Raw genomic sequence first — 129,734 nt, forward strand, 5'->3', positions numbered from 1 at the left:
AGCTGGTGGGCCCTCAAGGGCACGTACCCACATCCGGAGGTCGCCTGGTGCTCCCAGGCGGGCCAGGTGCCAGGGCCTCAGGCTGCCCTGGGTGCTGCTGAGGGCTCCTGCCGGAGCCTTGTGGGCAGCGGTTGGGTCCCGGTGCCGTGAGGGGCCCCGACCGCCATCCGCCCCCCACACACGTGTCCCGAAGTGCAGGACATGCTGCCTCTTGTCCTGCCCCCTCACCATGAAGCCCCATGCTGCCCTCCGGCCTCTCGCAGGTGGTCTGGGGGCTCTGGGCACTGTCCCTCCAGGGGCCTGGGGCCCAGCCTGCAGGGCAGCTGACTGGCTGGCCCAGCAGCTGGGGCAACATCAAGGTCCGGGGGCGGAGGCCCCTCAGGCCTGGCTCAGCTGATGGGCAGGCGGTCTGCTTAATGAAGCCAGCCTGAGCCTTTGCCGACACCCACGGGGAGGGTATAAGCCCAGACTGGGCCCAAGGAGCATGTCCTGTGGCTTTGGGGAGCTGGCCCCAGTCCCTGCTGGCCAGACATGAGGGGCAACTTGCTTGCAGCCCTGCTGGGGCTGCTCGTGGTGCTGGTGGCTGGCAAGGAGGACTTGGGCCTCCAGAACTTCAACTTGACCCAGGTGGCTGCGTCAGGGCACCCGCCACGGTGAACGGCCGAGCCGGCTGGAGGGAGCCTGGAGGCCCCTGGGAACACACTCCCTCTAGGGCCCCTGCCAGCTCCAGGCATGCGGGGCCCGGGAATCCCCCAGACCACTGTCCTGGGCTGGGGGAGGCCCTGATACCAGCGGCAGGCCCCCCTCCAAGGCAGTCCCCCTCCAGCTTGCTGTCCCCCCAGTTTTCAGGTATGTGGTACGAGATTGCCTTGGCCTCCAACCTGGAGCACCAGAGCTCGTCCCCACAGCGGAAGGTGGGGGCCGTGATAGTGGAACAGGACGGGCCCCACCTCAGCCTGACCTCCGTGTCTGACCAGTGAGTGGTGCTGGCCTTCCCGGTGTCACGCGGCCCCCCTGGCTGGATGAGGGTGGGGTGGGGGGAGGAGGGTGCCGGGGCCCCCAGGGCAGGGCGGAGGCGCAGGGCTTCCGTCCTCTGAGCGGCTTCCTGAGGTGGCCGGTGCCTGGACGTGGAGCTGGGCAGGGGCCCGCTGGTCGGGGGCTACCTGGTGGTCTCAGAGCTGCCCCTTGTCCAGAGCAAGGCGCGGTGGTGGTGGACGAGGGTGGGCTGAAAGCGTCTGCCCTCTCCAGCATGAACCTATGCATGAAGGAGAAGAACCAGGCCGTGAAGGGGGACGCCCCCGGGAAGTTCAAGATCCCTTTACAGTCTGGTGAGGAATGTGGCCCGCAGTCGCCCCTTCCTCACTCCCTGCCCCGACACCCCGCTCAGCCTGGAGTCCCCAGCCCCGCCCTCTGCGCGGCCGGGAGCCGGTGGGGACCCTTCATCCCACCGCACGCGGCCCTTGCTCAGCCACCCTGGCCCTGAGGGTCTTCCCGTGGGGACGTGGTCGCCCAGAGCCCTCGGCCTGAGCTCAGTGCTCAGCCTGCACAGAAGCTGCCCAGCCCCCGGCCTGGGCCGCCCGCGCCTCCTCTCTGCAACCTCTGATGAGCCTGATCAGGTGGCCTCTGTCCTGGCCAGTGGGGCTCTCTGCCCACCCTCTTCAGGAAGCTCCCCGGGGAGTCCAGAAGGCCTGCTGTACCCCACGTGTGTGCAGCACATGTGTGTGTACTTTCCGAGGGGGGGATATGGCCCATGGGAGGCGCCCCCCCAACAGCCTGGGAGTCCTCTGTTTGGTTTATCCCAAGGAGGCAAAGAGGTCATCGTGGTGGCCACGGACTACAAGACCTACGCCATCATGAACATCATCCTGAACAGAGGCGGGAAGCCCAGCAGCGTGCTGAAGCTCTACAGTGAGCCCACGGCCTCCCGCTCTAGCCCGGGCCAGCCCAGCCCCTCGGGGAGGGGGCAGGAGAAGCCTAGGGGGCAGACGGGTGGGGGCCTGGGGCGGGCGGGGCGAGCAGGGACTGGCTGGGCAGGGAGGGCGTCCCTGGGAGCCCTGGCCAGCCGCGCCCCCTTCCTCGAAGGCCGGACCTTGGAGCACAATGAGGAGGCCACAGAGAAGTTCGTGGAGAAGGCCGTGGAGCAGGGGCTGTCGGTCTCGAATGTGCAGCTGCTCACCAAGCACTGTGAGTGTCGGGCTGGGGGCCGGGGCCTCCTTCCTGGGACTGTGTCCCCACTTCCCCACCGTCTCGTCTCCACAGTGACCTGTGTGAACCTGCTGCCCTAAGTGGTGAGCCCCCTCCCCACCCCGAGGCTGGGGCTGGGTCCCCAGGCCTCCCCATCACAGCTGGAAGAGGAGTCTGGGGTCCCAGGGATCGAGGGGCTGACTCCGGGACGGGTGGAGCCGGGGCTTCCTGAGAGTCAGGGCCGACCCGGGCGTGGACGCCGTGAGCATCTCCTGTCCTGGGCCAGCCCCTCCTGTGGCTGCAAAGCCTGGGCTGACAGGGGGCCGGGTGCCTGTCCCCTGCGCAGCCCCGCACGCTGCCCCCGCCCATGGGAGATGCGCCAGGCTCCTGAAGGAGGCGAGTCTCCGCCCTGGCTGAGTCCCAGCCTGACAGGAGTCCGCGCTCACTCTAGCTCCTGGGGCCTCCAGGATGCTGACGCCAGGAGGGGGCCCTGGAGGTGGGGGCAGGCTGGCCTCGTCCGAGTTTCCACCCAGCAGGGTCCTGCCTCGGGGTCACAGGCCCTGTGGACCCCGTCTCGGGCTCCCGGGTCCCCCACTGTGCTAGCCCTTCAGCTGCACGGTCCCCTCTGTCTCAACAGCTCCAAGAGATGGTACTGTGACCCCACTTTACAGGTAGAGAAACTGAGGCTCAGGCCACTCAGCTAGGACACCCACTCCTGGCTGGGGCCCTCGCATGAGGGCGGCATCCTGAGGCCCTGCCCTTCCGTGTCACAGGATCTGACCTAGGGGAGCCCGTACCCCGCACTGGGGTGCTTGCAGGCCCGCCCACCCGGCTTCCCTGGGCCACCAGCCCTGGGGGGCCACCTGCAGCTGCTCCGCCCGAATAAACTCTTCAGCTGAACCGTGGTCCCGTCTTTCCAGGGAGCCAGGGGTGGCGGGCGGGCTGGTGGGCGTGTCTGGTCCCGTCTTTCCAGGGAGCCAGGGGTGGCGGGCGGGCTGGTGGGCGTGTCCGGTCCCGTCTTTCCAGGGAGCCAGGGGTGGCGGGCGGGCTGGTGGGCGTGTCCGGTCCCGTCTTTCCAGGGAGCCAGGGGTGGCGGGCGGGCTGGTGGGCGTGTCCGGTCCCGTCTTTCCAGGGAGCCAGGGGTGGCGGGCGGGCTGGTGGGCGTGTCCGGTCCCGTCTTTCCAGGGAGCCAGGGGTGGCGGGCGGGCTGGTGGGGTGTCCGGTCCCGTCTTTCCAGGGAGCCAGGGGTGGCGGGCGGGCTGGTGGGCGTGTCCGGTCCCGTCTTTCCAGGGAGCCAGGGGTGGCGGGCGGGCTGGTGGGTGTGTCCGGTCCCGTCTTTCCAGGGAGCCAGGGGTGGCGGGCGGGCTGGTGGGCGTGTCCGGTCCCGTCTTTCCAGGGAGCCAGGGGTGGCGGGCGAGCTGGTGGGCGTGTCCGGTCCCGTCTTTCCAGGGAGCCAGGGGTGGCGGGCGGGCTGGTGGGGTGTCTGTCCCGTGACTGCCTCCACATTGCAGCAGACCTGACTCTCAGGAGGTCTGGGTTCACCATGACCATGGGGGACACCCGCCCCTGGGTGGGCTCCTCCCGCTGTGGCCGACACGGCTGCGGGCAGGCCAGCTCCCGCTGTTCCCCATCCCTTCTGCCGGCCTGTGCTGCTCAGTGCCTGCGGGCCGGGCTGCCCCGGGCCCTTCTGGTCTCTCCTTTGGTCCCCGAGAGCCCACGGCAGCCCCTGGCCGGCCCGAGCTGAGCTCCTCCCAAGTGGAAGGTGACCACGGCTGCCGCCTATCTTCACCTGGCTCCCTGCTGCCCTGAGCTCAAATCCGTGGGCGTTGGGTCCAAGGCCCTCAGGCCACAGTTGCCCCAACCCCGGCCCCCTGCTGGCTCCATCCCCTATCAGTCCAGTCCTCTTCAGCACCTGGGGGCACCCCCACCATGACCACACCCTCCTTCTATCGGCTGGGGCAAGGCAGAGAATGTGGGTGGGCGTCCGCCCCGTGCCCATGTGCAGAGCAGGGTCACGGGGCTTCTGAGCACAGCTGAGGTGCTGGTAGGGCCCATCCATCCAGAGAAGAGAGACCCTGCTGACCCCAGCGGGCCACCAGAAAGCCTCCAGGAGTAAGGACCACCCTCGAGGGGAGGGCCTGCCTGAGACGACGGGTCCAGAAAGACGCGCAGGGGGACATTTGGAGGCTGCACTCTGACACATGCGAGGTGCCTGGGGAGCACCTGGCCTTTCCCCCAGATCTGTCTGGCCAGAGCTCAGGGAAGCAGGGCCGTCTGCCTCAGCTGCACCTCCCGATAGAAGGTTCTAGGACGTCTGCTTGGGCTGCTGTAACACAGAACCCGCTGAATGTGGTACAGAAGCAACAGGGGTTTCTTCTCTGGAGGCTGGAAGTCTGAGGTCAGGGTGCTAAGAGCCTGGTGTCTGGCGAGGGCCCCCATGATGGCTTGTGGACGGCAGCTTTCCCATCGCACCCTCTTCTCTGCACACGTGGGGACAGGTTTCTGGTGTCCTTGCCTCTTCTAAGGGGCCCAGCCCTACTGGGTTGGGGCTCCACCCTTACAACCCCACTTCACTTTCACCCCCTGGAAGGCCCCGAAGGCATTGGCTAAATACATCATGTCCAGCATGAGGGCTTCAGCACGGGAAGCGGGGGCAGGGACAATTCAGAGGCCCGTGATGGAGACCAGGGCCCCCACCGCGTGTCTGCAGCGCTATTCAGGGCAAAAGTTACCTCACGGACAGAGAAACGGGAAAATGCAATCTATGGTCGAAAACAAGGAGTTAATAAAAACCGGGGCTTCCCTGGTGGCTCAGACAGTAAGGAGTCTGCTGCAATACAACAGACCCAGGTTCAGTCCCTGCGTCGGGAAGATCTCCCGGAGAAGAGAATGACAACCCACTCCAGTATTCTTGCCTGGAGAATTCCATGGGTAGAGGAGCCTGGCCGGCTATAGTCCATGGGGTCGCAAAGAGTCGGACATAACTGAGTGGCTAACACAGGTACAATTAAAAGTGATGCTGAGAAGAGCCAGGGTTGGGTTTGGAGAGGAAGGTCTGAAGCCGGCTTCACACCCTGAGCTTTCCCTCTGTTCCCGCGTGGGTGCCCTTTCCACCACCTGTCAGTCTGGTCCTTTCTCATAGCCTCTCTTTATCAATCGATTGCGCTGCTTATCAACCTGTCCATTTCTCAGCTTACCTGTAAATTATCACCTATTATATCTATCACAGACATTTCTTTCTGGGTGTGTGCATGCTCAGTTGCTTAGTCGTGTCTGACTCTTTGTGACCCCGTGGACTGTAGCCCGTCAGGCTCCTCTGTCCATGGGGATGCTCTAGGCAAGAATACTGGAGCGGATCGCCATGCCCTCCTCCAGGGGATCTTCCCAACCCAGGGATCGAACCCTTGTCTCCTGCATTGACAGGCAGATTCTTTACTGCTGAGCCAGCGAGGAAGCCCATCTTTCTTTCTAATAGGGTAAATTCAGGCAAACTGAATTCTGTAAACACATCTGGTTGAAGACTTTGAAGTTATTTTCTTAGAAGCCAGCAAAGCACTTTCTGTTGATGAAACATTTTTTTATCCTTTTGTCCCAAAGGTTATTCTTCCCGCCCTTTGTCATTTCTTACTTCATGCATTTATAGTCTCTCCATTTTTTCTTATTTATGTTAGTTAATTTATTATTTTTAAAAAGTAATACTAATGATTCTGTTAATAATCCTGTAAATTAATGGAAAAATTCTGTTCATCTTCTCAAGGATGAGGACTTTTTTTTTAGTTTTCAGGCTCCCAGGCCTGGGGTCCTCGCCACCCCGAGGACCGATCCAGGGGTCGGGCACACTGTGAGGACCCGAGGGTGGGCTGGGTGGCCCTCCGCCCGCACGGCGGTGGCGGCGGCCCGAGCTTGCCTTTGTCGGGGTTGTGCACCTGTTCCTTCCTTCTGTGACCAAAACCTGCGTGTGGAGCATGCCCAGTCCTGCTGGCCACTCCCCTGGGGGAGGACTTTGATCCATTCATTACATCCGCTGTTCTCTGGTCCCTATTTGTTATTTCCTTCTCTGTGAAGTCCTGTGGTTTATATTGTTGTCCTTTTTTAATTTTTATTTTTAATTGTATTTTTTCGCTCAGTCTTGTCCGACTCTTTGCGACCCCATGGACTATACAGTCCATGGTGTTCTCCAGGCCGGAATACTGGAGTGGGTGGCCTTTCCCTGCTCCAGGGGATCTTCCCCACCCAGGGATCGAACCCAGGTCTCCCACATTGCAGGTGGATTCTTCACCCGCTGAGCCAGCAGGGAAGCCCCTCTTGTCCTTTTTAGAAACACTTCTTTCTCTGTGTGTCTGGCTGCCGGCCCCCTGCGTGGGGCTCTCCCTCGCGGCGTGTGGCTGCCTGGCTCTGCAGCGCGGTAGCTGTGGCCGTGGGCTTGGTTGCTCCACTGTCCGTGCGCTCAGCTGCTTCAGTCGTGTCCAGCTCTTCAAGACCCCGTGGACTGCATCCCACCAGGCTCCTCTGTCCATGGGATTCTCCAGGCAAGGATACTGGAGTGGGTTTCCCTGCCCTCCTCCAGGGGATCTTCCTCACCCAGGGATCAAACCCATGTCTCTGGCATCTCCTGCATTGGCAGGCAGGTTCTTTCCCCCTAAGCCACCTGGGAAGCTGCTCCACTGAAGGTGGGATCTTAGTTCTCCGACCAGGGATGGAAGCCACATCCCCCGCATTGGAAGGTGGATTCTCAACCCCTGGAGCATGGGGAATCCCCAGTCCAGCTGTGAGAATTGGGAATCTAATACATTACTTTCAATCTTTTATTTTTAAGGGTGTGTTTAAGGCTTTGACATCTCTTCTGACCCTGTTTCATGTGATATTTTAATAATATTTATTATAAATAAATTCTGTGATTTCACTTTGCATTTTTGTTTCATCCAAGAGTATTTTCTAAAATAGAAAAAAATTTAAAGTCCTTGTTTTATTGTCATTTGGTCAGATAAGTTTGCAATATTTCTACTTTGTGGAGCTCACCGATGCTGTCCTTGTGGCTAGACAGTCAGTTCTGTGCATGTTTTCCTCTCTGTTATCAAGACGTACAATTCTATGCGCATGTGGTGAATTTGCTTCCGTTGTCGCCGACTCTTTGTGACCCTGTAGACCGTAACCCACCAGGCTCATCTGTCCATGGGATTCTCCAGGCAAGAAGACTGAGTGGGTTGCCATGCCCTCCTTCAGGAGATCTTCCCCACTCAGGGATTGAACCCACGTCTCTTACATCTCCTGTGTTGGCAGCTGGGTTCTTTGCCACTACCGCCACCTGCGAAGCCTGTAAAATTAATATATAAACCCTCATGACCTGCCTTAGACTTTTTAGGACTTCTTTATCCACATCAGGGGCTTCCCTGGTGGCTCAGATGCTACGGAATCTGCCTGAAATTGATGATTGATGATTTTGAACTGCAGTGCTTTGACCCAGGTTCAATGGGGTTGCAAAGAGTCAGACGCGACTGAGTGACTCACACTTTCACTTTAACGCTCACCCACAGTGAGCCCTTAGGCCCACCTCTACTGAGAGGGCGTGCGCATCTCTCCTGCCACAAGTGCATTTCTGTTTGTCTTGACTTGTACTTTGCCTTTGGAAGTTCGATGCCAGCTTGTTCTCACCCTTAAAAGTAATTTGATCATTTGCCTGGAGACCCTAAAGAATTTTCCTTCATCGGTAAAGTCTGAGAGTCAATTTCTTTCCTGACAACAATTAGCTCTTACTGAATTCTTTCCTGTTTTTTGTTCATTTCTGCTCTTAGTTAATTAAAAAAACATATTTCAAGATGTTCTTCTAATGTCCTTCAGTGCTTTGGCATATTTAGTTCAGTCTGGAGTTTCTCGTAATAGTTATTGCTTTCCACATACCCTCCTCTCCCCACGGTGGGATTTCCATTAGAAGAAATGGTTTCATCTTTTCTTGATTTCTTCTTCTAAGAGCAAAGTATATACTCCTTCTGCTACTGCTAAGTCACTTCAGTCGTGTCCAACTCTGTGTGACCCCATAGACAGCAGCCCACCAGGTTTCCCTGTCCCTGGGATTCTCCAGGCAAGAACACTGGAGTGGGTTGCCATTTCCTTCTCCAATGCATGAAAGTGAAAAGTCAAAGTGAAGTCGCTCAGTCGTGTCCAACCCTCAGCGACCCCATGGACTGCGGCCTTCCAGGCTCCTCCGTCCATGGGATTTTCCAGGCAAGAGTACTGGAGTGGGATGCCATTGCCTTCTCCGATATACTCCTTAAGTCTATTCATTTCCGGTGGGATTGGCAGTTTCGATGACTTTCAAGATTCCTAATTCATATGCATCCATATGCAGAGGACTCTCGCTCAGTTCAGTTCAGTTAGTTCAGTTGCTCAGTCGTGTCCGACTCTTTGTGACCCCATGAATCGCAGCACGCCAGGCCTCCCTGTCCATCATCAACTCCCAAAGCTTGCTCAAGCTCATGTCCATCGAGTCGGTGATGCCACCCAACCTCATCCTCTGTTGTCGCCTTCCCCCTCCTGCTTTCAATCTTTCCCAGAATCAGGGTCTTTTCCAGTAAGTCAGTTCTTTACATCAGGTGGCTGAAGTATAGGAGCTTCAACTTCAGCATCAGTCCTTCCAATGAATATTCAGGACTGATTTCCTCTAGGATTGACTGGCTTGATCTCCTTGCAGTCCAAGGGACTCTCAAGAGTCTTTTCCAACACCACAGTTCAAAATCATCAATTCTTTGGTGCTCAGCTTTCTTCATGGTCCAACTCTCACATCCATACATGACTACTGGAGAAACCACAGCTTTGACTAGACGGACCTTTGTTGGCAAAGCAATGTCTCTGCTTTTTAATATGCTGTCTAGGTTGGTCATAGTTTCTCTTCCAAGGAGCAAGTCTCTTTTAATTTCATGGCTGCAGTCATCATCTGCAGTGATTTTGGAGCCCCCCCAAAATGAAGTCTCTCACTGTTACCACTGTTTCCCCATCTGTTTGCCACGAGGTGATGGGACCGGATGCCATGACCTTCATTTTTTGAATGTTTAGTTTTAAGCCAGCTTTTTCACTTTCCTCTTTTACTTTGATCAAGAGGCTCTTTAGTTCCTCTTCGCTTTCTGCCATAAAGGTAGTGTCATCTGCATATCTGCAGTTATTGATATTTCTCTTGGCAATCGTGATTCCAGCTTTTGCTTCACTGAGCCCAGCATTTCACATGACGTACTCTGCATATAAGTTAAATAAGCAGGGTGACAATATACAGCCTTGATGTACTCCTTTCCCAATTTGGAACCAGTCTGTTGCTCCATATCAGACTCGGAACTGTTGCTTCTTGACCTGCATACAGATTTCTCAGGGAGCAGGTAAGGCGGTCTGGTATTCCCATCTCTTGAAGAATTTTCCAGTTTGTTGTGATCCACACAGTCAAAGGCTTTGGTGTAGTCAAGAAAGCAGAAGTAGATGCTTTTCTGGAATTCTCTTGCTTTTTCTGTGATCCAATGGATGTTGGCAAGTTGATCTCTGGTTCCTCTGACTTTTCTAAATTCAGCTTGAACATCTGAAAGTTCTCATTTCACATACTATTGAAGGCTAGCTTGTAGAATTTTTAGCATTACTTTGCTAGTGTGCAAGATGAGTGCAATTGTGCAGTAATTTGAGCATTCTTTGGCATTGCCTTTCTTTGGGATTGGAATGAAAACTGACCTTTTCCAGTCCTGTGGCCACTGCTGAGTTTTCCAAATTTGCTGGCATATTGAGTGCAGCACTTTCACAGCATCATCTTGCAGGATTTGAAATAGCTCAACTGGAATTCCATCACCTCCACTAGCTTTGTTCATAGTGATGCTTCCTAAGGCCCACTTGAGTTTACGTTCCAGGATGTCTGGCTCTAGGTGAGTGATTACACCATCGTGGTTATCTGGGTCATTAAGATCTTTTTTCTATAATTCTGTGTATTCCTGCCACCTCTTCTTAATATCTTCTGCTTCTGTTAGATCCATACTGTTTCTGTCCTTTATTGAGCCCATCTTTGCATGAAATGTTCCTTTGGTATCTCTACTTTTCTTGAAGAGATCTCTAGTCTTTCCCATTCTGTTGTTTTCCCCTATTTCTTTGCGTTGATCACTGAGGAAGGCTTCTTATCTCTCCTTGCTATTTTTAGGAACTCTGCATTCGGATGCTTATATCTTTCCTTTTCTCCTTTGCCTTTAGCTTCTCTTCTTTTCCCAGCTATTTGGAAGGCCTCCTCAGACGACCATTTTGTCTTTTTTCATTTGTTTTTCTTGGGGATGGTCTTGACACTGCCTCGTGCACAATGTCATGAACTTTTATCCATAGTTCTTCAGACACTCTGTCTATCAGATTTAATCCCTTGAATCTATTTGTCATTTCCACTGTACAACCATAAGGGATTTGACTTAGGTCATACCTGAATGGTATTGTAGTTTTCTCTAGTTTCTTCAATTTAAGTCTGAATCTTGCAATTAGGAGTTCATGATCTGAGCTACAGTCAGCTCCCACTCTTGTTTTTGCTGACTGTACAGAACATCTCCTTAATGGACTCTCCTTAATGGGTGGCATCTGGGTACTGGTGTGTGTGTGAAGTTTGGCTCTCTTTTGTCCTGAAGATCCTACATTTACAGGTGTTTATTTTACTCCACTACCCAGTGTGGAAAGGCACCCAGCCCCTTTCTAATGCTCCTCCTTCCCAAAAGTGATGCCTTTCTGAAGTCGCCGCTGAGCCCCGAGCTGCCCTGTGGTCCTGTCTTGGTGGCTGGTCTGCGACCGTTGTTGGAGTTCTGGACCTATTTCAGCTCAGTCTTAGGGCACTCGTCCATCTCCTCTCCTTTTCACAGTCCTTCTTAGTTCTCCAGGAAGTCTTAAGACAGAGGCTCGAGAGAGATCTTTGGTGGACTTTGGGGTTTTTCACTTACAAGAAATGTGAGGTTTCTATTTTTCATGATTTGTGCGGTTGCATTTTTTTTTTTTTTTTGCAGGACTGTACAGAGATTTAGTTTTAATGATGGTCACTATCTTGTGCTACACAGATGTTCTTTAACTGCCTTTTTTATAGTTTCATCTTTAGAGTTTACAATGTTTTGCGAAAATGTAACACAGTTTCAAATATGGTTTTCACGCCGTTAAGCAGTGTTCAGTTCAGTCACTCAGTCGTGTCTGACTCTTTGTGACCCCATGAACCACAGCACGCCAGGCCTCCCTGTCCATCACCAACTCCCAGAGTCCATCCAAACCCATGTCCATTGAGTCGGTGATGCCATCCAACCATCTCATCCTCTGTCATCCCCTTCTCCTCCTGCCTTCAATCTTTCCCAGCATCAGGGTCTTTTCAAATGAGTCAGCTCTTCCCATCAGGTGGCCAAAATATTAGAGTTTCAGCTTCAACATCAGTCCTTCCAATGAACACCCAGGACTGATCTCCTTTAGGATGGACTGGTTGGATCTCCTTGCAGTCCAAGGGACTCTCAAGAGTCTTCTCCAACACCACAGTTCAAAAGCATCAATTCTTCGGCTCTCAGCTTTCCTTATAGTCCAACTCTCACATCCATACATGACCACTGGAAAAACCGTAGCCTTGACTAGACGGACCTTTGTTGACAAAGTAATGTCTCTGCTTTTTGATATGCTGTCTAGGTTGGTCATAACTTTTCTTCCAAGGAGTAAGCGTCTTTTAATTTCATGGCTGTAGTCACCATCTGCAGTGATTTTAGAGCCCAGAAGAATAAAGTCAGCCACCGTTTCCACTGTTTCTCCATCTATTTGCCATGAAGTGACAGGACCGGATGCCATGATCTTCGTTTTCTGAATGTTGAGCTTTAAGCCAACTTTTTCACTCTCCTCTTTCAGTTTCATCAAGAGGCTCTTTAGTTCTTCTTCACTTTCTGCCATAAGGGTGGTGTCATCTGCATATCTGAGGTTATTGATATTTCTCCTGGCAATCTTGATTCCAGCTTGTGCTTCTTCCAGCCCAGCATTTCTCATGATGTACTCTACATATAAGTTAAATAAGCAGGGTGACAATATACAGCCTTGACATACTCCTTTTTCTATTTGGAACCAGTCTGTTGTTCCATATCCAGTTCCAGCTGTTGCTTCCTGACCTGCATATAGCTTTTTCAAGAGGCAAGTCAGGTGGTCTGGTATGCCCATCTCTTTCAGAATTTTCCACAGTTTATTGTGATCCACACAGTCAAAGGCTTTGGCATAGTCAATAAAGCAGAAATAGATGTTTTTCTGGAACTCTCTTGCTTTTTCCATGATCCAGCAGATGTTGGCAATTTGATCTCTGGTTCCTCTGCCTTTTCTAAAACCAGCTTGAACATCTGGAAGTTCACGGTTCACGTATTGCTGAAGCCTGGCTTGGAGAATTTTGAGCATTACTTTACTAGCGTGTGAGATGAGTGCAACTGTGCGGTAGTTTGAGCATTCTTTGGCATTGCCTTTCTTTGGGATTGGAATGAAAACTGACCTTTTCCAGTCCTGTGGCCACTGCTGAGTTTTCCAAATTTGCTGGCATATTGAGTGCAGCACTTTCACAGCATCATCTTGCAGGATTTGAAATAGCTCAACTGGAATTCCATCACCTCCACTAGCTTTGTTTGTAGTGATGCTTCCAAAGGCCCACTTGACTTCACATTCCAGGATGTCTGGCTCTAGGTGAGTGATCACACCATCGTGATTATCTGGGTCATGGAGATCTTTTTTGTACAGTTCTGTGTATTCTTGCCACCTCTTAATATCTTCTGCTTCTGTTAGGTCCATACCGTTTCTGTCCTTTATTGAGCCCATCTTTGCATGAAATATTCCCTTGGTATCTCTAATATTCTTGAAGAGATCTCTAGTCTTTCCCATTCTATTGTTTTCCTCCATATCTTTTCATTGATTGCTGAGAAAGGCTTTCTTATTTCTCCTTGCTGTTCTTTGGAACTCTGCATTCAAATGGGTATATCTTTCTTTTTATCCTTTGCTTTTTGCTTCCCTTCTTTTTCCAGCTATTTGTAAGGCCTCCTCAGACAGCCATTTTGCCTTTTTGCATTTCTTTTCCATGGGGATGGTCTTGATCCCTGTCTCCTCCATGTCACAAACCTCCATCCATAGTTCATCAGGCACTCTGTCTGTCAGATCTAGTCCCTTAAATCTATTTCTCACTTCCACCATATAGTCATAAGGGATTTGATTTAGGTCATACCTGAATGGTGTAGTATTTTCTCCAGTTTCTTCAATTTCAGTCTGAATTTGGCAATAAGGAGTTCATGATCTGAGCCACAGTCAGCTTGCGGTCTTGTTTTTGCTGACTGTATAGAGCTTCTCCATCTTTGGCTGCGAAGAATATAATCAATCTGATTTCGGTGTTGCCCATCTGATGGTCAGATGTAAGCAGAGTAATCCTAGCTGTTTCCACAGCCTATGCTGCAGTTTGAGTGTCTGAGTACCTGCCCCCACAACTAAAGTCCTCTGCGGACGATAACCCACAAGGTCCTGTTGTGCAGCACAGGGAGCTCTGCTCCGTATCACGTGGCCACCTGGATGGGGCGGGGTCTGGGGGAGCACGGTACATGTATGTGTAGGGCTGAGTCCCCCTGCTCACCTGAAACCGTCTCAACATTGTTAACTGGCTATACCCCAATAGAAAATAAAAAGTTTAAATTGAAAAAAAGAGTGTGTGTATATATATATATATTATATATATGTATAATATATATATGAAGTGCTAATTCTTTGGCCACCTGATGTGAAGAACTGACTCATTAGAAAAGAACCTGATGCTGGGAAAGATTGAAGGCGGGAGGAGAAGGGGACGGCAGAGGATGAAATGGCTGGATGGCATCACGGACTCAATGGACATGAGTTTGAGTAAGCTCTGGGAATTGGTGATGGACAGGGAGGCCTGGTGTTCTGCAGTCCATGGGGTCGCAAAGAGTCGGACACGCCTGAGCAACTGAACTGAACTGATACACACAGATAAATATATAAAACAGAATCACTTTTTGTAGAGCAGTAATTAACATAACACTGTAAATCAACTACATTTCAATAAAATCATTAAAATAAAAAAGTAAAAAGCCATAAAGTGAAAGTAACTTAGTCCTGTCCGACTCTTTGAGACCCAATGGACTATACAGTCCATGGAATCCTCCAGGCCAGATTATTGGAGTGGGTTCTACTCCCTTCTCCAGGGGATCTTCCTGATTCAGGGATCCAACCCGGGTCTCCTGCATTGCAGGCAGATTCTCTACCGTCACCAGGGTAGTCATTGGACCTATACATCTGAAAGTCACTCAGTCATGACCCAGAGTTGGTATAGTCCATGGGATTCTCCAGGCCAGAATACTGGAGTGGATAGTTGTTCCCTTTTCTAGGGGATCTTCCTGACCCAGGGATCGAACCCAGGTCTCCCGCATTGCAGCTGACACCCTAAGCCCTGATGTGATGGGACTGAGGGGTGGGGCCTTTAGGAGGTGATTAGGTCATGAGGGTGGAGCCTCATGATGGGAATGGTGGTTTGGTGGTTTAGATGCTAAGTCATGTCTGACTCTGTGACCCCATGGACCTTAGCCCGCCAGGCTCCTCTCCCCATGGGATTTTCCAGACAAGAATACTGGAGTGGGTTGCTATTTCCTTCTCCAGGGGATCTTTCCAACACAGGGATTGAACCTGGGTCTCCTGCATTGCAGGCAGTCTCTTTACTGACTAAGCCACCAGGGAAGCCCAATGGGTCTGCTTCTAGCATCTGCTTTTTTCTGCTGTCTCGCTCACTTAGTCTTCATCTCTCAGGTGTTTTTTCAGGAAATCCTGCTTGAAAAAATAATGAACAAGGTTAATGTGAAGGTTGGGATGATGTTTTTGTCTTTCACCGTCATTTTCTCCCATCAGGCATCTGGGAGGCTGGTGGTCAGGTGGGGACCCTGACCACCAACAGTTCTAACTGTTGCTTCCTGACCTGCATACAGGTTTCTCAAGAGGTAGGTCAGGTGGTCTGCTATGCCCATCTCTTTCAGAATTTTCCACAGTTTATTGTGATCCACACAGTCAAAGGCTTTGGCATAGTCAATAAAGCAGAAATAGATGTTTTTCTGGAATTCTCTTGTCAAGAGTGTATCTCTATTACCCTTTAATAAAACTTTGCTACACGAAAAGCTCCAAGTAGTCAAGCCTTGTCTCTGGCCCTGGATCGAAATCCTGTCCTCTGGAGGTCACCAGTCCCGGCGTAGCACACGGCTCACCACCACAACCTTTCACTGGCACCACCAACCCAGTGCCAAAGCCTACCAGTGCAGCCTCCAAATGCAGCCCACAGCACCCCTGCCTGTTTCATCACTGAAACACCCTCTAAACCTTAGCAGACGCTCTCCTGGAAGGCTGGCTCCCAACCAAGCAGGAAGGCCATGTGTCCACGGCACTGACATCCTTGCCCAGGCCCTCCCAGTGCAATCAGAAGAACTGAAGCTCCCGCCAGGCTTCAAGGCACAGAAGGTTGTGGCCGGAGACCCTAACTTACAGCCCAACCCTTGCCTGACCCTCAGATTCAGCCACTTGGGCCTCCTGAAGCTTACCAAATAGGCCAGGGCTCAGGCCCACGTGGTTGAGGGTCCTCTGCTTGACCCTCTCCATCCCCGCCCCTATTTTGTCTTCCTGACCTCCCCCCAGGTCTGTTTACCTGTCTGCTCTATCAGGGGTAAGGGCTCTGACTCCTCCGTGGGACCCCCAGCTCCGAGCACAGGACTAACACCAGGCATGCGGTCACAGTATTTGGGGAGTTAACTCACTAAACCATTTTTAGATACGCCACCTCATATTCCGTGGTCGTCTTCAGTATAGGTAATCCCTTAAGCAAAGCCCACCCCAACAAATTACTAACAGTAATCAGGTCTCTAAGAGCTTGGAGATAATGCAGGCGATCCAGGCCAGGCTCCCGGCGAGGAGCGCGCTCCGCTGCCTGCGTCCTCCGCGGAGCCCGGCGCCCGAAGCGCGCGCAGGCCCGCCCCCTCTGCGCTGGCCCCGCCCCCTGCCCCGGCCGGAGCAGGCCCCGCCCCTCTCCAGCCGGCCCTCCCTCTTTCCGGCCCCGCCCCTCCGCTCCGGCCTGCACAGACCCCGCCCAGCGCCCCGCCCCTTCCCATCCGGCCCCGCCCTCCGCCGGCCGGGTGTGGATCAGCCCGCCGGCTCCCCGCCGCCGCGCCAGCCATGGTGAACTTGGGCCTGTCCCGGGTGGACGACGCCGTGGCCAGCAAGCACCCGGTGAGAAGGCCGGCCTGGACGCGGGCCCCGACCTCAGAAGCTGACCTGAGCGGGGCTGGGGCCTTGGTGGGAGTACCCTCATCAGGGAAGCGAAGAGGGACAGAGGTGTGGGACCCTCTTGCGGTGGCAGTGGAGGCCTCCTGCCTGGGTAGGCAGAGGGGCGGGCGGGGTGTGGCTGGGCCCCCAGGGCCTCACGATGAGTGGTCCCCTCTCCCGGGGCCGGAGTGCGCCCTAGGGAGGGACAGGAGGGGCAAGGAACTGAGCCTTCAACCCCTTCCCCCTCCCAGGGACTAGGCGAGTACGCCGCTTGCCAGTCGAACGCTTTCGTGAAGGGCGTTTCCACCTTTGTCACAGGTAGGCTGGGTGCCGGGTGTGAGGAGGTCGCACCCTGACTCCCCAGCAAGTGGCGCCAGCTCACCAGCCCGCAGTGCTGGGAGCCTGGAAGGTGCTGCGGGCATGCGGGCTCTGCCGCGGTGGTCCCCTGGCCGGCCCCGAGGACAAGCTGGCTGATGGGGACCGTGGCTCTTGGCAGGCACCGGTGTAACCTTCGGCCTGCAGATGCTGGTTCAAAGGAAGCTTCCATACCCCTTTCAGTGGAAGGTGCTGCTGGCTGTGGGTGGGTACTCCAGCCTGGGACCCCTGAAGAGCACCTCAGTTGCCGCTGGCTCTTCAGCAGAAGTGGGTTCCCACTGGGGGTGGGTGGCTGTGGTTCTGGGCATGCCCATCCCCCTGACCCCTGACCCCTGCTCCCCAGTCACAGGCTCAGTGGCCAGCTACTGGGTGACCCGAGTGGAGTCGCAGAAATGCAGCAACCTCTGGCTCTTCCTGGAGACAGGGCAGCTCCCCAAAGACATGGGCACAGGTGAGAGCCCCCAGGGCAGCAGGACGCAGAACCGAGGCTGCAGTGCCCAGAGTTGGAGGCAGCAAGCCCGGGCCCAAGGTGTAGGCTGCACAGGCCTGTCCCCTCGACATGCACACGAGGGGCAGGGCGGGAAGGAGAGGGCCCGCATGCAGGAGGAAGATGCAGGAGGGGGTGGGTGGCCCAGGGGGAGTGAGTGCAGAGGGAGGAAGGCAGACACCCCAAGAAGAGCGGCTGGATGGAAAGGCCCTGCATCAGACACCAGGCTGGCTGATCTCAGGTCTGGCCTCCACTGCCTGCACCCTTCCTGTTCCAAGCCTCAGTTTTTGCCTCCAGAAAATGGGCATAGGGACTGGGAACAGCTTTGGGGTGTGGTTCTAGCTGTCTTCTCTGCTTCCTACAGATCGGCACAGCTAGGAGAGCTCCAGCCAGGGCACAGAAGACCTGGGGCCAGACAATTCTAGAACACAGCCCTCGGCACCTCTGCACCCCAGGTTGGCCCTCCCCACACCCGTGGCCCCAGCACACAGGCATGACCAGGTCTGTTGAACCTGTGCAGACTGCTCCTGCCCAGCCTGGCTGCCCGGGAGCTCAAGCCAGGAGACTCCGTTTCTGGGATGGCTATCCTGCAGGTGGACACAGCGCTGGAGAGGACCAGCATGCCTCATGCACCTTTGGGGACAGCCCTGGAGCAGGGAGGGGGCTTCTGCACTCTGCTGCTGACACTCCCTTTCTGACCCCTGCATCCCCCACCCACCCCAGTCACAGATGACAGTTCCCCTGGGGGCTGCGGAACTAATAAACACCTTGTCCTGTTTCCCACCTAAGTTCTAAAGCAGTCAGGGAACATGTCGGAGCAGTAAGAAGATGAGAGAAACGTCTCCTTGGAACCACACCGCTGAGGGGAGGAGGCACCAGGGCAGTTCTGAATCTGAACCCCAGAATTAGACATCTGGCGGGCCCCACGTGCTCTCCACGCGGGCTGGGGGAGGCACAGAGCAGATGTGTGCAGCCGAACAGCACCTGCTCTCAAGAGAGGAGGGCCAGAAGTGACCACGCCACCCACCTACCATTCCAACCCACCTATCAGATTAAGTCACTTCTCTCTGGGAGAGGAGGAAGTGAGGAGTGCAGGGGACCAGAGCCAGCTGACTGGAGCTCTGTCCACATGGAGGAAGGCTCCTGAGGGGGCAGGACTCTCCAGCTCAGCCATGGCCCACAGAGGGAGAGGGAGCGGAAGACATGACCCGAAACCTGGGCAGAGCCGTCATCCTTTCCATCAGGCTCCTCCGGAACACTGAAGGTGCACCTCCCAGGGCCTCGCTGCTCCAGGCCCAGCCCCGCCCTGCTGGCCTGGCCCTCACTCTAAAGAACACCCATTGCACACTTATGTGCACCAAGGAATCTGTGTGTAGGAAGGCAAGATGGTAACTGTGGCATAAGTCAGCTAGAGTGTGCGTTTTCTTCCATGTAGAAGTCCAAGTGGTGGCCTGGGGCCAACAGGGAGTCAGGAACCCAGGCTCCTTTTACTGTGCTCTATGCTGTAAGGGCCCCCATTCCAAATCTTCCTCATGGTGCCAGGCAGCTGTACCAGCTCCAGCCATCATGTCTTCACCCCTGTGAAAAGAAAGGAGAAAGGGAGGGAGGAGAGTGATTCACTCACCACTCCTGCATTCACTCCATTGGCTAGAATTAAGTCAGGAGGGACGCCTGGTGCAAAGGCACCTGGGAGGGTGGCCTTGCTCCAGGCAGCCACGTGTCCCCATGATCTCTGTCTGAAGAGAGGAGAGCCAGTATCAGGGGACAGGCTCTGCATCACACCTGGGAGAAAAGGGGCAGCAAAGGAGTAGACCGTGCCCATGGCAGGTCCTTCCTGAGGGTAAGACCTGGGCTCTGAGGGAGGGCAGAGGATGAACTTGGAGTTTCAGATGGGACTGAAAACCGAGAGTGAGCAGAAAGGAAAGGGTCTGTGTGAGCGGTCACAGAAGAAGATGCACGGTGTAAGAGCACATGGGTGAAGGCCATCGCCGCGGCTGAACTGTCTCCCCCAAGCTCACAGTGTGCGGCCCTAACCCCCAGGACCTCAGGATGTGACTGCATCTAGAAACAGGGCCCCTGGAGGGGTTGTTGTTGTTCAGTCGCTCAGTCATGTCCGACTCTGCGACACCATGGACTGTAGCACACCAAGCCTCCCTGTCCTTCACCGTCTCCCAGTTTGCTCAAACTCATGTTCAATGAGTTGGTGATGCCATCCACCCATCTCATCCTCTGTCACCCCCTTTTCCTCTTGCCCTCAACCTTTCCCAGCATCAGGGTCTTTTCTAATGAGTCGGCTCTTTGCATCAGGTTGCCCAGGTATTGGAGCTTCAGCTTCAGCATCGGTCCTTCCAGTGAATATTCAGGGTTGATTTCCTTTAGGATTGACTGGTTTGATCTCCTTGCAGTCCAAGGGACTCTCAAGAGTTTTCTCCAGCACCACCGTTTGAAAGCTTTCTTTGGTGCTCAGCCTTCTTTAAAGGGGTAACTAAATTAATTAAATGGGGGTGGGCCCTCATCCGGTCAGACTGGTGTGCTTATCAGAGCACATTAGGACCCAGAGAGTCCAGGGTAAGGACCCCATGAGGACACAGCAGGAAGGCGGCATCTGCCAGCCTGGGGGAGAGGCCTCAGCAGAAGCCAGCCTGTGATCTCAGACTGCCAGCCTCCAGGTTGCACGACAATAAATTCCTGTTTTAGCTGCCGGGTCTGTGGTGCTCTGTCTCCGCAGCCCTGGCAAACTCATGCAGGTTGGGAAAAGTACCCCAGCTGGTGCACACCCCCTGGAACCCCAGGCTTGAGCCACGTGGCTGTAAGGGAGGCTTGGACTGGGGTGCAGAGGGAGGGCACTGGCCCCTCCTGTAGTCAGTTGAAGTTGTTGAAACTCACTCAGTTGTGTCCAACTCTTTGTGACCCCAGGGACTGTAGCCCACCGGGCTCCTCTGTCCATGGGGATTCTCCAGGCAAGAATACTGGAGTGGGTTGCCATGCCCTCCTCCAGGGGATCATCCCCACCCAGGGATCGAACCGAGGTCTCCCACGTTACAGGCGGATTCTTTACTGTCTGAGCCACCCGGGAGGCCAAATTTATTTCTGGAGTAAGTGAGAGCTAAAGCCAGATCCAGGACTTCGCCAGGGAAGTGGAGGTCGAGCAGGGAAGGTTACTGAGAGATGTGGGGTAGTGAGGACTGAGGTTGGGGTCTCACAAGCCGGGTCCCCAGGGTGTGGTTTGAACTTGGGGTGGGGTGAGGGAATGGAGACCCTGTAGGCAGTGAGAGGTTGGCGGTTTTTCGAGGCTCCATGGAGGACCGTGGGGGTGTGGGGAGGACGGGGAGGGTGCAGTGTGAAGCCACCACAGGTCACCCTGTGGAAGACAGCGCCGCTGGCCAGGGCAGCTCCTGAGCAGAGAGCAGCAGGGAGACTGGAAGACAGCGCCGCTGGCCAGGGCAGCTCCTGAGCAGAGAGCAGCAGGGAGACTGGAAGACAGCGCCGCTGGCCAGGGCAGCTCCTGAGCAGAGAGCAGCAGGGAGACTGGAAGACAGCGCCGCTGGCCAGGGCAGCTCCTGAGCAGAGAGCAGCAGGGAGACTGGAAGACAGCGCCGCTGGCCAGGGCAGCTCCTGAGCAGAGAGCAGCAGGGAGACTCGTCTGGGGGAAAACTCTGAGGCTGGCTGGGGGCAGAGGTGGGGTCACCAGGGAGGGCTGGGAATTCCTGGGTTCCCTGGGCATTGAGAACCTCGGTCCCTGTCACAATGGGCCAGGATTCCAGGGACCATCTAAACAGGTTCTGCGGAGCAGGCTCAGCACAGAGAGGGCAGGAGGTGAAGAGGGGTCCTGGAGGAACCCCAGGGCCGCCATGAAGATCCGCAATGAGGCAGAGATGGAGGAGCAGATCCAGGAGCTGAAGACCATCACTCGGCTCCAGGGTACGCCTGCCACCAGGTGTCTCGGGGCTCCAGGTGCAGGACTGTTGGTCCTAACACAGAGACAGCCCAGGGCAAACTGGCCAGGGGCCAGGCCACTGCTCACACACAAGCAGAGCTGGAAGGATGGATGGGAAGGGTCTGCCATGGGGAGGGGCTGGAGAAGCTGGGGGCTTCAAAGAGATTTGTGAGTATAGTGGGCCCAAAGCCAGAGGGGACAGGAGCGTCTGGGAGTGATGACAGGCCTGCCCATCCTGGCTTCCACCTGCCCCACCCACCTCACCACCCAGCAACACTGTCCCCTGAACGCTGAGCACCGCTGGACAGCAAAGTGGGCCCCCATGCAGGCTGGGAGGAAGCTGCATGGGCTTAGAGACAGCAAACTCATGACCCCACTCCGGGCCTCCCCGGCCCGGAGCCTCGGCCACCAGGAATCCAGGCCCAGCCCTCGGCCCACATCCCACTGCCCTGCCCCTCCCCCGCCCACAGAGCAATGTCGGGCGCTGCAGATCCAGTCCGTGAAGGAGAAGACCGTCAAGAACAAGGCCACGCTGGCTCTCCTGCGCAGCAACATCCGCCGCAGGTCCCAGGAGTGGGCTTTGGCCAAGAAGGTGGACTCGGGGCCCTTCCTGCTGCCTGATGGCTGGGGACGTGGGGGGAGGGGGGCGCTGTAATAGCCTCTACCCCCAACACAAGTGGACAGCCGGCCCCTGCTTTCCCCACGCTGACCCCACCACCCACCTTAGGGGGTGGGGCTGGGACCCAACTCGGGGCCCTTTCTGGGGCTACCCCCTACGGCAGCCACTGAGGAGACACGGGAACCCCCCTCTCTGGACCCCATCACATCCGAGAGGGGATGACCTGATGGGGCCTGCAGCGCTCTGCCCCTTGCGGCTCCAGGAGCTGGGGTCTTGCTACTCAGAAGGGGCCTGGGGAGAGGGCCTGGAGGGGCCTGCGGCCGGGTGAACGCAGAGGGGATGGGCCCCCAGCTCAGCCGCCGCCACTCCGCAGTACGATCAGTGGACCATCTCCAGGGCCTGTGGGAAGGACGTGCCCATGAGGCTGGCCAACAGCCGCTGCACCATGGAGGTAGGTGGCGGGACGGCCCCTCCGCCCCGCCCAGCCGGTGCACCCCCAACTACACTAGGAGGTGGAGCCGGTGGGGAGCGGAGCGAGAGCCCAGCCCCAGGGTCCCTGTGGAGCTCCCACGTGCTCCGTGACCCCCCGCGCACCCACTCGCGGGCCGTGCCCTCCCCGACGCAGGTGGCGCGAGAGAAGCTGCGCAAGTATGTTTTCGACCGCGTGAACGTGCACAATGTGCTGATCCACTTGGTGCGGCGGCGCGGGCGGAAGCTGGAGAGTATGCAGCTGGAGCTGGCCGGCCTGAAGAGCCAGCCGGACGCCACCAAGGAAGAACTGCGCCTGCAGCAGGTGCGGCCGAGGGGCGGGGCTGAGCAGGGGGCGGGGCCCTGGAGAGGCGGGGCTCATGTGCCGGCCGGCGCGGGGCTGCGTGGGGCGGGGCTAAGTGAGACCCCGCCCCTAGGAAGAGAGGCCAGCCCCGCCCCCGTGAGTCTCTGGGCTCCCAGGTGGCCTGTCCCCAAGGCACTCTCAATGTGCCCTCCACTCCCCAACCCCAGGTCATCCGACAGCTGGAGAACAACATAGAAAAGACGACGATCAAGATCACCACAAGCCAAAATATCCACTTCCTGTACATGGACCTGCTGGACCACCTGAAAAAGGTGAGCCCCCTCACCTCGCATCCCAACACCTGCTGCCGCATCCTGGTTCCAGGGAGCCTAACCGGGCTTGAAGGGCGGGACTCTCAGGCCCCAGGCCGTGTGCAGGACTGGGATCTCCGTGGGGGCGGGGTCCTCCAGGGCAGGGCACCCCCACACACAGCCTTACACCTCTCCTAGAGCCTGAGTGACCCCTAGAAAGTGAGCCCTGCTTTGGGCATCAGCTGAGCAGTGGCACCTTGTAGGTGGGAAAGAATTTGTTATTTTCTGCTCTGAAAAGGCATGTCGTGTACTATGTCAGAATTTTTACTTTGCCCCACTGTTTTCCACTGCCCAGCTTCTGGGGGCAAGAGACGAATCCAGCACCCTCAGGAAGTCCCCTCACACCACCCAGGGCTAGCTGCCTCTGCACAGTCCAGTAGCCTGGGCTTGCTGCCCACTTCTTCCAAGCCAGCCCCCAGGCTCCCTGCCGAGGAGACGGGGAAGCCCCAGGGGCCTTGAGCCCTCCTAAGAGGCAAGCCCCCTTCACTGGAGGCCCCCCAGGGCCCCATAGAGCAGAGCCCAGGCACCTGCCACTGGCCAGACGGCCAGAAGATGGGAGGATAGGGCCCCTCTCTCATCTGGATGCATTCTATCCTCCCAGCTGTCCCTTCTTGCTTTTTTAGAACATATGCATTAAAACAGTGCCTCCCGTGGCCACCTGCATTTTTTCTTGGTTGCATGGCACAGCATTTGCATTCTTAGTTACTGGACTAGGGATCAAACTGGTGCCTCCTCCAGTGGAAGCCTGGAGTCTCAACCACTGGACCGCCAGGGTAGTCCCCACGCCTATTAAAATAAAAAAACAACTTTCTGGGAGTCCAGTGGTTAAGACTCTGTGCTCCCAATGCAGGGGCACCTGTTCGATCCCTGGCCAGGGAACTAACATCCCACATGCCACGTGGCACACCCCTCCCCCCAAAAAAAAGTAGACATTAAAGACACTATATATTCTTTAAAAATAAATTTTTAAAAACAGTAGAGAGTCTACATAGTAGTTATCAACAACAAAATACTAACAGCTAAGGTGTCTTGGACGTTTGTGAACCTGACCCTGTGTTAAAGAATACATCATTCTACCGTCTCAATCCCATCCTGAGAGCAACCCCTTGAAAGAGCCATTATTACCTGTTACACACGGGGAAACTCAGGTTAAGTGGCTTTCCTATGGTCCCACGCTAGCTGGTCAGGTTAGCCTTGGCCCTGAGTCCTGCGTCTGACCCCACACCATCTACTTCACTTCAGAGAGCAGTCAGCCTCCCAGGGCTCCAGGGGCACCTCTCAGGTAGTCGGACTCCCCATGACAACTTCTTACAAAGTGTCTCTGGGTTCTAGCCCTGAGCAGGGAGAAGTCCCCCAGCAGGAGGCCGTTTTCCCTCTCAAAACCTTCCTTTAACCTGCTTTGGGCCTGGCTGGGGCCAAAGGCCAGGCCCTACTTGTCCTCTGGGCTCACACAGTCTGGGGTGAGGAGTGGAGAGCAGGCATGGTCCACTCTGGGGGACAGAAGAGAATCAGGAAGGGGCCAGGGGAGCTGACCTGGGATGGGCCCACAGCTCCTGGGCCATGAGGTGCTCTGCCCCCCTGCCCTTGCCCTTGTGCTGCAGAAGCTGGCAGGATACCCCACAGAGCTGGACAAGCTGCAGAATCTCGTGACCAACTACTGCTTGGAGCTGTCGGACATGACAGTCATGTCCCAGGATGCCATGATGATTACAGATGAGGTCAAGGTGAGCTCCCAGGCTGGGGCCCTGCAGGGCTGTCTTGCAAACCTGTCTGGCCCAGGGCCCACCTGGACACCCCTGCCCACACCTTGCCATCACTGGAGGAGTCCAGTGGCTGCCCTGCCAGCCAGCTCTCCTCATCCCCCATGAGTCTGGGCAGACAGGGTCCCACCAGACACAGAATCCAGGAAGTAGACAGAGGAGACAGAGATTTGGCCTGGCCAGGGCAGGTGGCACCCCTTCACCCCGTCTGTGCTGAGGCCCCTGAAAAGCCTGTGTACCCCTCTTCATGAAGCAGGGCCACCCTGGGGTGCGGACCTGATCAGGGGGGCAGTGCACAAGCGGGTTTTGGGGGTGGAGATTGGGCAACACAGTCTTGGGGTATAACAGGGCCAAAAGGAGCCATGGGGGCTGAAGCCCCTGGGGAACCTGTAGCCCTGAGAGGAGATGGAGGGACAAAGGATCAGATTCATGTTCCCAAACGGGTACGCTCTGACTGCAGAGATCAGAGGACCAGGATCGAGACGCTAGTCACATGGGCCAGGCTCCACCCTGATGAGGGGTAGGGTGTTAGATGTGCAGGCCAAGGGAGAACGCAGGGTCCGGGACGTGTGAGCAGGCGGGGACGGAAGGACAGTAGATTTAGCCACCAAAGCCGGACGTGCTGGGAGAGAGGTGGTTTGGGGAAAGATGATGAGCTTTTGTTTAGACACATGGAATCCACTTTAGTGAGTTCTAAGGGGAGCTGGCAAGGTCTACAAGATGGCAGAGCAGAAGGATGTGAGCCAAAGGTCCATCTGGTCAAAGCTATGGTTTTTCCAGTCGTCATGTATGGATGTGAGAGTCGGACTATAAAGAAAGCTGAGTGGTGAAGAATTGATGCTTATGAACTGTGGTGTTGGAGAAGACTCTTGAGAGTCCCCTGGACTGCGAGAAAATCACACCAATCAATCCTAAAGGAAATCAATCCTGAATATTCATTGGAAGGACTGATGCTGAGGCTGAAGCTCTGATACTTTGGCCACCTGATGCAAAGAACCGACTCACTGGAAAAGACCCTGATGCTAGGAAAGACTGAAGGCAGGAGAAGGGGGTGACAGATGAGATGGTTGGATGGCATCACCAACTCAGTGGACATGAGTTTGAGCAAGCTCCGGGAGTTGATGATGAACAGGAAGGCCTGGCCTGCTGCAGTCCATGGAGTCACAGAGAGTCAGACATGACTGAGGACTGAACTGACCTGAAGGGGAGCTGGCAGGGGTGGCAGAGAGAAGTGTAATACAAGGGAGGGCTCAGAGGCCAGGAGAGGGGACACAGGTGCAGCATCCCAGATCAGGAAGACACTGGCTTAGCACCCCACACGGCCTTAGTGGGACAGACCCCTGCCCCTTCCCCGTGTCCCCAGATGAACATGAGGCAAGGGGAGGCCACCTTCATCGAGGAGCGCCGGGCACGAGAGAACCGGCTGAACCAGCAGAAGAAGCTGATCGACAAGATCCACACCAAGGAGACCAGCGAGAAGTACCGCCGGGTGAGCTGGCCCGTTTGGGCACTGCCCTCCGGGACGCCCAGCGCTCCTCAGCCCCGCAGAGGACGCCCCTCACCACACCTCCTCCTCCCTCTCTCCAGGGCCGGCGGGACTTGGACTTCTCCTCCAACCTGATGGGTCCAGAAACTCTGAAAGGTAAGCGCTCAGCTCCCACCGCCCCAGCCAAGGTCCAGAGAGGTCAGTCACCATGAGGCTGGGTGTCACCTGCAGTGGCCAGGGTGAGGGAGACCGATGAACCCCGACCCCTCCCTGGCGGGCCCTGCACAGGCACACACCAGTTGCCACGGCACTGGCTTCCGGCGCTGCTCTGGCTCTGGGCTCTCGGCCGGGTGTGGCTCACCCCGCACCCACACCCGCCTCTCAGCTGTGAAATGCACTCGGCAATGCCCCCCTGGAACCCAAGCCCCTCTGAGAAGCTCCGCTAAGCCCCGCTACGCCAGCCGCTTCTGGTCCTGCTCTGGATGCAGCCGCTCGAGGGCTGGCTGAGGAGGGAGCCAGTTAAGATACAGGCGACTCTGAAGGCTACCCAGCTCTTGGGTGGCCTCCCCTGAGGACGTTGGGGGGGCATCTGATGGCCCGCACAGAGCTCCCACGCCCTCCCTGCATGCTGGCCATCCTTCCCCTCTGCTGCGCCCAGTGAGGAAGAGAGAGGCCTCCAAGGCTGACGTTGAATACCAAACGAATGTGACTGCTCTGGTGGAGAAGGTCAAGACTGCCGTGCAGTGCTCCCACCTCTGGGTACTACTCACTGACTCCTGGGTGTGGGCAGAGGGGCAAGGGGAAGGGCCCATCCCCAGCCCAAGGCCCAGCTGAGCCTGGCCAGGCTCTGCAGACATCTTCACGTGAATGGACACACAGGGCAGCGGCCCGCAGATCAGAGTGGAGGGCCCCTGGGATGCAGCCAGCAAGCCTGAGCTGTGGTCCAGGGTCACACAGAGCCCACAGGAACTTGAGGATTAAACCCCGAGGGGGTGGCCTCCACCTCCGACTCCTTCCCCTTCCCAAAGCAACAGCAGCTGCCTCTCCACCTAACCCCCCTTTTACTTTAATCCACTCTGGGATTATTATTAGTAAACCTTGAGCTCCTGTCCATGGTCCTGACATAAGCTTGTCTACCCTTGGACAAGCGACTCAGAGCCACTAGGTCTCTTGGCGGTGGTCTCTCCAGCTCTTCATTGGGGTCGTCTGCCCGCTCTGCCTGTCGTGAGGGGTGGCATGCAAGAACACACACCGAGGGCCTCGCAGGCCTTCAACACATCGCGTGGTCGACATTACTGACCACCGGGAGCCAGAAGAACCAGCTGCCCCCTGGCTCACAGCTGCTGCTTGCCCCACTGGCCCTGCCAGGACATTGCCGGACGGTTCCTGGCTCAGAAGGGCACGGAGGAGGACCTGGAGCTGCAGATGGAGGACTGTGAGGAGAGGCAGGCACAGCTGGAGGCCTTGATGAAGAAGCTGGAGATAGAGGAGGCCACGCTCAAGTTCCGCCAGACGCCCAGCTCCGTCAGGTACGTGGGGGGTCCCGCCTCTCTCTGCACTGACAGCCTGATGGCTGGCGCCAGGCTTGGAGCTGAGCGGGCCCGCTGCCTCAGGGCGTGGCAAGGGCGCTCCCCGCGCCCATGTCTTAGCTCTTGAGCCGGAATTAGCACAGCACTCGCTCAGGACCCCGCCGCTGTGCCCTCGGTCCGCCACCTCCCACCCTCATCCCCAACAGCTTTAAGTCTGTTGAGAAGAAAATGAACGATATGCTGAAGGAGGAGGAAGAGCGGCTGCAGCTGGCTCACAGCAAGATGACCAAGAGTCAGAAGCTGCTGCTGACCATCCAGACCGGCATCGACAACCTCTACATCCGCCTGATTGGCATTCCCCTACCCATAGGCCAGGTACCAGCGGAGCTGGGAGGAGCCCCCAGGACAGAGGGTCCCTGGGAGGGGCCAGGGCGAGACAACTGGTTCCTCCCCGTTACAGAAGGAAGCAGCGCCCTCGACCACCCTGGACATGTACAGCAAGCTGGCGTACTGCGAGGGCAGGCTGCTGTACCTGGCTGACCGAGTGCAGACGCTGGCTGAAACGGAGGAGGTAGCCCTGGGCCAGGGGTGCCTGCACGCCCCACCTGCCCCAAGGCTCACCGGCCCCGTGCCCTGCAGGTCAGCACCAAGGTGAGGGATGTGTTGGAGTCCTCCACACTGAGGGAGAAGCAGAACACCAGGATCAGCTTTGAGGAGACGGAGGAGGACGTCATAGGTACAGGAGGCCCAGCAGCTGGAGGGGAGGCGGGGGCAGGCGGCTGGCCTGAGCCGTGCAGAGGCAGGGGCTAGGGGTGGCGCTTGCTGCATCTGACCAGAGTGGCCAGGAGGGACAGTGGGGGCTAAAGCAATGGGGAGACCGCATCAGCTGTACCCACGGGACTTTAATTGATGGAGGCGATGGGAAGGCACCAGCGCCAGTAGGCAGGCAGGGGGTGCCTAGGCCAGGGCCCCTATGGGGGTCTGTGTGGGAAGGGCAGGGCACACAGCTTAAGACCCTCCCATTCTAATAATTCTGGTGCGTGTGGGGCCTCGGGGCTGTCCCCCTCTTGTCTGGCACCTGTCCCTGAAGGATTCAGGCTTGGTGTATAGGGTAGATATTAGCGGTCGAGCGTGGGCTCTGGAAGGACTCGGTGAACTCTCGGCTGTCTCTCTCCCCGGGTGTGCGAGACCCCAGACGCCAGACAGTAAGAAATACACGTCGTTGATACAACGGGCCCTGCCGTGAAAGGGCGCCAGAGGACAGCCCAGGATCTAGGGACGCAGGTGGGGCAGAGGGGCTGCGGGCGCAGCTGCCCTCCCCCTCCTTCCTTGCAGAGACCTTCCAGTTCGCCGACGTGGACCACAGTTACGTGCCCTCGCGGGCCGAGATCAAGAGGCAAGGTCAGCGGCTGATCGAGGAGAAACTCAAGGTGGCCAAGAAGAAGAAGAAGTGACCGGAGGAGGAGGAGGAGGAGGAGGAGGAGGCCGCCCTGCCCCACACCCCGCCCCCACGCTTGCATTGCTTACCCAAATAAACATTTTCCCAGGACTTCGGGGCGCCGAGGGGACGCGGATGCGAGGCATCACGTGGGGAAGTCTGCAGGGAAGTGGGGGTGCTCGGTGTGGATCTGGGTCCTGGGGCTCAGGGGCGAGGGTGAGCAGGGGGGTACCAGGCGGGGGCGCGGACGGGGATCCGGACTGAGCTGAAATCCGGGGGACAAACTCGTAAGGCGGGACTGCAGAGTCCGAGGCCCTTTGCCTGCACCGCGCCGCTCTCCCGTGACCCTCGCGGTGCTCGGTACCCTCGCGCCCCGAGCCCCGCGCCCCGCGCCCGCAGCATTCTGCGCATCCGCACCTCGCGAGCCGTACTCCGGTGACCCTCGCGGCGCCCCGTAGCCGCGCACCTCGCGCGCCGCACTCCCGTGGCTCTCGCGGCGCCCCGTAGCCGCGCACCTCGCGCGCCGCACTCCCGTGGCCCTCGCGGCGCCCCGTAGCCGCGCACCTCGCGCGCCGCACTCCCGTGGCCCTCGCGGCGCCCCGTAGCCGCGCACCTCGCGCGCCGCACTCCCGTGGCCCTCGCGGCGCCCCGTAGCTGCGCGCCCCGCTGAGCCGGCGCCAAGATGGCGGCGCTGACGAGCACAGAGCGGCCGCGCCGGGGGCCGTGGGGGCCGGAGCGGAGCCTCCGCAGCTGAGCCCCCGAGCTGCCCTGCAGGCCGGTGTCCGCCCGCCGGAACTCGGGACATGGTGCGACTACCGCCGCGCCGCCGCCGCCGCTGAGCTCGCGGGCCGTACCGGGCTCGGACGTGGGAGCAGGAAGATGTTCTCCGCTCTCAAGAAGCTGGTGGGGTCGGAGCAGGCGCCGGGCCGCGACAGGAACATCCCGGCCGGGCTGCAGTCCATGAACCAGGCGCTGCAGAGGCGCTTCGCCAAGGGGGTGCAGTACAACAGTGAGTGCGGCCCGGCGCGGGGGCGCCTGCGGGGCATGTGGGGAGGGTGGGGGCCCGGCCGCGCCGCCCAAGACTCGCTGAATCCGGGTAGCGTCCGACCCGGGAAGCGCGCGGGGACTCGTCGCACCCCGAGGGCCTTGCTCTCTGCGTTCCGGCCAGCTGAGCCCTTGTCTGTGCCTGCGCGGATGGCGGGGGCCCCGGGGCGCTCGCTCCCTTGGCGTCGGGAGGTAATGCGGGCCGGCGAGGAGGGCCCAGAGCACCCCAGGACCGGGGGCGGGCGCCTCGGCCTGTGGCTCTCCCGTCTGGCCTGTGGGTCATTCCCCAGGAATGCTGGCCCGGGGGGTACAGGCGTGCGTCGCGCGTGCACGGTGCGGTTCGTCCAGGCGGCTCCGGGTGCGTCTGCGGCACCCTGACTGGCCCAGGTGACCCCGTCCGAGAGGGGTTCTTACGTAACGGGGGCGAGTCTGTGGTCTGGGACCCGGTCTTAAAGGGGTGGCGGGCTCTCCACCCGCGAGCCGTGTGGCCACCCGCAGGAGGACGGGGCGGGGGATTCCGCTGGCCTGCTAGTTTGACCTACGGGGTTTTTCTCTATAGACTTGGTATTCAGTTTGAAGAGAGAATGTCAGCTGCGCAGCTCGTTCTTGCTCCCCCTTTTTAAAAGGAAGCATCTGTAAGAGGTATATTTAGAAGAACTTGAGAAGGAACAGACTCTTGTTACTGCAGAGCCTTCTCTTCTTCTATGGGAAGGAGCTATTTACCCGATGCCCTGAAAGCCTAGATCGTTTCCAGTCCTCAGCTATAAATTATGTAAAATTGTTTAGCTCCTAGACGCTGACTGCCCTCTTGACCTCTTTAAAGTTTTTCCATCTTTCTGGCTTTTCGGTAGCGGTATTTGAAGTTGTTTGTTTGTTTTAATGTGTTCTCTGCTTCTAAATCTTTCCCCCCTAAGTATTTCTGTATATTGCTACAAAATATCGGACATTTCCCCATTTCCGACTTTCAGGGCAGCCTGCCAGTCTCTGTGATGAGCCCTGTATTTCAGTTAACAATGTGCCATATTAAGAAACTTATTGGAAAGACTTTGAATTTAAAAGAGGAATCGGTTTGCACGTATTCTACCCAATTTTGTGTGTGATTCTCTCACATTGCCAGAAGAGAATAGTAAATCAAAATACTCATTTTCAGGGACTTCTTCCCTGGTGGTTCAGTGGATTAACCATCCACCTTCCAGTACAGGGGACACAGGTTCGATCCCCGACATGCTCAGGAGCAACTAAGCCCATGGGCCACAACCAGTGAGCCTACACACCCCAACTAGAGAGAGGCCTGTGCCGCATAAACAGCCTGCGGGCCACAGTCAGGACCTGACACAGCCAAAAGTAAATAAATATTAAAAAGAAACAGAAACTCATTTTCACACGTCTTATAATTCACATTTGGTTCCCGTTATTTAATTTTATTCAGTTCAGTTCAGTCGCTCAGTCGTGTCCGACTCTGCAACCCCATGGACTGCAGCATGCCAGGCCTCCCTGTCCATCACCAACTCCTGGAGTTTACTCAGACTCATGTCCATTGAGTCAGTGATGCCATCCAACCATCTCATCCTCTGTCGTCCCCTTCTCCTCCTGCCCTCAATCTTTCCCAGCATCAGGGTCTTTTCAAATAAGTCATCTCTTCACATCAGGTGGCCAAAGTATTGGAGTTTCAGCTTCAACATCAGTCCTTCCAATGAATATTCAGGACTGATCTCCTTTAGGATGGACTGGTTGGATCTCCTTGCAGTCCAGTGGACTCACAAGAGTCTTCTCCAACACCACAGTTCAAAAGCATCAATTCTTCGGCGCTCAGCTTTCCTTGTAGTCCAACTCTCACATCCATACATGACCACTGGAAAAACCATAGCCTTGACCAGACGGACCTTTATTGACACAGTAATGTCTCTCTTTAATTTTATTAGTTATGGTATTATTTGTTAAAACTTAATCTTCCTCCTTTGGAAACTGGCCTGGAAAGTGTTCACCTTCTGAAAAGCCCTCCCTGGTGGACACCCCCCTGTTTGGGGTTGGGGGGTGGGTCAGAAGCAGAAAAGACACTGGAATCTTCCAGAGAAGAGCCCCCACTTCAGGGATTGGGGGTGCATGGCAGCAGATTCTGATGTGGAACACAATGAGTGAAATGTGGAGCGGTTGAGAGAAGCCGAGCCCTGTGCCTGTGTGACGTTTCAGGCTGACGCTGTCCCCGTCGTGGGCTAATATGCACTTTCCAAACTTTTTTACTTCCTTTATTAGTCAGCAGAAAAGAACACTTCTAGTACTTATTTTCCAAAACATCTTACTTAAGGAAGCACACCAGCCGTATAATAACTATGGACTCAGGATTTTTATGGGTAAGGAGCTCTTATAGAACTTTGTTCTCCTGCAGCAGATAAGTCGTTTTCTTGTAAATTGCTGTGATGGTGAGAAGTGACTCACATGCAGAGTCCCAGCATACACATCACATTTAACATCAAAGCCCAGGTGAGCCACGGGACCACACCTGTGGTTCAGAAGCCATTCGCGTGTAAGGCGGCAGGACGCTCCCTGAGCTGTCTGCTCTTTGTGCTCCTGGTGGGCCCGGGTGGTCAGCTGTGTTTGGTGGAGTGAGGATGCACTGGTCTTGTGGATTCCGTGCCCTTGCTCCGGGCTGCATTCAGAGTCCTGGCCAGTCAGATTTCAGTGCTAGAACACAAGAAAGCTTTGAAAGGTTGGTCACTGGGTAGAGGTTTTCCTTTCAGAAGTGAACAGCTGCGTTTGGTAGACTGTGTGGCTGCCCCATCAGGGCTGATGTGCGGATCCCCGAGCATTGCTGCCTGTGACGTGCACCACGTTTTTCTTCATAGGTTTTCCTTCCCTGGCATGCATCTGCTTAGCAAATATTTACTGAGCATTCATCAGTGAAAACCCAGACCACAGTCTCTGCGTTACGGGGCTTACATTTAGGGGGGAGTGGAAGGCAGGCAGCGGGCACAAGACACCGCGAGGAAGCAGCCACGCAGCCTGACTGGCGGCTGAGGGCCTGCGCAGGCTGAGGGCTGAGGCTGGGACTGCTGAGCCGAAGGTTAGCGCCGGCCTCACGGAGAAAGGCCGAGGGCGTGTCAGAGTGCCGTGAGGTCAGGAGAGAAGCGTGAGGCCAAGCCGGAGAGAGGGAGACACGGCCTTAGGCCCTCATGGCCCTCCCGCCATGCCCCATCCCAGGGACTCCATGAAGAGAGACCCTGGAGGCTGTGTTGGGAGGAGCTGCCAGGAGGGGGCCAGCTGTCCAGCGACCCCTGCTGGTGGCACCACCAAAGGGCATCGTGGGCTTTCAGTCCTGCCTCCTGCAGAGGGAATGCGTCATTCCCATCCAGGATAGACCAGCAGCTTTCTTTTGTATTTAAAAAAAAGGTTCCCTGTTTCGCTTGCAGTGTGTGGCAGTCTGGGTGAATTACTATAGGATCAGGGAGTAAAAGAGATTCTGGAGCCCTTAGCCAATCCCGTGTCTGTGGTGTTCTTTCCTTAGAATAAAAGGCACAGGATAGAAAGGCAGCTGTTCTGTTCAGTAAAACGGCCACATGCTTCTCAGGTCAGGGCTTCTTGTCACTTCTTGAGTGAATCTTAATTAAAGGTTTTCCAGTGAATCACTTAGTTTATTTGAGTGATATCTAAGTTTCTAAGATTGATTTGACTTTTTTACTTAGAAGTAGAGATCGGTTACTTTTTTTAACCAGATGAAACCAGGTCTTTCTGTTTATTTCTGGTATTATACACTTTCTTCTAATTGGCTTTTTGAAGAATAGATTTCAGATTTTAAAAGGATTTCAGTTGGAGAGAAAATTAAGACTTCATTCTCAAAACAGAATAGAAAAAAAATATGTTAAAGTTGTTCAGTTCAGTTGCTCAGTTGTGTCTGACTCTTTGTGACCCCATGGACTGCAGCACACCAGGCCTCTCTGTCCATCACCAACTCCCGGAGTTTACCCAAACTCGTGTCCATTGAGTCAGTGATGCCATCCTACCATCTCATCCTCCGTCGTCCCCTTCTCCTCCTGCCTTCAATCTTTCCCAGCATCAGGGTCTCTTCCAATGAGTCCGTTCTTCGCATCAGGTGGCCAAAGTATTGGAGCTTCAGCATCAGTCCTTCCAATGAATATTCAGGACTGATCTCCTTTAGAATGGACTGGTTGCATCTCCTTGCAGTCCAAGGGACTCTCAGCGGTCTTCTGCAACACCACAGTTCAAAAGCATCAATTCTTCAGCGCTCAGCTTTCTTTATGGTCCAACTCTCACATCCATACACGACCACTGGAAAAACCATAGCTTTGACTAGTGGACCTTTGTCGGCAAAGTAATGTCTTTGCTTTTTAATACTTTTCTTCCAAGGAGCAAGCATCTTTTAATTTCATGGCTGCAGTCGCCATCTGCAGTGATTCTGGACTCCAAAAAAATAAACTCTGTCACTGTTTCCACTGTTTGCCACGAAGTGATGGGACTGTAAACATATCAAAGAAGGAAACGGTTGTAAGATTATATCAAGAGTCAGAACAGAAAGGTTGTGTATGAAAAAGAACCAAAGAGACCCTCCAGAAACGAAAAAGCACGGTCACTAAAACAGGAAGCCGGCGGACCGGTGACGCAGCGTAGTACTCCAACTGAAGAGGGAGTGTGCGCTGACGGGGAGACGCAGGCTCAGGATGCATATGGAGCGTGCACCGACGGGGAGACGCAGGCTCATGATGGAGCCGGGCATGCACACGTGGATGGAGTCTCAGAAGCAAAGAGCAGGATGGAGAGGCGGCCTCTGGAGAAACGCAGGCCAGGCTCTCCTGCGGCTCACAGAGCACACGGAACGCCGAGAAGCCTGAGGCTGCGGCTTCCACACCCCAGAGCTGGACGCATCGTGGGACTCGCAGGACAGCAAAGCTGAAGGGGAAGGGAGCAAACGGAGCGCCTTCAGGGGGATGAGAGCCCGACCCCACGCTGGCAGTGACCGCGCTGAGGGGCAGCTGAGAGCCTGACCCCACGCTGGCAGTGACCGCGCTGAGGGGCAGCTGAGAGCCTGACCCCACGCTGGCAACGAAGGCGCTGAGGGGGAGCCCCGTCGGCCTAGAAATGCAGCCGATCAGCCCTGCGGTCTGCGGGGGCCAGGCTCCTACCAAGATGGATCCTGGGCTGTGCACTCCAGGCGGATGGATGGCGAGCTCGGGAGATGCAGGACGTCTGCAGGGCACAGAGATGGGGAACAGGCCTCGCGGCTGCTGTGGAAAACACAGGAGGAGAGGCCAGAATGCTCGCAGCTGGCACACAGCCCCGAGCCGACCAGTGGCGAGTGGCGTCTGAGTGGGGGCCGAGGATGCTGGATTCAGACTTACTGTGGCAAAGGTGTGTGTCAGAAGCTTAAGAGCAGAAATAACTTGCAAATCTTCCAGGTAAATACCAGGCAAAACAGGAATTTACAAAACCTTGCCCATCGTGAAAAGGCAGAAAAATGGGGAGGGAACCTCTTGCAGGGACTGGAGACTGTCAGCTGCCAGGGAAGGCGACCATGCAGACGCAGCAGCAAAAGAAGACTGATTTGATTTCCTTCCGGTGTGTGATGCGTAAGAATGACATCCAGCTCACGGTGGCACAGAAAGGCCGGAAGCGGGGATGTGGGCCGAGCCCTGGGTAGACGTCGGCCACAGGGAGGCTGAGCCTTGGGCGCTGAGACTGGGTGCAGGGCACACAACCGGCCCGGCGGGCGGAGGACCCGGTGGAGCAGCAGGCGCCTGCACCCAGCCCCCCAGACCCAGGCGCGTCCCCAACCGCGGTGGTCCCCACAGGCAGCTGGGAGTGTGCACCATAAGGACCACGTCTGTGGCCGCAGTGAACAGAGCTGGTTAGGAACAGCGACAAGCACAGCTCCGAGGGGAAACTTAGAAACCTCTCTAAGTAATTTACAGGTTGAAGAAGTATTTGTGATTCCCCACATGCTTGGGGTGGTCATCGACCTGAGAATACAGCTTGAAAACCCAGGAAAAAGAGCAGGATAAACTCCAAGGAAGTAAAAGGAAGTAAGTGACGAGGGGAAAAACAGAAGCAGGTGCTTTTTAAGAAGAATCAACAGAGGCGTCCAGCCAACCAAACAGGCTGTGTGCCCATGACTGGCCAAGTTGATGAACCCCTGGCAAGATTAATTAAAAAGACAAAACCAGCATCATGAAGGATAAAGAGTACACAGCTGCAGCCACTCAGTCAACGTGTTACGGTGCCTTCGCGTCCCTCTGTTGGAAACTGAGAAGACAGCCCCCTAGAGAATGACTGGGCAAGAAACATGGCGTCTGTGCTCCCAGGCCCAGCCCTGCCGGGCGCTCGGTACTAGCCGGGGAGACGCTGCCCCAGCCCGGCCTGTGGCCTCCAGAACACCTCCCTGCAGGCTGCCCAGCTTCCCTCCGCAGAGGCCCAGCTGCCCACCCAAGGCCATCAGCTCCACCCCGACCCGCTGGTTCTGCCGAGTTCCCCAGCTCTCTGGAACACTCTTAGTCTGAGCCCCTGCCTTCTCTGCAGGCGGCAGGAAGCCCACTCTTCTGCAACACCTTGGGACCTTGCCCCCTCCCCACCTTGTCCCCAGCCCACCCTGTCCTCCTGGGCATGTGCGTGAGCACGCCTCTCCTAGGTAGTGGCTGGGCAGCAAGGTGGAATCCAGGCTTCCTGCCATCACTCCACGCGTGTCCTGCACCCAAGACGCCCGGGCTGCGGGAAGGCAGGCTAAGGGCAGCCGTGGGACACGCAGGGCTGCGGAGGTGAGCGCACAGCCCTGCCTGCTCCGGAGGCTGCCTTCCTGAGTGCAGACTCCCAGGTGTCGGTCAGCTGCCCTGGGGACCTGGGGGTGAGCAGGGCTGCCCGCTCTCCAGCCTGTGCCCGCTGCCTCTTCCCCCAGGCTCCCTGCTCGCCGGCATACAGACATGCGTGTGCAGAAGGTGTGCGTGGATGCTTGCGGAGGAGCAAGTTTACCTTACTCTGATTGTTTGCCTGACCTGTGCTCTCTCCCAGTGAAGATCGTGATCCGTGGGGACAGGAACACGGGCAAGACGGCGCTGTGGCACCGGCTGCAGGGCAAGAAGTTCGTGGAGGAGTACATCCCCACGCAGGAGATCCAGGTCACCAGCATCCACTGGAGCTACAAAAGTGAGGGGCTCTCCTGTGACCCTTAGCCTGGGGTTGGGCGGGCGCAGCCTGCGGGGAGGGAGGGCTCTCCCGTCACCCCCAGCCTGGAGTCAGCCCTGGGACACCACACACGCTGCTTTGGGGTCGTCCTGAAGTCCCCGCTCCTGTAGGAGATTCGTCCACTTGGGGATTAGTGCCAGGGGCTGGACCCTGGCTGTCGGAGCAGACCGCCGGGCCGGGCCGGGCCGGTTGCAGCCGCGGCTTGCACTGGCCTCAGCAGGCAGGCTCCTCGGTCCTCGGAGCCCAGCTCTCTGCGGCCCTTGGGAAGCCCCACCCCCGCAGGGTCCCAGGAGAAGTTTGCTGGCAGAATCACCTGGTGGGCAGAGCACCCCTGGCGGCCACCCGGGCATGACCAGGATGGCAGGCCGCCCTCCCCTTGCGGGGGTCGGTGACCACTGGGACCCTGCGGGGAGGCGGGGGAGCCAGTCTGCGTGCTCGGGAACCACGACAGTAAAAGGTCTTCGAGCCTCTTAAATGTCCCCTGTCGTCGGAAAACCAGGCCCCGTGGCCGGCAGCAGGATGCCCGGGCCTCAGCGGGCCTCCTGACCCTCCGGCGCCCGCCAGGCACTGTCTGGGCAGCCACACAGGCTCGGCGTCGCCCTGCCCCGGCCGCACTGGGCCCCACCCCTAGGGTGCCCCTTCTCAGTTCAGGGTGAAGCTCTGTCCCTCCTCTGGGTGGCACGTACGTCTCTCCCCTTTCCCCACAGGATCCTTGGGAGGTGGGTAGCCCCCCAACCGCCTGGGGACGTGCCCCGGACCTCACCCCAGGCTGGCGACCCCCAGACAGTGCTGCCAAAGAGCAGCTGTGGAGTCACTGGAACCAGGCCTTCCTGCAGCAGCCGGGGGCGCAGGGCACTAGCTGGGCACGAGCCTGCCCCAGGGGTGCCTTTAGGACCTGGGGTCCTGTCACCTGAGCGCGCGTCCAGGTTGCTCCCCGCCTCCCAGGAAGGAGCGTCCCGGAGGCTGTGCCTGCTGCCTGTGCAGGAGCCCTGGGGGCGGCGCCCGGGGGAGTGTGGCGTCCGCACAGCCTGGAGGCCCATCTTTGGAGCCGCAGGCTGACCCTGGGCGCTGATCCTGCTGTTCTCCCGTTTCAGCCACTGATGACGTCGTGAAAGTTGAAGTCTGGGACGTAGTCGACAAAGGTGAGTCACTCCCGTCGCGTTTTCTCTTCCGGGCTCTCTCCACCCTGCAGCTGTGTGAGCTGCTCCTCCGCTGCCCCCTCGATTCGGCTCCTGGCAGGCTCACTGTTGGCTCCAGGAGCAGGCGGGCTGGCTGGTGGCTGGGCTCCGTGCCAGCTGTGATGTCGGCTTTGGGTCTGCGGTGGGGGGCGAGCGCCCGGCACTGCCCCGTGGGCATGAGGCCCCTGCCAGGGGCAGGGCGCAGGGAGAGGCCGCCCTGCTCGCGCTGCCCTCGGGCACAGCGCCTCCACCCGTGACTGTGTCCATCTGTCCTTAAGGAAAATGCAAGAAGCGAGGTGACGGCCTGAAGATGGAGAATGACCCCCAGGAGGTGAGCTGGTCCGTCCCGCATGGCCCCGACTTCACGGGGCGGTCATGAGCAGGCGTCTGCGCTTCAGCCCCTCTGCCCACCTGGCCCGGCCCTCCCGAGGACTGCATCTGCTGGCGCTGGAGGGACGCAGGGGCCACTCCTGAGCAGCCTGGGGTGGCGGACTGACCCGAGCTGCTGCTCACGTCCGTGACCCCTGCCGCACCCCACCTGGGGCTGCAGTGGCCCGGGAGGTGTTCAGGTGGAGCCCACATCTCACTCCTGGCACAGAGGCCGGGCCCGTAAAGGCACAGGCACGCCTGCGGGTGTAGCCGGGCACACATGGGCCGCCTGTGGCTCCACGAGGACCCCCGCGACTGGCAGCGCTCCTGACCTGTGACGGGCTCTGCCAGCTTCGAGGGCCTCTGTTCACGGCTTCCTGACAGCCGGCCGGAAGGTTCCGTGAGCGCCAGCCCAGGTCCCCGGCCTTCATGGACACGTTGCACTGCCCCGGCACAAGCGTCCCTGCTGTGGGTTCTGGAAGGTTCTCTGGCCACGTCCTCGGGTCTGGGACGCACTTCAGCTCACTAGTCCCCGCGGCAGCACCTGTGAGCCCCGCGCAGGGCCCTGCCGGCAGGCAGTGCGGGCCCCCTGGTCTGAGGGCAGGCTGTGTGGCCGCGCCAGTTAGCCTCGTGCTGACTTTTTTTCTCCCCAAAACAAAAACACCTGATGTCTTTTCAGTTTAAAAGACATATTCGGCCTTCACCAGGAGGTGGGTACTCACGTTGTGGGTCATGGCCCGTTTCTGAGGTTTGGTTCCCCGTCTGCAGGCGGAGTCCGAGATGGCCCTGGACGCGGAGTTCCTGGACGTGTACAAGAACTGCAACGGGGTGGTCATGATGTTTGACATCACCAAGCAGTGGTAAGGACTGGCCTGCGAGGGCATTGCGACTCCCGAGACTACGCCCAGCGCTGCTCCAGGGCCAGGCTTGGGCTGGGAGCGCCCCGGCCATTCAGCCTCATGGAGCCGCCGGCCTGGGGGCCTCAGCACTCGAATCTGGAAGTGGGCCGGGTGGGGTGCTCACGTCTGCGCCGGACGGCAGGCCAGGGTGGGGAGGCACACGCCCCTCCAGCTGTGAGGCCTTGCTAGCGTCGAGTGGTCGGTTGTGTTGGGGTCCCCAGATTCCACGTTCCTGGGCTCGCTGGGTGGGGGGGGCACACCGCTGTGGCTCATCACAGCCGAGGCTCAGGAGCAAGATGAGCAAAGATGGACGTGCAGAGGTGTGGGGACACCCTCCGCCAGCCCCGAGGGTCGTGTCCACGTGGGCTCTCGAGGGTGGGGCCTCGTCCCTCGGCTCTGAGCTCTGACAGCACCACTCGTGGCAGGAGGCCAGGCCCTCCTGACGCCCGGGACCCCGGCCCTGGGAGGCCAGGCCCTCCTGACGCCCGGGACCCCGGCCCTGGGGGGGAGGCCAGGCCCTCCTGACGCCCGGGACCCCGGCCCTGGGGGGAGGCCAGGCCCTCCTGACGCCCGGGACCCCGGCCCTGGGGGGAGGCCAGCACCAGGCCCTCCTGACGCCCGGGACCCCGGCTCTGGGGGGAGGCCAGCACCAGGCCCTCCTGACGCCCGGGACCCCGGCCCTGGGGGGAGGCCAGGCCCTCCTGACGCCCGGGACCCCGGCTCTGGGGGGAGGCTGCTGGCCGACAGGAGCGTCCTCCCTGCGTGACTCAGGCCGGCCTTGCCAGAGGCCTTTCCAGGCTGGTGGCCTCGAGTCTGCACGCTGCCTGGAGAGGACATGCACGGGAGCTGCAGGAGCTGCACAGCTGGGGGTGCTTGGAGCAGCCCGGCCGTCCCCACAGCCGCTGCGAGACCTGCCGGGACGTGGCCCCTCCCAGTGTGGGCGCTCCTTTACCACAGGGCCCCCGTGTCACGGCTGGACAGTCTCCCGGGCTTCACCCGCTTACCCCAGGGTGCCCGTCAGTGACTTGGGTGCCTGGGGTCTAACACAGCTCCAGCCTCACCTAGCATTCTGGGGACCCGCCGTCCCACCTGCAGGGACAGATGGCTCAGTGTCCACAGAGGACAGGGTGCCAGTCCATGTGTGAGTGGCCCCCAGTGGCGGCAGGGTGCTCAGCAGGAGGGGCCGCTGCGTGCCCAGAGCTCGAGGCCAGACCCCCTGCAGGAGTAGCAGGTTTGCCTCCGGGCACAGCCGGGCTGGGGGGCCTGCCCTGGGGCCGGGGGTGCCATCCCTTCCTGGGAGCAGCGCGAGCGCTGGCACAGCCCTTTGGGCCTCGGGTGCCCTGTCACCGCTGCTGAAGCTCCTGGCCACGGCTGGATGAGCTGTGACCAGAGGCCAGGAGGGCCCCGCAGGGAGCCACACAGATGGATGTCCCCGCACCTCAGGCTGCTGGCTGGGGAGGGGGCGAGAGGGAGGCTGAGCCCACCCAGGAGACCCGGTGCAGGTGGGGAGGTTCGCTGCCCCAGAGCCCCAGGGAGCATGGCTCTGCTTCGCTCCTACAGCACCGGGTGCTGTCCCCATCACCAGAAGAGGGCGCTGGGACACGCCAGCGTTTGCAGTCGGGGAGCTCAGTATGCACAGAGCGTGCACGCCAGTGGCCAGAGGTGGGCGGGCTCCAGGTCAGAGCGCCCTGAATCTGGGCACGGGGGCGCACTTCCTTGCTCACCACTCAGGAGACAGGAGCGTGGGCCCCGTGCCAGGACAGCCAGGGCCCCCTGCCCCCACTGAAAGCAGCCCGGGCACACGGTGCCCACAGGGGGTGCAGATGGGTCTGGGGACACGCGGGTACAGGGTGACCCCTCGGGGTGGCTTGCAGGGTACATGGCGTGCACCCTGGGGGTCCCCTGACGCCGCGCCCACACCCTCGGGTGGAGGCTCAGGCAGGCCTCTCCCCCCATGTGCCCCCGAGGACCTTCAACTACATCCTGCGGGAGCTGCCCAAAGTGCCGACGCACGTGCCCGTGTGCGTGCTGGGGAACTACCGCGACATGGGCGAGCACCGTGTCATCCTGCCCGACGACGTGCGCGATGTCCTCGACCACCTGGACAGGTGGGTCCACGGCTGCCCCCAGACACACCTGACCCCCCACCGGGACGCTCCTGTCCCCTGGATCGGCCTGCTGCACTGCCCCTGCCCAAGCCCTGGCCACCCCCCCAGCTGCAGGCCCCGGGCCCTCCTGGAGACTGACTCGGGCAGGGTCACGGCCGAGCACCCCCCGTGTGCGGCGGGAATGTCGGCCCGTCCCTGGGCCAGCATGGGTGGGTGCACAGTGAGGCCCTGCAGGGGCAGACGGCCCCAGCGGCCTGGTCTGGGCGTCCACCGGAGGACGCCCTGCCGAGCAGAGCCACCTGAACCTCAACGTCTCCTCCTGGGACGGTGGGCCCGTTACCCACTGGCCAACCCAGCGCCCCGGGGCACTGCTCCCAGGACAGCCTGGCCCGGGTGCATCCTCGGCCCAGTGCACCCCGCTGCCCCGGCCGCCTCAGGCTCTCCGACTCTGCTCTCCTGTGAACAGGCCCCCGGGATCCTCTTACTTCCGCTACGCTGAGTCCTCCATGAAGAACAGCTTCGGCCTCAAGTACCTGCACAGGTTCTTCAACATCCCCTTCCTGCAGCTTCAGGTGAGCGCCGCCGGCAGGGGCGGGGCTCGGAGCCACCGGCGGGGTGCCCCAGGCTGGTTGGGGAGCTGGCCCCTCCCCAGCTTGTCTGCGCGGGTCCTTCTCGGTGCTGTGGCCTGAGGCAGTGACCAGCCCACATGGGCGCCCCGCTGCCCCCGCCATGGGCCTGGGCACTCTGCCGACAGCTGCAGGGGCTGAGAAGCCCCCGCCCTCCCCCACCTGGCCGGCCACCCTCTCTGGAGTCTCGCTCTCCCTTTTGTCAGGGGATGCTCTTAGATTTACAGAAAAGGCTGAGGCTTTTGCACCCTGGCTCAGCTTGCCCCTGCCCCGCCACAACGGTAGCCCCACACGTCAGTCACGGCTCTGCTGGCTGCAGTGGCCCTTCAGATGTGTCTGGCTCAGTGTCTGACCTTAGACAAGCAATCGGCTTTCAAGGCGAGACCCTAGAGGTGACAGCCTTGCTCATCACGGAGCACAGACACACAGCACCCCATGGTCCATCCCTGGGGTGCTGGCCTGTGGCTCCTGCCGCCGCAGAGGCCTCTCGCTTCCTCTGAAAGGGTGCAGAGCTCACCAGTGAGAGCGGCTGTCTTTCCTCCTCTCTCGCCTTCTGAAGAGACGAGGCCCTTGAAGGCCAGGATGCGGGCACTCATCCTTCACCTGCCCTTTCCCTGGGCACCCTGGGGGTTGATCTGCGTCACCCTTAGGGGTGCCTTGAGCTTCCTGTCAGAGCACAGCATGCAAACAGTCGCAGGAAAACACCCCCAGCGTGGACTGAAGGGCAGCAGTGGGCAGAGCGGAAGGCGGAAGCCATCCTGCCATGGAGCACCGGGCCATCAGGAAGCGAGTGTCTCAGCAAGTGCTGGAGCTTCCCGAACCTCGCACCTGTGTGAACAGGGCGCTGTCTCGGGTGCTTTGCGCACGTTGTGATCTCTGCCCCTCGAGCCTCACGGAGCCACCAAGGCATCTCACTGGCCCCTGGGTGCGGCCCTGCGGGCTCCCGGCTCCGCGGTGGCCTTGTGCATTGGGGGCCGCCAGGCCGATGGGCGATTGATCACCCCAGGACAGCCCCGGCTCAGCCTCCTGCTTCCTGTCTGCAGAGGGAGACGCTGTTGCGGCAGCTGGAGACAAACCAGCTGGACATAGACGCCACGCTGGAGGAGCTGTCCGTGCAGCAGGAGACCGAGGACCAGAATTATGACATGTGCGTGTGGCCGGGCTGCGTTCGCGCTCAGACCCCCGGGCGGGCTCTGCAGGAAGGCGGGTGCGTGCTGGGCCAGGCCGCGCCCCAGCCCTGCTCTGCGCTTGGCGGGCGGCATGTGAGTGCCTCCCACCACGTAGACGTGTCTGCACGAGGAGCTGCTGCTCAGAGAAACCGAGTCACGTCAGGTCTGAGTCGGTACAGGCCCTGGGCCTTGCTGCAGTCAGGTCTCAGCCCTTCCTGGGAATCAGATGAGACAACGGCCCTTCCCCAGTCTCCCTGGGATGGGAGGTCAGGCACATGGGCTCTGCCGCCCCGCCCACTGAGCACTTCCGCTGGGCCTGCTTCGCTGGGTGTGATGGGCACACGGAGTGGCCGCCTGTCTCGGGCAGGGGCGGGGGTGCTCAGGCCTGGTGCAGCTGTGGGCATCGGCTGCCTTGTCCCCCCGCCTCTGTCCAGACCAGCCCAGCTGCTGGCCACCTGGTGTGCAGCCCAAGGCGCCACTGACCAGCCCTGTGTCCACCGCAGGCCCCTGCACGCCCGGCGGCCCTGTTTGCCAGCCGAGGCCCCGTCCCTGTTTTGATGTCGGTGTTCCTGGGTGACACCCGTGGAGGCAGCTCCTTGCCCCTGGGAGGGCGCAGGGCAGGAGCCCAAGCCTCCAGGCCCCCGATGCAGAGGGAGGGTGGTGTCCGAGTGCGTCCAGCGGGATGGCTGACCCATGGGGAGCAGGCCTGGTGGGCATTCCTCTGACGCGCAACAGGGTGGGTCGTGGGCACCCAGAGCATGGGGCAGCCCCGTCTGCTTGAGGGTCAGGTTAGCTCCTGGGCTGGGCATGTTTCTTTGGGGAAGGCCTGGCCCCAAATTCCCACTAAACTGTGTCCTGTGCTCTGCTGGGTGTTCTTCGGGCGGGGCAGCCGCTGTTCCACCTGCGCCTCGGGCGGGACCCTCCCGTCTCCTTGCCACCCCAGGGCCTCAGGGAGGGACTTTGGGGCCTCCTCGGAGGCAGATCCAGCTACTAGTTCTGACACTGAGAGGGGGGCGGCAGGGGTCATCCGGGTGGCGGTGTTTTCACCCACCCTGTCAGGCTGGCCTTGCTGCACACGCCTGCCCCCACACCCCACACCCCCCACCCCCGCCAAGGCTGACCAGCTCCCGCCAGGTCTCCAACTGAACGTGGGCACCAGGTTCCCTGGGGAGGTGGCAGCTGGAGCCCCCCCCCATGGTGCCCACCCTCCACCAGCCCCCAGGACAGTCCCTGGAGAAGGCGGCACCCTGGGGGCTCAGCAGTGGTGTGACTGCGACCTGCCCTGAGCCGCTGGGGGACTGCCAAGGTCGGGGGCGGACCCCACCCCAGCCCCTGCCAAGGCCACCAAAGTCGGAGGCAGACCCCACCCCAGCCCCTGCCAAGACCCTGTACTGTGCCTGCCCCACCCCGTCTCCACACACCAGCCTAGAGGCAAGGACGCCGGCTCTCCATTGCACACCTGTTTGAAAGCTCGTCCCTCCAGAGGAGGGCCCTGCTCAGGCTTCCATGCCGCCGGTGTCCTCAGCCAGGGGGAGGTGGTGCCCAGGACCCTGGGGCAGGGGCCCTGTCGCCATCAGCACAGCAGCTCCAGGGACCTCATGCAGGGAGGGCTGTGTCGGGGCGGGCGGCGCGCTCACGCACATGGGGAGGGCTGTGTCGGGGCGGGCGGCGCGCTCACGCACATGGGGAGGGCTGTGTCGGGGTGGGCAGCGCACTCACGCGGGCGGGCAGCGTTCAAGTGGTCCGTTCCCGCAGCTTCCTGGAGATGATGGAGGCACGCAGCCGTGGCCACGCATCCCCGCTGACCACCAGCGGGCAGAGCCCGTCCTCCGGCTCCCAGTCCCCCGTGGTGCCTCCCAGCACAGTGTCTACGGGGAGCTCCAGCCCCAGCACGCCCCAGCCGGTTCTGCAGCCACCCCTACAGGCCCCCCCGGCGCCCCCTGCCCCTGCTGAAGCCGCGCCCCCGCCAGCCGCACCTCCCCGACGCAGCATCATCGCTCGGCTGTTCGGGGCCGCGCCGGCAACAGAGGCGGCCCCCCCGCCCCCAGGTAGGCCCCACCTCCAGGGACGACCCCAACCCCAGGGAGGACCGGAGGCAGGCCCAGGCTTCCCGAGGGGGAGCAGCCCTGTCTGTCTCCCCGGCCCCAGGAGGGACAAGGTCCCCCATCCTCCTGGGCAGGTGGCCCCGCAGCCCAGCCGTACCATCCTGTTCATGGGCCAGCCAGGGGCGGGGGGAGTTGGTGAGCGCAAGCTGGCACCCACTGTCCCCAGAGCCGACCCCAGCTGCAGAGGCCTCCCTGAAAGTCCAGAACGTGGAGGACTTCGTTCCTGAAGACAGCCTGGACCGCAGTTTCCTGGAGGACACGGTCCCTGCCAAGGACGAAAAGAGACTGGGAGCCAGGGGCCCTCAGGACAGCGACAGGTGAGGGCAGGGCCCAGAGGCAAGAGGCAGCTGGGGCCATCCTCAGCCTGGCCCTCTGCCCATCAGGTATGGACTCCGGGAACACATGCCCGTCCACATCTGGGCGCTGGGACAGAGCAGAGGTGCGCGGAGGAGGAAGGGAGAGCAGCTTCAGGCCACATCCTGACTCCTCGGTGTCACGACTCAGCAGGCGTCCCCCTTGCCTGACCCTGGGCTGCTGCCGCTTGAGAGCACAGGCCAGGCCTGCTGGACGGAGCCTGGGGCAAAAGAGCCGCTGTGCACTTCTTCCCGGGGGCAGGGCGGGTGTGAAGGGGAGGCGCGAGCTTGTGGCCGCCTGAGGCCCCTCCACGCACTCTTCCCAGCACCCCGTCCCTTTCAGACCCGCCCCCACTCCTGCTTTTCTCACACATGTGGCGGCCCCCCCCCCACAGGGCTGCCCCCAGGCTGCCCTGGCAGCTGGTGCCCCTTAGCCGTGTCCACGTAGGGCAGAGCAGCTGCACAGGCCCAGGCCTGGAGGCTAGAGTGGGTGCTCTGGGCCCTCCTCGTGACTTCTGACTGCCCTGCCCTCCCTGCAGCGACAGGGAGACCCAGGCAGGGAACCCGATGGTGGCAGGTTTCCAGGACGACGTGGACCTTGAAGATAAGCCTCCCAGCAGGCCCTTGCCACCCACAGGCCCCGTCCCCAGCGAGGACATCACTCTGTCCAGCGAGGAGGAGGCAGAGGAGGGGGCAGGGCACCCCAAGCCTGCAGTCCTGGCCCCCCAGAAGTGCCCTGAGCCAGAGACCAGACGGTGTGTTGGGACGGAAGGGAAGAGGTGCCGGGGCCCTGGGGGGAGGGAAGGCGGGAGGCGGCCTCAGGTCCCTGACGCTCTTCTGTGTCCCCAGGTCCTCCACAAAGGCCTTGGGGCCGCCCCGGGACGCGGCTCCCAGGGCGGCAGAGCCCCGCCGGCCGGGCAGCACCAAGCCCCACCCCGAGGGCCCCTCTGGCGGGCTGGAGGAGGGCACGGACAAGCCAGTGTCGTCAGAGAGCGACGCCGAGGGGCCCATCGCCGCCCAGATGCTGTCCTTTGTCATGGATGACCCGGACTTTGAGAGCGACTCAGATGCTCAGCGGAGAGCGGTGAGGACCAGCCTTGCGCCCGTGCTGCTTGCGAGCCCAGGGCAGCTGGGTGGGCGGGGGACGTGCCGCCCGAGACGTGGGGGCTCCCAGGGCACGGTCAGGCCCGTGGGGACTGCAGGGCTGCCCCACGGGGCACCATGTACAACAGGCACAGCTGACCCTGCTCTAGGGACGGCTGGGGGGCTGCCGCGTCACAGCTGACATACGCGGGCCGTCGTTACTGGGGGGGCCCCTGGACTGGGGCGGTAACGGAAGCCCCTGGGGGTCACGTGACAGCCAGGGGGATGCGGGGGTCTGCGGCTGACCTGCCTGCTCCCTGTCCAGGGCGAGTTCCCTGTGCGAGAGGACCTCTCTGACCTGACCGATGAGGACGCTGGCCCCGTGCAGCCCCCTGAACCCCCCAAACCCCTGGCCCCCTCCTTCAGACTGAAGGACGACTCCGACCTCTTCGGGCTGGGGCTGGAAGAGCCGGGCCGCGAGGACAGCAGTGAGCAAGGTAGCCGTGTTGGGCCCGCCCCCTCCTGCCAGGCGCCAGCTGACCTCGGCCTCGCCCTGAACCCAGGGCTCCGGAGCAGGGGCACAGGGGCGGCAGGCAGGCCCCCACGGGGCCAGAAGCCCCGTCCCCAGCCCTGCTCTGCGTGGCCCCGCTGTTCATTGACCACCTCCCAGCTCCCCAGGCACCTGAGTGCAGCCACACGGGAGGCCTCTGCAGGCACAGGCGGCGGGCAGGAGCGCTTCTGGGCCGCGGTCCCGCCCTGCCTTTCTGGCCTTCTGCAGAGAGAGGGCCTGGTCTCTGGGCCCGTGGGGACCCACACACAGTCTCTGGCTGCCGGCTCCTGGCGTCGTCCCAGTCTCTGGGCCGCTGGAGCCTAGAAGCCGACCTGGGGCCTCCCTGGGCCTTCCTCATCCCCAGAGCAGAGAGGAAAGGACATCTGTTTGCAGGAGTGGCCCGGGCCCTGCCCAAACCCAGGGCAGAGGCTGCAGGGCTAGGTGCTGGCTCTGGGCTGTGCTCACGCTGGGGACCCAGGGACCCCGGCTCAGACCAGACCTGCCCACCCCCGGCTTAACCCAGGCTGCTGTTCCGTGCCAGGCCCAGGGTGGGCCTGGCCTCGGGCCGGGGAACTGACGCTGCCTCTCCTCTGCAGATAAGGAGGGCAGGCCCCCCGCGAAGGAGAAGAAAAAGAAGAAGAAAAAGGGCAGAGAGGTATCTGAGCCCCCGGGCGCCCTGGGGCGGCCCCGCTCACCCAGCCGCCCTGACACTGCGGTGTGCCCCTGTAGGAGGAAGACAAGGCAGCGAAGAAGAGGAGCAAGCATAAGAAGAACCGGGAGCGGGCGGACGACAAGGGCAGGGACGAGCGGCGGCGGCGGCCTCGGGGCCCGCAGAGGACGGCCCTGGACGAGCTGGAGGCTTTTCTGGGCGGCGGGGCGCCTGGCGGCCCCCTCCGCGGTGGCGGCGACTACGAAGCGCTCTAGGCCCCGCCCTGCGGACCGCGGGCGCCCGCGCGCCGGGGGCTGGGGCGGCGGGCAGCCGGCCCCCCGCGCTTCTCAGGGATGGGACAGGCCGAGGAGGCCCGTGAGGCTGTTTACAGGGGGGGTGCGTCCCCGCCGGCCCCTGCTCGCCCCCGGCCCGCTGCACGCGCTCACCTGGCCTGCTGCATGCGGGCCGTCCCCGCTTCCTGCTGCAGCTCAGCCGGCGCCGCAGGCCTCCGTCCCCGGACCCAGGGTCCGCTGCGCGCTGAGGCCAGGCAGTGCTGGCGCCCCTGCGGGGGTGGCTCTTGCCAGGCACGGCCTCCAGCTTTGCACCTGAGCTCGGGCATGCGCGGGCCGAGCAGGAGGCCCTCAGCACTCGTGTCCATCACTGTCCTCCGCACTGCTCGGACCATAAAGCTCTCCTGTTTTACTGTGCGTCCGTGTGTGCTCCTGCTGCCAGGGGCCCGGCCCAGGTGGGCAGGAAGTGGGTGGGCAGGAAGGTCCCGAGCTCCCTGCCTACAGGCCATGGGGCCCTTCTCCCCGCGAGGTGACTGCGCTCGGGGGAGGAAGCCTCAGGCAGGCCCGGCCCCACTCGCGCCGTGCCGCGTGCAGGTGGGCTAGCGCAGCCGCCCTCCGCGGACCTGGTCCCACCCCCGAGGGCCGCCGCGCACCCCTGCTCCCACCTGGCGCTGACCTCAGCCCTGCAGGCCCCTCCAGCTGTCATTAGGGCCCCGCCCCACCGACAGGTGCCGGAGAACTGTCCCCTCCAAAGGCGTACAGACTGCCTTCTAAGGACGAAGAGGGGCCGGTGGGCAGCCGCCCTCTCCCCAACTCAGGGAGACCCACACCAGGACGCAGATGGGCAGTCATGACTGGGCGGGGGCTGGGCACCACACTAACCCATAAGGGCACCTGTAACCCAGTTCGTGAGGCTGGCTATCATTGTAGTGCCCACTACCATGAGGACCAGACTGACCTGGACTGGCCCAGGGGCCCCTCAGCTGACAGGCCAGAACGTGGCTGACCCTGCCCCTGGGAGCTGCAGGCACCAGCGCCCTGCCCATCCGCCAGCCTGGACTGTTTCCTGGCTCAGCCTCATGTGAGGGGCTGGAGGGGGGATGTTACCATGCAGTTCTGGGGTGTGCACACCTGACCAGGGCAGTGGGGCCTCCGCCTGCCTGGACACGGGGGGCAGAGGAGCCTGTCCTCCCGGGGAGGCTGCACAGCGGGAGGACAGGAAGCAGCAGGGCCCTGGGGGTGCCCACGTGCCCGGGGAAGGCTTGGCGAAGACAGGCCTGCAGCACAGAGGCCAACAGGGCATGGGGCTGCCCATCTGCTCCTGCCTTGGCTGGCCGCAGGCGTTTATTCCTGGAGCTGTCCGCAGCGCGGCCAGGACTTGGGCAGCCTCCAAGGCCGGCCAGGCTGCCGGCTGCCCTCCAGCAGATGTCCGGGAGGTGGGGGCGGGCAGGCTAGGCCAGGCGCTCCTCGGCCCGAGGTCTTCTCGCTGGACCCCAGGCATGTACCTTGAGGGCTCAAGGAGCCCCTCACCGCGCACCCAGCTCGGCCCCAAGCAGGAGCGAGCGCGCCACGCAGGTCCTCGGCCCACCGTGCGGTCCCTTTAAGTGCAGTCCCGCCGGCCGCCATCGGGGGCAGCACCGAGCGGCCCGGCAGCCTCACGCCGCTGCCTCGAAGCTTCTGCCGGTGCCGGGGCCGCGGCGGCGCGGGGGACGGCGGAGCGCGCGCGGGCCTGCGCAGACCGCCGGGCGCGGTGCGGGAGCACCGCCCAGGTAAGGGGTCCAGGCCGCTGCCCCGCGGATCTTCTGTGAGTGCGGCGACCAAGAGGACGGGGACGCTGCGCCTTGGAGGACGGCGGTCCCCACCCCCGGGGGCTCGGGGCTGGGCCGGGCTGCGCGCCGGGGAGGGCCACCCGCCGGGCTCTTTAGGCCTGGGACCCCGGCGGGGGCGGACCGTCCCATCGCCAAGGGAAGGTGTGTCGCCCAGTCTGGCTCCTCGGGGGCCGCGGCAGCGCCAAGGCCGGGCTGTCACCTCCCTGGGGCGGAGCCTCATACCCTGTCATCCAGCCCCCGGTCCTGGCCTGGCTTCAGGGTGGGAGGGGGATGGGCCTGGAAACCAGGGACAGGTGGGTGGGGGTGCTGAGATGGGGACAAGCACTGGGCCTGGGTGGCTCTGACCCAGGGGGGCAGCTCTGCTGGCAGGAAAGCCCTGGCACACCGGGGACACAGAGGGTCAGCCAAACCAGAGGCCCTGCCAGGTGAGCGCCCAGCTCGCTTTTCCGAGCTCACCTTGGAGCATGCTCCCCCAGCCCGTGAGGAGGTGGAGACCCCATACCGCTGTCTGAGCCACCCCCCTCCACCCCTAGCCTCTCCAGGCTTTGGGCACCCAGAGAAGCCGCTGGCCCAAGTCTGAACGTGGGCCTAGTACAGAGGGGTGGACCCCAGCTCAGCCTGCATGCGGGGGCATGGAACCTCAGGTTTCCATGGAGCTCTCCCGTGATGCTGAGGGGAGGGCCTGCCTGAGAATTGCGGGTGGCAGGGGCTTGATCCACCCACCGCCCTGCCTCCCCTGCTGGCGGCCTCCTGGCCTGCTGCGCCGCTCAGGGACCTGGGGGCAGCCTTGAGCTCCTTGAGCTCACACACCCCCACGTGGTCCGACAGCCAGGGCCTGGTTTCCGCTGCCATGCGCTTGCTGCAAAGATTAGGGGGTCACTCTCCCAGCCTTGTCATGACAGCCCCAAAGAGCTTGGTGAGTTTCAACCACCCCAAAAAGGGGGAGAGTCAGAGGCGGTTCCTGCAAGGCAAGGGGAGCTTTGGGGCCCAGGTATGAGCTCCGGAAGCATGGCTGTGGCCAGTGCCACCCGGAGACTGAGGGCAGGGCAGCAAGCCCATGAGCCTCTGTGCCACGCCTGGGCCTGACGGGGCCACTTCAGGGCCTGCAGGGGCCTCTGCGCTGGGCCTTGACACAGCGCTGGGGGACGGCTGCCTGTCCAGCTGCGCCAGTTGGGGGGGGTGGGGGGGTGCAGGAGGCTGGTTAAGGTTGCTTAAGGCTGGGGCCAGGGGCTTCAGACTGCAGCATGGGGGGATTGGTCTGCACTAGGCGTTAGGAGGGGGCTTCATCACCTGCTTTATAGGAGCCAGCACCTTAAAGCAGTCTGTGAAGGCCCCAGTGAGCACACAGTTGTCCCACCTGTGGGCACCGGTGGGGTGGTCCTGGGGTCACGCTCATTCTTCCTACCCCACTGCTGGCCTGTCCCTGAAAGGGGGTCTACCCCAGCCTGCCAGTGGTCACTAGTGAGCACAGGAGCTCGGGGGCCGCTGCGATGACATCCCCTTTCTGGTCACCCACCTCCTCCCAGCAGAAAGTGGCCCAGAAAGGATGGTGTGGAGGAGGGGGCAGGACCCGAGTGGCTGGACAGCTGGGCGCCCCCTGCAGGTGCCTGGGACGCCGGCATGGAACATGGGCCTGTGGCCGCAGGCCTTGGCTGCCTCCCGGGCTGTGCCCCAGGTAAGCCGGGCCAGCGCTGGGGGTTAGCGGGGCCTGGGCTGCAGAGGGGCCGCCCTGACCCGCGTCTCCCCTCAGGGCGAAAGCCCCGAAAGGCCGAGTGAGCTGACGCCTGGAGACTTCTTTTAAGATGACCCGCACCGACCCGCCGGATCTGCTGGTGTCGACCGTGTACCAGGACATCAAGGTGGCGGCCCCGGGGCCCGTGTCGAGGCCCCCGCCATGTGAGCGCCCCATGGCTCGGCCTGCAGCGCCCGCGCCTTTCAACAAGCGCCACTGTCGAAGCTTCGATTTCCTGGAGGGGCTGGACGGGGTGGCCATGGAGGCCCGCCCGGAGGCGCCGCCTCCGGAGCCCGCTGCGCCGCGCGCCCGATCTCGCGACGGCGAGACCCGGCGCCGCGCCCGTTCCAAGAGCGCCCCCCGCGCGCCCCCGAGCCTGGCGCCCGCGCCCGCCTCACCCCCCGTGCTGCCGCGCCGAGGCCGAGAAGCGCAGCGAACGGCGCGGGCCGACGCGTCGCCCCGCCGGGAGCCCGCGTACCCCGCGCTGCGCGCGCTCGCCAACGAGCTGCACCCCATCAAGCTGCAGCCGCAGCGGGGCGGCCCTGGCCGCATCGCGCCCCTCTGCGCTGCAGCCAACCGCTGCGCTCCAGCCGAGCCAGCCGAGCCACCCGCGGGGACCGCCCCCCACGTCCGCTGCCGCCTGGACATCAAGCCAGACGAAGCGGTGCTGCAGCACGCCGCCCGGGGCTCACGGCCCTGCGGGCCCCCCGAGACCGCGCCCTGGCCCCGCGCCGCCCCGCAGCTCCACGGCCTTACGGTGCCCGGGCCTCGCCACGTGGCCCTCTCGCGCACCCCCACCCCCAGTGACTCCTACTGCGCCGACCCCCGGGCGCTGTACTGCGACGGGCCGCTGCCCGGGCCCCGGGACTACGCGGAGCGCCGGAGTGTGCCCTTCACCACTCCGCCGGGGCCCACCCAGTTCTTCTACACGGAGGAACCCGAGGGCCACCCTGGGGGCTTCATGGCCAGCCCTGGCCCGCCCTTCGACGGCTACTATCCCAGGCCCTTTCTGCCCGAAGAGCCCCCGGGGCCCAGTCCAAGACGCGGGAGCGGCTACTACGCGGGGGAAGTTCGAACTTTCCCGGTCCAGGAACCACCCTCCCGCTCCTACTACGGGGAGGCCCCCCGCGCCTACGGCCCGCCCTGCGGCCCGCGTTATGCCCCCGAGGAGCCTCGAGCCCGCCCCGCCGCCCGCGCGTTTTACACTGAGGATTTCGGGCGGTACCGCAATCGAGAAGCCCTGACGCGGACTTATCCACACCCGCGAGGCAGCCCGGCCTGGGGCGACTGGGGCCCGCGGCCTTACCGCACCCTGCAGGTGGCGCCCCCGCCGGACCCCGGCCCGCTGCTCGCCTCCTGGCACGGCGGCACGGGCACCAGTCCACCCCGGCTAGCGACCGACAGCCGCCACTACTCGCGCTCCTGGGACAACATCCTGGCACCAGGGCCGCGCCGCGAAGACCCCTTGGGCCGTGGCCGTAGCTACGAGAACCTGCTGGGCCACGAGGCGCGGGAGCCGCGGGGCACGTCCCCCGAAGGCCGGCGCCCGCCCGTCGTCGTGAACCTGTCCACCTCGCCCCGACGCTACGCGGCGCTGTCCTTGTCCGAGACGTCCCTGTCCGAGAAGGGCCGTGTTGGGGAGGGCCCCGGCCGAAACTGGTACGTCACCCCGGAGATCACCATCACCGACAACGATCTGCGCGCCGCCGAGCGCCCGGCCGCCAGGAGCTGGGAGATGCCGGGAAGCCGCCCCCGCCAGTATCAGCCCGCCGCCCCCGACGGCCCCGCCTCTGGCCGCCAGCGCAGCCTCGAGCAGCTGGACGAGCTCATCACTGACCTGGTCATCGACTCGCGATCCCCAGCCGGCCAGGCGCTCGAGCCCACGTCCGACGGCCTGGGCCGCCAGTTGCGGCGCCTGCTCGACTCGCGGCCCTCGGGGCCCGGGGGCCCGGCGCTGGCGCCGCGCTCGCCACCTGCGTCCGCCGGTAGCGCCGAAGAGCCCGCGGGCCAGGGGCAGGCGGCCGACGCCTCCCCTGAGCCCAGCGCCGACGAGGACGACCTGATGACGTGCTCCAACGCGCGCTGCGGGCGCACCGAGACCATGTTCAACGCCTGCCTCTACTTCAAGTCCTGCCACAGCTGCTACACCTACTACTGCTCGCGCCTGTGCCGCCGCGAGGACTGGGACGCGCACAAGGCACGCTGCGTGTACGGCCGCGTGGGCAGCGTGTGCCGCCACGTGCTGCAGTTCTGCCGCGACAGCGGCCCGGTGCACCGCGCCTTCTCGCGCATCGCGCGCGTCGGCTTCTTGTCCCGCGGCCGTGGGGTGCTCTTCCTGGGCTTCCCGAGCCCCGGCTCCGCAGACAACTTCCTGCGCTTCGGCCTCGAGGGGCTGCTGCTGTCGCCCACCTACCTGTCGCTGCGCGAGCTGGCCACGCATGCGGCCCCTCTGGGCAGCTATGCTCGGGAGCTGGCGGCCGCTGGGCGCCTCTACGAACCAGCCGAGTGCTTCCTGCTCAGCGTGTCGGTGGCTGTGGGCCCCGGGGCCACCCCGCCCGGCGCCCCTGCCAGGCCAGTGCCCGCGCCTCGCAGCCCGGGACCCACGGTGCGCAAGTTCGCCAAAGTGGCGCTGGCGGCCGGCAGCCCAGCACGGCCGCCCCCCGCGCGGGGTCGCGAACCCGACATGGAGACTTTGATCCTGACGCCGCCGCCCGGCACTGCGGGCCTAGACCAGGACGGCGAGGCGGGCCGGCGAGCACGCGAAGTGGCCTTCATTCACATCCAGCGAGAGCTGCGGCTGCGCGGCGTCTTCCTGCGCCACGAGTTCCCGCGCGTCTACGAGCAGCTCTGCGAGTTTGTCGAAGCCAACCGGCGCTTCACGCCCACCACCATCTACCCCACGGACCGGCGCACCGGCCGCCCCTTCATGTGCATGATCATGGCTGCGTCCGAGCCGCGCGCGCTCGACTGGGTGGCCAGTGCGAACCTCTTGGATGACATCATGTGAGCCGCGGGGGAGCGTCCGGCCCCGCCCAGTCCACCCAGGGCCCACCCTGAACCCCGTCAGGTCCACCAAGCCCCGCCCAGTCCACCCAGGGCCCACCCTGAACCCCATCAGGTCCACCCAAGCCCCACCTGGTCCACCAGGCCCCGCCCACATCGCCGCGAGCTCCGCCCCGTCGCGGTCTCAAGAAGCGCCGCCTTTCCCCCCCTTCCGGCGACAACTGTCCCAGTCCCGCCGGGCTCCCTCTCCCCCAGTTCGTCCTCGGGGCTCCCTAGAGGCAGGTCCTCGACCGCTTGGTGCTCCCCGCTGGGAGGCGGGGTGGGTCTGAGGACCAGCCCGCCCTGCCTTTGCGCGGAGAAGTCACTACTGCAGACCCGACCGCGCGTATCCGACTCGTCCGCCCCCTGCCCATCTGCAGGGCCTCCCTGGAGCGTCTCCAACCGCGGCTCGCCGTGGTCCAGGAGCCCGAGTTGACCAAAGCCTAGTCCTGTCCCTTTAAACACACCCCCCCCCCCCACCCGCTTCCTGTGGTCTGGGATGCACCCTGCTCAGAGGCTTTTCCTCTCTGGAGGACAGACACGCTGATTGGTCTCGGTGTGTCCGCACCCCGAGCACTTCCTGGCCAGGTGGGCTGGCAGGGCCGGCGGGGACCTGCGTGGGGCCCTCGCAGACTAGGTCAGACCTCGGTACACTGACGGTGCTGCCCGCCCTGCCGCGGGGGTTGGGGCAAGCAGCAGTAAAGGGGTACTGGGGGTGGGGGGCCCTCAACCAAGGCACAAGACACCCAACCAGAGGGGAGGAGGTCCTGGGCCGGGGAAGCAGAGGGGAGGGGCGCTGGCCAGAGCTCAGACCCGGCAGGGCGTGCGTTGGGCTGCCTGCTCTCACCCGGTCGATGGCCCCAGGCGTGCGCCAGAGCGGCCCTAACCTCACAGGCGGGAGCAGGTGCAGAGGCTGGGTGAGCGCGAGCGGCCCAGGAGGCCCTCCAGCTGGGACCCTATCAGTAGCCCTAGTGAGGACCGAGGAGGAGGTTCGTCCCCAGTCTGGAGCAGGGGCGGGAGCGAGCTACTTCCACAGGGCGGCGGTCCGTCAGAGGTGTGGGGGGCGCAGTTGCGCAAACGCCCGCGCTCTAACTCGCTCTGGCCCCGCCTTGTGGTGCTGGCTGGACGCTTGAGGCTGGAGTGCACGCTCCAGTGTCCGTTATCCCCGCTCTCGTCGGGGGGTGCCCGCTGGCCCTGGCCCGAGAGGGCGAGGCCCGGCGCCCGGAAGGGCCTTCCTGAAGCCTCAGGCCCCCGTCAGGGCCAGGTGGTGGGAGGCATCGATTCAATTAAATTGTGGGCCCCACCCCCCACCTCCGATCACTGCCCGCACCCCCGCCCGCGCACCCGCGCCCATCTCCTCTCGTTCCTTCACCTGCCTGCGCGCCTGCCTCGGCTCCGCGCATTCGCACTGGCCACGCGCCCCGCTTAGCCCCTCCCGCCTTCGCGGCCTCACAAACTGGCCGCCGCGTCCCCTGCCCAGGGGCCTCCGCCTTCGGCCCCACGCGCCGCCCAGGAATGACCCTGGACTGGGGTTACTTCCAGAGGGGGAGCGCTTTTGAACCAAGGAAAATATAACTCGAATGTAGCCACTGCTGCCTCGTTTTTTGTTCAGAGTGGGTGCGACGTTGAAGATTTTCGGAGCCGAGGGGGGCGGACCTTCGGAAACAGGGGTGGGAAACCACTAAACAACGTGGAGTGGGAGGGTGGAGAGAGGGGCTCCGACTCGGTGGGGACGCGGGCCGGGAGACCGTGGGACTCGGTGGGGACGCGGGCCGGGAGACCGTGGGACTCGGTGGGGACCGGAGGGCGGGAGACCCCGGGACTCGGTGGGGACCGGGGGCCGAGAGACCGCGAGACTAGGTGGGGACGCGGGGCGGGAGGCCGCGGGACTCGGTGGGGACGCGGGGCGGGAGGCCGCGGGACTCGGTGGGGACGGGGCCAGGAGACCGTGGGACTCGGTGGGGACGGGGGGCGGGACACCGTGGGACTCGGTGGGGACGAGGCCGGGAAGCCGTGGGACTCGGTGGGGACGGGGCCGGGAGACCGTGGGACTCGGTGGGGACGGGGGGCGGGACACCGCGGGACTCGGTGGGGACGGGGGCCGGGAGGCCGCGGGACTCGGTGGGGACCGGGCCCGGGAGACCGCGGGACTCGGTGGGGACGGGGCCAGGAGACCGTGAGACTCGGTGGGGACGGGGGGCGGGACACCGTGGGACTCGGTGGGGACGAGGCCGGGAGACCGTGGGACTCGGTGGGGCCGGGGGGCGGGAGACCGTGGGACTCGGTGGGGCCGGGGGGCGGGAGGCCGTGGGACTCGGTGGGGACGCGGGGCGGGAGGCCGTGGGACTCGGTGGGGACGCGGGCGGGAGGCCGTGGGACTCGGTGGGGCCGGGGGGCGGGAGGCCGTGGGACTCGGTGGGGACGCGGGCGGGAGGCCGTGGGACTCGGTGGGGACGCGGGGCGGGAGGCCGTGGGACTCGGTGGGGACGGGGCCGGGAGACCGTGAGACTCGGTGGGGACGCGGGCGGGAGGCCGTGGGACTCGGTGGGGACGCGGGGCGGGAGGCCGTGGGACTCGGTGGGGCCGGGGGGCGGGAGGCCGTGGGACTCGGTGGGGCCGGGGGGCGGGAGGCCGTGGGACTCGGTGGGGAAGCGGGCGGGAGGCCGCGGGACAGCGCGGGGAGTACCCGGGCGCGAGGCCCTCAGATACGCTGCGGGGACCCAGGAGGAAGCCGAGGGCAGCGCGCGTGGTCTGCGGAGCGAGTCAGGGCCAGCGCGCGCCCCCTGCGCCTCGTGGGCCGCCCAGCCCCACCAGAGGGGCCCGTCAGCCGCCCCCGACCCCCGGGCAGGGGCTTCTCCGTGGGCTGAAAGGTATCCCCACCCACTCCCGGCTCCTTGTTCCCCTTTAAGGGGAGCTGGCGCGGTCACCGCGCTGCAAGGAGCTGGGCCGCGATTGGCCCGTCTGTGCCGCCGGTCTGCCGCACGGTTGGCTGAGGCGCTGGGCCCGGGCAGCATGCCCCCGCGGGATTGGCCAGCGGCTTCCAGGCCCCGCCTCCCCCGCGCCGTTCGCGCAGCCAGGGGTCGCGTGGGGCAGGGCCGTGGGCCGCAGGGCGAGCGCGCTCTGGGATCATGGCGGCGGCGGGCCTTGCCCAGATCCCCGACGTGGACATCGACTCCGACGGCGTCTTCAAGTATGTGCTGATTCGAGTCTATGCGGCGCCTCCCTCCGGGGACCCGGCCGTGGAGACCAAAGAGATCGTGCGCGGATACAAGTGGGCCGAGTACCACGGTGAGGGCGGGGCGGCGGGCCGGGGCGGGCCTCGGGCTCTGTGGGCGGGGCCAGCGCGGCTGGAGAGGGGCTGAGGGCGGGGCGGGGTAGATCCTGTACCGGGTCTCCTCGCCGGCTGGCTGGGTGGCAGGGAGGCGTCCAGACTGTCCTGGAGACGAGGGGCTGCTGTGGCCCGACCCCCACTCCTAGTCCCAGGGCCCCTGCCCAAGCGCACCCCCTCCTCCCTTTTCTCCCGTCCAGAGAGTCTCCTCTCCTGGGGGCGGGGGCTGCTTAGAGCTGGGGGGCCGGGGTAGGGGGTGCGGGGGGAGGGCCTCAGACCCCCTCCGCCCTGGCTGGTGCTGAGCTCCCCTCCCATTCCAGCCGACATCTACGATAAGGTATCAGGCGAGATACAGAAGAAGGGCTATGACTGCGAGTGCCTGGGCGGCGGGCGCATCTCCCACCAGAGCCAGGACAGGAAGATCCACGTGTACGGCTACTCCATGGTGAGCCCACAGCTGAGGGCCCCAGTCCTGGCTGGGGAACACCCGGCCCTTCTCAGCCACAGAACCCTGCCTCCAGGGCCCGCAGCCTCCCAGTTTCCACGCGGCATGACCCAGGAAACATAGGGGGTGGGAGGGAGCCACTGCTTGCCCCCCGTGGGCTGTGGGCTGTTCCTGCCCCAAAGGCCTGGCCGGCCGCTGTCCTCCAGCGCTTTGAGGCTGCCAGCCCTGCGTTGGAGCTCGGATGCCTGCCTCTCCCCTCACCGCTCTACCTGCAGGGTCACAGGGCACCCAAAGCCGGCTCGGCCTCTGGCTGGAGGGCCCTCCCTCCAGGTTGGCTCACTCGAGGCCACACTTCCCCAGGAGAGTGGCTTGGGTGGCTAGGGGCATGACAGCCTTCTCCACAGCTGGCTCCTGGTGTCCCTGCTGCCTGGGGGCCCCCAGAGCCAGGACCGGGTGTGTGAGAGCCACTTCCTTCTGTCAGGGTTACGGTCGCGCCCAGCACTCTGTCTCCACTGAGAAGATCAAAGCCAAGTATCCGGACTACGAAGTCACGTGGGCTGACGACGGCTACTGAGGCCCACTCGAGGCCCGCTCCGTCCAGCAGCGCACTCAGAGCTCTGCCCTGAAGCCCCTCCCAAGGGGCCGGACTGCACCCCTGGCACTCTGCCACCCTGGCCAGGCCTCAGTGCCTGGGGCTCCGTCTCGGGAGAATTAAAAGCATCGTCAGCTCTGCTGCTCCCTGAGCTCTGTGTGTCTTGGCGTCTTTGTTCTCAGCTCACCTCGCTGTACTTGCAGCTAGTGTGGGTGGGTGGCTGAGAGCTGGAGGCTGCCCCTCACCCGAACCTGCCCCGGGGCCCAGGGAGCAGCAGTGCGCACTCAGCCCTCTGGGGTCTGATAAGGGGGCCCTGGCCGCTGCCGCCGTTTATGGCCTGATTGCTTCTCTGTGCACCTGCTGTCCACACGGTCATCTGGGAAGAGGCCTGGCAAGCCCTTACGCAAGGAGCTAGGGCCAAGTCCCTCCAGCCTGCGGAGGCGGGGGCCCCTCCCGGTATGGGGTGGGGGCACCAGCAACTCCCGTCTTGGCCACTGCTGACTGAGGTCACGAGTAGGGTGGTCTATGGCCCCTCGACTCCAGAATCGGGGCCGCTGCCTCAGGCTCCTGCTTCAAGTGAACCGGTGTCAGGCGTGGAGCCCCTCTCCCAGGACCCTCCTCCTGGCGCTGCAGGGAGCAGAGGCCTCCATCACGCTGCGCCCGCCTTCTCTGGACCTCAGGGCCCTCACAGGAGCCTCTCCACACAGGCGCCATCGTCACGCTTCTAAAGATGAGGAAACTGAGGCTCAGGTTAGACAAGCTCCCAAGGCCGGACGGTGATAAACTGGGCAGCGCCTGGCTCCAGATCCTCCACTGGGGTCAATGCTGCGAGGCCCAGAGCCCCTCGGCTCCTCTGGATCCTGTGCCTGGCTGCACCCAGCCCACACCACACGGCTCGGACACTTTTTGACGAGAGAACAGTCATTGTTTTTAAGCGAGCAAGTGAAGAGGAGCCCGCAGGCTGAGTTACGGGGAGGGATGCAGTCCCTGGTTGCCAGGCTTGCCCCCTCCCTGTGCAGGGAACTCAAGCCAGGTGTGTGGTTTGCACAAGCTGCGTTCCTGCCCGGCTGAGTTGAACTCTGTGGGACCAGAGGCCCCAGGAGGAGCAACTGAGGCTTGTGCCACTCGGCGCTGTCTCCAGCGGGGCCTCCACCAGACGGCTGGGCAGGAGCGGGCACCACGGCTGAGGCCCGACCTTTGGCCAAAAGGGGGCCAGGCAGGTGGGAGCCCCCCGTGCCGGGGCCTCTCTTCCTGGGTGCACTTACAGCCAGGTGTTCGTCCTTGTCAGCACGGGGTGGGGCCAGCGAAGGGCTGCAGATACAGAAAGAGCTGAGCCAGGCCCGCAGTCAGAGCAGAGTCGGCCTGCGGGGCCTCAGGCTGACAGCCAGGCAGAGTCCCCACCAGGCTGGCCAGGGCACACAGCGCCCCAGGCCTCCCTGCCTTGGGCCTGACCATGCCTCTGCGCGGCCACCTCCTCCCTGCCGTGGTCATGCTCCTGGGTGAGTCGCTGGGCCTGGCTCCTGAAGCAGGAACAACAGGGGGCCCAGCTGCTGGGTCTGCAGGGAAGGAGGGAGGTGGGCCCAGGATGGCCTGCAGTCCAGATGCCGGGCGAGCCCTTGGGGTCCTGGGGACAGCCTCACTGGGGTAGGGATCCGAGTCCAGCCCGTTCTGGGTGCAGGCTGGGGGGCCTGGGCCGCAGCCCCTCCCAAGTCGTGCTGGGCTCTGGTCCTCCCTGGGGAGGGACCCACGTTGGGGATGGTTGGTCCCTTGAACACCCAGGCACCCCATCCTGACAGCCAGCCTCTCCTGGGCCCTGACAGGGACCCCCGGGGGCAGTTCTCCATGGTTTTCTGGCCCCCTCCCTGCACAGCCTCTTGGCCCGGCCCCCATATATCCCAGGATGCCTGACTCATAGGGGTCTCTGTCCTGGAGAACAGCGGGGCCTCCCTACCCCAGGCCACCTGGCTGTCTCTGCTGGCAGCAGGGTCCCCCAGCTGGGCCTGGGTCCCCAACCACTGCAGGACCCCCCTCGAGGCCGTGTGCAACTTTGTGTGTGACTGCAGGGGCTGCCCCGACGAGGCGCAGTGCGGTGAGCCAGGGCCAGGGGGGCAGCAGCGGGGCCCGCCCTCGCGGCCGCCCCGCCTGACCCCCTGCCCTCCCAGGTTACTACGGGGCCTCACCCAGCCCGGGCGCCCCCTTCACCTGTGACTTCGAGCGGGACTCCTGTGGCTGGCGGGACATCAGCACCGCGGGTTACCGCTGGCTCCGAGACCGCGCAGGGGCCTCGCCGGAAGGGCCAGGGCTGCGCGCGGACCACACTCTGGGCACTGACCTTGGTGAGGCCTGGGCGGGGCTCCACACTGTCCCCAGCCCTCTGTGCCTCCCGCCCCGTCTCCTGACCTCTCGGCTGGCCAGGCTGGTACGTGGCAGTCGGCACACACCGCGGGAGGGAGACGGCCACCGCGGCCCTGCGCTCCCCTGTCCTGCACGAGGCCGCCCCCACCTGCGAGCTGAGGCTCTGGTACCACGCGGCCTCAGGAGGTGCGCACCCCGTACCCCACGACCCGAGCCAGGTAGCCCAAGACGAGGGGTGCAGAGATGGGAAGGCGCCCCCAGGGTGGGCAGGGGTCCTGGGGTGGGCACAGCCACAGGCCTGGGGGAGGCCTGGGGCCTGAGCTGCCCCCGGACCCCTCACTGCAGATGTGGCCGAGCTGCGGCTGGAGCTGACCCACGGTGCGGAGACGCTGACCCTGTGGCGGAGCGCAGGGCCCTGGGGCCCAGACTGGCAGGAGCTGGCGGTGCCCACTGGCCGCATCCGGGGTGCCTTCAGGGTGAGATGGGCACGCTGGACGGTGGGGCCAGCGGGGAGGGTCTGGGCCCTGACTTAGGGACTTTGCTCTCTCCAGGTGACCTTCTCTGCCACGCGAAATGCCACCCACAGGGGCACCGTGGCCTTGGACGACGTGGCCTTCTGGCGCTGCGGGCTGCCCAGTAAGGTCCCCCGGCCGTGGGCCAACTCCTGGAGCGGGAGGGGGTCGGCAGGAGGCCCTGGTCAGTGGCCCCGCCCGGGGACTTGGGGCGGGTGATGGGTTAACCCCGCCCCCAGCCCCCCAGGCACACTGCCCCCGGGGGCACCACCGCTGCCGGAACGAGGCCTGCGTGGAGCCCCCCCAGCTGTGTGACGGGGAGGACAACTGCGGGGACCATTCGGATGAGGATGCGGCCCCCTGCAGTGAGTGGGGCAGGGGGCTGGCCTTGGCACCGTCCCTCGGGGGCTGAGACAGCTGATGTCCGCCAGAGCTGGGGCCGTGAGCACAGGCCTGGGCAGCGGGGGGCCCAGGCAGGAGGCCCCACTCGACAGCCGGAGCCCCCTTGTCCCCCAGGACACTACATAGCCACCAATTTTGAGATGGGCCTCGGCCTGTGGAACCACTCGGAGGGCTGGACCCGGAATCACAGTGCCGGCGGCCCCAGGTACCCCGCCTGGCCACGCGGTGACCACACCTGGAACAGCGCACAGGGTGAGGCCCTGGGGACTGCCGCCCCGCCCTGCCCCGCCCCGGGACACCCCCCCCGCGCCCGCCACCCCGACCCAGGCCTGCCATCTCCCCAGGCTCCTTCCTCGCATCCGTGTCCGAGCCCAGTGCCCCAGCGGTCCTCTCCAGCCCCGAGTTCCAGGCCTCGGCGCCCCACAACTGCTCGGTGAGTGGGTGGGAGTCACAGGGCGCGGCCCTGGCTGCCCAGGCCCTGTGGCATCTCTGCTGACTGTGCTCGGCCCCTGCCAGCTCGTTTTCTATCACTACCTGCACGGGTCTGAGGCCGGCTGCCTCCAGGTGTTCCTGCAGACGACGAGCCCTGCAGCCCCCCAGACCCCCATCCTGCTGCGCAGGCGCCATGGGGAGCTGGGGGCCGCCTGGGTCCGAGACCGAGTTGACATCCAGAGCGAGCACCCCTTTCGGGTGAGGCTGGCGAGGGCAGCATTGTGCGGGGAGGTCCGGGGCCCCTCAGGGAGTCCCATGTGGGCCCCTCCACCGTCTCAGGAGGAGGGCAGGCCAGAGGACGGGAGGGGCTCCCTGCAGAGATGCCCCCTGAAGGGCTGGGTGTCCAGCAAGAGCCAAGGATGAGGTGTGGATTCTGGGGAGAGGACTCGGAGGCAGACCGGCCTGGGGATCACAGAGGGGTGCTGGGGCGCCCCCGACCCTGTCCGTCCCCAGATCCTCCTGGCTGGGCAGACAGGCCCGGGGGGCGTCGTGGGCCTGGATGACCTCATCCTGTCCAACCACTGCAAGCCAATCCCAGGTGAGCCTGCTGGGCGCCCTCACGCCCCACCCCGGGAGAAGCACAGGCCCCACCAACCCACCTGACCCCCGTGCCGGCCCACAGAGCTGGTGGGTCCACCTCCAGGGTGCCGGGCCCCAGGCCCCTGGCCCCAGCCATCCAGCCTGCGGCCGCGGAGCTTCTGCGAGCCCGGACACTTCTTCTGTGGGGACCTGTGTGTCTCCCCGGAGCAGCTGTGTGACTTCCAGCAGCAGTGCCCGGGCGGCGAGGACGAGCAGGACTGCGGTGAGCCGGCCGGGGCCTCCCCTCCCTTCCCCCAGCCTCCCCTCTGGGAGCGGCGGGCGAGGCCCCAGGTCCATCCATGCCCCCTGCCCTTGCAGGCACCACAGACTTCGAGTCACTCTCAGGCGGGGGCTGGGAGGACGCCAGTGTGGGGCGGCTGCAGTGGGTGCGCCTCCCGGCCCCGGACAGGGGGGTGCCCAGCCCGGATGCCCACGGGGCTTCTGGTGAGGCTCTGCCCGGGACGGCCTGGGGCCTGCCTTCCAGCTGCCCCCTCTCCCCAGGGAGGGCACTGAGTCGGGGTCCCTGGGAGGAACCAGCTCTGAGGCCTGCTCTCCCCAGGGCACTTCCTGGCCGTGCAGAGGGCCTGGGGGCAGCTGGCCGAGGAGGCCCGAGCACTCACACCCACCCTCGGCCCCTCGGGCCCCCGCTGCGAGCTCCGCCTGGTTTACTATCTTCAGAGTCACCCCCAAGGTACCACCATCCCTTCGCACCCTCTGCCCCATCCTGGGGTGGGGAGTCAGAGCCCCCAGGCGAAGGACGGGGGCAGGACGGGCCGCCCACAGTGATCCCTTGCCAGGCTTCCTGGAGCTGGTCGTGGTGGAGGGCACCCGCCGCGAGCTGGTGTGGCAGGCCCTGGGCAGCACCGCTGGGGGCTGGAAGGTGGACAGGGTCCTTCTCGGGGCTCGCCGCCGGCCGTTCCGGGTGAGGAGAGCGGCCTGGGGCGGAGAGGGGCCCCCGCGGGGCCGGCCCTGGCTGACGGCCTCCTCCCTCGTGCCCCCTGAAGCTGGAGTTGGTTGGGCTGGTGGACGTGGACGGCCCCGGGCAGCAGGGCGCAGGGGTGGACGACGTGACCCTGACGGGCTGCAGCCCCGCAGTAGCCACTGAGGAAGGTTCAGGTGCTTCCCCCGGGTGCCCGGCCCCCCGCCTAGGCCTCCTCGAGGGGCCCCAGGAGCTTCCCCCGGGTGCCCGGCCCCCAGCCCAGGCCTCCTCGAGGGGCCCCAGGAGCCCCCTCTCCAGGAGCCAGTCTCCCCCACCCTCTCGGCATTCAGGAGGGGTGTCGGGGGTGCTGACCCACCTCTGCCCGCCCCCAGAGGTCTCCTGTAACTTTGAGCGGGGGGCCTGCGGCTGGCACACCAGCCACCTCACAGATGCCCACTGGCACCGGGTCCAGAGCCGTGGCCCGAGGTACGACCACACCACGGGCCAAGGTAAGGTGGGGTGCCCACGGGGTCAGCTGCTAGACCCCGACTCCTGGAGGCAGAGGGGAGCGCAGGGCTGAGCCCCTGCAGCCTGGGGCCCCACAGCCCAGCCCCTCGTGCCCCCGCAGGCCACTTCGTGCTCCTGGACCCCACGGACCCCCTAGCCCGGGGCCCTGCTGCCCACCTGCTCACCCAGCCCAGGGCGCCCTCAGCCCCTCAGGAGTGCCTCTCCTTCTGGTTCCACCTCTTCGGGCCCCAGATTGGTGAGGCCAGCAGCTGGGCAGGGCCTCAGGGGAGCCTCACAGGGGCCCCAAGTCCTGCCTCTTGCTCCCTCAGGGGCCCTGGGAGGGGATGAGAGGCAGGGGTTAGGGCCTTATCCCCTCCCAACCAACCCCCTGCCTCTAGGGACCCTGCGCCTGGCAATGAGGCGAGAGGGGGAGGCAGAAACGCACTTGTGGTCACGGTCTGGCACCCACGGCAACCGCTGGCACGAAGCCTGGGCCACCCTCCACCACCAGCCGGACACGGGCGCCAAGTACCAGGTGAGGCCCAGGGCGTGGGCGCGGTGGGTGAGGCGAGGCCCCAGCCGCTGACCCCTCTCTGCCCCCCAGCTGCTGTTTGAGGGCCTCCGGGATGGGTACCACGGCAGCATGGCGCTGGACGATGTGACCCTGCGGCCTGGGCCCTGCTGGGCCCCCAGGCGCTGCTCCTTCGAGGACTCGGCCTGTGGCTTCTCCGTGGGGGGCCGGGGCCTCTGGACACGCCAGGCCAACGCCTCGTGGGGCCCCCACGCTGACCACACCACGGAGACAGCTCAGGGTGCCTGCTGGGGTGGGGCAGTGGGCAGACAGGTGGGGCGGGGAGGGTGGGGCGGCGGCTGGTGGGCTGACCCTGCCACCCCCCAGGGCACTACATGGTCGTGGACATGAGCCCGCAGGCTCTGCCCCGTGGCCACGTGGCCTTGCTGACCTCGGAGGAGCAGCGGCCCCTGGTGCAGCCCACCTGCCTGACCTTCTGGTACCACCTGAGCCTCCGCAACCCAGGTGAGGGGCTGCTGGGAGCCGGGGCCGTGGGGTCCCCTCAGGAGGCCCTTGGGAGCCCCCCCACCACAGGGGCCCGAGCGGGCACCCCCGCCACGCTGACGGGGCAGGCTGCTCGGCGGCAGGCACCCTGAGGGTCCACGTGGAGGAGGCCGGCAGGCAGCAAGTACTCAGTGTCAGCTCCCGCGGAGGGGCCGCCTGGCGCCTGGGCAGCGTGGACCTGCAGGCCGGGGAGGCCTGGAGGGTGAGCGGAATAGGGGGCCCTCCTCACCCCAAGGGCTGTCCAGGGCGCAGCAGGCACGACCTCCGCCCGGTGCCCCCAGGTGGTGTTCGAGGTGGTGGCCGCCGGCGTGGAGCACTCCTACGTGGCGCTGGACGACCTGCTCCTCCAGGATGGGCCCTGCCCCCTGCCAGGTGGGCGCCCGTGGCCTGGCTCCTGGTGGTCCCGGCTCCCTGCCACCCCCACAACGCCCGGCCTGACCGCCACACCCCGCGGAAGTGGTGCCCCAGGGGTGGAGGGCACGGGGCATCACCCTCACAGCCGGGCCCTGCAGCTTCCTGTGACTTCGAGGCTGGTCTGTGTGGCTGGAACCACGTACCCCGGCCCGGCCTGGGCGGGTACAGCTGGGACTGGAGCAGCGGAGCCTCGCCCTCCCGCTACCCACAGCCCCCCGTGGACCACACCCTGGGCACAGAGGCAGGTGGGTCCGAGGCGGGAAGGGCCCCCAGAGCCACACACGCCTCACCCCAGCCTGGCCCGCCCAGCGCCCAGCGGGGTCAGAGGCCGCAGGTCGGGGCGCCGGCTCCATCGGGTCCGCCGGGCACCCGCTGTCTCGTCCCCAGGCCACTTCGCCCTCTTCGAGACCAGCGTGCTGGGCCCGGGGGGCCGAGCGGCCGGGCTCATCAGCCAGCCTCTGCCCCCCACCGCGGCCTCTTGCCTGCGCTTCTGGTACCACATGGGCTTCCCCGAGCACTTCTGTGAGTGGGCCAGAGCCCCAGGGTGGGGCAGGGGGCGCTGGGGCCGCCCCACTCTGCCTGACTGTCCTGACACCCTGCTCCCAGACCAGGGCAAGCTGAGGGTCCTCCTGAGCAGCGTGCAGGGGCAGCTGGCCGTGTGGGGCGCGGGTGGGCTCCACAGGCACCAGTGGCTGGAGGGCCAGGTGGACGTGGCCAGCGCCACCGAGTTCCAGGTGAGGCGGGTGCGCCGACCCAGGAGCCCTTGGGCAGCTCCAGCCCTCTCCCCGGCCCACGCAGCGTCTTTTCCCTCCCGTCAGATTGTGTTTGAAGCCACGCTGGGCGGCCAGCCGGCCCTGGGGCCCATCGCCCTGGATGATGTTGAGTATCTGGCTGGGCAGCGGTGCCAGCTGCCCACACCCAGCCAGGGTAAGCCCTGCCCAGCGGGCCGGTTCTGCTCCAGGGCAGGGCCTCTGCCAGCCCCGTGGGTGGGGGGGGTCACGCCCTCGCCTGAGGGACCTGGGTGGGGGGGTCACGCCCTCGCCTGAGGGACCAGGAGAGCCACAGGCCTTGCTGCGGGGCCCCAGCCTGGGGCCGGGCCGTCCCAGGTTCCTGTGCCCCCAGGAGCGGGGTGCCCCCGGCCTCTGCCCACTGTGCTCCAGCTCCCAGTCAGGCCAGAGACCACGGCCGCCCTCCTGCTGGAGCACTCGCTGGGGGCTGTGATTTCACGATAAAGGGGGCGTCCAGCCTGGGGCTGTAAGCCCCGGCTCTGCAGCCCCGTGCCTGCCAGGGCCCAGCCTCAGCCCATGACCGGTGACTTCAGAGGGGACCTGGAAACGCCAGGCCATGGGGCAGCCATGCCGGGCACCCTCCTCGAGCCTGGGTGGGGCTGAAATGGGACTGGGATCCTGGGTCACGTGCCCTGCGGCCTGCAGGGGACGGGGCGGCGGCTGCGGCGGTGCCGGCTGCAGTCGGCGGGGCCCTCCTCCTGCTCGTGCTGCTGCTGCTCGGCGTCGCAGGCCGGCGCTGGCTGCAGAAGGGGGGCTGCCCCTCCTGGGGCAAGGCGGACGCCGTGACTCCCGGCTTCGACAACATTCTCTTCAGTGCGGTAGGAGCCCTGGGTGGGGGTGGCGGGCGGGAGCCGGGGGTCGCTGTGTGCTGCCCCACACTCAGCCTGACGGTGCACAGGGCCCCAGAGGCCACTAAGCTCCTCCCCTTCCCCCTAGGACCGCGTCACCCTGCCAGCATCAGTCCCCAACGACCAGTAGACGAGCCAGAGAAGACCTCAGCTCCTCACATGAGCTCACCCACCACCAGGACCCGGGGCCAGGGACCAACACCTGCCTCCCTCCCAATACATTGAGACCCTGCGTCCATCACCTTCACGGGGGCTGCACCCACAGACCCAAGTGTGGTCCTAACCCCAGCAACATATGTGCCAGCCCACCAGGACACCGCCCCGCTGGCTGGGGTCTGCCCGTCAGCAGGAAGGGTAGTTCCCCAGACCCAATCCAATCTACCTGAGAGGACATGCTTGGGGGCCCCTCCCGTGGGCCTCAGTGGCTCAGGAGACGGCCAGGGGCTCGCGGCACCTGGAGGCAGATGCTGTGGGGTCCCAAGAAGCCACTTCCCCAGCCCAGGCCAGAGGGACCCCCCAGGGCCCCACCTCACTGGGTGATTCCGTATCTGATGAAAGACAGAAACCCCCACAGGTTCAGGCAACAGTCGCAGACACTCGTCAGGGTCCACGGTGGCCGGGGCTGGACTGGCGGGGGGTGCTCCCATCTGTCCAGAGTCCCAAAGAAAGGCCCCCATGCCCGCCCTGCCAGGGCCAAGGCCCCCGTGCCCACCCTGCCAGGGCCACGGTCCCCGTGCCCGCCCTGCCAGGGCCACGGTCCCCGTGCCCGCCCTCCCAGGGCCACGGCCCCCGTGCCCGCCCTCCCAGGGCCAAGGCCCCCGTGCCCGCCCTGCCAGGGCCAAGGTCCCCGTGCCCGCCCTGAGAGGGTCAAGGTCCCCGTGCCCTTCCTCCCAGGGCCACGGTCCCCGTGCCCGCCCTGCCAGGGCCAAGGCCCCCGTGCCCGCCCTGCCAGGGCCAAGGCCCCCGTGCCCGCCCTGCCAGGGTCAAGGTCCCCGTGCCCACCCTGCCAGGGTCAAGGTCCCCGTGTCCGCCCTTCCCCGGTCAAAATCCCTACCCACAAGCCACCCTCACGTAATAAAATGAAGCAGAGTCTTTCTAACCCAGGGGCAGTCCCAGGTCTGATCTTACACACAGGAGATTCAGACACCACCCACCCAAGTCCGCGGAGGCCCCCAGGCTTGGCTGTCCCGGAGGGTGTGACGGCCACGCCTGCACAGCCAGGTGCCCCCTCCAGCCCAGGCGGCGCCACTTTGCCACCCGAGCCCACTGGGATCCAGAGACAAGGATGTGACTGGGGACTTGGCACCAGGGGCACCCAAGTCTGATGCCCAGAGGCTGACCGATGCCCACTAACCATCCCAGCAGAAGTGACGAGAAACAGCTTGCAGAGGGACTGTCCCAGCCCCTCAGGTTCCCTCGCGGCGCCTCGTGAAGATAGCCATTTGCCGCACTGGGGGCCGGAGGGAGGGGGCACTGCAGGCAGGACAGCAGAGGGTGGGGGCAAGGAAACACCACCAGCAGAAGGGCACAAACTTTATTAGCTTCTCTACGAGCCAGGCTGGACAGACAGCTCCTCTCCCAGACGGTGACCACCCACCCCCCGCCAGCTCCCTGGAGCCATCCCCGCAGCGGGATGGACCCCGGGGGAGAGGAAGGCAGTGTTCTGCACCCCACTGAGGGCGTGGGGCAGGGAAGAAAAAAATCAGAAGCAAACACTTTGCAAGGTTTTGTTTGTTAGTTAGACAGCAGGTACGAGGAGAGGGGTTCCCGGGCGGGGCTCCCGCCCATGTTCCGCTCGGCCGCGTGGAGAGAGCCGTGCTGGCGCCGGTGGTCGAGAGGACCAGCCGGACGAGATCAGCCGGAACGCACTGATTTCGAGGCTTTATGTTCATTTTGCCCTTGGCCCCTTCTCGATCGGCTTCCCAATGTCCTTCCCCCGGAGCTTCAGGCCTGAAAGAGCCATGGGCCGCCACTGACCACTGCAGCTCCCACCCTGGACTTGAAGGCACAGGGCAGCTCCTCAGCCTCCGAACCCACTGTCCCTGGGGCACCGGCTCCCGTCCTCTGGAGGGGGCGGGGAGCACCGTCCCGGCCCTGGGCTCTCACCCACCCCAGGACTAGTTCTCACGTCTGCTTCTAAAGAGCATTGCCTGCCCCTCCTCGAGGGGAAAGGACAGCCCCTCCCAGGACTAGGCTTCTGCTCTGAGCTATGCTGCTGCCAATGCTGGGTGGGCAGCACGGGGGGTGGGGAGACGTGAAGGGGGGCGCCCAGAGACAGCATGCTCCTGGGAATGTTTTTCAGGCTCTGGAGGATTCCGGGGCCCTCGGGGCCTTCCTGCAGCCTCCTCACCAACTGCAGCCAGGAGGGGCGGCCACCCTGCGCCTGGCCAGGCAGTGAAGGCCAGCAGGACACTTACCAATGGCTCTCTCGATCTTGCCCAGAACCTGGTTGTTGGGAATGGCCCGGCCACTCTCGTAGTCCGCAATGACTTGCGGCTTCTCGTTGATTTTCTAGAGAGAATGTGTGTTTGTCCATCAGCTCCAGGCGGTGGTGGGAGACGGACACAGCCAGGGGAGGGCCTCAGGCTCCGCACAGCTGTGTGCGGGCCCAGGGCCAGAGCAGATGCAGCTCGGCAAGTCCCAGCTGACTCGTGCGGCCCCTCAGAGGTCTCGGGGCTCCCGGGGCCCGCGCCCGCCCGCCCAGCTGCGGCTGGGGGCCGCGCACTCACTGTGGCCAGGTCCTTCTGCGTCAGCCCCTTGCTCTGCCGGCCCTGCTGGATGACCTTGCCGACCTCCAGGGTGACCCGGTCATGGTGCAGCTCCTCGGTCTCCCGGTCGAGCTTGGCCGTGTTCTTGGTGATCGAATGCTGCTTGTTCTGGCCGGCGGCCCCTGGACCGTGCAAGGCAAGAGCAAAGGAGAAGGTCTGCAACAATCCCACAGGTGAGCTGGTTCGGAACGGAACCTGGCCCCACAGGCGCCCTGAGCCTAGAAGACAGGCTCGGCCAGGCCACCCAAAGTGGGGACACCCTCACAGATCTAGGAGCCCTGAGCCCAGGACTTCCTCCCAGCGACAGGAAGTGGGTGGGAGGACCCCTCCTGATTCATGCCAACCACCGCTGCTCCAACAGGACCCTCACAGACCCCAGCTCTACAGCCACCCTAACGACCAGGGAACCTAGACACTCCCTGGTCCCACAAGTGGACATATGAGTACCTACATTTCTTCGAAGTCTCCACATCTTCTCCTCGTCTCTGAGCTGCTAAGATGGCCTAGAAAATTAGAAAGTGTTTTTTGGTCAAAATTAGCTTTCCGGTACCTGGCCAACCCCAGTTTAGGCTGCTGCTGCTAAGCCGCTTCAGTCGTGTCCGACTCTGTGCGACTCCATAGACGGCAGCCCACCAGGCTCCCCTATCCCTGGGATTCTCCAGGCAAGAACACTGGAGTGGGTTGCCACTTCCCTCTTCAATGCATGAAAGTGAAAAATGAAAGTGAAGTCGCTCAGTCATGTCTGACTCTTAGCGACCCCATGGACTGCAGCCTCCCAGGCTCCTCCGTCCATGGGATTCTCCAGGCAAGAGTGCTGGAGCGGGTGCCACTGCCTTCGCAGTTTAGGCTGCTGTCAGCCAACTAACAATGCCTCATGCTTCTCGAGCCCCGACAGTCAGGCTCTGAACTCACGCCCTGAGGCGCCCTCCTACGTGCCTGGTACCTGATGTTTTTTCAAGGACCGACAAGCAAATGCTGGGTTTAAGCCAAAGCTTGTCATACAAATCCCTCTATGTCCAACTGTCCAGGCAAGTCTCAATAAACTTCTACTAGAGAAAACAGAAACAGCTCATGACTCTGCTGTTGAAAAAGACAGGCAAGTGAGTCCTTTTAGAAACCCACACTTGAAACAGACTTCTCTACGAGACTCTCCTGCAAAAGCCAGAAAGAACGTTTGGCCTTCCTCAGCCAAACTGGCTCCTAATAAGATACAGCGCATCGCACAAGGCCTGTGGCCCTCGCCCCAAACGCTGGCAGAGGCAGCACTACCCCTTGATCCACAGTGTAGAAAACGAATGTAGCATATTTCTTAAAGTTTCTGACACCTTAGAGACACGGCTGTGGGGCATTCTAAGTGTGACATGTTCACAAACGTTTTCTAAAGCTGTTCACGTGATTCCTAGCTTGTGGCTATTAAGGTTCCTTTGGAAAAAAAAAAAGAGAGAGAGAGTGAACTTGGTTTTGACCAACTATAAAGTCCTGGGCAGGTCGATGAATGCTAGTCAGCAGGGCCAAAGCCAGTCGTGGCCCAGACCTGGCACTGCGTGTCTAAGGCCGGCCCAAGGCTGCTGAGAGTAGAAACGAGCAGGGCTGGAGACTGACCTGCCCGTCCCAGCTTCCCTTGCAGCGACTCACAGGGGGAACCCTATGGATTCCCAGAGAACCGTCTGCCCCAAGTGCCCCTCAGGGCGTGCAGGCTACTCTGGCAAGATGGGGACACCAGGGTCACCAGCACGCTGTCCTAGGCCACTCAGCCCAGGGCCAGGGACTCCCTTCGGCCGGCAGTGGGCTCCGCGGGCGGCCTTGGACTGGCCGGACACCGGGCAGCCGGCGGACGGGGGAAGAACTCGCCGGGGCGGTGGTGCCCGCCAACCCTGCCCGCGTCCGATCGCTTCCCAGGGCCCGCCACTGACCGTCCTCGCTGACAGCCTCGGCCCGCTCTCCTCCTCCACCCGGGTCCCGCAGTGCCTGTCCCGCGGGCCCTTGTCACTGCCCGAAGCCGCCTCGACGCCCCCGGCCCGCCCCGGGGCCCCTCTCCGCGCCCACCCGGTGCCCGATCCGGCGCCGGGCCCACTGCCCGCCCCCGGCCGCCCTTGGGTCCCGAGGCCCGCGCCGCGCCCGCACCTGCTTGGACTTGGCCTGGGCGGCCGTGGGGCCCTTTTTGCGCAGCACCGTCACCGTGTCCCAGTCGCTCTCAGCCATGGCGGGGCGGGCAGGGAAGGCGGTCCGTCCGGCGGCTCCGCGGCAGCTGCTCGAGACCCGGCGACGCGACGTCCCCTCGTCGCTGGGCCGCTTCCGGCGCCCGCTGCGGGCCCGCCCCTCCTCCCATTGGCCGGCGACTCGGGGGGCGGGTACTTCCCTCGGCTCGGAGCCAATCCGCGCCCGGCTCGTCTAAGAAAGCCCCCGCTGTGCGCGACGTGGGGCGGGAGACGGCGCGGCCCTGACGCGTGGCCGCTGGGGGGCGCTGCAGGGGGCCGGGGGAGCCGGGGGAGGCTGAGGCGGGGCCGCGGGCCGCTGGGGCCGCTGCGGGGCGCAGGGGCCGCGGGGCGGAGGCGAGAGGAGGAGGGGTGGGGCGAAGGGGAGCCCGGCTCGGGAAGGCGGTGCAGGGTGGGCCCCGAAACCAGGTGGGGGCCGGGACGAAAGGAGGCGTACTGGCCGGGGAAGGAGAAACGCGAGTGGGGGGAGGTCTGTGCGAGAAGCGGGGAGGGGGCGGAGGGGGCGCAGGCGGCGGGAAGGAGGGAGACGAGCCAACGCCTGACTTCCTGCGCCCGCTCGGCGGGACGCGGCCTGGGCCCTCGCGGGCAAGGTGTGCGCGCGAACTTGATGCAGGGGAAAGGTGGCCTCGTCGATTCCTCTGTCGTTGATGTTCGTTTCTGTTTCCTGGCTTTTTTGGTCACCTTGCACGCCCACTGAAGTTCTGTTTCTCGGGGGTTATTATCAAGCGATACAAAGATGGTGGGGCCGGGGTGGATGCAGCTTAGGTGGGGCCTGAAGCAAATACATTTTGTGGGACGACGCAAGGAAATGTGTAAAATTATAAAGACAAAATTAGTTATACAATATGTTTTTGTGTAACGTATATTTTGGATAATGTATACATAATTTTACAGTATAATATGAATGTATACATAATGTAGTGAATGCTATTTTACGATAACTAATAGTTATTTTATGGTAATCTTGGATCATGAGAAAATAAGTCAAAAATTGACAAATGCCACAAGCATCACAAAATTCAGAAAAATAGCCTTGGTGTGAGTTAATGAATGCATCTTTAACGCTTTTGCTTGCATTTTTGGCTGCATTCTCATTGAATGCCACATCATGACTTTGCAGAATTGTTTTCTGGAAAGAACAGTTCAGACGTTTCTTTAACCTGTTAGATCAAAGTTAATGTTGACCTTGGTTTGGGTAGCACTCCTGGCTTTGCATAGACGTGCTCTGTTTGCAGCATTCCTGTAGGTTTATGCTCCACAACAGAGGAATTCTAATACGCGTGTAGACACCACTGTGGCAGACCACAGGCAGTTGGAGAGCATGGGAGGAACTCACTTTCATGGGGAAAAGGGGCAGTCAGGGGGCACTGGGGGTCCAGTGGAGGCTTCCCATTGGCTGGACTGCTGAAATCTCGGACAGACTGAGCTGTGCGTGGGGTGGGGGGCCAACGGAAGTCTCCTTCCTCCCGTCTGATGGTGAGTAGAGGCGCCTCCCCAGTGGGAGATGTAGACAGAGATCTCTTCCTGTTTAGAGTAACTGATGCACCTGGTGGAGGTGAGCGCTTCCCCCAGCCTGAAGCCTCCTGCAGGTGTGGTTTCTGTAATTAATTCCACGTTTCCCCCTTTCATGAAGATCTTTTGTCAAAGTATCAGTGATCAAGAGTTGGGATCTCGGGACTTCCCTGATCATCCAGTGCCTAAGAGTCCGAGTTACCAGTACAAAGTGCCCGGGTTGGGTCTCTGGTGAGGGAAGTAGATCCCACATGCCTCAACTAAGACCCAGCACAGCCGAAGAAATTAACTTATAAAAAGATGAGAGGACCTCCCTGGTGCTCCAGTGGCTAAGACTCCATTCTCCTAATGCAGGGAGCTCGGGTTCCATCCCTGGTCAGGGAACTGGATCCCACGCGCCACAGCTAAGAGTTCTCATGGTGCAACTAACTCTCAGTGTAGTCAAATCAAGAAATATTAAAAAATAAAAAGAAGAGGATCTCTGTATAGTGGTGTTTTCTCCCTCAGTGCCAAGGACCTTCGCTGGTTGTCACGTCCCTCCCATGTTGGTCGTGGTCGAGTCACTCAGCTGTGTCTGACTTTCACAATGCTATGGACGTCACCTGCCAGGCTCCTCTGTCCATGGGGTTTTCCAGGCAAGAATACTGGAGTGGGTTGCCATTTCCTTCTCCAGGGGAATTTCCCAACCCAGGGATTGAACCCGGATCTCCTGTATTTCAGGCAGCCTCCTGCATTACAGGTGGGTTCTTTACCAACTGAGTCACCAAGGAAGCCCCACATCACTTCCCATTTTGGAGGAAAAGTAAACAAATGAGGCAGACGGCATCTGAGTGAGGAAGAGCACAGTGGGGAGAGCTCTCAGCGCTCCTTTTACAAGTCCATGCTTAGCCAAGGCTATGAGCACTAGGAATTATCTCCAAGTGCTAAGCTAGCATCATCGTATCGAAAGTGAAAGTCACTCAGTTGTGTCCGACTCTTTGCGACCCCATGGACTGTCTGTGGAATTCTCCAGGCCAGAATACTGGAGTGGGTAGCCTTTCCCTTCTCCAGCAGATCTTCCCAACCCAGGAATCAGACCGTGGTCTCCTGCATCGCAGGCGAATTCTTCACCAACGGAGCCGCCAGGGAAGCCACTGTCTTATTAGAAGTGCCGTTGTTTATAAAGTTTCAACAAACAATAGATGCAGAACTTGAGTATATTGAGCAGAATTAAAAACCACGTAATAGGGACACCCTTGGTGGCACAGTGGATAAGAATCTGCCTGCCAGTGCGGGGGACACGGGTTCAATCCCTGGTCTGGGAAGATTCCACGTGCCGCAGAGCAACTAAAGCCCATGCACCGCAACTGCTCAGCCCGGGTGCTGCAGCTCCTGAAGCCCTCGGGCCTGTGCTCGGCAGCGAGAGGAGCCACTGCACGGAGAAGCCCGGGCACAACAACCGAGAGCAGCCCTGCTCACGGCAGCTAGAGAAACCCCGCGCTCAGCAGCAGAGACCCAGCAGCACCACACAGAGATGAAGTATTTTTTAAAGAAGCATACAATAAGCCCAACTTGCAAGACGGTTCCAAATCAGGAGCCCAGAACTGCAGGAACCCAGCCAAATAAACGAAAAAGACAGCTGGTTATCAGGTGACGGTGCTATGGCCAACGTGTCCGCTCTTTAATTTTCTGTCATTGGGTCTCTACTTCCCCAGAGGCCTTTAACCATCGAAGGAAGAGGCGTTTGCTATTGCAGACACCTGCTCGCTCAGCAAGCAGGTGGTCACAGGTTCACTGGCGCTCACTCCCATCCATGGGAGGAAGGGTCTTCCTACAGAGGCAAAGCCAGAAACTCTTAATGCCTCCTGCAAAGTTCTCACTTAAGGCCGTTACAGAGGTTTAATGGGACCGATCCATGTGAGGCTTCTCTTCCATTATGCGGGGAGAACAGGACAGTGAATGTAGCAGGGCACACTGTCCTGTCTTCTCCAACCATCACGATAGGAGGCTGCCCGAGCATTGCAGCCTTTCCCCAAACTTCCGCATGTAAAGGCGCACGCAGGGGACATGTGTACATAAAGCTCCCACACGGGTGATGGAACCTGTGAATTCCTTCACTAGCTCAGAGGCACTGACGTTACTCAGCCAAGTTTCAAACAGGTTGTCACTGTCCACTTTAATAATTATGTTATCAGCAAAAGAGAGACTATGTGGAAAAGCCAAGGAGTTGCAATTCAGGGTGTTAGAAGTGTGACCGACCATAGGCAAATCCAGAGAACAACATGGAGGGGAACTTGCTTTTATAGGGAAAGGGGGAGCTGGCAGGGGCTGTGATGACCAGAAAGGTGATTGGAGGAACTAGGGCTCCAGTGGAGGCTTCCCATTGGCTGGGCCCCTATTTTTATTGGCTGGGCTGTGGGGGTGGTTGAGGGTGCCTAGGGCAGTTTCCTTCCTCCTGCCTGATGGTAAGTAGAGGCACCTTCCTCTTTGGGGTAACTGGCATCCATGGCAGGCACAAGGGCTTCTCCTACAGCCCAGTCCCCACTCCAGCTTTGGCTGGCAGCGGCCGTGGTGGTTTAGTCGCTAAGTCATGTCCGACTCTTGTGACCCCATGGACTGTAGCCTGGCAGGCTCCTCTCTCCAGGCAAAAATACTGGAGAAGTGAAAGAAAATTACCGTAAGTTTGTTAAGGTTCATAAAGGGCATTCTTTGGTCACCTCTGAGTGAGAGTGGATGGACAAATGTGGCTGGATTGTCTGTTGAATATGACAAGATGGAAAAGGTTGATTGTGACGAAAGCGTTGTCAAATTTGCAGATACTAAGACTTGAAAACAGAAACTGATCCATGATGTTCTTCATTACTGTGAAACATGGACGTGTTGGAATGTGCATTCCCCTCTTTTTTTAGAAAACACGTTAATATAAAGAAAGTTTCTATCCATCGCTCTCCCCTTCCTGTACTGTTTATTGAGTGTGTTTACTTTTCACTTTTTACATGGCTGTGTGCATGAAGTTCAGCAAGACAGCGTTCCCACCACTGGCTCTTCTTTTCAGGCCACTGTCATCCCTGAGCTCTCGGTCCTCCGGAGACGGGGAGCTGAAAGATCCACTGGGCATCCCCAGTGGGGACTGCAAAGGCCGGGTGTGTGGGAGGAGAGGGTGGGCTGTGGCCTCTGGGGGCCGAGTGGCTGGACCAGGAGTGGAGGAGCCCCACCAGCTTCTCCAGAGCCCTGGCGGCCACCTCTTTCAGCTGCAGAACGTAGCCCCACCTAGACTGAGCCAGGTACAGGGCCTCTGCAGGTGGTCAGGGGAGGGGAGGGGGCCAGCAGGAGAGGGTGGCGCTGCCAGGGATGGGCCTGGGTTCAGTGGAAGCTAGGAGGGGTGGTGGACAGCTGGCAGAACCAGGGTCACAAGTCCCAGCTGGGCTGTAGACTGCTGGGTCCTGGACAGGAGGGAGCCCCATGGAGGAGGGTGGCCGTGGTGGGGCGGGAAATGTCTGCTGCGGAGGGGTCCTTGGAGATCCCCGAGGGCCAGCCGCAGCCTCTCTGACACGGAGCTGGTGGGTCTTAGCGCGAGCAGAGCCATCTTAGGGTTTCCGGGTTCGAAGTGAGGCAGTGGAGCGAGTTCCGCCCAGGTAGCAAGCAAGTGCGGGTCCTAGGCGGGAGGTCCCGCCGGCGTCAAGGGGCAAGGGCCGAAGTTCCGGATGAGGCCGGCAGGGGGCACGCGCGGACCGACCGCTGCTCCCCAATGAGCCCGAAGGGGCCGCTGCCCTCCAAAGACCCACATCTGGGGGAGGACAGGAGCACACGAGGCTAGTCCCACCAGGGGTGGGGGAGAGGCCCACTTAACACAGGGCAACCAGGAGACAGACCTTTTCTATCTTGAGACACTAGAGGGCCCAGGCTGTGTCCAGCGCCTGGCAGGGGGAAGGTAGCTCTTCCCCGCCACCTGTGAGCTGGTGCAAAGGCCCTGGGGCCAGATTGGCCTGGTGTCGGGAGGCCGTGGGTGGTCAGGGCAGCCCTGGCATCTGTGATTCTGCACGTGAGGTTGTCTCCCAGGTCTGCAGTTCTGCATGTGGGGTGGGGTCCATTTTCTAAGAATCTGGGCAGAGCTTGTCTCTAAGTGGGGGAATTGGGGGTGATCTTTGCCTTCTTGGCAATTTTATGTGTTTTCCAGAGCTTCCAAAATGTTCTTCTGTTGTTTAAAACCAAATGTTTGTGAATAGGTGGTACCATGAAGTGGTTTAAAAACAGTAGGTGTTCAGAGAAATTGGCTCCTCCCCGCCTCCCACCATGTCAATTACTTCCTCCTGCATCCTTCCCAAGTCTACAGAGAATACAAAGTACAAACGGCCATGGAGACCCTTCTCTCCCACCTCGGCTTACGGAGGACGCTGCACACACTGTCACCTCCTTGCTCTCTGCACCTCGTCTGCACCTGGGCGTCAGTGGGCGTGACTGGCTGCTGTGAAGTCAGCTGCCGGACCTCACCACCCCCTTCTTTCTCCTTTTTTGGAGGAGGGACAGCGTGGGCAGTGCGCTTCCAGGCGGGAGAGCGGGGGAGCCCCTTGTGGCTGGCGCTGGGGCAGGGGAATTCTGGGCAGGACTGGAGGCTGGCCTTTCTGGAACCCCCTCCATCAGGTGACTACACAGTGAGAGTGAAACTGGCTCCTTTCAGAAGCTGCAGCCCCGGTGTGACCTTCAGGGCTGAGCTCTCAGGACAGGGAGTGGGTTGTGTCAGAAGGCTGGCTCTACCAGCTCCGGCCTCTGCTCTGGGGACAGCTTCAGGCACAGGGGGGCAGCCCACAACCAGGGTCCCAAGTGGGGGCCTATGTTGACCCTCCTGCCTCAGGGCTGAGTGCTGTTCTCCCAGAAGCTTGGGCGTAAAGGACAGGAGGTGAGATGTCCAAGGAGACTGGCCGTGCCAGTGAGGAGCAGAGGTGCCCTGGGCATTAGGAAGGGTCCTGGGGCGCTGATGAGGGCCTGGGAGAGGAGACCCCAGGCAGCTGAGCAGGCGCCAGGGGCCAGGGAGGGGGCCTCGGGCAGAGTAGGAGGTGGCGGTCGCACCGTCCCCAGGGGTCTGCAGGCCCAGTGAACGGCAGATGGGGCCTGTCCTGCCTGCTTGGGAGAGCTGAGAAAAGCCAGGAGCCACAGCAGCATCGACCCGGGTCTGTAGCCGGGCCCACACCTCTCTGGGGGGCACCGAGGTGAGGGACAGAGGCCCCAGGCCCCAGCCCTCAGGGAGCAGGCCGATGATGCCCCGGCAGGGCCCACTGGGCTGTCCCAGTCACCTCCCGGATGGCTGCCTCAGAGACTGAGTTTTGCTTTCTTTTTGGCAGGAAGGAACCTGCATGGGAATCCCCTGCGTTGCTGGACGACCAGAGTGAGTCATCTCTTCCCAGCCGTCCAGGACCTAGATGTCACCTTCTGAGCTGGTGGCGGGTGTGGGCTGGCCGCTTCTCCGTCAGCAGCCCCTCCCTGCCAAGGCTCCATCTCCCCGGTCTCTCCAGGACCTGCTGCCAGAACCACACACACGCACACGCACACACACACACACACACACACGTACACTCTATGTATTGATCAGTGTATGCAGGGAGACCCTCTGAACTGGCAGTCTGAAAGATATGAAAGCATTCTCATGCTGGAAGCCTCTCTAGGACCTTCAAGATTAGCTCAGCCCTGTCAGTGCCAAGGGCTGCAGGCAGCCGCCTTCTGGGGAAGCAGGACTTTCGCCCAGGAAACCTCCTCGGGAGGCAGGGTGGGCTGATGGGGCCCTGAGCCCAGCACCTTTGCTGTCCCAATGCTGGAAGGGGGAGTGAGGTCTGAGCCTCCCTGGGGACGCACTGCAGAGGCAGGTGAGCGACTCCCAGATTTTACCCTGAAGAAAGAGGGGTGCTGCTATGGGGAACCTCATGGGACAGCCTCGGCCCCCCAGACCCTAGGAGAAGAGACCTCCTTACCCCTGAGAGCTCCATGAGTCATGAGCCTTGAGAGGAAGGCTCACGGAACCCATAGGAGGGGACGGTGGGGCGGAATGCTTGAGGTAAGTGTTAGTCGCCCAGTCCCGTCCGACTCTCTGCAGCCCCATGGACTGTAGCCTGCCAGGCTCCTCTGTCCACGGGATTCTCCACGCAAGAAAACTGGCATGGGTTGCTATGCCTTCTTCCAGGGGACCTTCTCAACCCGGGGATTGAACCCAGGTCCCCCACATTGCAGGCAGATTCTTTACTATCTGAGCCACCAGGGAAGTGGCAAACTCAGCCTCGAGGTTCACAAAACTCGTGCTGGACGCAGGGTGGCCTCGCTGCTGCATGCAGGGCTGTGGTGTTTGGGACTGGGGAATTCCGACTCCAAGTCATGATTTATGCAGTGTGACGAGAGTACTTCTGGATGCCGAGTGGATAATTTACATTACGTGGCTTCACAGCCTGCCTGGTTTCGTTCACTCCGTCCTTGAGCACTTTGTTTGGCTTCTGATGCTCCCCTGGAACGGGGGTGCCCAGTGTTCTGTGCGACCTGCCAAAGGAATCTTGCCCATCCCTTCCTGCAAGATGGGGAGAGCCATCCCCTTTCCCCCGAGCTGGTGTCAGAGGAGACTGTTCTCCGGTATTTAGAAAGCTGTGTCCCACGGGAGAGAATCCGAATCCTCCCCACCCTCCTTCAGCAGATAAGAAACGCTTGTCCTGGGGTCCCACACGCAGAGGCAGTGCCCTGCCCCTCCCGGCACGGTCCTTTTGTTCTGGTCAAGACTGCAGCCTCCTTTCTAAATGTTTCCACTTGTGTGTTTGCATGCCAAAGGCATGTATATTTGGTTTTGTTTGGTGGTAAAATTCACATAATAGAAAATTCACCATTTAAACCACTTTCAAGCTTACATTTCAGTGTCATCTGTACTTTTGCAAGGTCTGGCAACCATCGCCGCTACTTGATATAGAACATTTCACTACTTGGAAAGGAGACCTCCCTTTAGGTCTTCCTACCCTTTAGACAGGAAGGAGGAGGAGGGCATGGCAACCCACTCCAATATTCTTGCCTGGAGAATCCCCATGGACAGAGGAGCCTTGTGGGCTTCACTCCATGGGGTCGCAGAGTCGGACACGACTGAGCGACTAAGCACAAGCACCCTTTAGATAGGCGGGGTCCGTTTGTACTTTTTCTCATGAATGTAACCCACTCTCGGGCTCAGCTCTACGCCGGGACCCTGGGCCTGGAGCTGACCCTCCGAGAATGAACAGCTACCACCGGCATAAGGAGCCGCGGAGTCCTTCCAGGACAGAGCCCACGGGAGACTTAAGTACCCAAGGCGCGGCAGCCCCGAACAATCGGTGCCCGCTGAAGCTCCCTGCGCGCTTCTGGTAGGCTCCAGTGTCAGTCCGTCAGGAGGCGGGAGGGGCGGGGACAGGGCCGGCCAATCGGGCCCCCCGTGGCTCTCTGCAGGCCCTTGGTAGGCTTTTGTGTCAGTCCGTCAGGTGGGCGGGGGCCCTAATGAGGGGGCGGGGATAAATATAGCCAATCGGTGCTCGCTATGGCTTCCTGGGCGCCTCTGGTAGGCTCCCACAGCAGTCCGTCAGGCGGGCTCGGGGGCGGGTCGGCGGCACCCGCGGCGGCTGGCTGGCAGGCAGTTCCGGGCGCGAGGCGACCGTTGGTGAGTCCTGACGTCGGGGTCGGGGTCGCGGTGGGGTCGGGGGTCGGGGTCTAGGGGCGGGGACGCGGGGTGGCGGGGCGCGCGGACCCGGGAGGCCCGGCGGGAGGCGCGGACGCCGCAGCGCGCGCGCCTGAGGGGATTTCTCGGGGCCGGAAACTGAAAGTCGGAGCGGGCCCCACGCAGGAAGGTTCGCGAACGGCGGGGCGTCCGCGGGGGCGGGCCCGGGTCCGGTGGGGCCCCCGCGCCTCGAGCCGCCCGCCAGCTGCGGGCCCGCTTGGGGTGCGGACGGACTCCCCGACCTCGGGGCCGCCGCGGCTCCTCCGCCCGCCCCGGCCCCGCTGCGCTTTGGCCTTGCCCGACGGCGACCCCGGGCCCCGGGGCGGATGCGGGGTCCAGAGCGGAGGCAGCGGCCGGGGCGGGCGGAGCCCGGGGACGCTGCTCTGCCGCGTGTGTGGGCCCTCGGGTTCGGTGGACGCCGAGCGGGCTCCCGGTGGACCCGGCGGTGGGCACAGCGGGAGCCGGAGACAGCTGCGCCGCGCCGGCCGCCGCTCGGCGGATCCGAGTCTGGCAGGGCAGGGGGCGTGCCGGGCCTCGCGCCTGGCCCTGCGTGACTCAGGGGCCACATGTCCCCGGCGGTGCGGCCGGCGACAGCCTTTAGTAGCTCAGTCTCCCAGCCTGCCCAGAAGTGTGGCTTGAGTTGTTTCTGTATTTTTTAACAGCTTTATTGCGGTGTCGTTTGCATATCGTAAAACTCCTCATTGCTTGAATTTCAAACTCCTCAGAAGTGCTTTTTAAAGCCTTTTCTGGGGGGCCGTAGCCTCTTCACACATTTGGGCGTCTGACTCGCTGATCCCAGCCCCGCAGCCTGGCCCAGCTCCCACCTCAGCCTGCCCTCCGGGGACCGAAGCCCCGCCCCCCGAGGCTGCAGCCCGCGAAGGCCGGCGCTGGGAGCCGAGCCCGTGGGCGCTGCGGTCCTGTGCGGGGGACAGCTGCGTGGGCACCTCCTGAGACACCCAGGCTGCACCACGGGCCCTTCGGGCATCCCCCTGCCTGCGTCCCAGACCTCTGCTGTCCCAGGCTGCGTGGTGCCCGGTGGCCCCGGTCTGTCGGCCGTACTGGTGGTGGTGTGCCGCTCAGCGTGCCCAGCGCCCTGCGTGGCGCACGGCAGGATGAGGTGAAGGTCACGTGTGTGCATCACTGACTCGGTCACTCTGGGGAACTGAAGGGACCGGCCGTTTCAACAGCGCTTGTGAGCCGGGGCTGGAGCGGGGGAGTTATAACCATCACTAGGTGCTGGGAACAGTATTTTTGGGGGAAGAATAGACCTTTTGACTTGAGTCAGGTGTGGGCCCCTCTCAGCAGTGGGAAAGGCCAGCCTACCTGCCAGCATGGTCAGCGCACCAGTGTGGACTCGGCACAGCCTGGCAGGTGGGTTTCCATGGCAGGATGGCACACACAAGCAAGGGGAGGAAGGTCAAGAGAAGAAAACTCAGAAAAAAGTGCCCTGCAGGCTCCACGGGTCATGTGGAGCGCGGTGCACACAGCCCGTCCGTCCTCGAGTCCAGGCTTGGGCTCGATGCCCCGTCCACGAGGGGTGCTAGGACTGCTCCTTCCGGGAGATGGGTCCAGGGGGAGGGCGTGTCACTGTTCCGTGGAGGGGCTGTGTCTCGGGAGAGGGACCGAGGCAGGCTCCACAGAAGCCTGGCTCCGAGCAGCAGGGCAGGCCCGCAGGTGGTGGAGAGGCGTTTGGGGCAGGTGTTCTTGTGGACTGGCTGTGGTTTAGGAGGTGAATGCACAGCAGTGGTGGGGGTAGGAGGTGAGTAGCAGGGCTGATGTGGTGCGGGTTCCAGGATTGGGGTGCCCTGCTTTGGAACGGGGTAGGGCATGGCTGGGCTGGTGTGTGTCGGGGGCAGCACAGAGGAAGGGCCGGACCCAGGCGTGGGAGTTGGTGGCCAGTGGGAGCCTGGGAAGCAGGGAGGGCAGTCATAACCCCCCGCACATGGCCGGGCCCCTCCTCCCTGCCTCCAGGCCCGTGATGCCCCTGTGCCAAGGGAGCAGGTGAGGGCGCTCTGGGACTCCGAGAGCCTGCTTGGGCAGCCTGGGGTTCTGAGGGAGGAGCCGGGTCCCCATCACGTGTTTCAGGGCCTGGGGCGGCCCTGCAGTAAGTCACATCGCGGTGGATGGTGGCCTGGCCCAGCGGTAGCATTGTGGTCAGGTTCTGGATGCTGGTTTTTTTTGGGGGGGAGGGATTGTTGGGTCTTCATTTCTGCAAGTGGGCTTTCTCAGTCTGAACATTGCTGGACTCATGGGGGCAGGATGTGCCAGCTTGGTCAGTGGATGCCGACCGGGCTCCCGGTGGACCTGGCGGTGGGCTCAGCGGGAGCCGGGGACAGCTGCGCCCGTGATGGCCGCTGCTCGGCCAGAGTCTGGCAGGGCAGGGGGCTTGGCAGCACGAGTAGCTGCTAGTGGATGCTGCGAGAAGGGCGGGCGCAGCGTGTCCTCCTGCGCTCTCGTGTCAGCAGTTGCTGGGTGCTGAGTTGGTACCCGATCACGTGGCATCGCGTCAAGCTTGAAGGAAGGTGGACGCCGTGTGAACAGTGCTGCTCACTGGGGCTCTGGTCCTGGGGCCGCGCTGCGTGCCATGCGCAGATGCCAGGCCTTAACTGTGGCCGCGGGAGGTCTGCTGTGCAGCAGCTCAGCCCTGGGGGGTGGGAGCCCAAGCATTCAAGCAGCAGGGGCAGCTGTCGGTGGGAGCGTGGGTTTGGGGGAGTTCAGTCCCTGCATTGGGGCATCCCAGAGGGAGGCTTTTGAGTTGAACCCGTGTGTCTGCTGGCGACAGGTGGCCCCCCAGCAGCCGCCTGTTCGACTCTTGATGTGACGCTGGTTTGGGCAGCAGCTCACCCTTCTGAGATGACTCACTGACACCCATGCAGTGGGCGAGGACGGTGGGGCCCAGCTGCCCAGTGGCCTCGGGCTCAGCTGGGGTCTGGGCGATCTCCCGCAGGGACGGCCCTGTCCACGGGTCCTCCCGCTCTGCACGCAGGTGGGACCTGGGCTTGCGAAGGAGGCCTGCAGTGAAGGAGATGGCAAGGAGCAGTAGGTGCCAGGTGCCTCCACCCTCCTGGGGGCTGCAGCCCACCTGGGGGCTTGTTTTGTGTTAAAACCCATTTCTAAGGTTGCCCTGCCATTGTTAACGTTATGAAGCAGGGTTGTTCTGGATAAATGTGCATGAGTGTACCATAATTAGGGATTTCACCATCTTTTTTGGATTCTCTGGGAATACAAGCTCCGTCTCTTTATTTTTAAAATGAAATACTTGTACAGCAAAGTGTACAAATTCTGAGTGTACAGCAGACACACCTGTGTCCACGCACACAGCCACCGCTCCTTCTGGAAGTCCTCCCCTCCCGTAGCACTAACCCTCCTACACGGAAACTCTGCTCCGCTACCGTAAGGGTTCTGAGTCCAAATGTGTGGGTTTTTCCACACCAAGCAATTCTCCATTCCTTTCTTTTTTTTAATTTATTTCTCTTTGGCTCTGCTGGGTCTTTGTTGCTGTGGGGGCTCTTCTCCAGTTGCGGAGGGCGGGGGCCGCTCTCTCATGGCTCCCGGGCTCCAGGGCGTGCAGACTCAGTGGTTATGGCTCAGGATTTGCTGCCCCACGGCATGTTGGGATCTTCGTGGACCAGGGACTGAATCCGTGTCTCCTGCGTTGACAGGCCAGTTCTTCACCACCGAGCCACCAGGGAAGCCCTCCGTTTCTCAATGGACGCCGACCGGTGTCCTGGCCGCCTGGAGTCAGCATAGGCCCCGCACATTCAGGGCTTGGCCCCACACGGCTGCCCCCACCCCACCTCCGATGGCAGTGGGTGGGCGAGGCCTCCCGTACTTCAGACCCACTGACTGTAAATTGAGGTTTTTCATGACCCCTCCTTGGGGTCAATGATTTGCTAACAGAGCTCGGAAAACTCAGAGAATCTCAAGTGTCGGCCTGCTGGGAGAGACACCCAGGGCCAGGTACGGGGGTGGGGAGGGCAGCCAGACCCCCTCTGTGCATTTCCCATGTCCATCTAGAAGCTCTCCAAACCCCCTGGTTTAGAGTTTTCTAGAGGGCTCCACTGTGAAGGTGCGCTTGATAAATCATCAGAAAGTCACCTCTAGTTCCCCTCACCCCCAGGAGACGGGGGTGGTGGTAAAGGGGCGATCCGGCCCCATCGCTCAGGAAGCCCTGGGGGGGTCTGGGTGCTGCCGGTAGGGAGAAGCCCCCGCTCTTGCTGCCTCAGAATCACCCCAGGGCAGCCGCCCCCCAGCTCCTTCGTCTCCTGTTAGCTTTGCCTGTCCTCCAACTCCCTGTAACTGGAGTTATTCTATAAGTAATTTTTTTTGTCTAGTAGAAATGCCATTTAGCAGAATGTCACTTTGTTGTGTAAAGTCAATGCGTTCCCGTCTGGAGCGTATTTTGGGGTGTGAGTTAAGTGTGAGGCCAGGGCTGGGCACGCGGAGCACTCCTTGCTTTTTACCACCTTGCTCAAGAGAAGTGAGGACTTGGAAAATAAACTGGAAGCTTGGAAGGCCCAGGAGGGGTTTGGTTCCTGGTTGGAGGCTCCTGACACTTGACCCCTCACATCTGTCCCCTGAGTACAAAGGTGGCCGGCTGCCCACCCACAGTGCGGGAGGGGCGCAGGTGTCTGGGCAGGCGGCCGCAGCAGCGTGCGGTTCAGGTGGGGTTTGGGCACGAGCTTAGAGCCTCTGTGGTGTCCCCGTTATGATCCTTTTTTTTTTATTTCTACCAGTTTATGGCTACCCACCCATGTCCCCCTGCCCTCACGCACGTGTGCTCAGTCAGGGGACCCATGGGCTGCAGCCCGCCAAGCTCCTCTGTGGATTTTTCCAGGCAAGAATACTGGAGTAGGTTGCCATTTCCTTCTTCACTCCTTTACGATTAAGGGTTAAAGTGCATTTATAGATGTGATGGAATGAAACACAGTGCTTTAAGCACTGAGACCTCCCAGAGCGCCCTCGCTCTGGGCCAGGGAGCTGTGACTGCTGAGGGGGAGGTCGAGGCCTGCAATGTATTGGGGCCTTTTCCCTCTTTATTGCTCAAAAAAGAGACCGTTGTGTGGTTCTTCAGCGTCCAACAGGAGTAGCAGTGTGTGGATTGTGGAACGGGCTCCACCTGCCGCAGGAGGTGTAGCCAGCCAGCCGTGTTTGGGTGGAAAGCTGCCGCGGGAGACCGGCTGTCTTGGGGCTGGGGTCAGCGCGGCAGCTCCTGGGCTGCCCGGGGGGCCCCCTGCAGGCGACTGTGAACGCTGTCCGGTGTTTCCCAAGCACTCCACGATCGCCGCCTTGAGGAGATGCCAGCCCCAAGGGTTGAGGGCTGCGGTCTCCGTCGGACGCAGGCTGGGCCGGCTGGCCTGGGAGAGGGGCCACCCTGCGGTGGGGGGTGCCCGCTGCCTCAGCCTCGGCCCCCGCGTGTACGAGACCAGTGTCCCACCTCTCGGGCTGGACCCCCATAGCCCAGTGGCCTCGGCCCCTGGTGGCTGCGCGTCCCCAGACCCACCCTGACACGCTGTGCTCTCCCTTAGGGCGTGGGCTTGGTGGGCTGCGGCGCTCATGGCTGCAGCCAGCGTGACCCCTCCCGGCTCCCTGGACCTGCTGCAGCCCGGCTTCTCCAAGACTCTCCTGGGGACCAAGCTAGAGGACAAGTACCTGTGCTCGGCCTGCAAGAACGTGCTGCGCAGACCCTTCCAGGCTCAGTGTGGGCATCGCTACTGCTCCTCCTGCCTGAGCAACATCCTGAGGTGGGCCCATGGTGGGGGCCAGGCGGTCGTCTCCTGGGGCCAGTCTTCCCACTCCTCCGTGTCTTTAGTAGGAACCGCACAGTCTGACAGAGCCGCAGGCTCACGGCCCTTTTGCTCCGGGCGCCCGCGTCCCCGAGGGGCTGGGAGGCGGGGGCAGTGGCCGGTCCTCAGGACAGTGTCCCCGGTCCCCGCGTCCGTCTGTGGGGTGCGCTGGCACACACTGGCCTGTGCCTGCTGGCCGCCCTACTTGGTGGCCGTGAAAGTGCCAGGGCCGTGGGGTGGGTCTGGTGGCTGGCAGGGGCTGCTCGCCGTCGGCAGCAGGCTCACAGGGCCGCTCCCCCCTCCAGCTCCGGGCCCCAGAGCTGCGCCGCCTGCGTGCACGAGGGCATTTACGAGGAGGGCGTCTCAATCCTGGAGAGCAGCTCGGTGAGTGAGCCGTAGGCGCTGCCCCGGCCGCGTCGCGAGAGGGAGCCTGGGGGCAGCAGCTGCACAGGACAGACGGCCCTTCCCGAGCCTCGGCTCCGGGCCTGGGGTGGGTGGTGGGGGGCTCACCCGAGGGCCGCTGTCTCCCCAGGCATTCCCGGACAATGCTGCCCGCAGGGAGGTGGAGAGCCTGCCGGCCGTCTGCCCCAGTGAGGGCTGCTCCTGGAAGGGGACTCTGAAGGACTACGAGGTAGGGGCCTCTACGGAGGAGAGTAGCCGCCACTTGGGTGGCTGCACGGAGCTGCGTGCCCGGGGCTGGGGAGCTCGCTGTCTGTGCATGCTCCTGGGGTGGCCGGGGGGCAGGGAGCAGCAGTGTGTGCGGGGCCCGGGTGCGGCCAGAGCACCACGCAGGCGAGAAGTTAGCTTTCTCGCTGCTGAGGTGGTGGTGTCTCCTCGCTGAGCGTGTTCACGCTGGAGGATATAGGAGTGGCCCGCTTGTCAGTCCTGGGGTCACAGGAAGGCGTCTTGACAAGGTGCCAGCCACAAGGGCAGTGGCCGGCTGCGTCTCTTGTGGGCCCGTCTGGCAGGTTGGGGCACCTCTGTGCCAGCCACACCCTGGCAGCTGGGCCTACCACCCCGCTGCCTCCTCGGGAGCCGGGCCAGTGCTCTTCCTGGAGGCTCTCCTCTGCGGGGCGTCCGCACAAGCGGTGCCCGCAGCACTTCCCAGGGATCGGGTGCTCCCCGCGGAGGACGCGGTGCCCACGCTGTGGCGGGTCAGACCCCGGGCTAGGCCTAGTCTTGAGAACAGGGGAGCCCGCCCCAGGCTGCAGGGGGAGGGGCCTTGGGCCGTTACTCCGAGGCCACTCTCAGCCATGGGGTCTGTGACGCGGGGCCTGAGGGAGGGGAGCGCGACAGGGCAGAGTGGCCAGGCCCCGCCCGAGGGGCCGGGGCTCGTGTGTCGGGGGGGGCCCCAGGCTGCGCCCCGGAGGAGGCCTCAGTGCCCACACAGCCCCCTGGCGAGGCTGCAGGGCTGTCTGCAGGGCACCTATTCTCTCCCCAGGGCTGCCCAGACCACAGAGCAGTCTCCCAGCCGGGGGGCAAGTCCAGGCTGTCCTGAGTTTCCGCCCGAGGGCGGGGCCCGTCGGCTCTGGCGTTGGGACCCTGGGTCCCCACAGATCCTCTCTTCCTATCCCCAGCCCTGGGCCATGTCCAGCGGTGCTACCTGTTTTCTTGCCCGACTCGACATTGTGGGCTTCGGGCTCTCGGGGTCTGCATTTTGCCAGAACAGCTTGTCCACGTCTGTGGAGGAGCCTGTGGGCAGATGGACAGCACGTATGCTCTGCTCTGATCAGGCACTGGGCCAGGACGCACAGGCCTCTCTGCGCCCCTTCCGGGAGCGGGACTCCATGGGCCACCGCGGGGCAGCGGCAGGACGGGTCCCGTCTGTGGACGGGCCTGCACTGTTGCTGCCCGGGGCTGTCAGAGAGGAGGCCTTGGGGCAGGGTCTCCCTGGGTGGGGGATGCTGTGATGCGCTTTGAGGGGACCAAAGGTCCCTGGGGACAGGTGGAGTAACCCCAGCTCCCGAGTCCTCGGGGGTTTCTTCTGCGTCCGGCTGGCAGTGCGAGGGCAGCTTCGAGGGCCTCTGGCCAAGAGCCTGGGACCACAGCCAGCCGTGGGCCCGCCAGCCCTGCAGGCACGCGGGCTGGAAAGTCCCTGGCTGGGCCTGGGAGCTCAGGAAAGTCCCCAAGGGGGTGGTCATGTGGGAGGCGGGCCCGCCTGGTCTCTTGAGTGCAGCCCTCGGTGCAGGCTTAACCTGTCACTGGCTCGAGAGGCCACAGCCAGCGAGGCCCACCTCGGTGTGCGGGCAGCCACCTTGCTGCATGGTGGCCCCGCCCTCTGCCCTGCGCCAAGACATCTGCCCTCTGGGTTGCTCAGAACTGGGGCTGTGCTGGGAAATGCTGGGGCTGCAGCTGAGCTCCGGAGAGTGTGGAAAGATGGGGAAAATCCTGTGTAGCCTTTGAATAAGCTTTTCCCTTGCAGTGATGTCTAGCATTTTCTAAGAACCCAGTGAGATAATGTTCCAGTTCAGTCAAAAGGTGGTGGAGCACCTGCCAAATGCAGGTGGGGGCGGCTGGGGGCTGCTCTCTGGAAGGGAAAGGCAGGGAACGGGGGAGGGAACAGCAGGGAGAAAGGACCTCGGGCTTCAGAGGAGGGTCCGGGCGGACCTGAGGGGGCCAGGCTATGGGGCCTTTGCAGCTGAAAGGGGCGCACAGCGGGGGTGCTGGGCCCTGCCGGGGCATCCAAAGTTGAAACACCTAAGCATTTGGTTTGAACTCTGGCTGAAGGCGTGTTTGTTGATTTCTCCGTGCCGTCGGAGAGGAGTGGGAGCTGATGGAGCCAGCCCGGCCCCTGAGCGGGACCCTGAGCCTGGGGGCGGCCGCCATGGAGTGGGGCCGGGCTCGACCAGGCGGGCCTTCCTCTCCAGGCTTGGTCAAGCTGCCCCGTGCCCAGCCTCCAGCATTTCCTTTGCTTTGATCAAACCCAGGTGCCCCTTGTTTGTGCTTCAGGAGCCGTGGGCGTCTCAGGCCCCCTCAGCCTCTGTGTGGTGGTTTGCCCTGCGCTCAGTGCGGTCAGACCAGAGCCCTCTGGGGAGTTGCGGGTGCCCTGGGGGTTCAGGGACGTGCCCCCTGGGCATACCTGCAGGGCAGTGTTTGAGGCGCTGTGCATGGAGCGGCAGCCCCGGGGCAGGGTCCCTCCACTCTGCTCCCTGCATCTGGTATTGTCCTGCTCCCTCGCTGCGTGGCCCGTCTGTGTCCTGGGGCCCGGCCTCCGCAGCAGCGTCCCTAACGACCCCCCCCCCCCCGGCCATGTGGGGCTGCCTGGGGGCTGCATCCCATCTGATGCGCACCCCTGGGGCAGCATGGAGCTGGGGTCCTGGGGGCTCCCCGGCTGCCTGGAGGGCCCCCCCATGCCGAGCCTCCAGGGTGCTCCTGGGGTTCTGCTTTCCCCGCAGCCAAGCCTGCTGCGCGAGTTGGAGGCCGTGTGTGCGTGCCGTCCTGGACTGTGGGCCGCGTGGAGATGGCCCGAGACAGGCTCCTCCTCCTTCAGGGTCACTGTGGCTGACCTCTTGGGCATCCGGCCCTGCAGATCGGCCCTGCAGCCCTGAGCAGCCCCCGCTTGGTGGGGGCCCAGCCTGCATCTCCACGGAGGCTCTGGCCCCGCGGGGTGGTGTGCTTGGCGCCTAGCTGTGCTCCTACGAGTGGTCATGTTCACATGATGTGGATTTGACTGCAGTTTTTATAAAACCACCGCACACCAAGCATCACGTCCTGTGTTCTGCTTACTGCCTCTTCCTGCGCCCCTTCCGGCCAGGCTTCCTGACGGCTCTCCCGGTCTCCGCCTGTCCCCTGCGCCCACCACCCCGCCCATTTCCCGGCCCACCCTTTCTCTCCGCTCCAGCTGCCTCCGCCTCCTCTCTCACCCTGTGGCCACCCCAGTGCCCGGCAGGCCTGGCTCTCACGGCCGCGGTACAGCCACCCGCGTCGTCACCTCTCCTGGGACAGCCTGGGCCTGGCTGATCGTTCGGAGCCCAGGCTGGGACCTCGCGTCCCCGGCCACGTCACCCATGGCCTCGGCTCCAGGAGGGTGAGGGGAGGGCCTCCGCCTGGCTGTCGCCTGGGCCGGGGTGGCTCTCCTCTGCCTTTCGTCCTCTGAGAGCCTGTCCCTCTGCCTCCGTGCCCCCCTCACCGTCCCCTCTGTGTCCAGAAGGTGGGGCTCCGCCGGCTGGACCCGGGTCCTGCTCTCTGCCCTGGAGCAGGGGCACCGGAGTGAGCGTGGGGGTCCCGTGGGCTGGACGCGGCCAGCATCCCGCCACTGCCCCGCCGACGCCCGCGCCCTCTGTTGCCAGAGCTGCCACGAAGGACAGTGCCCGTTCATGCTGACCGAGTGCCCGGCCTGCAAAGGCCTCGTGCGCCTGGGCGAGAAGGAGCACCACCTGGAGCACCAGTGCCCGGAGCGGAGCCTCAGCTGCCGGCACTGCAGGGCGCCCTGCTCCCCCGCCGACATGAAGGTCAGCGCGCTGGGGTGGCACGCGGGCCCGCGTCTCCCTCCCTCGGCCTCCTGGCATCCAGACGGGCCGGCCCCGAGCCTGTGGATGCCCCCCGCACGCCGGGCCAGGGCTCTGACGGCCGCCGTGCCCCTTGCAGGCGCACCACCAGATCTGCCCCAAGTTCCCCTTGACGTGCGACGGCTGCGGCAAGAAGAAGATCGCCCGTGAGAAGGTGGGCGCTCTGGGCCAGGGTGGGCGCCATGTCTCTCCCGCCCCCCCACCCCCCAAGGCAGCACCCGGGGTCTGCGCCCTTGGCCCGCGGGGGCGGGGACCTGGCGCTTGGGTGTTCCACGCTGTGTCGGGGCTCCCAGTTTGCTGGGGGTCTCTGTCTCTGAGGGTGGGGCAGGGTGGGGTGGGCAGCAGCTCTCGTCTGCTCGCACAGCACGTGGTCTCGCGGGCCCATCTCACGTCCCTGCTAGCTGTGTGGGGATCTGACCTGTGTGGCCGGCTGTCTCTCCAGCCCTCCAGCTCTGGGGGGAGGATGAGAGCCCTGTGGCCTGTTTTTGGGGAGGCAGCCGTGGTGCGTCTGACAGAGTCCATTTGTCTTCTCTTCTTTTGAGTGTCTGGGGTCGCTCTGTAGAGAAAACTTGCTTGTAGCTGTGTTGAGCCGTCACGGTGCTCCAGGGTGAGGACTGGGTGGTGGGTGCTTTCTGGGCGCGTGGGGGCTCAGGTCCCTCCCAGGCCGGGAGGGGGCCCGTCCCGACCCGCCCTGCCAGCCTTGGTCCCTCAGGCCTGGCCGCACAAGCGGTGAGGACTGTGTCCCGGCTGGTTTCAGGTGGCGATGCTCGGCGTGTGAACGTGGCCAAGAGCTTTTCTGCCTTGAGTTTCACCAGCATCCCCCCCAGGTTTTTTTTATATTGGGGTGTAGTTTGCTCCCTGGAGGAAGGCATGGCATCCCACTCCAGTATTCTTGCCTGGAGAATCTCATGGACAGGGGAGCCTGGCAGGCTACAGTCCATGGGGTCACAAAGGGTCAGACACAACTGAACGACTCCCGCTAACTCACCTCCGGCCTTAGAGCCCCGGGGCCATAGACCGGCTGTGGGGGGGAGACGGCAGGGCTGCTTTCTGGGACTCGGAGGCCTGTGCGGGGAATAGAGGCTCCGCGAATGATCTGAGATGTCCTCAGCCTGTGCTGGCTTCAAGCACACACGTGGCCGAGTTTGCACATATGCGTGTGAGTGTGAGTGTGCATGTGCACGAGTGTGCACTGCAGCTTTGGGAGCACCTTGCTGGGCCTTGTCTGGCCTGAGTGTGCAGAAGCCGGTGGGGTGGGTCCAGGGACCTTTGCTCGGACTCTGACCTGGTCGGGGCCGCAGGGGTGAGTGGCCAGAGCAGAGGCGGAGCGGTGTTGACTCCAGGCCCGTCAGTTTCAGGACCACGTCCGGGCATGTGGCAGATGCCGAGTCCCGTGCCGATTTCACGCTGTTGGCTGCCCCGAGATGGTGAGTCCAGGTCTGCAGGTGGCCCAGCTTCTCGTTCTCAAGCAGAGGCCCTTCTGGACACGTCTCCACTCTCACTCCAGCCTGGCCCACGGGTGTCTGGCTCTGTCCATTGTCCTCCCAGTGATCCCCAGTGCCCAGCCTTGACCACCCAGTGGAAAGGATGCCCAGCATGTTGCGCCCCCCGAGGGCTGGCCACGCCCCCTGCCCATCCGCTCACCTCGCTTCACCTGGCTATTCTGGCCAAAAGCCCCGTGGTCATCCTGGACCTGCCTCCTGTCTCTCGTCACGTCCGGTCTCCGGCCCAGCTTCTGTTCTTCCCAGATGGCCCCTAGCCCTCCCCACCTCACTTCTGTGGACTGCATGGCCCTGCTGTGTGATCTCACTCCAGCCACTGGCCCAGCTGTCCTCCAGCACGCCGACTTTCTCTGGACCTTGAACCCACCTCCTCTCTGTGGCCACGCCTGCCAGCTTCTGGGCGGCTCCCTGTGCGCGTGGCCCTGGCCCTCCTCTCTCACCGGTTCTGTGTCCCCGAGGGCTGGGCATGTGCAGGCCTGGCCCATAGAGACGGGCACCCCAGCCCTCTGCGCTCGGCGGGCGCGTCCTGCTGGCGCTGCTGGTACCTGGTGACTTGGCGTCGCTGGGTCTCATCACCTGCCCTGATTTTCTGAGGTTGAATGGGGGTGGGGCCCCCTCCATCCCTCGGTCTGTGTGTGCCCTCCTGCTTCTGGGCATTGCAGCGCTGGTTATTTTCCACATGGGCCCAAGGGCTGTTAGCAGCCAGCAGAGGGGCCCAGGGCGTGAAGGGCCTCCTCTCGGCCTATGGAGGGTCCCGTCCTGTTGACCTCGTGGCTCCAGCAGCGGCCTCGGCACAGCCTCCACGTCAAGCACCCCAGGTTCCCAGGCGCGAGACCTCCCGTGCAGCTGTGTCCCTTTATCTGTGCTTGAGACTTTCTCGGCCCTTCTGACCCTCCACACTCGCTGTGGAGCTTTGCAAGGGATGTGGCTTCAAAGTCAGATCTGTGTGGGGGGACTACCTGAAGGTGAATTTTATCCCCACGCCCCGCCATGTGGCAGCGTCTTTGATGGCTCCTCCCGCGGCCCACACGCGGGGGCGGCCCGTGGGGAGGTCTGTGTCCCCAGGTGGGGGTGGGTGGCGCCACGCTGCCGCTCAGTGTCGGGGCTCACCCTCCTGCCGCCACGCGCTCGGGCACCGGCGCCTGCTGAGGTCTGCGCCCGGGGCCTGCAGGGCTGAGTGCTGTCGCCCCGGCAGGTGGAGAGCGAGCAGCAGCCGGAGCACGAGGCGCAGCGGCTCCGGGAGCACCTGGCCCTGCTGCTGGGCGTCCTGCTGGAGGCTGGGCGGCCCCCGGGGGACAGCCGCCCGCTCCTCAGGCCAGGCGAGGGGGCCTGGGAGGCCGGCACACCCTCCAGGGTGGCGGAGCTGCTGCAGAGGTGCGAGGCCCTGGAGCGGAAGACGGCCACCTTCGAGAACATCGTCTGTGTGCTGAACCGGGAGGTGGAGCGGGTGGCCGTGACGGCTGAGGCCTGCGGCCGGCAGCACCGGCTGGACCAAGACAGGATCGAGGCCCTGAGCAACAAGGTCCGTGCTGGGGGCGGGGCGCGTGCCCGCAGTGCCCAGGCCTCCTCAGACAGGGGTGTGGGGTGTCCGAGCCAGGGATGGAGGGTGGCGCCTGGGTGTCCGGCAGGCTCCCTGCTCCGCCAGGGCCTGAGCAGAGCTCCTCTGAGCCCTTCCTCCGACGGGGGCGGAGGTGGCCGCGGGGGGCGTGCTTGCTGCTTGTGTGGACCCACACGCATTTCCTCCTGGGGTGGGGGTCTCGGGGGCATGGAGCCCACCTGCGAGCAGCTGAGCCCAGGAAGGCTGAGGCGCTGGGTGAGGGGCACCCTCCTGGATATGGGGACAGGCATGGAGGTCTGTCACAAGCTCGTGTGTGCCGGACGCGAGCTGGTCTCTGAGGGCCTGGTGAGGCCCGTCCTCACAGCCCCACGCCCCAGGTGCAGCAGCTGGAGAGGAGCATCGGCCTGAAGGACCTGGCCGTGGCCGACCTGGAGCAGAAGGTCCTCGAGATGGAGGCGTCCACCTTCGACGGCGTGTTTGTCTGGAAGATCTCGGACTTCTCCAGGAAGCGCCAGGAAGCCGTGGCAGGCCGCACGCCCGCCATCTTCTCCCCAGGTGCTCTTGGGGGCTTTCCCGCCCCCGCCCCTGGGCTGGGGTCTGCCGCAGGCCTGCTCCCTGCTCCTCACCCCCCTCACTCTTACATGGCCGCCCCCGCTGCACCCAGTGCTCAGCCCTCCACTCCTCGTTGGACGGGATGCTCGTCCACACCGGGGGTGGCTGACCTTGGCCTTCTGCCCAGAGCCCTGCGAGCTGCACGTTGACCCAGCCTGAGCCTCCCGGCCGGCAGCAGGGCCAACATGGGCTCACGTTCCCGTTTCTGAGCGCTCTGTGTCTGTCTGCACCAGTGGCTGACCCCTCCTCGAGCCCGGGCTGAGTGGCAGGCGCTGTGGGGGGGCCGCATGGCCGGCCTGAGCTCACCCCCGCCGCCCCGCAGCCTTCTACACCAGCAGGTACGGCTACAAGATGTGCCTGCGCGCCTACCTCAACGGGGACGGCACAGGGCGCGGCACACACCTGTCCCTCTTCTTTGTGCTGATGCGCGGCCCGCACGACGCCCTCCTACGCTGGCCCTTCAACCAGAAGGTGCGTGCAGGGCTGCCTCAGAGAGCTTGTGTGCCAGGGCGGAGGGCAGCCGGGCTGAGCTGGGGACCCAGGTCTGGGTCTAGGTCAGGACGGAAGTGAGGGGACACACAGCCCCGTGGCCCTCACGGAGGATGTGGCGTCCCCGAGCGCAGGGCGGGGTCGCGCTTCTCCCCGGGGGGCGCTGCTCCTGGGCCGGGGCAGCTGGGAGCTCCTGCTGAGAAAATGCCCGTGAGACGAGTGTCCTCAGAGAGAAGGCCTGCGGGCCACACATCCGCGCCAGCCTTGGGCCTCTGTCAGCAGACAGGCCGGGACGGGTCCAGATGGACACGCCCAGCCGCCTTCGGAGCCGTGATTCCCTGTGGCCCCCGGGCGCTCTCCTCCCAGGTGACCCTGATGCTGCTGGACCAGAACAACCGGGAGCACGTGATCGACGCCTTCAGGCCCGACGTGACCTCGTCTTCCTTCCAGAGGCCGGTCGGCGACATGAACATCGCCAGCGGCTGCCCACTCTTCTGCCCTGTCTCCAAGATGGAGGCCAAGAACTCCTACGTGCGTGACGACGCCATCTTTATCAAGGCCATTGTGGACCTGACCGGGCTCTAGCCGCCTCTGGCGCAGCGCGGCCCTGCGCTGGCTGCGTGCCTGCTGAGCTCAGTCCTGAAGGGCCCGTCCTGAGCGGGGCCGTGTGTCCCTGGCGGCTGCGCCCCACGGCCCTGGAGCCCTCAGCCCACAGCAGGGCGGCCGTGGCTAGGAGCCCGGGAGAGGAGGGTCGGCCTCGGGCCTGGCTGCCGCTCGGAGGAGAGCCCTGCTGGGCCAGCCTGACAGGCTGCACGCGGGGGGTGCCCCATGTCCCCGGCCCTGCGGGATGTGTGGGGGGCCCAGCCCTGCCAAGAGACACGTCAACTTTCCCGTCCATGCGGGGAGGTGTTAGCAAACCCTCAGCTCTCTGTGCTGAGTGCTGTCCTGGCTCCGGCCCTGGGGGCAGTGACCCTGGCCGTCTCCCTGAGTGTCCCGTGGCTCCTGGACACCGCGGACCTCAGGGAAATCGGCTGTTCTCCTGGGAGACTGCTTGTTGGGCAGCTTCCCTCGCTCAGGTGTCACCAGGGGCTCCGTGGAGAGCAGGGCCCCAGGCCTGGAAAGTGACAGTGGCTTTGTCTTCAGTGGCGGCCTGATGTGGTGTTGCCCCAGGAGCAGCCTCGCCCGCCCTGGGGGTCCCCTTGACAGCGGCAGAGCCCGGGCGGCCTGAGCACGGGGTGCAGCTGGTGGGCCCCGGCCGGGCACAGGCCCTGGCCTCTGGCTGTCCACACCCAGCTGTGCTCGTGACTGCGACTGGGAGACTGGAGGGCCAGGTCCTCAGAGACCCCGGGGCCCGCAGGACACGCTCAGCGCTGCCACTCACTTCTCTGGTTTGAGACGTTAATCAGCAGCACAGCACGGAGAGCTATAAACTCCGTGCCCAGAGTTAGCCATGTCCACGTTTTGAATTACATATTTTAATTAAAAAGAGGCGTTGCAGAAAAGCGGAGTCCGGCTTCCTTCCCCTCGTGCCGCCTCAGCTGGCCAAGGCGCTGCCCTTGCCGATCAGGTCCTCTGCTGTGTGTGTGATTTCTGTCTCCATGTCTGGTCTCCCACACGGGACATGTGTGCACCGGGTCCCCTGCCCCAGGGTAGAGAGCCTGGCGTGCTGAGCACGGCGGGGCTGTAAACGCCAGCCCCCCCAGTCTGTCGCCTCCTCACTCCACTCCCACAGGCACACACCTGCCTGTGCCTGTCTCCAGGGCTGGCCGGGCGTCCCTGCTGCCCTGCGTCCCATCCAGCCCTGCGCACAGGCTCGCAGCTTCGGCAGGATCCCTCCTGGCTGGAGGAAGCGCCTGGAATCCCGTGCCTGTCTGTGCTGCTGTGGTCGGTGAGGGGAGCGTCCTGTATGTACCAGATTTGTGGCTGATACTCGTCATGGGGTGAACTGTGTTCCCCAAAAGCTACCAAGTACTGTTTCTCAGTGCTTCTTAGAACGTGACCTCGTTTGGAATGGCAGCCTTTACAGAGATAAGTTAGAGGGAGGCGTTAGGCTGGGCTCGATCCAGCATGCCCAGAGTCTGGACACGCAGAGGGGAACGCACGTGCCGGCCTGGGGAGCGTGTCTGTCCAGAGCCCTGGAGACAGCGGGCGAACCCAGGAAGAGCCCGGAAGGGCGCCTCCCCAGGAGCGGCCCTGCCAGCCCCGTGAGCTCCGACCTGAGCCTCCAGGACTCGGAGAGGATCAGTTCTCCATTTTAAACTTCCCGGTGTGCGGCTCACTGTCTGGGCTGCCTAGGAAGCCGACGGGGAGGGCTCAGCTGTGTCTCCACGGCCTCTGCCGACTAGCTTCATCTTTTGCTGAGAGAGGAGCACCTGGCCTCTCCAGCGGTCACTTCTGCCGCGTCTCACTTTGTGCCACGTGTGTTTTGAGGCTCTGCTGTTAGCTACACACACGTGTGGGATGGTTCTCTCTACTTGATGAGTTGGCTGCCTCGCCAGCTATCATAACTGGCCTCTTCCTAGTCAGTCGTCACACGTGTTTAGAGAACTCGGGAGACGGTTTCCCGTTGCTGCCGCTGCCGCCTCCTGCTCACGTCGTGTCCTTCCTGTCGGGAGAGCGCCTCCACCAGGCCCAATGGGGCGGGGCCTTCTCACTGGAGACCTAGTTCCGGGCTGTCTCCGTTTGCCCAGCACTCGGAAGATTCTCTGCTTCTGGGCCTCCCTGGCGGGCCAGCTGCTAGGGCTCCAGTCTTTCAGTGCCACGGCCCGAGTTCAATCCCCGGTTGGAAGTGGAGGTCCCGCAAGCCGAGGCGTGCCCGCCCGGAGTGCTGCTTCCTGCGGCCCGGACCTCTGGAGGGCCGCGCAGCCCCGCACGCTGTCCCCTGGGGTGAGCTGCGTTGCCTCTGCCGTCAGTGTCCCGTCTTCAGCTTTCACCTCTGGTCACTTGTGTCCGGATGTGTGTGCTTGTCCCGAGTCCTGCTCAGCTTCCTCGATCTGTAGGTTTGTATCTTCCACCAAATCTGCGGACGTTGTCAGCCACTACTTCTTCGAACCGCTTCCTTCTGCCCACAGCCCTCAGACCCTCACTCGCCCTCCCCTGCTCTCCTCTCTGCCCTGTCCTCAGTCACGTTCGCCGACTCTCCTCTGACTTCATCCTGCTGTTGAGTCTGTCTAGTGAGTTTCTGTTTCCTTGCTGAGACGCATCTGCCCTAACATCTGTGGCACAGCGTGTGTGATGCTCGCTCAGGTGTCTCAGCAGCCGCCACAGTCCCTGTATGCTCACGCTGACACGCTCAGCACCTCTGGGCGTGTCTTTCCCCCAGTTCTGTGAGAGCTGCCTAGCTGTGCATTAGACTCTGGACATGGACTTCATCTGGTCTGGGTCTGGTTAGGCTCAGGCTCACGGCCCCACTGCAACCTGTGGGCTGGACCCCACATCTGCTGTGCCCCCCAAGCCCTCCTCTCTGGACGGGCCACGTGTGCACCCCCAGCCGTGGGTGGGGACGCAGACCCTCCTCTCTGGGTGGGCCCCCTGTGTGTGCACCCCCAGCCCTGGGTGGGGACGCAGACCCTACTCTCTGGGTGGGCCCCCTGTGTGTGCACCCCCAGCCCTGGGTGGGGACGCAGGCACTGCTCTGTGAGCTCACCAGGCATTGGGTCACATCCTCGGGAGCAGCCCCACAGCCAAGGGGCTCCTGGGCCTCGCAAGCCCTGCACAAGCTGTTTCTCAAGCTGCTCCCTCTGGCCTGGTTGCCGGCACCCCATCTGGCCCCCAGCCTGAAACCTGGAGCCTGTGACCTGGCTGTCAGTCCTCTCCTCAGGCCACTGTACCTGGGGCCACAGAGCCCTCAGGGGTTGCCCTGCCTCTCAGCACTCAGTCCGCTTTGTGAGCCCCCTTTCCCGCCCCTCGGTGGGCTGGTGGCCGTGCTGCAGGCCCAGCAATCAAAGGTGGGCGCTGGGGAGAGGTGCGGTCCTGGGGCCCAGCTGCCCCGGTGCCCTCTGCAGAGCCTTGGGCGGCAGGCCCACCGTGCTCTGCCCGGGAGGGGCGGGGCCTTGAGCTGCTCCCCACTGAGCTTGGAGGCTCGAATGGGGCTCCTGCCCTCCATCAGACGTCTGCTCGCGCCCTGGGGACAGTCTCCTCTTCAGAGCCACCTCCCAGGCCCCCCTGTTCCCCTGTTCTTCTGGCAGGTTTCTGCTTCTCTGCTTTCTGTTGTCTGATTCCACAGCAGCTGGGCCGGGTCCAGCCTCCTTTCCCTGCGCGAAGCATTTAACCCAGTCGCTGTACCTCTTCCCTGTCGGCTCCCTTTTAAATGTCAGTTTCTGCCTGTTCTCAATTCCTATTCTGCTGCTTCTGCTTTACAGGTTTTGTATTTCCTTGATGGCTTTCATGGAGAAGGCAATGACACCCCACTCCAGTACTCTTGCCTGGCAAATCCCATGGACGGAGGAGCCTGGTAGGCTGCAGTCCATGGGGTCACTGAACGACTTCACTTTCACTTTTCACTTTCATGCATTGGAGAAGGAAATGGCAACCCACTCCAGTGTTCTTGCCTGGAGAATCCCCAGGAACAGGGGAGCCTGGTGGGCTGCCGTCTATGGGGTCGCAGAGTCGGACACAACTGAAGCGACTTAGCAGCAGCAGCAGCAGCAGATGGCTTTCAATTAAACATATCCCCAGTGTTTTCCAGAAACTGTTTCATCTTGCAGCTCCTCCAGACAGTAGCGTCCATGGGGTTTGCTGGCTCCTGCCTGTGGCCAAGCACAGGCTCCGGACTGCGGCTCCAGTGGGTCCAGGGCAGTGCACCCCGGCTCCACTGCTGTTGGGGCCCCTTCCCTGTTCTCACAGGGCCAGTGGTTTGCAGACACATCCAGGGATGTGAGCGCCCCTGCTTCCGACATGGCGCTGGGGCTGTCCTTGGGGAGCCGCTGTGCTGCTAGCTGGCTCCTCCAGGCACATTGAAGTCCTCCCAGGCTAGCTTACCTGTGTGTGCCTGGCCCTGCCTGGCCTGTCTCTCTGCGGCCGGCTTGACTATGACCCCGCAGGCGACTGGGCCGGCCTCTATTCACCGCTGCCCCTGGCTGGAAGGATGTAAGGTCCCCTACGGCCTGTCCATGACTCTCTCGGCCATCTTGTTGAGGCGCCGTGTGTGGGGCCGACTGCAGTCCAGTACCGCCACTCCCCGTGGGGCTGCTCGGCAGGCTGCTGCCACGCCAGAGCCCCCACCCCCAGCGTCCCCAGACGAACACACAGGCTGGGTGAGCCCTGGGAGGGCCGGGGCCACCCCTGCCCCTCTGCTGTCCACTGTCACGTGCCAGGCGCTCTGCCGCTGCCCCAGCCAGGGCCCCCTGAGGACTCCAAGCCCTGAGCCGGTGGCTCCAACAGGCACCTGGGCAGGCGGAGCTCTGGTTCCCCAGCCAGCTGCCGGCCCACCTGCCGTCAGTCCTCCTGTGCCCCCTGCTGGCGGGTAGTGGGCACACAGTGGGCCTGTTCAGGAGTGGGTGCCGGGGCCTTGTTTAGACACAGTGGGGGCTACAGCTGGGGATGCGAACTTGAGTCCCCACTGGCCGGCTCAGGGCAGCTCCAGTGTGTGGCCTGGGGCACCCCACCCCGTCCAGCAAGCACACCAAGGGCCCGAGTGGATGCCACGCCCCTCCCTGCACAGAGACTGGCCAGTGCTGTGCTCTTGCCAACTGTTTATTCAGACCCTGAACAGGTGACCCGTGACATGCACGTCCCCTGGGCTCATGACAACCTGACCTGCATTGCAACCCTGATGCTGGGCAGCTCCCAGAGAAGGGAGCCCCAGCTCCCTGGGCAAGGCTGGGCCCAGTGAACAGTGCCAGGCCCCACAGGGCTGCCAGGGGACACGTGGTGCTGAAGGGCCCAGGGCCCAGGCCCAGGGGAAAGGGGTGGGTGAGGAGCAGGGGGCGGGGGACACAGTGTCCTGTGCATCCCGGGCCAGTCAGAGGTGACCCTGGCTGCCCGGTGCTGAGCGGCACAGCTGTGGGAGGCGGTGTGTGTGCGCGAGCGTGGTGGGGGCCAGGCCGCGCTCCCTGCGGCCTCCCGGCCCCCTTCCTAAGGCATTCCTGTGGCGAGCTGCTCTGCCCCTGTGCGGTCTGGGCGGCACTCAGCCCTGGGAAAGGGTCCCAGGCGTGCTCGGCGGGCCCCAGCGCCTCAGTGCTTCTGGCTGGCGAACCAGGAGAAGAAGGGGCGCGGGCGCGGGCGCGGGGCCTGGAGGATGCGCACGGTGCGGGGCGAGCGCCAGGCTTTGATGGTGGCGTCGTCGCTGGCCGTCAGCAGGAGCTCTTGCTCCTGGGGGCTGAAGACCACAGAGTTGACCACATCCTCGTGCCGCAGCTTGGCCAGGCAGATGTTGTAGTGGCGGTCCCAGATGTAGCCGTGCCGGTCCTCGGCCCCACTGGGGAGGGGACAGTGCGGTGAGCCCCGCCCCGCCCCGCCCCGCCCCGCCCCCAGCCCCGCCCCGGCATCGCCCCACCACCTGGCCACGAAGTCCCTGCTGACGTCCAGGAAGATGAAGAAGCACTCGTCGTTGGGCGTGTAGGCGCGGTGCGCGCGCAGAGCCCGCTTCACCTCCCGCATGGTCTTGAGATCGAAAACCAGCAGGTCGATCTCCTCGGCGATGGGTGGCGGCTGCATGGGGTCAGCCACCACCGAGCCGCTGGGCCAGGCGCGGCTGTTCACGTACAGGTACCTGCGCCGGCATGCAGTTCAGTGCGCGCCCGCGGAGCTTCCCCCCGCCCCCGGGCTGCCTACAGAGGCCCACCTGTTGTCGGGGGACAGGCCCATGCCGATGATATGTCCGTGCACATCGATGACGTGGTCCAGCGCATCGAAGAAGGCGTCGGAGCCCCGGCCCTCGCCCAGAACGGGCCCGGCTGTGGTCATCTGGTGCGGTAAGATCTGCTTGATGCCTGCAAGGAGGGCGGGGGTGGCGGCGGCGCCTCGGTACCTGGCAGTTCCCAGGGCTGCCCTGCACCCACAGATCTGAATGTGTGCCTGCCCAGGGGTGAGTGGGGGGCAGTGTTGGACTAGAGCTGGGCCCCCCCGGACAAACGGAGGAAGGGACTCTGCCCATAGACGGACCCGCCCCAGGCCCCTCACCGATCTGGTGCGGTGAGTAGGTGAGGCAGCCGGTGGTGAAGATGAGGAGCTTGTTCCCGGCGGCGGCCCTGCCCTGCTCGGGGGGCTTGGTGTGGCCCTGGGCCAGCAGCTCGGCCACCTTAGTCTCCAGCGTGCTCTCCGGCAGCGGGGGCTGTGCCCGGCCCTCCAGGAGCCCGTCCAGGAGGCGCCGCAGGCCCTTGGCGCGGGTCGGGCCCCGGTCGCTCTCCTCATCCTCACCATCGCTGCCCAGGTCGAAGACGCGGCTGGAGTCTGTGCCGGGGGCGCCGGCGTCCAGCAGGAGGTCGGGGCTGTCGAAGCGGCTGCAGTCGGCCACCATGACGGTGCGGATGGTGCTGGCATTGAGGTTCTGGATCTTGAAGAGCCGCTTCACCACGTTCACGTTCTCCGACTCCACGTCCTGGGGGCGGGAGCGCGGAGGTAGGCGCGGGCTGCGGGAGGCCGCGCAGGCCGCAGGGCGCCCCCCGCGCGCACCTGGAAGGCGTTGTTGAGCCAGAGCACCGAGCAGGACGTGATGTCCCCGATGCGGTGCAGGTTCCCCGAGATCAAGCTGGTGTCGCTGAGCCAGCAGCCGAACACGTCGTAGGGCTTGTTGCGGACCCGGGACAGCAGGGCAAAGGTGTCTGGGTGGAGCAGAGAGAAGGGGCGGGGCGGGCGGGCTGGAGGGGTGGGGCGCAGGTGTCTGGGCGGAGGGTGGGGCGTTAGGGGCGGGGTGGTCGGGCCGCCCGCCCCCAGCCCTCTCTTACCTAGGCTGATGACCGCGATTTCGCCTGAGGAGGAGTTGTGGGGCCCTAGGAACACCCCAGACGCCAGCAACAGCGAGTCGTCTTGGTTAAACTGGGAGAACTGGGTGTAGCTCCAGTTGTAGGGCCGCATGTCCGCGCTGTGCAGCAGCGAGATGGTCAGGTCGTTGTTCCAAATCTGCGTGTGGGGGCGCCCAGCAGGCACGCCTGGTGAGCCCGCTCTGAGTGGGGGCCCTCGGGCCCCTCTCCTGGCTGGCGCCCGGAAACCGCCATCGGGTGGGGGTCCCTTGTCTCTGGCCTTCAGACCACCCGAGGCCTGTGAGTACGTGGTGCTCCGGCCAGCTCTGGCCTAGCTGCACGCAGGGCCCCTGCTCATCTGCAGGCAGTTAGGGCCGCCCAGCCCCCGCCTCCCATCCAGGTTCCGACCCTCGCCGTGGGCTGTCAGCCCTGAGCCTCTCCCCCCGGGGTGCCGCCCTCACCTTCACTGTGCAGTCCTTGGAGCAGGAAGCAAACTGGTAGCCCGAGTGGGAGAAGCTGAGGTGCAGGACTTGGTCGGTGTGCTCCCGGAGCGTCTGCACCTCCACACAGGGCACCGTGTCATAGAGGCGGCGGAACTCCTCGAACCAAGACGTGGCCGCTGTGGGGGGGCGGGTCATGCTGGGGCTGCGGGCCTCAAGCCCAGGCCCTGGCAGCCGGGGGCCGCCCTGCCTGCCCTCCAGGCCCGCTCCCAGGCCCAGCCCGCCGTCCCCAGCCAGCGTGAGGGCTGGTGCTGACCTGGGTGCCGGGGCACGTCTCGGGCCACCTGGTAGTAGCGGTAGAACTGCTCTCTCCACAGGCACTCGTCCCTGGACACGGCCTGCCACTGGCGGCACGCCAGCCCGGCGGCCAGCACGTCGGCCGGGCCCAGGCTCAGGAAGATCTGGTAGACCAGGCTGTCTGGAAGCAGGGGTGTGTCCCCCTCGTCCATTGTGACATTCTGCCCCAGCGGCCCTGAAACACATGCACAGCCCCTTAGCTGCCGGTGGGACCAGGGAGGACACTGGCCCCCAGGTCCAAGGAGAGGCACAGGAGCCCGGGGCTGAGCGGAGCCAAGCCAGTCCAGCGGGCGCTCCTCCTGCCCCACCAACTGCCCTGCTGGGCATTCAATTGGACTGAGCATGTGCGGAGGGCCGGCTGGCACTGCCTGCTCGGCCAAGGAGCCAAGAGCTTCCCCAAGCCCCCGCACAGCTGTGCTCCTCGGACCCTGCACTCCTGAGGTCCCGCAAGGCCCAGGGAGTCCCTGAACACGCAGCTTCCCAGCCTGGTCCAGCTGGAGCTGGAGTGGCTGTGGGCTTGGGGGACCCACTGTCACCCCAAAAGTTCCCCTCCTCAGGAGGACAGGCTTTCTGGGTGGGGCCCTCTGACTTCCCCCCATAGGGTCCCAGGGAGACATCTGGTTGCCAGAGCTGGGGACCGCTCCGAGGCCCAGAAGGGAAGGGTCGGTGACCCCTGCGCACCATCTCTGACCTTGCTGCCCCAGGCTTCGGAATGGTCAGCATGGGATAGAGGTCCTTCCCAGGAGAGACTCGGGCCGGTGGGAGAAGGGCCGGCCGGCCGCCTGTCCCAGACGCCGCCAGGAACACCAGCCGGCCCTGCCCTCTGCCCTCTGGCCTGGGGGACCCTGCCAGGTTGGCCGCAGGCCAGCGCGGACACGGCCGGGCGGGGCGGGGCCGCCCAGCGCCCCCACCCTCCCTCTGAGGGGCTGCCGGGGGCGGGGCGGCGGCTCGGGCCCCCCCGCCCCGGTCCCGGCGGCCTCGGCGACTCATTCATTGGCCAAGGACGCGTCCGGGGAGTTGGGGGGCCGGGCCCGGGGTCGGGGCGGGGTGACGACGCTCTCCGGGCTAGGCCGTGAGGGCCCGGGCCGGGGTCCGGACGCCGCCGTGACGACGTTCCCCGGCCCGCCGCACTCACCGCGGCCGCCTCCGCCCGGATGCGCGGCCCCCGCCCCGGCGCCCGGCCTCGGCCCACGGACCCTCTTCCGCCCTCCGTCGACGCTCCGGCCGCCGCGTCTCTATGATGGAGGCCGCCAGGCTGATGCCACGAGCCCCGAGGCATCGATGACCGTCGCCGGCCGAGCGCCGCCGCCCGCGTCGGCCGCTCCTGCGCCTGCGCGTCAGCACCCGCGGCCCGGGGCGTCCTCGCGCGCCTGTGCGCGTCCGGCCTCCCCGAAACCGCGGCCCTGGCGGCGGGGAGGGGCGGCGGCCGTGGGCGGGGCTGCGGGCGGGGCTCAGGGTCGCGGGTTCGAGACCGAGCTCCGGCGTTCCGCGGCCTCCCAGGCCCTTGCTCCGCTGTGGGGAGATGAACGTGCAAAGGGGTGAGCACCCGCCTCAGTGGACATCACCGGGTTTGTGGGCAAGAGAAAGAAAGGGAAGGTCGCTCAGTCGTGTCCGACGCTGTGCGACCCCATGAACTGCAGCCCACCAGGCTCCTCTGTCCATTCATGGAGTGTACAGTTCGTCGCAGTCTCCAGGCAAGAGTCCTGGGTTGCCTTTTCCTCCTCCAGGGGAATCTTCCCGACCCAGGGTTCAAACCCGGTTCTCCCGCGTTGCAGATGGACTCAGAGCCACCTGGTGGACAAAGACCAGAGGTCAACTTGGACTTTGGACACCGGACATGGCGACGGGTCCCTGCCGGGAAGCGCAGGGCCAAGGTCAGATGTCCAGGGTGAGGCTGAGTTCACTGGGAGCCTGAGTCGGGGGTTGCCTGGCCCAGGGCAGAGGTTTCTGGTGGCGGGAGCATGGGCAGACTTCCTGGGCGGGGCTGCTGAGCAGCAGTGGACAGTGGACTCTGACCTGGGACGTTCCCCGTCTGCCCTGCGGGTCCCCTCGCCCTGTCGCCGCCATCGCCATGCTGACCCCCAGGATTGCAGCCCTCTTGACTCTGCTTCTGGCCAGCAGCTCCCTGGGTCAGCGGGTGCGGAGACCCCCGCGGCCCCCATCCCCTATCAGCACCATCCAGCCCAAGGCCAACTTTGACGCCCAGCAGGTAGAGCCGGGACGAGGTGGGGCGGGCAGGGGCCCGCCCGGCTCTGCCGCCCCTCACACAGCCTGCTCCCCAGTTCGCAGGGACCTGGCTCCTGGTGGCTGTGGCCTCCCCGTGTCGCTACCTGCAGGAGCAGGGCCACCGGGCTGAGGCCACCACTCTGCACGTGGCTCCTCAGGGCTCAGCCATGGTTGTCAGCACCTTCCGAAAGCTGTGAGTCCCAGCGAGGACCCCTGAGCCCACCCCAGCTGCGGCCTCACCCGGGTCGGGGTGCCCCAACCTGCTGGGCATCCTCCCATGCTGGCCGTGCCCCCAGGGATGGAATCTGCTGGGCAGTGCGGCAGCTGTACGGAGACACGGGACGCCCAGGGCGCTTCCTGCTCCAAGGTGAGGCGGTGGCCGCTGGGGGTGGGTACGGCGCTGGCGGTGGGGCTGACCCGCCGGCTCCCCGCAGCCCGGGGCGCCCGCAGGCCGGTGGACGTGGTCGTCGGGGACACGGACTACCGCGGCTTCGCCGTCTTGTACCTGGAGAGGGCGCGGCAGCTGTCGGTGAAGCTGTACGGTACGTCCCGGGGCCCTGGGTCCCCGACCCTGGGTCTGCCCGCCCGCAGGGCTGTCGGGTGGGCTGGGTAGGCCCTCTCCTCCCTCCCGCCTGCCCCTGCCCTTCGGCCCAAATGTGGGGACAGAACGGGACCGGGAAGTGGGGGAGCAGGGGTCAGATCGCAGCCCCAGGCACACAGCCCAGCCCCCGGAGCGCCCTGCAGGCCCCTGCCCCGTGGGTGCCCAGGAGCCCATGTGTCCCGCACGCAGTCCGCTCGCTCCCTGTGAGCGATTCCTTCCTGAGTGTGTTTGAGCAGCGGGTCCAGGGGGCCAACCTGACTGAGGACCACACCCTGTTCTTCCCCAAGTACGGTGAGTGTCATCCCCCGCCCCTGTCTCCCCCGGGCTTGCCGCCCGCCCCCCACCCCCGGCTGCCCCTGACCCCTGGCCCGGCCCCCAGGTTTCTGCGAGGCCGCGGACCAGTTCCACACCCTGGACGGTGAGCGGGCAGCTCCAGCGGGCAGCGTGTGGGGGGTGGTGCCCAGGGCCCCCTCCCGGCTGAGACGCATCTGTGCTGCAGAAGTGCGGAGGTGAGGCGGGTGGCTGCCGTGCGCGAGGAAGGAGCCGACCCGGAGCTGGACCTGCCACCCCTCGTCCACCGCCCCCGCGAAGCTGCCCCTCCCCCGGGTGCTCCGTGGGCTCTCATTAAACGCCGCAGCCTCAGCCGCTGCCTCTTCCTTTCCACCCTGGAACCCCGCGTCTGCCCACCTGTTCTGCTTCCCTGATGGGCTGGAGGGCGGGGGCCCACCTCCTGGTGCCAAGCCCTCCCCAGGGAGTTGGGGGTGGGGAACGGCTCCTGGCCACGGCCTAGGGCACCTGGCACCCTGCCCTCGGACCCCAGTGTCCCCTGCTCTGTCCCCTGTATTGGCGCCTGTCTCTCCTGCCCCCTGCCTCTGAGCAGGCCTGCCCCGTGGCCCCACTGGGCCGTCCTGCTGGGCAGACGCCCCGGTCTTCTCCAGAGCCTTCCCTGCAGGTCTCCCTTGCCTCCTCCTGAGACCCCTTTTGGGATCCAGGGCCCAGAGCCCCAGGGGCCCGTAGCCAAGGCAGCAAGGGCCCCTGGGGAGGAGCACGTGGCTTCAGGGGGTCAGGCAGGGAAACCACCCCCAACCACTTCCCGGGCCTGGGGCCCATCTGAGGCAGCTGGGAGCCTGCGTGGCCCTCACGGCCGCTCCAGGGGCAGACAGGGCCAGGCAGGGCACAGGACTGGCTGGCAAACAGGACTGCCCCCCGGGGTGAGTCCGTGCATGGCTGCGAGCAGCAGGCGCCCCTGGGGGCAACCACGTGGGTGGGCCGGCAGGGGGCCCAGAGTGCCGGGTTGGGGGGTGCCTGGACAGATGGGGTGGCCCCCAGGAGCCCACACCCAGGGTCTGCCCAAGGTCACCAGCCACGAGGGACCACAAGATGATCTCTAGCCTGTAGAGAAGAACTTTCTGGAAGGTGGGAGCCCTGAGGTCTGGGGACAGATGGGGGCTGGTGTCCCGCCCCCCAGCCTCTGCCTGGAGGGGCTTCTCCGCGCAACTGCAGGCTGTTGGTAGAAGGTCAAGTGTGGGGATGGGGCCTCCCCCGGTCGACTGTGCGCCCTCCACACGTGGGTCCCGGCCAAGCTTCCCGGGACCCTCACCTGTGTCCCTGACAGCGGAGAGGACGCCAAAGAAAAAACCCGCGGTGCAGACCCCTGAGACGCAGAGACCAAAGGGCAGGAGCTCTGATGGAGCATCCGCTCCACCCCCCGCCAGGTCTGTTGGTGTGGGGGCGCCCAGCTCCGGGCCCACTGGTGAAAGCTCGCCCCCTGACCCGTCCTGTGAAGCTGCAGAGGACATGGGCCAGTTCCAGCTGCCCCCAGGCCCACCCGCCCGCGCTCTGATGGGCTCCGGACCTGTGCCCTGCCCCCACTGGAGGCTGGCCTTCTTCCCCCATCTCTCTCCCACCTTCTTCCCCGCACAGCACCCCGTGGCGGGCGAGAGCCAGGCTCACGTGACGGCTGCTAGTCAATCCCGGGCATTGCAGACAGCTGTGCCTGGCACACACTGCCCAGCCCGCCCCGTCCCACTGTGCCCCCCATGAGGAGGAGGGTCAGCCCTCCTCAAGAGGACTTGGGGAGACTTGAGGGCAAATGGCGGCCCCCATGCTGGGGCCAGACTGGGGCAGGAGGTCAGGGAGTGGGCCTCAGCTCGGCCAAAGCCTCCCAGTCAGGGGAGACTCAGTGTCTGCCCGATGGACATCTCTGAGATGCCCACTGCGTGTCAGGCCCCTGCCCCTGGGAGCCAAAGTCCAGGGCTCACCACTCCCTGATGCTGGTGAGGCAGAGTGGGCACAGCAAGATGGACCCCCGCCCCAGCCTCCCCACCTGGGCTGCGGGGAGGCCAGGCCACCTCGGGTGAGCTGCAGGCCACGAACAGGAGGGACCTCCATCTGGTCCCTGGAGAGCAGGGTCGGAGATCCCTGGGCCCGCCTCCGCGTACCCACCTCCCTCCTCCCCCCGCGGGCCCGTCCAGACCTGGGCAGGGGGTGCGGTTGCTGGGAGGAGCCCACAGCCCTCCAGGGCCCAGTGTCCACAGTGGGCAGGGACCATGTCCCTTGGTGCTGGACTCCCAGCCAGACAGGCAGACGGGGCTGGCAGGAAGGGGAAAGGCAACGACCCTGCCGAGCTGGGCACCTCGTCACCCAGGCTGAGGCTCCGAGCTGGCAGTGCCCAGAGGCCCCCACAGGCCTGGCCGCACGTGCCCAGGCAGGAAGGAGGGTCTCTGCCCTGAGTGTGGGCAGCTGCGGGCAGGAGGCCAGGCTCCCTAGAGCCTCCTCGGGCTTCTGGGGAAGGAAGGGTGCTTCCAGCGGGGCTGGGGGTCCAGGGGCTGCGCCAGGCCTCCCGAGTGCTCCCAGGGCCCAGGCCGAGGGCAGCCCAGCCCCGCCGCAGCTCTTACACAGAGCTGGGGGCCGGGGACACCGTAGCGAGCGCTACAACCGCAGTGTATTTCGATTTCACTACAATGTGTAACGAGCTCTAGTTACACTTCAGCAAACGAGGTGAAGCAATTGTAGTCCTGGGTGAGTCGTTTTATATGCTCAGCCGCTCAGTTGTGTCCGACTCTGCAACCACATGGACCGCGGCACACCAGGCTTCCCTGTCCACCATCTCCCGGAGCTTGCTCAAGCTCATGTCCGTGGAGTCGGTCACACCCTCCAGCCACTTCATCCTCTCTCGCCCCCTCCTCCTCTTAAGTTTCAAGAACTAGGGACTTTCTGGTGCTCCAGTGGCTAACTGCACTCCCAACGTCGGAGGCCCCGGTTCGATCCCTGGTCAGAGGACCAGATCCCACACGCTGAAACTAAAGCTCCCTCGTGCCTCAACGCAAATTGAAGATCCTGGTGGCCACGAGACCCAGCACAGCCAAATACATTTTTTTCTTTTAATTGTTTTAAAAAACTAGGTGAGGCAGTTGTAGTTCTAGATGAGTCGTTTTTACGTGTGTGCTCAGTCACGTCAGACTCTGTGCGGACACGTGCGACCCCATGGACTGCAGCCCACCAGGCTCCTCTGCCCCCGGGATTTCCCAGGCAAGAATGGTGGAGTGGGTTGCTATTTCCTTCTTCAGGGGACCTTCTCGACCAACGGATCAGACCCACATCTGCAATGGCAGGTGGATTCTTCACCACTGCACCACTTGGGAAGCCCTGAGTCGTTTTGTGTAAAGATTTTATCGGTTATAACTGAGCTTTGCCTTTTAATTGTAAGACTTGGCTTTTTATCGGGCTTCCCAGGGGTGGTAAAGAACCTGCAGCTCAGGCCTGGGGTGGGGGAGGATCCCCTGGAGGAGAGCCTGGTGACACACCCCAGCACTCTTGCCTAGAGAATCTTATCAGAAAGAGAAACCTTGAAAAGCTTAGGGAACTCCGACTGGCAGTCTTGGTCTGGGAGCCTGCAAGGGCCATGCATGCCTGAGCTGCACTGACTTGGACCCCCTACCCGCCCCGCGGGGATGAGGCTGCCGCGTCCCAGCCTCCAGCGCCGCGTTCCCACCGTGGCTGCAACACCAGCGGGCGCTCTGCGTTTTCTGGCCACGCGGTTGGCGGGAGTTCCCAGACCAGGGACTGAACCCGGCCGTGAAAGCCGGGAATTCTAACCACTGGGCCACCGGGGCACTCCCTGTGCTCCGCGCTTCCCGGTGGGCACCTGCTGTCCCTGCCCCCGCAGGAGCTCAGTGGGCGGGGGGCAAGGCCCCTGCATGTGGGGACAGGGCCAGGTGTCCCCCACCGCAGAGGGGCCTCCAAGTTCCCCAGCTTGAGAGGGCTTCACGGGGGCTCACTCACCCTTCCAGCTCCCCTGCAGCAGTGTTCTTACTCTGCTGGGTGCACACGTGGAGGGGGTCGCCCTGCCTGCGGGGGGGACAGGGCCTGGGGGAGACAGGGCCTGCAGGGGGAACAGGGCCTGGTGGGGACAGGGCCTGGGGGGGACAGGGCCTGGGGGGGGACAGGGCCTGGAGGGGACAGGGCCTGCGGGCGGACAGGGCCTTGGGGGGGAACAGAGCCTGCGGGGGGACAGAGCCTGGCGGGGGACAGGGCCTGGGGGGGGACAGGGGCTGCGGGGGGACAGGGCCTGGGGGGGGACAGAGCCTGTAGGGGGGACAGGGCCTGCGGCGGGGACAGGGCCTGGGGGGACAGGGCCTGCGGGGGGACAGGGCCCGGGGGGCGAGAGGGCCCAGGGGGGAGACAGGGCCTCTGAGGGGGACAGGGCCTGGGAGGGACAGGGCCTCTGGGGTGGACAGGGCCTGCGGGGGGACAGGGCCTTGGCGGGGGGACAGGGCCTGCGGGGGGACAGGGCCTGGGCGGGGAACAGGGCCTGCGGGGGGACAGGGCCTGGGGGAGACAGGGCCTGGGGGGCGCTGGGAGCCCTGGGCCTGGGGCTCCGCTCAGGGCTGGGTTGGGGGTGGAGGCCTCGCCTGGCCTCAGCCTCTGCAGGAGCTAACCGCGGCAGGCCAGGTGGTCACAGGGCCCTGGTGGGATGGCGGCACTTGGGGGCGGGCTGTCCCATCTGACACGCTGCTGACCGCCGCTCTCAGTCTCCCCGGAAGGCCCAGTGGGCGGGATGGTGGTGGGAGGAGGGCCCGGCCTGGTACGGCAGAGTGCCCACAGCCCGAGGGGCCAGGTGCCGCCTCGGCCGGGTTTAGGATCAAGTGGGGTCAGCGGAGTAGGATAGGAGCTTTCAGAGGGGCTGGGGGCTGCCCCCCAGCTTAGGCGGAGCGTGATGGGTCCTTCGGGAGGTTAACCACCAGGTCGCTGAGGCCAGAGTCTGTGAGCAGAAGACCTGGCTAATCGGCCAGACTCAGGGAGGTCAAGGCAGGGGGCTGAGCCCCCCAGAGCCCCCGCCCCACCCCATCTAGCTGGGAGGAAGGACCCAACCAGGGCCAGGCCCTTCCCAGAGGAGAGGAGGCCGCCTGGGACTGAGCCAAGGCCTGAAGCCTTGGGCCTGGAGGCCAAGGGTGGGGAGAGGTGGCCCAGGGCAAGCTCAGGGGTCGAGCACAGGTCCTTCCCATGTCTGACGTAGCCCAGCACCCAGTGCCCAGCTGGAGTGGAGAGGAGGGCTCTGTCCTCCCCCAGGGGTGTCTGAGGCCACCCACGCCCCCCACAGCTGCCCTCCAGCCCCCAGGACCAGCGTGTGGGGCCGCCCCCGCCCGCTGGCCTTCCCTGTCCCCTCCTCCCCTGCCCGCCTCCTGGGCGGTGACTCAGGTCCCCCCCCAGCCCTGTTCTGGCCCCACTTCGGTCTCGGGGCTGTGGAGCCGCCTGCGGGCTGGCTGCCCCGCCTGTTCCAGAGTGAGAACGCCCTGGCCCTGACCCCGACCCCTGGCTTCCCGCCTGGGACAGAGCATTCTGTCCTTTGTCTGGTGCAGCTGGGCCGGCGTGAGGAGGCCCCTGGAGGGGGCAAGGGGCGGCCGAGCCCGGGAGGCTGGCTCGGGGTCCTCCCCAGGAGGGCTGGACCCAGTGGGCACCCCACCTGCCCCATTGGCTTCCCACGCTGTCCAGGCTGTGACCCAGATGCCCCCATCTCTGGTGGGCAGGGCCTGATTGGGCCCCGCCCCTGGAGCCCACCCCCAGCCTGGTCCTGAGGAGGACGGTGCCGGGTCACATCCCCAGGGAGGGGCGCCCGCCCGGCAGGCCCATAAAGAGGTGGGCGAGCCTGAGGTCCCCAGCACCAGCGGCACGTCCCACCCCGTCCCTGCCGGGATGGGCCTGTGGTTGGCCCTGTGGGTGCTTCTCTACCTGCCGAGAGCCCTCCAGGGCCAGAGCCCACACACCCGGGCGGCCCCCAGCTCTGTTCTGCAGAGTTTCGAAGACAGCAAGGTCAGGGCCAAGGAGGGACGGGAGGTGCCCACCAGGCCTGGGTGCGGGGAGTCAGCCAGGCCAGCTCTCTGGGCACCCGCACCATGGAGACCCCTGGCCTCTGGCAGCAGAGAACCCTAGACTCCCCCATAGTCCCCCCTCTCCCTGCGGTTGGGGGGAACATCTCAGTCCCTCTGCACAGAGAGCCCCCCCGGCCAGCGTCACAGTCCCTGCGGGGCCTGGGCCCTCTCGGGCTCCTGCTAGCGTGACCGAACACCGGGAGCCGTTGCCGAGTGCAGCAGGGTTCCCGGCCAGCCCGGCCCCTGCCTACCCCCGGCCCCTTGCAGTTCCAGGGGGAGTGGTATGTCCTCGGCCTGGCGGGCAACACCTACATGGTAGCAGACAGGTCCCTGCTGAGCCCTTTCACGGCAACGTTCACGCTAAATAAAAACAGCCACTTGGAAGTGGCATACGCCATGGTCCGGTGAGTGAGGGGCTCTGGCCACGCTCTCCCAGGGCCTTCCTCCTAACTTGATGTCCAGCACGAGCTGCTAACAACCTCACCCGGGTCTGGGGGGCCGTCTTCAAAAGAGGGAAGGCACAGACTAGATCACAGACTCAGGAGAGCCCCAGGGCTGGTGGATGCCAGGTTCCACTGGATCCAGGATCTCAGACACTGTGATCAGAGACTCCTCATCCCCTCCCTCTCCTCCTCTCAGCTCTGCCTGCCCTAGACTTCCGTTCAGGCAGGTTCTCCCCTCACAGGGATAAGACAGTGGCTTACACTGACGTCCTCTTCAGGATCAGAATTCCAGAACAGAAGAAATATCCAGGCCGGCCTGGCCATGGTGTCTGATCGGCTCTTCTTGAGTCCTGCGTTCCCCTGGACCCGTTGCTGTATTGTCCAGGGCGACAGGCATGGGATGACACACCAGCCGGGATGACTGGTTGGGGAGAGTGGGAAGGCTTGATGGACAGCCCTGGGGGTGCACAGCCCCCCTGGAGATGCTGAAACCACAAGGGCTTCCTTCCCCGGGCAGCTCCTCCAGCAGGTCCCGAGGCCTTCCTTGCCCACCCACCCAGAGATCTCTTTCGCTTGGGGTTCTTGGATCCCGGCATGAGACAGGAAGCCCGGAGGCCAGCAGCGGGGCACAGATCAGCCCCCTGCCCCAGCTCTGTGCAGGCTCAGCCACGCCAGACCCCAGCAGGGAGTCTCCAGATCCCTCAGGGGGCAGGGACTCAGTGCAAACACCATCTCCGGAAGCCTCTGCTGCTGCTGTCAGTCGAGTGTGTTTGCCTGGCAGGGTCAGGGCACTAGGTCCTGCCTCCCAGCTCAAGTCCAGGGCCCAGCCAGAGCTCTCCCAGGCACGTCACAGCCCAGAAACACCGTCCCTCGAGCGTGTGCCTCGGGTGCATTTCGGGTCTGGTTCCAGGCCAAGGAATGGTCAGCAGGTGGACCTGATGGAGGCCACAAATGGGTGGGCCACACAGCGCCAGAGCTCCCAGGGCTGAGGTCCCCTCCCCGGGCAAAGCCCCAGGTCTGCGTGGGGCTCGTGAGTGGGCCCTCCCGGTGGGTCCACTGGGGGCAGCCCCCGGGAAAGGCCCAGCCAGGTTCTGGAACCTTCTTCCTGCCCGTCCCCCTCCCCAGGGGCCAGCGCTGTGTCACCTGGTCGTACGAGCTTACTTCGCAGTCCCAGCCTGGGGCGTTCTCGGTGGATCACAGTGGAGGTGAGGGGGCGGGGGGCAGGGGCAGGAGGGGGCAGCCTGTGGGCGCCGGCGGGGAGGCCTGACGAGGCTGCCCCGCCAGAGCCGGGGGCGGACCCCGAGGAGATCCAAGTGTATGACACGGACTACGCGTCCTTCGCCCTCCTGCTCTCCAAAAAGCAGTCGGACCTGCAGAGGATCCTCAGGGTCAGCCTGCTGTGTGAGCCCCTCGCCCCAGGGCGGTCGGTCAGGGTGGGTGGGGGGCGGGGAGGCCAGTCTACGTGTGGCTGAAGCCAGGCCGTGCTCCTCGGCCCCCAGGCAGAATATGGGCCATTCAGACCCCGTTGCTGGACAAGTTCATCTGCCTGGTCCGAGCTCAGGGCCTCTCGGATGACAGCATCGTCTTTCCGGACCTGACAGGTGGGCTTCTGCGCCAGCTGGGGTCTGCCCGGGGCCTCGGAGCCCTGTGGGGGCCCTGCGGGAGCCCGGCCCACACCTGTGGCCCAAGTGTGGGGTCCCAGCTACCCCAGGGTTCAGCCTGAGTCCGTACTGGGGGTCTCAATGCTCCTTGGTCTCCTCCCTACCTGCGTCCCCTTCCCCGGGGCCACCCCCTCCCCCAGGGTCTCCCTTCCCCTAGGTCCCCCAGTCCTGGGTCACCCCCTCCCACTTGGGTCCCCCTCCCCAGGTCACCCCTCCACACCCAGGTCACCCTCTCCCACCTGGGTCCCCCTCCCCTGGTCACCCCTCCCACCCGGGTCACCCCCTCCTACTCGGGTCACCCCCTCCCACCCAGGTCCCCTCCCCCAGGTCACCCCCTTCCACCTGAGTCCCCCTCCCACCCAGGTCACCCTTCCACACCCAGGTCACCCCTTCCTGGGTCACCCCCTCCCACCCAGGTCCCCCCTCCCCCGGGTCACCCCTCCATACCCAAGTCAACCCTTCCCGGGTCACCCCTCCCACCCGGGTCCCCTCCCCCAGGTCACCCCTCCACACCCAGGTCACCCCTTCCCGGGTCACCCTTCCCACCCGGGTCCCCTCCCCCAGGTCACCCCCTCCCACCTGTGTCCCCCTCCACACCCAGGTCCCCTCCCCCGGGTCACCCCCTCCCCAGCCAAGTGCCCCTCCCGTCACCCCTGAGTTTCCTTCCTCTGCTCTTACACATGACAGCCACACGCACATATACCACTTCACGCTTGAACATATACCACTTACACACGCAGGCACACACACGCGCACAGGGAGGATGCCCTCGGGTACACACTCGCTTACAAGCACGTGCACGCCCACCGCACACCCACCATGCTTGGCCACCAGGGTCTGCAGTGAGTCTGGCCCCACGGGCACTTCCCCCCAGGAGGTCAGGGTGGCCGCAGGGCAGCCCCTAGAGGCGCCTCGGCCCCACCCCAGCCCCTGCCCCCTCCCTGCCGCCTCCCGGTTCCCTCCTGAAAGCGACTGTGCACACGTGTGTGCGTGTGTGTGCGTGTGTGCGCGTGTGCGTGTGTGTGCGTGTGTGCACGCATGCCAGTCTGTGCATGTGTGCGTGCATGTGCATGTGTCTGTGTCTGTCTTGGTTTCCCTCCCGGCTCTGCCCCGTCCCCTCCGGCCTCCATCCCGAGGCTCTGTCTCTCCATCAGACTGGTCAGTCCTGCCTGAGAAATGCTGAAAGATGAAGTCACCTCATCCCCCACCAAACCCGGGCTCGCTGCCCCGCTCTCCCTGCCTCCACTCCCAGCATGAAATAAACTCGCTGTGCTGGGACCTAGGAGTGTGAGCGACCGTGACCTTGGGGCAGGTGGGGAGGCACCCGGGTGGGGGCTGCCCTCAGAGCACCCATGCCCAGCCCCTGCCCACCAGGGGCGTGCGCACGAGGGCATGAGTGTGTCTGCATGTCCTTGTGGGCAGTGCTAGGTGGTTCCCAGGACAAGGCCCCTCATCCTCCCAGCTCCTTGCTGGGGGACCTCAAAGGCCTCCCTCTGCCCCCAGAAGGCCTGGAGGACTGGACACAGAGGCCCCAGGCTGGGGAAGGGGAGCTGGGCCTCCTGCCACTGAGAGTGCAGGGACAGGGATGCTGCAGGGCAGAGACCTGCCAGCCCAGCCGGGACACCAACCTCAGTCTGAGCACTGGGCAGCACCCCTTCCTGAGTCTCTTCCCGGTGCACCCCCCGGATCTACCAGCCGGGGAGGTGTAGGGTGCGCCCAGGGCCGGGGTGGAACTGGCCCCAGGAGAGGGTAACAGGCATCCAGAGAGACCCCTGCTCTCTCTGTGCCTGACCTTGGCCTCCAGGCGCATCTACCCTCAGGAGGACTCCATGTGGGGGTGGTTTAGAACTCCTCTGAAGGCAGCCCTTCCAGCATCCCTGGGCGGTGGAGCCTGGTCCCACAGACACATCCACCGAGCAGGGTGTCGCAGAAACCAGGCGGGTTCTGGGACGGAAGCCTTCCTTGATGACCCAGATTGACCCCGTAATAGACCCCAGGGGCACCGCGTGTGATGGCCTCCTGTGGTCACGGTTTGATGTCCCTCTGTGCATCTGACTCTCCAACAGCTCGGGTTGTCCAGGCACAAGCCTGCTCTGCCCGCCGCTGTGTCCCAGACCCCGAACGGCAGCGGCCACAGAGGAGGCCGTGAACACCTGCCTGCTGGGGGTGGGGGCCGGGCTCTGAGCGGATGGACGGACGGAGGGAGGGGGTGGTCAGCAGAGGGCTCAAGGTGTGCAGGTGGGTGGCTGGTGGGAGGACGAGTGGAGGAGGTGGGCGTGAGGGTGGCTGTGTTTCTGACCGAGGGCTTGTGGTTGTGGGGTGCATCCTTCCTTCCTGAGTGAGGATGGGCCTCTCCTCTGTGGACTGGCTACTGGGTGATGGTTCACAGGGTGGACCCTCCACCGTGGTCTCTCTCTGTCCCGCCATGTTTCTTCCTCCGTCCTTCCCCCGCTGACCCGTGGTGTTCTCCGTGGACAGGGGCCATCCTTAGAGGCAGGTCTAAGCCCTCGCCGGCCTGGGGCCCGGGCCAGGCAGGGGACAGCAGCTGGGTGGGGTCCAGGCCCTGGGCGCAGGCAGAGAGGTGGGGCCCTGCTCGGCCCCCAGACTTCTTCTTAACCCTGCACAGCCCTGCGAGGGGCGGGGGGTGCTCCTTGGTGCCTCTGCACAGATGGGGAAACTGAGGTTCAAGGATGCTGGCCGACCCCTTGGCAGAGTCACCAGACCTCTGGCCACACGCACGCCCCTCCTGTCTGGTCGGTGGTGTGGGCCTGGGGTTCACTGTCAGCTGGGCTGGAAGCACTGCGAGGGTGGGGGTGGACAGGTGCTCCGGTCCTGAGGGGACGGAGCCGGGGTTGGGCAGAGACGGGCGCTGGAAGCATGTGTTCTGGCCTGCGGCTGCCCCGCTGGTCTCCGTGGGAAGACAGAAGGGCCTGTTTAATCGTCCGAAGAGCAGTTTCCGACTCTGAGCTGCCAGGCCCCGGCCACCAGTGACCGGCAGCGCGCTGGGAGCCCGAGGGGGTGTCCCGCAGCCCCGCCTCCGGCCTGCCCTTCCCCCAGCCCCGGCCTGGCCCCGCCCTCCAGCCTGGCCCCGCCCTCCGTGCCCCGCCCCTCAGTGACCGGCCGCGCGCAGGGAGCCTGCAGGTTGTCCCTCCAGCCCCGCCCTTCCCTGGCCCCGCCCTTCCCTGGCCCCGCCCTTCCCTGGCCCCGCCCTTCCCTGGCCCCGCCCTCCGTGCCCCGCCCTCCGGCCTGGCCCTGTCCTCCAGGCTGGGTCTCCACCTGTCCCCGTGGGAGAGTGTGGGGCGATGGCCCCGTCCGGCAGGCCCAGATGGCTTGCTTTTGGCTCAAGTCAAGACGCAGCAGCGCAGGGTCACTGCGGCCGCCCACCCCAGCCCCGCTGGCCGGAGTGTTGCCACAGCTGTCCTGCTGGCCGTCTGTCCCCTGATTACAGCTGGTGAAGTGGCGGCGTCCGATGTGTGGGGACAGCCCTGTGGGACGGAGCCCTTGGTCTGTGGGGTCTGCGCTGACGCCGGGGAGTTAGTGTCAAAATCAAACTGTGGGACACCCAGCTGGTGCCGGAGAATCAGAGAACTGGTTGGGGTGGAAACGGCCACATTTGCTGTCGGACAAGCAGAAACCCTGTAAAGTCGAAAGCGGAGGCCTGGGGCCAGGGACACGGGTGGGTCCAGCCAGTCCCTGGACTCAGACTCACTGGCACCTGAGCCTTTAGAGGCATGAAGATGTCAGAAGACCCCAGCGCCCTGGGGAGCTCAGCCCCGTGGTTCTCTCAACCAAGCCCCCCTGCAGGCAGGGCCAGACATGGGCGAGGGCCCAGACCAGGCCCCGACTCTGGCCGTGGGATTCTAATCCTGCTAGCCGGGTGGACACACGGGCCCTGCTGAGCTGTGGTCGTGACGTTAGTGGGGCTGTTGAGTCCAGGAACCCGGGAGTCAGCGCAGTTCTATTTCCCAGGTCTCTGGGGCCCCTGAGGGCGGTGACATGGCTGGGAGGACAGAGCTGCGTCTGGGTCTGGGTGGCCGCAGTGACCACCCTGGCGCAGGAGAGACCACCCTGGCCCCTGGGGGACCGTTTCAGGGAGAGCAGAGGGCCCTTGAGGTCTCAGGACCCTTTGAGGCCCCATGTCTGCAACTGGGCTTGCTGGGGTCTGACCACTTGAGGGGGGACAGGGCAGGGCAGCCAGAGGGACAGCTGCACGACCGTGGGGCCGGGGAGAGGGCCCAGGGGGGGACCATGGGTGGTTGACCCCCATCCCCTTCCCTAGTGAGGAAGCCACAGTTCCCACCTGTGGTGGGGGAGGGCTGGGGCCATGCTGAAACACGGCCTCCACCTCCTCGGCCTTGCCCAGGCCTCCCGCACACGCGTCACATGCACACCACACACACACACACACAGAGCACATGCAGGCGCACACATGACCCTGCTCGTGTGCCCACACAGCTCTTGTTCCTGGTAACCTGGGGGCACCAGCTGTGAGGTCTGAGGCCTGCGGCAGCCCCACACAAGCCCAGCCCAGCGCCCGCCGCCCAGGAAGGGACACTCCTTCCTGGAGTCCCAGCCTTGGAAAAGCCGGAGGAGGTCAGGGGAGGACGTACCTGCCGCTGAGCAGGCGATCGAGGCTCCTCACGCCTCCTGCCCCGGGGTGCGCGCTCTGCCTCCCATGCCCACACGTTTCCGGGATGCAGCCTAGAGAGAGCGTCGGGCGGTTGGACCACCGGGGCTGCACACCCGCCGGTGCCTGGCAAGGCCCCAGGTGAACCGTTTGGATTCGGTGGTGGGTGTGGAGAGCAGCTCATCTTTGCGGCCCAAGACACGCCTCGTGAGGACGATCCCACACTCGTGAAAGCTGCCAACCCGGATGGTCCTCCCTGTCCATGTTCGGGGCCAGGTCCAGTCTCAGCAGGAGAGCTCCAGGGGCTGTGAACCTGCTCCGCAATGTTCAGCCACAAAAAGGAAGAAGAGTCTGACACACGCTGCACCAGCGTGAACCCCGAGGACACTGGTAAAAGGCCAGACACGAAAGGACGCAGAGCGTGTGGCTCCGTTTACACGAAGCGTCCAGAACAAGTGGGTCCACAGACAGTGGAGCAGTGGCTGACAGGAGCTGGGGGCGGAGGGGTTAGGAAACCCTACGTAGCTTCAGAGTGGGGGCTGGAATCCAGGAGGACCAAGGCGTGGCTCCGGGGCGGGGGTGCTTCTGGCCCCACCCGGACCTCCTGAGCACATCACTAACAGCCAATCATTTAATCGCCTGCATGATGCAGCCACCCCAGACCCCGCCAGTGAGGTCTGGAGAGGTCCGGCTCGGTGAACGTGCAGAGGTGCTGGGAAGGCTGTTCACCCCAGCCATCGGCCGATTCCACCCTGTACCTTCAGGATACGCTGCAAATAGCAAGTGAGCCGTGGGCCTGCCTGTGTGGGCTGCACCGACTAGTAGTGAGCCCCAGGAAGGGGTCCCGGGAGCCCCTGATTACAGCTGGTGAAGTGGCGTCCGATGTGTGGGGACAGCCCTGTGGGACGGAGCCCTTGGTCTGTGGGGTCTGCACTGATGCTGGGGAGTTAGTGTCAAAATCAAACTGTGGGACACCCAGCTGGTGCCAGAGAATCAGAGAACTGGTTGGGGTGGAAACGGCCACATTTGCTGTCAGAGTGCTGTCTGTAAAAACGGCTCAGAGCTGCGTGCTCAGGATGAGGCTGCTGGGTCATAGGAATCCCACGTCTGGAGTTAATAGACGCTGCCCACAAACATGTACATGTATGCACATACACATATATACATACATGTGTACACACAGCAAAACCTACGCATGCGTGCACACAACTACACACATACACACACACATAAATATATTGTTGTTTAGTCGCCCAGTCGCATCTGACTCTTTGTGACCCCATGGAAAAAGCAGGTGGGAAAGATATAAAGCACCAAGTAAGAAAGTATATTTAAATCCCAATATAAGTTATTACATTAAATGAAGTTAACTAAATATGTCTTAAAAGTCTCATCAGATAAAATTTTTTCTTAATTAATTTATTTCTGGCCATGCTGAGTCTTTGTTGCTGCCCAGGCTTTTCTCTGGTTGCGGGGAGCAGGGCTCCTCCTCCTGTGGTACCCGGCTGCTCTCTGCAGCAGCTTCTCTCGCTGCGGAGCACGGGCTCTGCCGTGTGTGGGCTCAGTAGCTTTGGCACATGAGCTGAGTTGCTCCATGAACCAGGGATCAAACTCATGTCTCCTGCACCGGCAGGTGGATTCTTTCAGGGAAGCTCCTAGACAGGATTTTTTTTAAATGCATCATAGGCTGTTTTATGAGAGAAACATTTAAGACAAAAGGGTAAATAAATGTTAGGAGGAAAAAAAAGAAAAACAAAAACAAAAAAATATTAGGAGGTAAAGGAAAAAGAGTCCCTAGGTTAATACCAGTCCAGTGAAAGTCTTACTAATACCAGACAAAGAAGCCTTTAGGACATAAGAATTACTAGTGACGAAAGGGTGATTTCATAAAGACAGTGGAATCAAGAACATACAAGAACTTTCCATTTGTATGAAGTTAATAATATGGCCTCAAAATAACAAAAGCAAGAAATAACAGAACCACAGGAGACACAAACCCACAATCCTTGAGGGACTTTACAGACCTCCCTCCGCGGATGACGGTCCTGGCTGGGGGCCGTCCCGGACATGAGGCCTGAGTAACGGGGTGTGCAGAGGGCGCTGCACTCAGCCGCAGGTCATACCTCCGCCCCAAGGACACAAGGAGGCCTCCCGACAGCTTTACTGAGGTGGAACGGACATGCAGCAAGCCGAGCATGTTTCCAGGGACAAGTTGGTAAGCTTATAAATGTGTGTGTGTCCGTGGAGCCATGGTGATGACGCTGAGTAGGTGGGTCTGTCACCTCAGAAGCCATGGTGATGACGCTGAGTAGGTGGGTCTGTCACCTCAGAAGCCATGGTGATGACGCTGAGTAGGTGGGTCTGTCACCTCAGAAGCTCCCTGAATGCCCCGCCCCGCAAGCCCTGCTGCTATCACAGGCGAGTTTGCATTTTCTAGTCTCATCTCAGGGGAAACACACAGAGCAAACGCTTTTATTGCCTTCTTTCACTGAGAAAAAACGAGCTTGTGATGCATCCACATGGTTGCTTGAATCAATGGTCCATCGCTTTTTGTTGCTGAGAGATGGGCATACCAGACCACCTGACCTGCCTCCTGAGAAACCTGTATACAGGTCAAGACGCAACAGTTAGAACTGGACATGGAACGACAGACTGGTTCCAAATTGGTAAAGGAGTACATTAAGGCTGTATATTGTCACACTGCTTATTTAACTTATATGCAGAGTACATCTTGTGAAATGCTGGGCTGGATGAAGCACAAGCTGGAATCTCGTGGAATATTGGAATGTTGCTGGAAGAAATATCAATAACCTCACATACGCAGGTGACACCACCCTTATGGCAGAAAGCAAAGAGGAACTGAAGAGCCTCTTCATGAAAGTGAAAGAGGAGAGTGAAAAAGTTGGCTTAAAACTCAACATTCAGAAAACTAAGATCATGGCATCTGGTCCCATCACTTCATGCAAATAGATGGGGAAACAGTGGAAACAGTGATAGAGTTTGTTTTCTTGGGCTCCAAAATTGCTGCAGATGGTGACTGCAGCCATGAAATGAAAAGACGCATGCTCCTTGGAAGAAAAGCTATGACCAACCTAGACAGCATGTTAAAAAGCAGAGACATTACTTTGCTGACAAAGGTCCATCTAATCAAAGTCATGGTTTTGCCAGTAGTCATGTATGGATGTGAGAGTTGGACTATAAAGAAAGCTGAATGCCAAAGAATTGATGCTTTTGAACAGTGGTGTTGGAGAAGACTCTTGCGAGTCCCTTGGACTGCAAGGAAATCAACCAGTCAATCGTAAAGGGACTCAGTCCTGAACAGTCATTGGAAGGACTGATGCTGAAGCTGAAGCTCCATTACTTTGGCCACCTGATGGGAAGAACTGACTCACTGGAAAAGACCCAATGCTGAGAAAGATTGAAGGCAGGAGGAGAAGGGGACAACAGAGGGTGAGATGGTTGGATGGCATCACTGACTCGATGGACATGAGCTTGAGCAAGCCGTGGAAGTTGGTGATGGACAGGGAGGCCTGGCATGCTGCAGTCCCTGGGGTCGAAAAGAGTCGGACATGACTGAGTGACTGAACTGAGTGCTTAACCTCACAGATGTACCAAAAGTCGGTCACACATCTGCCCACTGATGGGCATCTCAGGTTCACACTTTTCACTTCAGCTCAGTTCAGTTACAGGTTTTACTATGACCGATACATCTAGTTTAGGTGGGTATTTACAAAAGTTAACCAACTACTAGACCACAAAGCAAGTTTCCATACACATAAGGATTAAAATGGAGGAGTAGGGGACTTCCCTGGTGGTCCAGTGGCTAAGACTCCACATTTCCACTGCAAGGGGTTCAATCTCTGGTGGGAAAACTAAGATCCCACATTCGGCATGGCCAAAACAATTTTTTTAAATTTTTATCTGACCACAAAACAAACGTATTGTAAATCAAATCTTCTTTTAAAAAAATCTCTGCAGGTCTGGTAATTAAGAAATGTTCTTCTAAGAACATTATAAATTACCTATAGTTCAATTTTTAAAAAGGAAAAAAGGAGGGAAAAAAGTTCTTCTAAGGAGTTGATGAGCAATTAAAGAGGAAATCGAGGTGGAAATCAGAAATTGTTTTTATAACTTTATTTCTTTATTTCTGGCTGTGCTGGGTCGTGGTTGGTGCACAGGCTTTCTCCGTTGTGGAGTGTGGGTGTTACTCTCTGGTTGCGGAGCAGGGGCTCTAGGCACGTGGGGTCGACAGTTCCTGCTCCCTGGCTCAGTTGCTCTGCAGCCCATGGGATCTTCCTGGACCAGGGATCGAGCTCATGTCTCCCGCATTGGCAGGCGGATTCTTTACCACTTAGCCACGAGGGAGACACTGAAGATATTTTTCACTAAACACTTTAGAAAACACTTTATGTCAAAGCTAGTGCCCCATCCCTGGGGCTGGCTGGGGGTGGGGGTGGGGGGGTGGGAGGGGGTGTGGGGTGTGGGGGGGTATGGGGTGTGTGCGGGAGGCCCCCCCCACCCCGCAGCCGCCCCTGCACGTGTTAGCGGAGCGGAAGGGGGAAGGGTTAACCGCCTCGGTCAGGAAGTGGAGAAAACGGCAGCTCGCCCCGAGGGCGCCTCAGGAGGAAATAAGGCAGCCGGGCCAGGACCAAACGGAACAACAGCAGAGCAGACAGCAAAGTCCCCGGCGGTTCCTGCAGCGGTCAAGTGGACGGACGGCGGGCAAGGCTGCCCGAGGAAGGAGAAAGGCAGCACCCACCGCCAGGCTGCACAGCACTGCCCGAGACCATCCAGGCTCACGAGAGGGCATCGCGGGCACCGTCACACGCCCAAAGGGAAAGTTTAGATGAAATGAGCAAAGTCCAAAACAAAATACCTACTAAACTGTCACACGAGAACACAGAAAGCGGGGAGGGCTACCGTGTCCCCTAGAACTGCAGACCGGAGCCCCCAACCCCGCGGCTGCTGCACTTGCCAGGACTCGAGGTGCGGGAGTGGGGGGCGCTCCTCGGGGTCCCCTCTGCGGGCCGGGCCAGGCTGGGAGGGCAGGCCAGGGGGAGGGGCCGGCGAGGGAGAGCCTCCACCCCCAGGGTAATCCCCACCCCCAGGGCAATCCCCGCCCCCGAACCAACGTCAGGCCAGCATCAGAGAAGACCTGCTCGAGGGGTGAAGCTCCTCCGAATAAAGGGCAGAGAGGGCAGATTTGCATGAAAGGCACCTCACTGATGAACGGGGCGCCTGTGCAGGGCCTTCCCGCTGCCTCCCAGGCACACGCGAACTTCCGACGGCAGTGGGGAAGGGCGATCTCCCCCATAGGAAACTGGGGTCCCTGCACAGCTGAGGAGGTGCCCCTTTCTCCTCACCTGCGGGGCTGCCGGGTCCCCGCGGAACCACCTACTTCCTGCGCTCGGCCACAGGCCCACTGAAGGCTCTGTTTTCAAAAAAAAAAACCCTGTAAAGTTAATCTCCAAGGACACGGATGTAAAACGCTAACAGGAGGAAGGAGAAACAGGAAGGAAACACCAGCAAGGGCAGGGCCCCAGGGCCGGCTGCCTGGTTCTAGGTCCGGATCTGGGCTGGGAGGCCGTCAACCCCAGGGACCCTGCTTTCTCTGCAGCCGCTCCACTTCTGCCCTTCATCGGCCCAGGTTTGCACCTGATGGACGAACCTGCCCCTCAGTGTCCAGGCAGCGCGCCTGTGTTGGCCGTGGTCCCGCCCGCCTCTCCTGCAGGCGTGGGCGTCCCGGGGGGCCCTTTGGGAGCTCCGTGCTTCCCCGCCGCCCTCCCGGCCCGCCTGTACAGAAACCCACTTTCCCCCACGACTGGGTCTAGAGCCCCATCCCTGGCCCAGGGGCTGTTACGGTCTCCAGTTCAGTTACTGCGTCCCTGGAGCGGAGCCGGGCTGCAAGCTGCCTGGACAGGAGGCAGCCACAGGAAGTGTTGATGACCGGGACCCCTGCACCCCTGTTCGTGTCCCCTGGCTCTTGGGGAGGTGGTGCCTTAGGCTCGCTCCCGGGTGGAACACAACCCCGCGTCCCTCGAGACAGAAGGGGTCCTCTGGGCGCTGCCCCATGGTCACTGCCATTGGTCCCCCTGGGAAGCCAGCCCACAGATCAGGCACAGGGCCTGTGGACGTGGCGTCCGCGGCAGGGCCGCCCTGCCTGCTTCCTTCTGGGAAGGATGCCAGGGCCCGGGTAGGTGCCCCACGGGCCTGGACGGTGGATATGGGCCCGCTCCACATGGCCAGACCACTGGACCCAAGTGGCCTTGGGGCCAGGCGGAAGGCAGGTGCCTGGCCCACTCGCCCCTCGTGTGGCCCCCACCCCACGAGCAGGCAGAGGGTAAGGAAGCGTCAGGGGGGCGGGCCTGGGCGCGGGGGCGGGGGCTGTGTGAAGCCGGGCCCCCCTCCGGTCCCTGAGGCTGGGGAACGGGGAGGACAGAACAGGAGGGGCCCGTCCTGGAATGTTGTGCCCTGGGGGAACTTGGGAGGCTGCAGGCTGGAGCTGTGCAGCTGGCCCACTGTGGGCCCGAGCCCAGGCCCTGTGGGCGGCGGGATCAAGTCTCCTGATCCTGGCCCCGGAGCCCCCAGCACCATCTGGGCCTGCTGGCCAGGGACCAGGCCCTGGGGGCCTCCAGAGCTGACGCCGCCTGTTTTCTGAGACAGGAACGGGGGTGGGCTGGGGTGTTTGGGGTCCTGGGGGACCGGATCTGTGGGTGCAGAGCTGAGCAGGAGCCCCCGCCGCCCGCCTGCCCTCCTGGGCCCATGCTGGCCCCGGGGAAGCACCTTTCCCAGTAGCTACCCCCCAACAAAGTGCAACCTGGGCCTGGTTGCCTGACTCCCCAGGAGTCACACCTTGGCCCCCAAACACACAGTGAGGACACAGGGCCCCCAGGGAGGGTGATGCCACGTGACTGAGGATCCCGCTTGCTGTGGGGGCACCCCGTCCAGCTGTGGGGAGTCCTCCAGACGCCTCTGCTGGGAAGACAGAAGGGGCAGCCTGTGTGGGGAGCTCTGTGAAGGGCCTGTGCACTCCTGGGTGACCATGGGGCAGGTCCCCAGGAACAGGGCTGGGTGAGGCCTCCAGGCCAGTCTTGTCCTGGAAAGGGGCCCCCACCATGCTGACCCTTCTGCAGACCCTTGACCTGACCTGGGAGCCAGGCGGGGCGGCCTGGACTCCCAACATGGAGGGAAGTGCGGGGCTGACAAGCCAGGCTCCCCCCGCCGCCCCTGCCCCATGCAAGCTGACCAGTTCCCAGGAGCCAGAAGAACAGACAGACCCTGGGAGGGAGAACAGGCCCCCACTCAGCAGGTAGAGCCCTCCTGCCCCCAGCCCCAGAGCACCCTGGAGCATTCACACCCCTTCTTTCCTCCCCGGGGGGCTTGCTGAAGGCTGGCGAGGCCAGGGTGCCAAGCGGCCGGAGCTCAGCCAGCAGGGTCCCCGGCTGGATGTCAAGGTGTCCAACGTCACCCATCATCCGTGGCTGCCCGCACAGCAGGGCTCCTCCCAGGCAGCCATCCGGGGACCCCCCTGGTGTTCTCCTAGACCGGAAATGGGGGTGGGCTCGGGGAGGGTCTTGGCTCTGGGCACCGCAGATCCAGCCCAGGGAACTGCCCGTAGGATCCCTGGGGGTCTGAGGCCCACCTCCCTTCCCTGGTGAGGAGGCCACAGTTCCCTGGGTGCTGGGGATAGGAGGGCGCAAACCTCATTTCCACCGAGTGCACGCACCCAGACGCGCATGCACACGTGTGCACCGGCGC

At 63.2% G+C, this 129,734-nt stretch overlaps 12 protein-coding genes across 24 annotated transcripts; 10 read left to right on the plus strand and 2 right to left on the minus strand.

Annotated features, from left to right (window-relative positions):
• The first annotated feature begins 531 nt into the window (after positions 1-531).
• Positions 532-3,993, plus strand: LOC129623883 (epididymal-specific lipocalin-5-like). The gene is made up of 6 exons (XM_055541787.1): positions 532-627; positions 843-976; positions 1,249-1,328; positions 1,804-1,908; positions 2,083-2,184; positions 3,842-3,993. Exons 1-6 carry the CDS (start codon positions 532-534, stop codon positions 3,991-3,993), a joined length of 669 nt encoding a protein of 222 aa, XP_055397762.1.
• Positions 3,994-16,315: 12,322 nt separating this feature from the next.
• TMEM141 (transmembrane protein 141) lies at positions 16,316-18,118 on the plus strand. 2 transcript variants are annotated; one of them, XR_008700638.1, is made up of 5 exons: positions 16,316-16,437; positions 16,725-16,791; positions 16,970-17,115; positions 17,192-17,299; positions 17,700-17,722. XR_008700638.1 is itself a non-coding variant. In XM_055541618.1 (5 exons), the coding sequence occupies exons 1-5, from the start codon at positions 16,384-16,386 to the stop codon at positions 17,711-17,713; spliced, it is 327 nt and encodes a 108-aa protein (XP_055397593.1). In that variant the 5' UTR covers positions 16,316-16,383; the 3' UTR covers positions 17,714-18,118. The 2 variants fall into 2 exon arrangements, 1 of the variants encoding a protein (XP_055397593.1); XM_055541618.1 differs by having other exon boundaries at positions 16,970-17,053; positions 17,700-18,118.
• A 2,998-nt stretch (positions 18,119-21,116) lies between these two features.
• CCDC183 (coiled-coil domain containing 183) lies at positions 21,117-29,334 on the plus strand. The gene is made up of 14 exons (XM_055541619.1): positions 21,117-21,256; positions 21,743-21,864; positions 22,265-22,342; positions 22,517-22,684; positions 22,891-22,995; positions 24,636-24,758; positions 26,158-26,283; positions 26,382-26,436; positions 26,939-27,039; positions 27,649-27,809; positions 28,016-28,184; positions 28,270-28,380; positions 28,449-28,545; positions 29,145-29,334. Exons 1-14 carry the CDS (start codon positions 21,187-21,189, stop codon positions 29,261-29,263), a joined length of 1,605 nt encoding a protein of 534 aa, XP_055397594.1. The 5' UTR covers positions 21,117-21,186; the 3' UTR covers positions 29,264-29,334.
• A 536-nt stretch (positions 29,335-29,870) lies between these two features.
• On the plus strand, positions 29,871-49,271 carry RABL6 (RAB, member RAS oncogene family like 6). Its single transcript, XM_055541617.1, has 15 exons — positions 29,871-30,256; positions 37,303-37,437; positions 38,571-38,618; positions 38,933-38,985; positions 39,792-39,883; positions 41,890-42,030; positions 42,497-42,602; positions 43,700-43,803; positions 45,581-45,873; positions 46,097-46,247; positions 46,823-47,038; positions 47,133-47,367; positions 47,692-47,863; positions 48,513-48,571; positions 48,646-49,271. The coding sequence occupies exons 1-15, from the start codon at positions 30,127-30,129 to the stop codon at positions 48,838-48,840; spliced, it is 2,130 nt and encodes a 709-aa protein (XP_055397592.1). The 5' UTR covers positions 29,871-30,126; the 3' UTR covers positions 48,841-49,271.
• A 123-nt stretch (positions 49,272-49,394) lies between these two features.
• Positions 49,395-57,075, plus strand: AJM1 (apical junction component 1 homolog). Of its 2 annotated transcripts, none has more exons than XM_055541616.1 (3): positions 49,395-50,624; positions 52,211-52,359; positions 52,435-57,075. In XM_055541616.1, the coding sequence occupies exon 3, from the start codon at positions 52,487-52,489 to the stop codon at positions 55,421-55,423; it is 2,937 nt and encodes a 978-aa protein (XP_055397591.1). In that variant the 5' UTR covers positions 49,395-50,624; positions 52,211-52,359; positions 52,435-52,486; the 3' UTR covers positions 55,424-57,075. The 2 variants fall into 2 exon arrangements, with proteins under 2 accessions (XP_055397591.1, XP_055397590.1); XM_055541615.1 differs by having other exon boundaries at positions 52,214-52,359.
• Positions 57,076-58,511: 1,436 nt separating this feature from the next.
• Positions 58,512-59,974, plus strand: PHPT1 (phosphohistidine phosphatase 1). Its single transcript, XM_055541621.1, has 3 exons — positions 58,512-58,746; positions 59,107-59,231; positions 59,713-59,974. Exons 1-3 carry the CDS (start codon positions 58,587-58,589, stop codon positions 59,803-59,805), a joined length of 378 nt encoding a protein of 125 aa, XP_055397596.1. The 5' UTR covers positions 58,512-58,586; the 3' UTR covers positions 59,806-59,974.
• A 1,145-nt stretch (positions 59,975-61,119) lies between these two features.
• On the plus strand, positions 61,120-68,844 carry MAMDC4 (MAM domain containing 4). Its single transcript, XM_055541620.1, has 27 exons — positions 61,120-61,322; positions 61,805-61,912; positions 61,986-62,159; positions 62,239-62,364; positions 62,524-62,654; positions 62,730-62,814; positions 62,930-63,055; positions 63,207-63,344; positions 63,437-63,525; positions 63,609-63,782; positions 64,038-64,122; positions 64,207-64,386; positions 64,482-64,607; positions 64,723-64,854; positions 65,475-65,591; positions 65,711-65,845; positions 65,988-66,124; positions 66,194-66,401; positions 66,488-66,625; positions 66,748-66,866; positions 66,946-67,036; positions 67,177-67,323; positions 67,466-67,600; positions 67,685-67,812; positions 67,897-68,005; positions 68,512-68,684; positions 68,803-68,844. Exons 1-27 carry the CDS (start codon positions 61,277-61,279, stop codon positions 68,842-68,844), a joined length of 3,399 nt encoding a protein of 1,132 aa, XP_055397595.1. The 5' UTR covers positions 61,120-61,276.
• A 1,388-nt stretch (positions 68,845-70,232) lies between these two features.
• Positions 70,233-73,808, minus strand: EDF1 (endothelial differentiation related factor 1). The gene is made up of 5 exons (XM_055539243.1): positions 73,607-73,808; positions 71,934-71,985; positions 71,444-71,604; positions 71,132-71,225; positions 70,233-70,664 (listed from the first exon to the last, which is right to left on the minus strand). The coding sequence occupies exons 1-5, from the start codon at positions 73,682-73,684 to the stop codon at positions 70,603-70,605; spliced, it is 447 nt and encodes a 148-aa protein (XP_055395218.1). The 5' UTR covers positions 73,685-73,808; the 3' UTR covers positions 70,233-70,602.
• An 8,960-nt stretch (positions 73,809-82,768) lies between these two features.
• Positions 82,769-98,192, plus strand: TRAF2 (TNF receptor associated factor 2). Of its 2 annotated transcripts, none has more exons than XM_055541623.1 (11): positions 82,769-82,837; positions 88,423-88,638; positions 88,986-89,064; positions 89,213-89,311; positions 92,970-93,131; positions 93,268-93,342; positions 94,541-94,615; positions 95,886-96,212; positions 96,626-96,803; positions 97,183-97,331; positions 97,716-98,192. In XM_055541623.1, exons 2-11 carry the CDS (start codon positions 88,451-88,453, stop codon positions 97,932-97,934), a joined length of 1,551 nt encoding a protein of 516 aa, XP_055397598.1. In that variant the 5' UTR covers positions 82,769-82,837; positions 88,423-88,450; the 3' UTR covers positions 97,935-98,192. The 2 variants fall into 2 exon arrangements, with proteins under 2 accessions (XP_055397598.1, XP_055397599.1); XM_055541624.1 differs by lacking the exon at positions 82,769-82,837 and adding an exon at positions 82,918-83,024.
• Positions 98,193-103,025: 4,833 nt separating this feature from the next.
• Positions 103,026-107,339, minus strand: FBXW5 (F-box and WD repeat domain containing 5). 4 transcript variants are annotated; one of them, XM_055541627.1, is made up of 9 exons: positions 107,183-107,339; positions 106,007-106,222; positions 105,712-105,869; positions 105,236-105,410; positions 104,964-105,112; positions 104,472-104,889; positions 104,134-104,281; positions 103,849-104,061; positions 103,026-103,767 (listed from the first exon to the last, which is right to left on the minus strand). In XM_055541627.1, the coding sequence occupies exons 2-9, from the start codon at positions 106,197-106,199 to the stop codon at positions 103,524-103,526; spliced, it is 1,698 nt and encodes a 565-aa protein (XP_055397602.1). In that variant the 5' UTR covers positions 106,200-106,222; positions 107,183-107,339; the 3' UTR covers positions 103,026-103,523. The 4 variants fall into 4 exon arrangements, with proteins under 4 accessions (XP_055397602.1, XP_055397601.1, XP_055397600.1 ...); XM_055541626.1 differs by lacking the exon at positions 107,183-107,339 and adding an exon at positions 106,729-107,145 and having other exon boundaries at positions 104,709-104,889; XM_055541625.1 differs by lacking the exon at positions 107,183-107,339 and adding an exon at positions 106,729-107,145.
• A 104-nt stretch (positions 107,340-107,443) lies between these two features.
• C8G (complement C8 gamma chain) lies at positions 107,444-109,537 on the plus strand. 7 transcript variants are annotated; one of them, XM_055541630.1, is made up of 9 exons: positions 107,444-107,741; positions 107,823-107,935; positions 108,133-108,256; positions 108,330-108,466; positions 108,570-108,640; positions 108,708-108,815; positions 109,064-109,165; positions 109,254-109,292; positions 109,374-109,537. In XM_055541630.1, the coding sequence occupies exons 1-9, from the start codon at positions 107,712-107,714 to the stop codon at positions 109,385-109,387; spliced, it is 738 nt and encodes a 245-aa protein (XP_055397605.1). In that variant the 5' UTR covers positions 107,444-107,711; the 3' UTR covers positions 109,388-109,537. The 7 variants fall into 7 exon arrangements, with proteins under 7 accessions (XP_055397605.1, XP_055397609.1, XP_055397604.1 ...); XM_055541634.1 differs by having other exon boundaries at positions 108,169-108,256; XM_055541629.1 differs by having other exon boundaries at positions 107,823-107,921.
• A 5,532-nt stretch (positions 109,538-115,069) lies between these two features.
• Positions 115,070-117,485, plus strand: LCN12 (lipocalin 12). The gene is made up of 5 exons (XM_055541788.1): positions 115,070-115,186; positions 115,513-115,649; positions 116,814-116,893; positions 116,973-117,089; positions 117,188-117,485. The coding sequence occupies exons 1-5, from the start codon at positions 115,070-115,072 to the stop codon at positions 117,409-117,411; spliced, it is 675 nt and encodes a 224-aa protein (XP_055397763.1). The 3' UTR covers positions 117,412-117,485.
• The last annotated feature ends 12,249 nt before the right edge of the window (positions 117,486-129,734 follow it).

Source organism: Bubalus kerabau, chromosome 11, assembly GCF_029407905.1.
Source record: "Bubalus kerabau isolate K-KA32 ecotype Philippines breed swamp buffalo chromosome 11, PCC_UOA_SB_1v2, whole genome shotgun sequence".
Lineage (NCBI taxonomy): Eukaryota > Metazoa > Chordata > Mammalia > Artiodactyla > Bovidae > Bubalus > Bubalus kerabau.

Coding starts and splice junctions, on each gene's coding strand:
- LOC129623883 (XM_055541787.1), top strand. CDS start 532: ATGAGGGGCAACTTGCTTGCAGCCCTGCTGGGGCTGCTCGTGGTGCTG. Junction 977..1,248: donor CTGACCTCCGTGTCTGACCA/GTGAGTGGTGCT, acceptor TGCCCTCTCCAG/CATGAACCTATGCATGAAGG. Junction 1,909..2,082: donor CAGCGTGCTGAAGCTCTACA/GTGAGCCCACGG, acceptor CCTTCCTCGAAG/GCCGGACCTTGGAGCACAAT.
- TMEM141 (XM_055541618.1), top strand. CDS start 16,384: ATGGTGAACTTGGGCCTGTCCCGGGTGGACGACGCCGTGGCCAGCAAG. Junction 16,438..16,724: donor CCGTGGCCAGCAAGCACCCG/GTGAGAAGGCCG, acceptor TCCCCCTCCCAG/GGACTAGGCGAGTACGCCGC. Junction 16,792..16,969: donor CGTTTCCACCTTTGTCACAG/GTAGGCTGGGTG, acceptor GGCTCTTGGCAG/GCACCGGTGTAACCTTCGGC.
- CCDC183 (XM_055541619.1), top strand. CDS start 21,187: ATGAAGATCCGCAATGAGGCAGAGATGGAGGAGCAGATCCAGGAGCTG. Junction 26,437..26,938: donor GGGTCCAGAAACTCTGAAAG/GTAAGCGCTCAG, acceptor TGCTGCGCCCAG/TGAGGAAGAGAGAGGCCTCC. Junction 28,546..29,144: donor GACGGAGGAGGACGTCATAG/GTACAGGAGGCC, acceptor CCTTCCTTGCAG/AGACCTTCCAGTTCGCCGAC.
- RABL6 (XM_055541617.1), top strand. CDS start 30,127: ATGTTCTCCGCTCTCAAGAAGCTGGTGGGGTCGGAGCAGGCGCCGGGC. Junction 37,438..38,570: donor CATCCACTGGAGCTACAAAA/GTGAGGGGCTCT, acceptor CTCCCGTTTCAG/CCACTGATGACGTCGTGAAA. Junction 39,884..41,889: donor TTTGACATCACCAAGCAGTG/GTAAGGACTGGC, acceptor TGTGCCCCCGAG/GACCTTCAACTACATCCTGC.
- AJM1 (XM_055541616.1), top strand. CDS start 52,487: ATGACCCGCACCGACCCGCCGGATCTGCTGGTGTCGACCGTGTACCAG.
- PHPT1 (XM_055541621.1), top strand. CDS start 58,587: ATGGCGGCGGCGGGCCTTGCCCAGATCCCCGACGTGGACATCGACTCC. Junction 58,747..59,106: donor CAAGTGGGCCGAGTACCACG/GTGAGGGCGGGG, acceptor CTCCCATTCCAG/CCGACATCTACGATAAGGTA. Junction 59,232..59,712: donor ACGTGTACGGCTACTCCATG/GTGAGCCCACAG, acceptor TCCTTCTGTCAG/GGTTACGGTCGCGCCCAGCA.
- MAMDC4 (XM_055541620.1), top strand. CDS start 61,277: ATGCCTCTGCGCGGCCACCTCCTCCCTGCCGTGGTCATGCTCCTGG. Junction 63,526..63,608: donor CGGCGCCCCACAACTGCTCG/GTGAGTGGGTGG, acceptor GGCCCCTGCCAG/CTCGTTTTCTATCACTACCT. Junction 67,324..67,465: donor CACCCTGGGCACAGAGGCAG/GTGGGTCCGAGG, acceptor TCTCGTCCCCAG/GCCACTTCGCCCTCTTCGAG.
- EDF1 (XM_055539243.1), bottom strand. CDS start 73,684: ATGGCTGAGAGCGACTGGGACACGGTGACGGTGCTGCGCAAAAAGGGC. Junction 71,605..71,933: donor TGTGGAGACTTCGAAGAAAT/GTAGGTACTCAT, acceptor TGCACGGTCCAG/GGGCCGCCGGCCAGAACAAG. Junction 71,226..71,443: donor CGCAGAAGGACCTGGCCACA/GTGAGTGCGCGG, acceptor CATTCTCTCTAG/AAAATCAACGAGAAGCCGCA.
- TRAF2 (XM_055541623.1), top strand. CDS start 88,451: ATGGCTGCAGCCAGCGTGACCCCTCCCGGCTCCCTGGACCTGCTGCAG. Junction 89,065..89,212: donor CAATCCTGGAGAGCAGCTCG/GTGAGTGAGCCG, acceptor CTGTCTCCCCAG/GCATTCCCGGACAATGCTGC. Junction 93,132..93,267: donor GCTCCCCCGCCGACATGAAG/GTCAGCGCGCTG, acceptor TGCCCCTTGCAG/GCGCACCACCAGATCTGCCC.
- FBXW5 (XM_055541625.1), bottom strand. CDS start 107,041: ATGAATGAGTCGCCGAGGCCGCCGGGACCGGGGCGGGGGGGCCCGAGC. Junction 104,282..104,471: donor CTACTCACCGCACCAGATCG/GTGAGGGGCCTG, acceptor CCCTCCTTGCAG/GCATCAAGCAGATCTTACCG. Junction 103,768..103,848: donor AGCAGGGACTTCGTGGCCAG/GTGGTGGGGCGA, acceptor TCCCCTCCCCAG/TGGGGCCGAGGACCGGCACG.
- C8G (XM_055541629.1), top strand. CDS start 107,677: ATGAACTGCAGCCCACCAGGCTCCTCTGTCCATTCATGGAGTGTACAG. Junction 107,922..108,132: donor CCGGGAAGCGCAGGGCCAAG/GTCAGATGTCCA, acceptor GCTGACCCCCAG/GATTGCAGCCCTCTTGACTC. Junction 108,641..108,707: donor AGGGCGCTTCCTGCTCCAAG/GTGAGGCGGTGG, acceptor GGCTCCCCGCAG/CCCGGGGCGCCCGCAGGCCG.
- LCN12 (XM_055541788.1), top strand. CDS start 115,070: ATGGGCCTGTGGTTGGCCCTGTGGGTGCTTCTCTACCTGCCGAGAGCC. Junction 115,650..116,813: donor GTGGCATACGCCATGGTCCG/GTGAGTGAGGGG, acceptor CCCCCTCCCCAG/GGGCCAGCGCTGTGTCACCT. Junction 117,090..117,187: donor CCTCAGGGTCAGCCTGCTGT/GTGAGCCCCTCG, acceptor CTCGGCCCCCAG/GCAGAATATGGGCCATTCAG.